Source organism: Antechinus flavipes, chromosome 2 (genome assembly GCF_016432865.1).
Source record: "Antechinus flavipes isolate AdamAnt ecotype Samford, QLD, Australia chromosome 2, AdamAnt_v2, whole genome shotgun sequence".
In the NCBI taxonomy this organism is placed as follows: Eukaryota; Metazoa; Chordata; class Mammalia; order Dasyuromorphia; family Dasyuridae; genus Antechinus; species Antechinus flavipes.
Window position 1 is genome coordinate 150476179 of NC_067399.1, and position 144179 is coordinate 150620357.

The window sequence follows — 144179 nt, forward strand, 5'->3', positions numbered from 1 at the left end:
TTGGATGAGACAAAGAAGGAAGGAGCGTTTCAGCTCCCTTTGAAGACAGTGCAGGCTGCAAAAAGGTCCCATTTGCATCTCCCCCCGCCCTTTCCCTTCCTCCCTGAATCCAGGAAAGGGCCTGGGGACTTAGCCAGCAATTTGGCAGGCAGAGACATATGCTTGGTGCTGTCCTCTCCACTCCTCCCCCCAACTCCCTACAACTTGAGGACTGGCATAGGCTTTGCTGGGTATTTGAGTGGGAGGAATGGAATCAGAGCCAAACCAAGCCACTTAGGTGTTAGCTCATAAGCCCTCAGAGCAGCAGTAACCTCTGCATCTGGGACAGCAACAGCTGTAGCAGCAGCAGCAGCAGCAGCAACAACAGTAACAGCAGCAGCAACAGCGGCAGCAGCCCCACAACTACGAACTGGGTGCACAGAAAAGTGCTTGTAAAAGCAAGAGTAGTCCGATGCTTCCCAGCCGTTAACATCATTAAAAGGCAGTTGGAACTCTCCAAGGCGTCCTAAGCTAGAGTACTGCTGGATTCGAATTGTTGTCAGGGTTTTGGACCCATTTAAGACAACCTTGAGGGAGGGTGGGGAAAAAAAAGAAGCATTTTTCCTCTCTGCAAAGAAACTCACAAAGTAGCAAGATGATTTCAGGATCTCAATGTGCCTTGTTCTTTTTCTTGTCCTTCATTGCCTGTCAAGGATCTCCGGCATCTCAGGTAAGAAGGTTTCCCTGGAGGATTTCATGGCTGAGAGTTTGGTATCCATCCACCTCTCACAGGTGGAAGATGCTAGCTCCAGATGCATAAGCCCCTGGGCTTTTTTCACATTTCATGTGGGTGCTTTGGTGAGGGGCGGGAGGCATGGGAACAGATGAGAAAAATAATTTAGACTTTGTGTCATTAAATAAGCACATTTTATTAATTTTTTAAAGAATGTATCTGATTCTCCTCATGTGGCCCACAGGTCTTGCCTACAGGTAGGTGGATGTATTTGCCAACTAGTAACTGATCAACTCTATGAAGAAAATTATTTAGAATAGGCTCACACAAGCTTTAAAAAGTGCTTACACACATGGCAATTTGTGGGAGATGTCTAACTGATTGTCCTTTGCAATGTTTCAACAGAATCCTGTCCTCTTGTTAAACTTGAAATATCCCCTACCCTGGACAGGTGCTTGCTCCATACTGAAAACACTATCATAAATATTTTCCCCTCTTGTGAGAGGCAGAATGGTATAAGGGATAGAAAACTGGCCTTGAATAAGATCATGAAGATCTATGTTCATATCTTACATCTGATGCTTAACTGGCTGGGTGATCTTGGATAAATCAATTAAATTCCCAGAGCACTGGGTAAATTTCTAAGATTATAAATTGCAGGATAAGTGCTGACCTGTTTTGATGGAAGGAATTTCCCAATGGAAGAGATACCAAGTAAAATACAGATCTAGTTCCTAATACCACCTCAAAATAACCATCTTGCCTCTGTGTTTGTATTAGTTCCAGGAGAATCAGAGAGAAGTGACTAACATTTTCTATAAGGAAATTTGGAGTTTAGGTTTGTATTTTATTTCACATAGAGAAAAGGACAACTTGCCTTTTTGATTTTCCAATCTGGCTGCTCTTACTCATTGAAAGGATTCCAAAGGATTATGCCATATTTAAAATTTTTTCCTTTTTTTTTGACTCTTGGTCTGATACTTGTGTGGTAGGTTTCCTAGGTAGGATAAGATTGGAACTTCCTTGGATGCACATTATTTTCAGACAGGGATAGTAGGGAAGAAGGTTAGAACAATTCTGGGAAACTAAAGAATTTTGCAGATCTATATAGCTATAGCAGGAACTCTTCCAACATTAGTGAACTTAGGGGACTTGTGGTCATTGTTGTGCAAATGTGCTGGTTATAATACTTAGAATATCAGTGTCTCATCTGCACTACTTTGGAAAAATTTTCTATGTATTGGACTGAATCTCCTGGATAAGTGATCTGTTGGCCAAGACTAAGTACATTGTTTTGATAGATACATCAATATCTTTGAAACACTTAAGAGATGATGAGTGCCTAATAGAGGAGCAGGTTACTTAAATTATTGTTTTTCCTAAGGAATTACTCAACAAAGATTATAGAATTTCAGAGTTGGGAAGTATCTCAATGGTCTGACCCATGACCTCATTTAATCCATTTACCATTTAATCTCTTTCTCCCATTTTACAGAGAGTCAAGTCAAGTCAAATCAGAAAACTTTTATTAAGTGTCTGCTATGTGACAGGCACTAAAAAGAAAATAGTATAAACAGGGGAAAAATGTCTTGGAGCAGCAGCTAGAACTTGGACCCAGGTAATTAGTTGACAATCTTGGCTCTGTTACTAATCATATGACTCTGGATAAGTCATTTCACATCTATAAAAGGGATACCTATCTCAAAGAGTTGCTATGTGGGAAGTACTTGAAAATACTATAAAATATGAGTCATTAGTAGATGAAAAAATTGAGGTTAATCAGACTTTGCTGCTTGGCTCCAAATTCTTGGCAGATCTGATCCTTTATCAGATCATACTAGCAAGGTGGTCTGAGAAACTTCCAGAGAATCCTGATTTCCCGCTCCAGATTATAGGAAGGGTGAGAAGAGCTCCGAAGAAGATTAGTCTTCAAGTGGCTGTTTATTGAAACCCCAATAGATTGTAGGTTCCTTGTGGGCAAAGGGTTGATTTGTTTTTGTCTTCAAGAAGTGTGGGGTAGAGGTTAAAGAGTCAGCTTTGTAGTCAAGAAGACCTATGTTGTTTTGACTTGCACTGGTTACTGGGATAAGACCCTTACCCGCAGTGCTCTAGATGCTTCTCAGAATTGCAAAAAAGATACTGATCTGCCTTGATAGAGGGAGTTCCATTCCCTGAAAATTTTCTAAATGAACTAAATCAAAATTTCAGGCCTTATCCCCTCTCTATGCCTAGTGTGTGGCACATATCAAGCAATTAATAATGCTTATTCATCACGTTCCTACAATTTATAAGGAATATAGGGAATGAAAGAGAAGGAAAAGGTTGCTGCTAGTAGTCCTGGACCATTCTTCATGAAGAAAATTAGATAATTATAGTGAGTAGATGAGGGAGGAGAAGGAAAACTGTTAGCCCTGATGGCAGCAATCTGGCTAATTAATTTTGTATTGTTTAATATTATATTACCATTTGTTGGCTATAAATAATAGATGTGATTAGATCTAATATTGCTAACATGAAGAAACTATAGGAAAATGTGTTCTCATAGAAAAGAAAATTGTCCCTAAGCAGGGCAATGGAAAGCAATCTTCAATTTTCAGTACTTGTTCTGATTATACTTTGGTCAGTGTCCCTCTATTCTTACCTTCATCAGCTTTCTCACTTTTGATTTCTCTCTTCCAGCATTTCCTATACCTCCTCACCCCCATCTATTTTTCAACACTCAATCATTCCTAACTTATTCTTTATCTCTTTGGCCCAGTTATAAAGCTCTGTGTAGCTCATTTATACCCCAATTGATTTAGGCACATATGACTGTAAGATCTGCTTGTCTCTTTGTGGTCCAATTCATGAATACAAAGTGATAATAATGCTTTTAATGAAACCAGGAAAATTCAGAGGACTCCTTTAATGTATGGGAGACATTTTGTTGAAGGAGAACCCTCAAAGTTATGTTTTGTGTTGCCAAGTTAAATGCTTTTTAAAAAACAATAAAAGAATGAAAAGGTGGGATCTTAAATTCTTTTCACTTTTTAATTAGTTGCTTGACTATAAATATGTGTTCTTGCCCTTATGTTGCTTTCTTAAATTTTCATCAGTGATTTGTTAATTTTTGTATATGTTTAGATCATTCTTGTATTTTATCAAATGAGAAAATAGATCACTGAACAGTCCTTATGAAGAATTTTATAGGTTATTGATGATGTCTATGATATTTTCAGTCATTTTAAAAAGTTTTTCTAGCAGCTGTTCATCTTTACTTCCTTTTCCTTGTTATGGGTACAGAGATATCAGTGATGAAAAGAGAATGATATTGAAACATTACTCTTTTAAAAATATATTTGCAATTTTTCTTTTGCATCTAAAAACTCTGATCCTACAACTATATTGCTATTTACTGACTTGTGAGATGTATTCATACTCCTCTACTAAGACAATTTACAAATAAATGTGTTTATTTTCTAAAGTTATTTACCACATTTTTTTGCTTGAAGAGAACAAATATTTGCAGGTTCAAGTAATTTCTGATCTATTTTTATTTCCTTGTGATGTCAATTTCTTTTCATTGGCTAAACTTCTGTAGGAAATGTAATCAAAGACAATTGTCTTTTGCTTTATTCATTTCTAATTATTCAGCATCAGTAGTTTGCTTTCCTCACACTATAGTAAAAATAGTTTGTGCCTTTGAATTAGGGGGCTGAAAAGAAGAGAGATACTGAAAGGGGGAATGTAATGATTTTTGTGAATTTGGTATTCTGAAGGAGGGATCTCCATTGGTTCTCAATTGGTGGTAGTAGTAAATCACCCAAGGGAGCACCATGGGAAATTCCTTCATAGGCTTTCTACTTGGGGGCTGACTTGAATTTGTTTCATAACAATGGTGACAAGGGGAAATAATAAGATGACTTTTCTTTTTGTCCAAATTGAAAAGTTATTTTTATTACAGAGCTGAGATTATCTTTGTAGCACTTCATAAACTCTTCACTCCACTCTTCTACCTTAAATCATGCCATTAATTTTCTTTTTCCCACATGTACCTGTCTATTCCTCATTTCAAAGTTGTACTTGGGTCAAGGAGGATGATGGTTCTAGAGTGGGAATGTGGGCTGGAAGATTGTAGGAAGGGTAAGGTGAAGTAGGAAATGTGCCCCAGATAGTTCTTTCACCATGATTTATCTATGACTTTTCCCATCCACTAAGAGAAAGTGACTGGGAAGAAGTAGAATAGAGAATATCTTGGACTACTCATGTAATGTTTCTTCCCCTTTCTTTACACTCACCTGGTTTTTTTTTTTCAGCTGGCATTATGAAAATTAAGATTGAGATAAAGATGAGAAATTCATAACATCAGCAAGACAACTAGGGCTTTGTTCCAGAGTGTTGACAAAAGCACTGAGTCAAAAGCTAATCAGCCTAGTAAGCTAATTAGCTTAAATCAGGGACCTAGGTGGATGTTGAGGATTTTTTTTTTGTTTGTTTTTGTTTTATTGTTTGGAGGCAATCAGGATTAAATGATTTGCCAAAAGTCACACAGCTAATAAGTGTCTGTGATTAGATTTGAATTCCAGGTCCTTTTTGACTTCAGAACTGGTGCTTAGATGCACTGTGCTATCTAGTGCTCTATGATTGTAAACTTTTAAAGACTAAAAAGAGAAATTACAGTGGTTTTCAGTACCTTGGGCAAAGAGCAAGTCAAAGAGTTCTCCACTTTTGCAAGACAAATTTTTAGATTCTACCTTAGGTTATAGTCTACAATATACAAAATGGACCTGGCATATCTATTGGTTATCATTGTTTTGGAAAAAAATATTTTATTGATATTTTTTGTTTTATTTACATCACCTGCGTTTTCCCCATTTCTTTCCATCCCTTTTCAGAAGTCTATGCCTTATAATAAAGGACAAAAAAAGAAGAGAAAATAGTAAAGAATAATTTTAAGTTGGTAACAGCTTAGGATGAAAAGAGAGAAAGAGGGAAAAAAAAAGAAGGAAAGCATTTTTTGAATGCAGGAAAGATTTATTTTATATTCTTGCAAGAATGGGTGTACCCCAATTCCATAAAATGGGAACCCACCTACAGAACGCAAGTCAAGCCTTTTTATGGGGTTTAATTAACCCTATTTCAGGAAAACATTTATTAAACACCTACTATGTGTTAGGCACTGTGCTAAGGGATAGGGATCCAAATACAAGCAAAAATAAAGGTGGTTTGGACAAATTAGAAGAGGGTGCTAGAAGGTGGAGGTGAGAGGTAGAAAAGTCTGGAGAACTAGGGGAGCTAAAAAGAACAAGTGAAGTTAAATAATTTGTTCAAGAATACCTTGGTGATCCAGAGCAGGGATGAGATGGGAACCAAATATTGTTTCTACCACATCATCAGTCTTTTCAAGATCTACATATCCCTGTCCTAGAGAGCCTCTTTTTCAGAACCCATCTTAACCCTTAAGTTTCAAGATAAATCTTAACTGTTTTGAACTAGTCTTTTGTTCTAGATATTATTTGGTGGGGTCTTAGTGAAGGCCCTTTGAGCAAAGTTCAGTCTTCTAAACAAAGAGCTTACTAGAGAAAAAAACCACATTCCAGGAATTAGAAATTTTTTCCATCTGGTAGAACCTCTACTTCCCACTTCCCAACAGGTGCTGTATATGATAAAAGGAGTTTTCTCTTTTGAAAACTTATCAAAGAGGAAAAGATGTAATAAAAAACTAAAAAAAGATTTTAAAATACATTTAAAAATTAAAAGATCCTTGCAAAGTAAAAGAATTTCTTAACTCAGGACCAGGATTCTGGAACTCGTATAAGCAAATTTTTGAAACCAGGTGTTTGAAAATGAAGGATTATGTTTGATAAACAAATATAAATCCATGAAGAAGGGGTATTTTGGGGGGGTGTAGATTGTTAGCAGTTGATAACCATGAATCAGTGAGGACTACTGGGAGGAGGAAGTAGGGGTGCCCTGGACATCTGTGCTCCAAATGGAAGAAGTGTGGGAGCTTCCTCTTTACTCAGCAGGACACCCCTTCCACAATGGGGTCAGCTGCCATCATGGCTTTCATCAAAACTCATCCAGGACTCCCTGGTATCATTAAGGTGCTAATGATGAACATTGGTTATAGTCTCCTTTAAAGTTCCATTCAAATTGCATCTTCTTTGTGAGTAAGGACAGCAGTCCAGGCCCTATGGGCAGTAAATACAAAGGAATAGTACAAGTGAGATGCTGTATATGTGGGTGTGCACACATATATGTGTGTTTTTGTTATTGTTTTTAACCATTATTGCACCACACCACTTCTTTTATTAATTGTTATGCTAACTACTTTCAGGTACACTTGAATTTTATTAAAAAAAGCTCAAGTCAAAGGAAAGAACTATAGAAAATATACATTTATATAGCATTTTATAAAGCGCCCTGTCTTTGAGACTCATAAGTGTTCAATGAGGTAAATAATGTAAATGTTATCCCATTTTATAGATGAGAAAACTGAGGCTGAGGGGCGTTAAGTGACTAAATCAACCAACCAGTGAGTGTGTTTCCAATTCCAAGTCTAGTACTTTTTCTGCTAAACTACAATTACCTGTAATTATTCTAGGATTTCAGGTATCAATTCCATAGAGAAGAAGGTGTATGTGTGTTTCGATGGGAGGCAGGAAGGGGCTGAGTTTCCATGCTCTCCTGAAATGCCTGGAATGCCATGCTGGTAAACCTTTGGAGGAGGGTGAGGAGATTGGAAGGTCTAGAATTGGGAGAGGAAGACCCCAGCCAAAAGCAGAGGCAGTTAAATGTCATGGAGAGGGGGTCCTAAAGAAGAGGGTCCTGGCATCAATCTAACAGCATGAAATGTCAGCAGGTTCTGGTCACTTGTCTTCCCACTAAAGCTAAAAACTTCCATAATTGAGTAAACTATATAGTATTTAAAAAGATAGGACACACTTTATATGTATTATTTGCAAACTAGAATAATCAATGGTCATTATCTTTAATTCCAAACCTATGCTTCTTCTTAGCTGCCTTATTTCTGTCAGGGTACCCCATTCCTTCTACTTCAGCCATGTTGACAATTTCACCATCAGTATCCAGTCAGTAGCCAAATCTTTTCTTTTGATCTCCTTAACATCTCCTGTCCATATCTCCTCCCCATTCTCATTTCATCAACTCTCACTTGAGCTATCCCAGCCTCAAGGACCTACCTGTCTTCAATCTAGCCTCCACATAGTTGCCCAAGTGATTTTCCTAAAACACTGCTCTGGCTCCTTCCTCAATAAACTCCAGTGACTCTTCAGCTCTAGGATTAAATAAAAATTCTTCTACTAGACATTTTAACCTTTCTAATCCAATCTATGTCTCCAGCTTTATTCCATATTACTTTCCTTAACTGAATCTCTGGTCCACATCATTTTTCTCCATGCCTGGCATTGCCTCTTTTGCCTCTTGTACAGAACACCAGGGATGTCATCATATCAATCTCTCTCTAGATTTCTTTAAGTGTTAGCTCAAGAGCCATCTCTTAATAGGGCCTCTTCCAATTCTCCCCTCCCTGAAATTATCATATATCTATGTTTTCTCTTATGATAGAACATAAGCTCCAAGAGGGCAGTAACTACCTTTAATTTTGTATGTGTTCTCAGCAGCTTCCTTATATATTTGATTGTTTTCATATTTAAAGATTCCCTTTAGTTCTATGTCCTTGGCACCCAACAGGTACTTAATAAATTACTACTGATTGTTTCATTTGAGTCTGACAATAGCTCTTTGAAGTAAGTGCTAATATCCCCATTTTACATATAAAGAAACTGAGGCTCAGAAATGTGAAGTAAACTTAATCTTGGTCAGAAGTGGGATTTGAATCCAGGCCATCTTGACATCCAAGACTAACACCCCGTCCTCCATGCTGCCTCTCCCAAAGTCACTTAGAAATTCAACAAAGATGAGAAGTTGAAATTCCTGCTTGTTGCTAAGGCGTTTCATGATTACAGTTATTTCCAGCATTTAATCAGTCACAGATGATTCCTAAGACCCCCCACCTACCCAGTGAGGACTGGAGAATGTGGTTCCCTCCACTGGAGCCCCCATATCGATGTCTTAAGAAATTAATTATATCATGATAAGTTACTTACATAATATCCCATCAAAGGAAAAACCATAGCATCTTCAAATTGGAAAGGGATATTGGAAGTTATTTAGCCCATCCTCCCACCCATTCCCAAGCATCCCTGACAGAGTAATTCATCGGACTTCCAGGATCACTAAATCAATCTCCCAGAAGTGGAAAGCCTAATGAAAACCATATATCAGTTCCCCCAAACCCAGCCAACAAGAACTCTGAACCCCTCTCCTATTTGATCCATTGCCAGTAGACAGCTCCATTTCCTTCCAGTCCTTTGGCCTGGCTCTTTCTATGTCCTAACCTTCTTTATTTCCAAGTACGACTTCATGAAGACATTGAATCATACATATTTGGATGCTAAAAAAGAGAAAGACTATTTGTTCCTATCCTTTCCAACAAGGGAGAGATTTACCTTATATCAACTCTATCCTGAAAAATGGTATAATTCCTTTTCTGCTGTTTAAATGCTTCTAACAAGATCTGTTCTTTAGAAACAGCTGTTGCCATTCATATCCCAATTGTGATCTGGTTCTTGTCTTTGTTTTTTTTTTTTTCCAAATTCTGGCTCCGTTCTGATCTCAGTAGAGTTTTTCCCACTAGTGTTGAGTTGTGGCAAACAAATGATACTCTTTGCTAATGTGGAAAGACAAGACTAAAAAGAAACCATTAGAGTTGTTTGCATAGTGTAATGATGATGCCTGGGTGCTAGTGAAAAGAACATCTTAGAAGAGTTTGAGAAAAAGCCAGAGTAATTTAATCCTTCGAAAATGCATTTGAAATCAAGACTCTACCATGATAAAAAATCGTACATAGCTCTCCATTACTAACAGAATAAAGTCTTAAAATCTTGTCCAGCCAACAAGTTTTTCCATGGTCTAGCTTTTAAAAAAAAAAAACTTTTATCTTTTTGTTTTATTTTTTGTTACTTCCTTTCATATACCTTATAGTCTGTATTGCTCCCAGTTCTCCCAATGTATGCCATGCTTTTCCACCATGAGCAGATTTCACAGGGTTTGGTAAAAGAATTGGCAAGATTCCATGGTATAGAATTCTTCAGAAGCCAGAGTAAGAATACTGGGAAGCTGGAGGGGGGAATGAAATTCTGAAGATGCAAGAAGAATATTTCCAATGGGCAGAAAATAAGGGAGTTGTCTAAAGAAGCTGATGTGGATGCACAGGGAATCCATTGATCAGCTGAAGATGGAAGAAAAGATGAGTAATGGAGGAAGAGTACAAAGTGTTCTTGCCATCTTCTGAGAAGAGTGTCAGAAACATCAAAGTTCAGAATTAGTTGAGGTAAAGAATGGAAACTATGGATTAAAAAGAGGGAGGAAAAGGAGGACAAAGAATGAATGAAAAAATAGAAATAGGGCTGGATAGAGTGATAATATCTGAAGCCTGGGGAAGTGACCCTACTTAGCTCAGAGTTATCCTACGTAAAATTAATTTTTTACATTCATCTTTCTACCAAAGAGGGAAATCTTAAAATTGGATTGGACAGATAAAATACAGGTAATCAGGACTCAGTCAAAGAGCATTTATTAAGCACTTACTGTGTGCCAGGTATTTTGCTAAGTGTTGGAGATCCAAAGAAAGGTAAAAATGTGATCCTTGATTTCAGTGAACTTTACATATTAACTGAGTTGATACCAAAGGTAAGTAGGAGGACTGCGAGAGATAACTGAGTTGTTCTTGGTGAATTCTGAGATTTCTGAGGCAGATAAACTCCATTTCAGAGTCTTGAAAGAATCTTGTTCACAACAAATGTGATTGCAGTCTTTCAAAAGATTATAACAAAATGGATCAGCACCTCAAATTAGAGGACAAATGATGCTCCAATTTTCCTTTTTTTTTTTATAATAACTGACTTATCTAGGGCTTTAAAGTTTTCAAAGTCTTATACACAGTATATGTCATATACTAATATTCCCATTTTGCTGATGAGGAAATTGACACAAGAGAGGTTAAGAAATGGAATTAAAGTCACACAGCTAGTAATAGTCAGAGGCAGGATTTGAAGCCAAGCCTTATTCTAGAATTTCACCCTACTGTGCATTGCGCCACTGTTATCCCAATTTTCCCAAAGAAAGAGAATATAGTTTACAACTATTGGCTAATGAGTTAGACTTGGATTCTTAGAGCTAAAGGGATGATTTGTGATTATATATATATATATATATATATATATATATATATATATATATAAAAGGAGGTAATGTTTATAAGAAATTAGTATGGCTTCCTCAAGAATAGGAAGACTTTTTTTGAGGCAATGGAATTAAGTGACTTTTCCAGACAGTTGGAAAGCATATGAGTCTGGGTTTGAACTCAGGTTCTCCTGACACCACAGCCAATGTTCTAACCATTGCAAGGAACACCTATTTTTGCCAGACTAAATCTAATGCCCTTTTGGAAAGGATTCTAAAGTGAAAGGCCAGGAGAATAGTGAAGATGTAATAAATTTAGACTTTAGCAGTGAGGCAGGTGATCTCGCATAGACCTTCCACACTTAAATCCTACTCACTTACATGTTATGGCATCCCTCCTGATGCCATGGTCCTCTTTGAGAATGAAGGACAAAAATGACAAGTATTGTGGACAAGATTCAGACATGTGGGCTAGATAATTGGATTCAGAACTAGCCAAATGAGCAAAAGTTAAGAGTTTGATGACAACATGGCCAATGGGGTGCCTCAGAGATTTGTACTTAACTTCATTTTGTCAATGAGTATAACAAGCTGTTGATTACTTGATCATCACAATTTTGAAAGTCATAAAGATGTGTGTGTGTGTGAGAGAGAGAGAAAGAGGGGGGGAGGGAAAGAGGGAGGGAGAGAGGAAGGGAAAGAGGGAGAGGAAAGAGAGAAAGAGACAACTAAAATGTTAGACAAAAGGATTAAAAAATATTGACAGGCCAGAACATTGAACCAAATCTAAGAGGATTTCCCAAGTCATACTTGGGTTGAAAACATGAACTTTGAAAGCAAAATAGAAAGGAAAAATGGCCAAATAGCAGTTTTTCTGGGAAAAAAACTAAGGGTTTCAGAGAATTTCAATATGAGTCAGCAACAGGATGTGGCAGTTGGAAGAGACAATGTAAACTTGATCTTCAGTAAAAGTTAGGCAAAGTGTCCAGGATTAGGGAGATAATTCTTTCTTATAGCCTTTTGGTCAGATCTGAATTGGAGTTGTGTATCCATTTCCAGTTTCATTCCTAGGAAAGACATTGATAGTTGCAGAGAGCTCATAAGAAGGCAGTCATGGTACCGAAGAACCTTGGAATTATGTTTTATAGAGGTCATTTGAAGGAACTGAGGATATCTAGGCTGGAAACAAGAAAATATGGGCAGGATGCATAATAGTTATTTTCAAGTATTTGAGGTACTACTATATTATGTGCAGGAAGGATTAGATTTGTTCTGCTTGACTCCAGAAGACAAAATGAGAATCATTGGGTAGAAGTTGCAGAGGCAAATTTTGGTTTAGTAAAGAAAAATTTGTTATCCTAAATTGGAATGGGAAGACTCACGATTAGTGATCATGTCAGCTCTGTTGCTGAGAGGATTCTCATTCCCATGCTCTCTGAAGGACCTTTCACATGTTAAAGTCTTAATATTCTGTGATATTATCTTTTCCTGTGACTTTGAGAAGATTCTCTGCCTGTCTTATTTCTCTCCTCAATATATCCCCATTGAATCTCTTAACCATTCTTTAGGGTGGAAGTCAAATGTCCTGAAGTATTCAATGATGTTGCCTAGTCAAATGTATCTCTCCCACTAAACATTGTATTTCTCCTTTAGCAATGTCTTTCCACTTAAAATTATTATTTGTATCTTAGATTATTTCCTCAACTATTTGATAGATTGTTTCTTATTCATCTTTGTGCTGAACAAAGTAACAACCATTTAATCACTCAATAAACATTTGTTGAAGAAATGAAAGAAAGCAATACCTTATTGTTGTTGAGATTAAAGTAATCCACAGATTCTTATACTAGGTTTTCTAAATGTGGGTTTGTTTGATTTTAGTATAATGCTCAGCACACAATAGATGTTTAATAAATGTTTGTTGATAGTTTTGTTGACATGAATACCAAGATGAGGTGATTATTATTCTCAGTTAGGATGGATTTCAAATTTTCAGCATTTCATTAGAGAATATAATCTAAATTGTGATCAAATCAAGTAGTACTTACCTTGGATCTTTCAAAATTCTCTCACAATTTTCTAGATTTATTTTTCCTTTAAAAAAGAATTTTTGTTTATTAATAACTAATATTATTATATGACTAATTATAGATGAGTAAACAGGGACTTAGTAACAAAAATACTACATATAGAATCAGAGGATCTAAGTTCAAATGTGAATTTTGCTACTTACTATGACTTAGAATCAGAATTTCATAGATGAAAGAGACATAAGTAGTTGTTTTATTCAGTCCATGCCTATAGGCTTCCCTTCTACAATATGCCCATCCTGTGTCCTCTTTTCTAACTTTTCTAACAGAGGCCTCTTGAATCTTCTTTTCTCCTATTTAAATATCCCAAGTTGCTTCATGCACTCCTCATATGACATTGTCTCAAATCCTTTCACTCCTAGGTGCTTCTCCTCTTTAACTGAGTGTGATTAGTAAAGACCAGAGTTTGGGAGCAGGGAGGGAAGGGACAAATAATCCATCAACCAATGAGCATTTCCTAAGTGCTTACTATGTGTCAAGTACCTGTGCTAAATGCTGAGGATGCAAAGAAAAAAGTGCTTATATTTGAATCAATTCAATCCATCAATCAATCAACCAATAAGCATTTACTAGGTGCACCTGGGCTAGGTACTGTGGTTTCATATACAAAGAATGAAACAATTCCTGTGTTTGGAAAGGTCACATTCCAACAATCGCCTTCTTATTCCTGAAAGCTCTACCTCCCAATGCTACCCTGGATTGCATTCCCTTTCTTGGCACCTCATCATTCTGCTGACTTACTGCCCTTGATTTCACTTAACCCCCTAGATCTTTTTTCAGACTAAGAGCTGCCTAACCAAGCCTTCTCATCCTATACTTTTGAAGACACAGATCAATAAGACATATGTTGTATGCTTGAACCTGAGTGAGCGTTTTTGAATTTCATTTAATTGTAATCTAACCAGGGCTTCTTAAACTTTTTCTCTTGGAGACGGAGACCTCTTTTCTCCAGAGAAAATTTTTATATGACCCCGGGTATATAGGTATATAAAATAAGTAAACAAATATTTTTATTTACTGATAACATTTACTGATAATAAATCATAATTTCATAACTGACCACATTTAGTTATGAGACAATCCACAGTTTAAGAATCTTTGATTTAATCTGCTAACAATCCCTCCCTGCTTTATGTCATCTGCAAATTTTATGTGTCATCTATATCTCCATCTCAGGCATTGAAAAATATATGAAACAGCATGGAATCCAGAGTAGATTCCTGATTCCTAAGTTTCATAACTTCACCTCGAATCACTTCAACCTCTCTTTTTGAACTCCAAGCACTATACTTTCTTTTTTAAATTAAAAAAAATACTAAAATTTTAGTTTATAGAATAAAATAATGCACATACTATAATAAAAAAAGATGATTGCACATGAAATTGCATATGAAATCTATTATGTACAATTTGCTATTCCTTTAAATTATATAATGAAGTTATGTTAATTTCTTCCCCCCCCCTTTTTTTTCCTTATTTCCTCACACCCCCAATCCTGGCCATAGAGATGATTACCATTAGATCATTATACTTTCCAACTCTAAAGTCAATGATCTCCTATGAACAATGATCCAATGGAGAGTATAGTAAGCACAGGAGGGAAGGTCACAGTAAAAAAGGTTGTTTGTACCAAGCCTCATTAGGTAGTAATAGCTCTGACTTAGTAAAATGTACTTTTTTGGATCTTTGACATTCTACTACTCTATTTGCCTCTAGTCAGGGTTTCTGAAGCTCACAACACTCCCTCCCCCTTTTAATCCCAAACATAGCTTGTTGGCCAAGACACAAGAAGTCATTATAAGCATTTTAGCTGTACTTCAAACTTGAATCCCTGGTTTGTTTATTATAGCCCAGTTTGTGAAAAAAAAAAAATGAATAGCACAGCCTAGAGAAGGAGGTTTGAATCAGCATCGAGCAGAGTGAAGGGTCCCTAGAGACATGCCTTTAGACATTTCTTACATAGAAGTTGCCTTAAAGGGAAGTTAAAATTTAGGAAAGGTTGTCTTTTTCCTCTTCTCTACCTCCTTCAAAGCCACAATGGAAATAGCAATCAAGGTCAGTATTTACCTAACCAGAATCCTTGATAAAATAGCAAAGTAGGGGAAGCTCTTTGCAAGTTCTACTCCATGCAAAAGAAAATATTGGATCTAAATCCGTATCTGGAGTTTGGAGAGTGGAAAGGACACTACATTTGGAGGCCAAGGAGGGCGGAGGTTTAAATTCTGGCTCTGATCCTAGCCATGTTATTTAATTTCTATTATATCGGGCCTCAGTTTTCTCCTATGTAAAATGAGGGAGGTAGAATAAATAATCTCTTTGATTCTAGAAAACTAAAGTCCTGGCTAATGTGTCCATCACAGGGAAGACCCCAATGCTAAATGTGTCATGCTACCATTGGTTACATTGACTGGTTCTATGGCTTAGATAACTAAAGTAATTGGTGTACTTGTATTTATAGTTTTATGATTGGTTTTCCCTTTCCCCCTGCAAAACTACTCTGGGCATAGTTTAAAATTTAATTTACATTTTAAACATTTTCTTCATCATGGAAGATGATGAAGTCTGGACCAAAAAAAAAAAAAAAACAATAAATCTAGTCTGATCTATAGCATTTGATTTCTGAGGTGTAAATGCTCACAAGGAAAATTTAACAATCAGCTTTCTGTCCTAGAGCTGGCTCCAACACATGGAGAGTTAAGATCATTTCCTTTGGAAACAAACAGACTTGACCCTGGGAGAGTTAATTTCTGCTCCTCATTGAGAAGTTTTACATTTCTTCAAAGGTCACTGGTGCCTTGGAAGGCTCTGAACATATTTCTCATGTTCCCAGCCTAAGTGCTGCTCAGAAATGGTGCTCTTCTCTCTATTGTTTCAGTAATATAGGGATACTTAACCTAAAAATTGTGAACTTGGTTCAAATATTTTTTCTCTCTCTCTATCCCAATATAATCAGTTTCTTTCGTAATCCTCTGTATTTTGTGCACTTAAACATATCATTCTGAGAAGAGGTTCATAGACTTCACCAGACTGCTTCCCAAAGGGGTTCATGACTTTTAGGTTAAGAACTCCAGTTCTAGTGGAAAAGTATTGGACTCAGAGTGAGATAATTTGCCTTCAGGGTCTAGCCCTGGGCTTCAAAAGCTGGGAAATTTTGGCTATTCATTTGACCTCTTAGGCATCTGGTTCTCACCTGGAAAAGTGAGTAAATATTGGCAGCCTCTCAAGATTGTGACATATGTGTGTATAGTTCTTTGTATGTGAATTATAACACATCGCATGGGAATTCCTTCCCAGTGCCCATATAAGCTGAATGATAAATATACACTGCCCTGGAGCTTTGGAACAAAGAGCCTGCTTGCGTCTTTCTTCTTAGCATGTCTTTCGGGGTTAGCAGATCTTTCTATTCTCTCTTCTGTTCCCACTTAATAATTTGGTTTGGATGAAAAGAAGCATCTTCTGTTTTATTTTGTCACTTCATTTAACCAGGATTCAGAGGGTAAAGCTTGGAGCTTCCGGGCTCCTTGATAAACTCCCCCATTTCATCTTCCAAAAATGTGTACCTTCTTTGATGTGGGTTCTCCTTCCACCTCTGTAGACCACAAGATACCTGAGAAGATGGCCTCATGAATTTCTGGGGCTGAAAAATAAAGGTCAAGACTTTTTTTGTGAACCTTCTGCAGAATTTTTCAGCAAATTCAGCATAGTTCAGCCTTCAACAACGAACTATTGCAGGCAGAATTTTAAATAGAGTGGGATGGCTAGAGATTTGACCCCAGGTGTTGAATTTAGGGGTTGTGAACAGCATTTGCAGTGTTTCAGCATCATAGAAACAACAGCACTTAACAGTCACCATTTAGCAAGAAAAATTAGTTTAAATGGGAAGTTACCAGGTGGTGGCTGGGGCGCTCTCCTCTGCTCTCTACACTAAGCCTTCCTCGTAGCTAGTTGCACCAATCTGTCTTCCTTCTGCCATGAAATGATATCTTGCTCTTACTTCCTCCTTCACTCCTGTCCTCCAATTAACCAAGTACTATGTCCATGCTTCTTATCTTGGAATCATTTGTGATACTTGCTGTTGCAAAGGCTCGACTGGTGGTCAGTGCTAAGAACCTTTCTAGTTTGGTAGATTGCCAGGGAATCTGTTCTATTGGCATAACCTTTGGGAATCTGTGGTCACCTCCAGGCCCCAATGAGGCACTGATCTTCAGGAAGGCTATTCAGTATCATCACCTTCATTTGATTAGGAATATTACTTTTTTGATTTCTTTTGTTTTCTGAAAATAGGATTCCCTGACTCATTCCCCATTCATTAGGGGGCCCAGTTCCACTGTTAATCTGCACAAAAGCTTTGCCTTGCTTCATCTCCAACTTTGATCAGTTTACCCTCCTTAACAACCTGGTTCTCTTTCCCTCCTCTTTATTAGTGCCTAGGGTGGACACCTTATAACTTTGAGCCTATTACAGCTCAAAACTCTTGATGTCAAGAAATCCACTAGCCTCAGCTTTCCCAAGAATAGGGATTGTAGGTGTGCACACTATGTCCAGCATATTTTATTGTGTCTAGTGTCTAACACAGTTCCTGTAATACAGCAGGTACATTTTAAATGCTTGTTGACTAATTGATTGGGAAATGAGAGAAGAACCATTTGTACTGCAAATCCAAATCAGGATCCTTACCTTTTAGTTCCAAACTGCTGAGTGAATCTTCAATTTTATTTTAACATTTATCTAATGTAAAATCCTGATTGGGATTGAAAGATCTTCATAATTTGATCCTTTTCTACCTTTTTAGTGTTCTTATTCCTTATTATCTCCCAAGAATTTACATTTGGCCTCTTGGTGGTTTTTTGACCATATTCCACTTCCCCTCTTGTTGTCTTTAGATCCTATCTCTCGTGTCCAGGGTGCTCTGCCACCTAATCTAGGCCCCTTAGCTTCCCTGGCTTCCTTTAAGCATCTGGTCCAATCCTATTCTCTATGGGCTTTTCCTGATCTCCCTGCTACTGCCTTATCCCTTCGGATCACCTCCATCAGTTTTGTCTCCCATTAGAAGGCAGAGTCCTTGAGAGTAAAACCCATTTCTTTGTATTTCTACCACATAGTAAGCACTTAATAAATATTTATTTACTTAATATCTAATTTACTTTATTCTTTAGGCAGCTCAAGGGCGCTCATGATCTCTTGTGACTATTTTGCTTTTCCCTACATCCCCCTTTAGGCTTCAACAGCATGCTTCCACTCTCTCCTCTTCTTGTCCATCTTCATGTTAGAGAGGAATAGTTCATAAGTTTAACTCTTAGAGGATATATCTATGCTTTAAAAGGGAAACTTCTTCATTAGTAGACTGTATAATGGAGATAGTTTTGAGCAGTGGAGTCTTTCTGGTTCCTCTTATAAAGAAAGGGAACCAAACACTCAGTCCTTGCTTATGAGAGCCAGCCTTGTTTTTATAGACACGGGAACTTTTCTAGAAAGCCTTGGGAGCTTCGCTGTCCTAGTATCCTTTTAAGTTTCTTCCTTTTCCTCTTGTGACTATTTCTGACTCAGACAGATGCTGGTGGGTGAAAGATGAAGGGATGAAACCCAGACAGGCTGGTTGAAAAAAAGCAAAATATACATCAGGCTGATTCTCCTGCTAACCGCAATTTTTTTTTTAAATAAAATTTCAAACCAGAAACCCAGTCTTTTCCTGAATTCTCACCCCTTATTGGATGTCAGAATCGATTCATAAGCAGAAATAATCTTAAGTAAAGTAAAATAGAAAGAACTATTTTTAGAGGGTTTTAAATTTTGTAAAAGCATTTTTCACAAAACTACCCACAAAAGAGATATTTATGTCCATTTTGTGAATAAGGAAATTGAAATTTAGAGAGGTCAGATCATTTGCCTGGGGTCACTTGGAGACAGGATGATTTAGTAGACAGAAGGCTGACCTTGGAGCCAGGAATGTGAGTCTGGGATAATAACTTGGCCTCTTGGAGCTATAACCTAGGTAACTCTCCAATGAGTTTACACGAAAAGTGCTGCCCTGTATTGATTAGAGAACTTCTTCATCTCACAGTGCATTAGGGGAGTGAAATCACAAATCCAATTCTCATCCCCATATTTTAGCTAGTGACACAGAAGGACTCTGAACTTTGATTTTCTGACTTTAAGTCTAGTAAATCCCACTGTCTCAACTTCTCCCTTTGCAGCTAGTTACCACTACCAACCAATTTCCCATTGGGATCTGATCTCTTCACCTTCATGCTTCCTCCCACTCTTTCCTGTTTCATTTCCTTTTCCCTACTCAAAACTGAATTGCCTCTTGCTATATTCTTGCAGAAGACACTAGTAAATAGGCTAGTAAATATTTTATTCAAGTACAGAGAGGACTAGGTAACTTTGGAGCATGAATTTAGAATTAGAAGGGACTTTTATGATTATTTTAGTCCAAATCACTCATTTTATCAGATGAGGAAAGTGAGATCTAGGGAGTAATTTTTGAGATTCTATAATATTAATCAGATAGTAGGATACAATTGAAATGACTTCAAAACAAATTTTGATGCCAGTTCCAATAGTCTTGTGATGGAGAGAGCCATCTGCACCCAGAGGAGGATTGTAGGGACTGAGTATGAATCACCACATAGTATTTTCACTCTTTGTTGTTGTTTGCTTGCATTTTGTTTTCTTTCTCATTTTTCCCTTTTTGATCTGATTTTTATTGTGAGCATCATAATTGTAGAAATATTTATAGAAGAAATTGTATATGTTTAACATATATTGGATTACTTAATATCTAGGGAAGTGGGTGGGGATAAGAGAGAAAAATTTGGAACACAAAATTTTAAAGAGTGAATGTTGAAAATTATTTATGTGTATGTTTTTGAAAATTAAAGCTTTAATAATAAAAACATACTGATGAATGATAAAAAATGAATATCCCAGTCTCAAACAATATTATTTTAATTTTATTTAAAAACATTTAATTGATAAATTTTGATTGTATATAATCTTTATTTCCCAATCCTGCCTAGAAATCCATCCTTTACAACAAAGAATGAAGATAAAGGGAAAAAAAAGCAAAAACTATTCAGCATATCAATCAATTCTAATACATTTTTATTTTAATAGATATTTCTATAGATATGATTTTTCTAATACTAACACTACAAGAGGGATGATCTTGAATAGATAGGTCTTTCTATAATCTTTAAATCACCTGTAAATGGATACTCTACTCCTACCAACATCTACTGAGAGGGTCAAAACCATAAAGAGGAATTCTTGTATTTGGAGAAAATTTGGAGTTTTATTGGGGGAGGATGGCAGCCATGAAGAAAACAGTGGAATAATGGGTGCCTGTCCCCTAGCATCCTGAAGCCTCTTTGGAAATGGGACCAAAGGCAGACCCTCTCTCCTTGAGAGGGAGGAGCCATAGACCCTGAGAGTTGTGGCCTAGGGAAAATAAGGAAGACTGTCCCACTTCAGACTGTTGTAGGCTAGCTTAAGACCATAAAATCCTCATGTTATAACAGTGGTTGACACAGGGACCTCCTTTCCTGCTTGTACACCTTGGTATAAAACTCCACTTGCACTGTATTAGTTATGGTTCTGCTTTGGACTCTATGTTCTTTTGTATGAACTGTCAAATAAATGGAAATACATCCTTTTGTGATTAGGCTTCTCTTTCCTCGCTCAAATTTACAGTTTGTTGAGGCAGTAGATGTACTCTACACAAGGACAGGTTTGGGTATTGCATTAATCAGAAACTTTTGCTGGTCCTTATTTAAAATGTCTGGAAACAAGAGAATTCACTGGCTACAAGGTGAAGAATAATGGCTATCGTGCATTCTACACTTAGTACCTATAAATGTGTATTTTACAAAACATTTAAAAGTGGGGGGAGAAGAAGTGGACAAAAGTCTTTCCTAACATAAATCTTAGTGTCCTAGGCAAGAGCAGGATTAAATAAATACAGGAGCAAAAAGCAAAATAACCAAAGTGGAAAATTGAGACAGTGCTTACAAAGTTTGCAATGAAATCTCATTAGCTCATCATCAGCATCTGGGGAATTAGCTATTCTCCTGCCTCCTATATTCTTTTCTCCTCTTTGAATAGTGAGTAACTACCCGACTCCATCAAAATAAACACATTTTTATTAAAAACAACCCATGATTTGGCAGGAACCAAAAGTATCTATTTCCAAGTAAGTAAAATCTGCATCCCAAGAATTAATCTTTTTTTCCTTGAGTGCACTCAGCCTTGTGTGTGGGAAAATATGTACCCATCTGGTTGGATACAGATAGATCCGATTTTTCCATTTTTGAGATGAAGTCATCCTTAGATCCTCTATGGAGCAGTATTTGGTGCACTGGGGTTGAATGACTTGGAAGAAAGGGATCCACTTTTTTGGGAAGCTCATCCCTTGCCTTCCAGAGTAGTTGGAAGCAAAGATGGGATACCATGTGGTCAGGATTCATATGGTCAGGATATCGGGCCACTGAATTGGTGAAAACAAATTAAGTCCAAGAATGTTCTGGCCTAGCAAAAAGGGCTGTAGGAAGGAAAAATGCTGCTATTGTCATGGTAGGCCCATGGCATTTTTAAGATCCTGAAGCTTATTTCTTCTGCCTACTCCACATAGATTCTTGTCCTTTTTCTTTTTTCAGATCTCTCTTTACAAAATAAAACAACTATTAAAAATATTTTCATGCATTTAAGCTATAGCAAACTATAGTAGTGACTGGAGAAGTTAAAAGTGTAGTTAAAATCTAGTTCCTGTCAGTCAATTCCATTCAATTCATCAATTTATTAAGCACCTATTTGTGTCAGGCACTATGTTATGCACTGGAAAAATTTTTTAAATCCCCATCCTCTTAAGAATTTATAATTAATCTCAAGTAGCTTTTGTGTTTTTCTTTCTGCCTGTGCCTTTCTTTTTTGTAACATACCCCCCTAGCCAGTATCTAAAATGTTTTCCTACTCACAATTGGTTAATTACCTGATAATTAATATTTCCCAAGCTCTCTATATAAAAAGAGCACCTACTTTGGACTCATAAGGCCTGTTTTTGACTTCTAGTTCTGTTTCTTACTGACTATATGATTGTGGTCAATTCGCTTTCTGGTCTTTAATTTCCTCAGAAGTAAGATGAAGGAACTAGTTTATATATGACATTAAAGACATTTTTTTTATAAATCCAGAATCTTCTGATTATATGAAATCAAGCCAATTTTACATTATGGCCTTCTGACTCCTGCAGTCAAGATGAAGCCATATCAGGTCTTTTTGGGGATCATAAAATTTAGAGCTGGAAGGACCTTTGAGGTGGAGTCCAGCACTCTTGTTTTACAAATAATAGGCTATTCTTTTTAAGAACGAGGTGATTCAGACCAATTCCAATAGACTTGTGATAGAGAGAGGCATCTACAATCAGAGAGAGGGTTTTGGGGACTGAATGTGGATCCCAACGTAATATTTTTATCTTTGTTGTCATTTGCTTGCTTGTTTTTTTATTTTATTTTTCCTTTTTAATCTGATTTTTCTCGAGCAGTATGATAAATGTGGAAATATATAGAGAAGAATTGTACATGTTCAACATATATTAGATTACTTACTGTCTAGGGGAGGGGTGGGGAGGAAGGGAGGGAGAAAAATTTGGAACACAAGATTTTGCAAGAATGAATGTTGAAAACTATCTTTGTATGTATTTTGAAAATAAAAAAGCTATTATTAAAAAGACAAATAACAGGCCAAGAAAGATGAAGCAACTAGACAGACGTCACACAGACAATAAATAGTGGAGCCAGGTACTCTGATTTGGAGTCTAACACTATTTATTCAATTTTATTTATGCCCTTTCTTACACATCCTGCCTGCTAATCATCATTTAGCTATTTTTTCTCTTCCTCCTCCTTCTCCTCCTGCTTAAAGTCTCTTTTCCCTTCTTCCCCCCCTCCCTTATAAAAGAATTGAACTTTTTCTCCCAGAGGCTCATTTCCACTGATCATTAGGAATATGAGCTCACAGATATAGAATTGGAAGAGATCTCAGAGTATGTCTACTCTAAACTCTTTACCTTACAGAAAAAGAATCTAAGGCCTAGAAAGAGTATGATGTGCCGAAACCCACATAGACATTCCTGCAGCAAAACTGGAATTTGGACTCGGTTCCTCTTCCTTCAAATCCAATGTTTTCCTTAATATACCATGCTGCCTCAGTTATATTTTATGTAAATTAATCATTGGAATAATAAAAAGTACTCATGAAATCAAGGAAACCAAGATCAAGTCATTTAGAGTGGCAATATTTGTAAGTGAAAAAAACCAAAAGCAGCTAAAAAGTTCCACAAATGGGGACTAGCTGAGCAAAAAGCAGAAGCAGAAGCAAAAGAAGAAGCAAAAGAAGCAGCAGCAACAGAAGCAGTAGCAGCAGCAGCAGAAGAAGAAGAAGAAGAAGAAAGAAGAAGAAAGAAGGAAAGAAAGAAGGAAAGAAAGAAAGAAAGAAAGAAAGAAAGAAAGAAAGAAAGAAAGAAAGAAAGAAAGAAAGAAAGAAAGAAAGAAAGAAAGAAAGAAGTAGGAGAAAGAAAAAGAAGAAACTGAGGGCTAATATATATATGGCTATATAACAGGCACATAGAAATATAAATACTGTACAAAGATGATGGAGATACTACAACAACAAAATTATTGAATGATCAAGGCCTCAAATAGGGACAAATACACCTTGTTCATCTTTGTTGTCGATGTTCAGCCCTTTCAGTTGTGTCTGACTCTTTGTGACCCATTTGGAATTTCCTTGCCAAAGATAATGAAGTGCTTTGCCATTTCCTTTTTCAGCTTATTTTACAGATGAGGAAACTGAGGCAAAATAGTTAAGTTCATGTTAAGTTGGAAGTTCAAGGAAAAGGGAGGAGGTTCTTGGGATAAGATGAACTGAAAGATTCTCTTGTTCATAAAATCATAAGAGTATCAAAACCTGGAAGAATTCCTATTGATTATGTGATGCAGCTGGGTTCTGTCATCAGTGGATAGAATATTGGACTTTAAGTAAGGAAGACCTCAGTTCAAATCCTTCCTCAGATAACTATTTGAACATGTATTTACCCTTTCTGTGCCTCAGTTTCACATCTGTAAAACAGGGATAATACTATTATGTCCAAGGTTGTTTTAAGAGACAAATGAGACTATATATATAAAGTGATTCCTAATCCTTAAGTTATTACATAAAAACTAGCCACTGTTTCTATATTATTGGTATCCATGTTCATGTTATAGAGGAAGAAGCAGAAGTCATACAATGGCAATATTAAAACTCAAAATGAGTCCAGAGATTCTAATTCCAAGTAAAGTGTTTTTTATATTATACTGAGGTGCCAATTCTAACATACAGTTGTCCCAGCCTTTTAATAGGGATAGGATTGCACAGAGGACAAAATATTAGGCTGGAATAAAGATTTCTGGATTCTGTTCCCAATGCTACCAATGACTAGAGCTGTGAGACCTCAGCTCCTACACACACACACACACACACACACACACACACACACACACACAGGGATGAAAGGGATTGAGGTTAGGTTAAGTGATTCCTATTACTTCTTCTGGCTCCTGTATCTTGAGATTCAGCCCCTCCCCTCATTTTCTGAAAGTCTTAGGCACAAATAAACATGTCCAAAATCATCCTTTGGAAAAAAAATGAGTGATATTGAACAGAATTTGGGGAGGTTAGCTTAGGGATATGGAGAGATCCCAGCTTCATATTGCCCATGGTTGGGGGGTGGGGGAAGGTCAAGACTTCACAGGTTGGAACAAAATATAGGCTGGAAAAAGTAAGAGCATATTAATGGAATTGCTTTGATGGGAGAGTGATACAGTGGTGAGCTGGATTTGGGTAGGAAGTATGGGGTTCAAATTCTATCCCTGACAATGTATTATCTTGTCATAGAGGAGTGAGCCTCTTAACTTTTCTGGTCTTCATTTTCTTTATCTGTTAAAATTAAGGGGATTGATTAGATGGTCTCTGAGGTCCCAATTCTGTGATTCTATATATATCTTCTAAGTTACTACGGAATTTAATTCAATTCAACATGTATCTATTGTGTAGCATAAAAAAAGGAATGTGATTTCTGCCATTGGTTATAATCTGATAGCTATCATTATGAGAATTATCTTCATCTTGTTTCTCAAGTTTTTCCCTCAGGTATGAGGTTAAATAAACTCCATACTTTATTAACCTGAAAGAAAAAAATTCAACATGAATCTATTAAATGACTAGTATTAATCAAGTGTTGTGTTTAGCCTGAACACAGAGAGACAAAAAGGAAACAGTCTTTTCTCTCAGGGAGCTTCCACTCTATAGGAGAGGGATAATGACATACAGATAAGTTTAAAAAAAACAATCCCCCCCCAAATCATGAGTAATCCACAAAATTAAGCAAAGAAATTCTTAGAGGAAAGAAGTGCTAATAACTGGAAAGATCGGGAGGTCTTCCTCCTATGAGGGATACCAACAGGTGGAGGTAAGGAGTGATTGCTATCAGGAATGTGGTGCTGACAGATGTCAAATACCAAGAACCCAGGCCAGTTTGACTGGAATGAAGTCAGATAAGTGTTACAGATCCAGAATTGTTTTCCTTGAATTGTTCCTTTCCAAACTGGTTAAATTTCTTGAGGGTAGGGGCCATGTTTTAATAATTTTAATTCTCTCTCCCATTTTCAATCAATGTTTATAATATTCTTCATCAATGTGTAACAAGGGCAATGAATAATCAGTTCCCTCTAGTGAGGAGTGTTTTCTGCAAATGAACTCAAGCCCTGATTACATTTTTCTGATGAATGTCAAAACTCCCCATCTCTACTTCCTCACTCACTTACTTAGTGCTCACTCTCTTAAAATTTGTTTTAGGCATCCATGGGCAACTAATATTCTTTCTAGGGTCAGCAACGGCTCCTTAATTAATCAAGAAGACCTTTTCTGAACCCTTATTTTCTCTGGCCTTTCTGTAGTACTTACTCTTTCATTTACTTCTTCCTAATCCTTTTCTTCCTTTGCTCAAATTTGCTACCAAACGTCCTCTCCTCTAATCTTACTATGCCCTAAACATCTATCTGAAGTCCTGTTTTATTTCTTGAATATCTCAGTTACCAAACTCATCCACTCTAATGGCTTCAAATTTTATTGCTGTGGGTTCACACATTAGTGAAACAGAGTCAGCTTGAGTAAACCTCCACAGTTTCACATCACCAATTGGTTCTGGTATTGTGAGCAAAAAGGATACAGAGCAGACCTGGGGTAGATTAAATTAATTTTCTCCTAAGGCAATCTAATCCAGGATCCATTTGTAGATCCTTTGGGGATGGAATATCTAAAGATAGCTTTAGAATTCTGTTGGGAGCCTTTACCCCCAAGAAACTTCCTTGTGGAGTGTGTCATTTCTTTGAAAGTGGCTCTTATTTCTTTGTGGATTGCTTTTACCTGGGGGCGGGAGGTTTACTCGATTTCTTTTTATTAAAGGAATCACATATTTGAACCCTTAGGCTTTGAGTAGTTGGAACTAGAACATTATCTTTATGGGATTATATATATTTTAGTCCACTTTAAGCTTCCAATTACTATTATAATAATGTCAAACAACTATTTATTTATTCTTCATGTACTTTTTAAATTAGTTGGTCTTCATAACAACTCTGTGAAAGTAAATAGGCATTATCACTCCTATTTTATGGATTTGGAAAATAAGGCTCAGTAAATTTAAATGACTTGTCTATAGTTTCATGACTAGTAAGTCAAAAAAAAGATTAAAACTGAACACACACATATATATGTATGTACATGTTTGTTATACATGCATATACATACACACTCCCTCACTTAAATTCAATTCCTTGAATTCATGGCATCACCAACCTGATGTTATTGTTGTGTTAATATAGACATATACATACATATCTACATGTATATACATATTAGTTTTTAATGATAGTTACTTCTAGGGCTTGAGGAAAGGAAAAAAAGGAAAAAATACAATTTTGTTATGTATTTAAAGCAAGTTGTACATAATAGATTTGTAGTTTCACATCCAGCCATCTTTTTTGTCCTTTTTCTATTCTACTCTGTTACAGAAAAAAAAAAAACAAACTTGTTTTATTTCTTAAGTTCAAAATAAAACAAATAAAATAAAAAGAAACAAGCATATGCTTCTCCTGCCTCCAAGTCCATTCCATTGTGCTTTGTCTGCTGAGTCCCATTTGGCTCCTCAAGATCAACATGTCCAAAGTGGGACTTCTTTTTACCATAAAACCTGGTACTCTTCTTGAATTCACAATTTGTGGTGACCCTCCCCCACCCCATTCTTCTAGTCACTCTATCTCAGAATCCCCATCATATCTAAATGGTCTCCTCTCTCTCTCCATATCTGTTCTGTTCTCCTTCCACAATGTCCCTCCTATTCATCCTCTCTCCATTCACACTATGTGTAATTTAGGCTCTCATCACTCTTCTCTCAACCTCAGTCTCTCCCCCTTTCCAAAGTGTCATCACAAAGTTGCCAGATTAATCTTACTAATACAAACTTCTGATCTTATAACTCTCCTCCCCTCCCCATCCCACTCCCATCCTAGAATGTCATCCTATCAGTCACAGAATCAAATACAAATTCCCTAGCTTAGTGTTACGGTCCTCTACAATAAGTGTCTTATCCACTTTTCCAACCTTATTTCACTTCATCCTCCTCCACATACTCTCCACTCCAGTCAAACTGGATTATATATTAATAAAAGCAAAGTCATATAATATAAAGGGCTCTAAATTTTGAATACTAACATTTTGGGTCTGAATTCTAGCTCTTCTCTTTTATTATAGTGGTTGCATGGCTAGCAGGGAAGACTTGAATACAAGTCCTCCCTCTCAGACAAATTGGTTATCTGATACTGGGCAAAGAGCTTAACCTCTCCCTGCTCTTGGCAACTCTTTAATTCTCTAAGTTTCAGAAAAAATGTCAATCTGCATTGGTGGAGGGAGTTTCCTCTTCATGGAGTTCTCTATACTCATAAAAGCATTAGTTTCCAAACTTCTACTCTTCACTACCTGTCACTTGGTCAACTCATTATACTCTCTGGTTTCTATAAAATAAGGAAATTGAATTATATGATTTTATTCCTCTGGTTAGTCTCTCTGCCTTAGCTTCTTCCTGTTTTTATCTGTCTTTTACTCAGCTATGATATTCTTAAAACACAGGTCTGACTATATCACTCCAATACTCAACAAACTCCAGTGACTTCCTGTTACCTCATGGATAAAAAATTCTTTGTATGGCTTTAAAGTCTTTCATAAACTAGCTCTTTTTCTATCTTTTTAATCTTATACTTTCCTCCCCTCTACCTACTCTATGATCCAACTATGCTGGTCATCTTGTTTCTTATATGGGACACTCTATCTCCCAATTTTCACTGATTGTCCCCCAGGCCTGGAATCCTCTCCCTTCTCACTTCCACTCTGTCTCTTGGCTTCCCGGGCTTCCTTCACTATTCCTTTCAAATCCTGTGATCTGGAAGAGGCCTTTCCTGGTTATAACACTCCATTCCCTCCCACCCAGGACCAACACCTCCCGTTTGTTCTCTCTCTCTCTCTCTTCTCTCTCTCTCTCTCTCTCTCTCTCTCTCTCTCTCACTCTCTCTCTGTCTCTCTGTGTCTCTCTCTCTATCTCTCTTTTTCTTTCTGTCTCTCTCTCTCTTCTCTCTTTGTCTCTCTGTGTCTCTGTTTCTGTCTTTCTCTGTCTCTCTGTCTCTCTCCCCCGCTTTCCCCCCCCATATTGTTATATGTGTATGTATGTGTGTGTGTGATGTATAGATCCACACACATTTTTTGCTTTTTCAAGACCTATGTATCCCAAAGTTTCATCAACTCTGACTCTCATAGGCAAGGGATATTCATTGCCTGGAATCCTCTCATACATCACTCAATATACACACACACAATACATACATATATATGTATATATCCATATGTATCATACAAATATATGTATATACACATACATACATGCACACATATATAAATATACATTTGGAACTTCCTTTCTAATAGAGAAATAGTATTTGAGCAACTATGTACTTATACATGCATACATATAATATGCATACATATACAAACATATAATTCTGTACATATACATATATTATATAGTATAGATTGGAAATGATCTATTTTTCTGTCTTCAGTATCAATGAGAGGTAATTTATCTAATTACTTCTCTATCCAAATATTGTATGCATATGAATGCTTGCTTGCTATTTCTCCCATTATAAAGGAAAATTCTTGAGAGCAGAGATTTTTTTTCCTTTCTTAGTGTTCCCCAGTGCTTAGCATAGTTCCTGGCATATAGTAAGTGATTAATTGATGTTTGTTAACTGATTTATTGATTGGCTTTACAACTTTAAATCTATGATCCTAAATATTCTTCAATTGAACCTTTCTGGTGACACTAACCCCCAAACAAAAACAGACAGAAAATAAAAACAACTCATTTCCTTGTCTTTGCTGTTCTAGGATTTCAGTTGTTCTTGGCTAAAGAGAAGTGCTAGAATGATTTTGAAAATGATTTTCTCATTACTAAGCACACATTATCAGCTCAACATTACCAGCTACATTTGAGGATCTGCATTTTGTACGGGGGGGATTCCTTCTGTCAATGCAGACCGTGTTCAAGCTGGAGCACTACAAACAAGTCTTAGCTATGGCTCCCACCAAGTAGACAGAGGATGGAAAAAGACAAAAGACAAGAGATGTGGAATGTAGACAAGGTAGAGAGTGGAAGGGAAGGAGAAGGAGCATGTGTTCGGCCAGCTCTGCTAAGGTGGCTAGTTTGCAATGTATACATGCTGCCAAATACATAACTAATTAGTTAGAAGGAACTTAGATGCTGATGATAGTGGTGTTATTGCTAAAGGCAATCCTAAGAAGCTGGCACAAGACTTGCAGCAACAAGAGAAAAAAATAACAACAAATTGAAAAGTTTGAAAAGTAAATGCTGATGAAACAGATAGATGAAGAGGAAGTCTAGGCTAATATTTACTTCTTTCATTCATTCAATAAATATTAATCAATTGCAAACCACTCAAAATGTGTCTGACTGGGATAGAATTCAGTGGGACTCTCGCGTCCCTCATTTTGGAACTACACCTTTGTTGAGCACTGGACTTGAGATAAGGAAAATTTAGGTTCAAATCCTGCCTCAGATACTAGTTGTATGATTCTGGTCAAGTCACTTAATCTCTCTATATCTTAGTTTCCTCATCTGTGAGATGAGAGGATACACTCAATGGCCTCTAAGATCCTTCCCAGTGCAAATATATATTCCCACAAATGGAATAAGAATAAGATTGATTCTCCATTTCCACGATTTTGTACAACTAGGTTCTGCAGTAGATAGAATGTTGGAGTTTTAGTCAGGAAAACTTTAACTGAAATCCTGCCTCTCATTTCCTAGTTGCATGATCCTGAGCAAGTCATGTAACCTCTGGCTGTTTCAGTTTTCTCTTTGGTAAAATGGAGATAACAATAGAGTCTATCTTCCAGAATTATTGTGAGGAACAAATGAGGCGATATTTCTAAAGCATGTTGCAAATCTTAAAATTTTTTTGCTACATAAATGCTTGCTATGATGGCGATGATGATGTTTTCCCTCCCCATAAGTGGAATGTACTTAAGAATTGAAGCAATTATACTCAGAACTCATATCTATAGTATTCTGAAGTTAACCAGAGAGATGAGGGGAAAGTCCTTTATTGGCATGAATTAACAAATAATTTTCTCAGTTTTCCTCTTCAAGTTTATGGTATATAGAAACATCCTATTCCATTCTATCCCATACTATCCTATTCCATCCTACCCTATCATACCCTATTCTATCGCATCCTATCCTATCCTATCCTATCCTATCCTATCCTATCCTATCCTATCCTATCCTATCCTATCCTATCCTATCCTATCCTATCCTATCCTATCCTATCCTATCCTATCCTATCCCATTCTATTCTACCTTATCCCATCCCATGCTATCCTATCCCATCTCATCCTATCCTATCCTTTCTTATTCGATCCAATCCAAAACCTTCTTTTCTGCTTTTTGAAACCTAGACCTGTCAAAAGATGAAACCCAATTGTTTTCCATTGGTTAATACGAAACACTTGGGGAACTGGGGAGTCCAGCTGTGTTTATGTGTTCTCTTGGTTGTTTGTAGAGTTGTTGTTGTTTTTTTTTTCTGCAAAGGACTAAGAGTGGATATGAATTGCTGAGGTCACAACAGTAGGAAGTGGCAAAGCTGGGATTTGGACTCATATTCATATAGCCTTCTTTGATAACTATATATATGTTGAGGCAGGGATTTCCTCATCAGGATTTTGCTATCCACATGAAATCAGCTCCAGAATAAAAAAAAAAAACAACATAATAAAAATTTTATATATATATATATATATATATATATTTAGTTGTATGATTCTGGTCATATTTAAGGCATATGGGGGGAGAGAAAAAAAAAAAACTTAGATCTTCATTATAGCCAATCTATGAACCTATGGCATTTTTCTTTTTTGAGGTAAGATATTCCAAGCAATCAATCTCTAAATCTTTGATACTTTTCTTCTTTGAAATATCAAATTGAATTTATGAAGTTTATTTTAGAACAATCTATTATTGTCTTGGAGATGAGCTCAGAATAACCCAGAAATTTTTTCTTTTAAAAATATGCTTTTTATTTCATCATAATCACTTTCAATGGAAGTCCTCAACTCCCTATGGAATTTCCTTTGTAATAAGTAAGTATAGTAAAGCCAAACAAATAAAAATGTTGGCTGTCTGAAAATGGATGGTTCATTCTGTATCTGTATTCTGCCCTCTCTACTGAGACCCCAGCTTCATTCTTTGTTATCAGTCCTCTGAAATTACATTTGGACAATATATTGACTAGAGTTCTGTTTTATTAAGAAATATTTTCTGTACCACCACCACACATTTTTAAACAACATTTTTTTTTCAAATTACATTTAGAAATATTAAATTTTTTTTCAAATTCCAAATTTTTTCCCTCTCTCCTTTACCTCTCCCTCTCTGAGATAAATCAGTATAGATTTTATATGTGGAATTATGCAAAACATATTTCCACAGTAGTCACATCATCATACATTTTTGAGGATATTCTTGTCTACTTTCTTCATTTTATAGATTAAGAAACAAGATGTGGACTGTTTTCTGATTTTAGATCTAGGGAAAAGAAAAGGAAGGAAGGAAGGAAGGAAGGAAGGAAGGAAGGAAGGAAGGAAGGAAGGAAGGAAGGAAGAAGGAAGGAAGGAAGGAAGAAAGGAAGGAAGGAAGGAAGGAAGGAAGGAAAAAAGGGAGGAAGGAAGGAAAAAAGGAAGTAAGGAAAGTCTTTGCTAGAAGATCTTTTTCTCTAGCAAAGATCTACAAATCCTACATGATAGAGTCATGCTTTTAAACCCTTGGATTCAAGGTAGATATATCTGGCACTTTAAAAGAACATCAAAATCATGAAAATATCTGTTTTCCCAGTTAAAAATGCTGAAATGAAAGATAGTTCTGACTTGGAAAAAAGGCTTCCTAGTTATGGGCTCTGGTGTACAAAATCATGCTACAAAGGAGCTGTAAAGTGATCACAACTCCTACCTATAATCTCAGAGATAGGATAACTCTTTCACAAAGAAATGAAAGATATCTATGGGAAATCATTCTTGCATGAGGCAGTTTATTATTTTGGACCCCTACGTTAGCTCATGTGAAAAACCCAATATATACTAAAATCTTGGGAAACTTCAGAAGCCGGTGGATTAGTCCCTTGGTGACTTTATAAAAACTATGTACTGTCAGATGATCATCTCGGAGTTCACATTCAGGACAGTAAATTAGAATCTTGTGATTTCCACAAAATGAGCTTCCCTTCTTTTCTTTCTTTCTTTTCTTTCTTTTTTTCTTTTCTTTTCTTTTCTTTTCTTTTCTTTTCTTTTCTTTTCTTTTCTTTTCTTTTCTTTTCTTTTCTTTTCTTTTCTTTCTTTCTTTTCTTTTCTTTCTTTTCTTTTCTTTTCTTTTCTTTCTATCTCTTGTCTTCTCTTTCTTTCTTTCTTCTTTTTTTGAAATTGGTCTCTCTAAATCTCCTCAGGCAGTAAGTGTAAGCTGCCACTCAAGGGCCTGATTCAATACTATTATTAAACTTGGATGATTTTTCCAAAATATTTGCCTGGTGGCCCCCTCCCTTTCTTCTTCTCTTTCCTAGAAGATCATGGACTTAGTGCAGAATCCATTAAGGATTAATCTGATAGCAATTTAAAATTACTGTACTTAATCAATCCACTAACCCCAGCATCCTCATAGCAGAGATTCCAGGTATGGGCTGTAATGGTGCAAGCTTCCTTTTTTAAGCCACATTTATCTATCTCTGCTACAACAGGAAGAACATTCAAACAGTAAGGGATAGGGATGAGATGCTAAACAGTAAAGGCAATCTGAGATTAATATAATTGATAGGAACCAAGCTAGAAAGAAGGAAAGAAAACTGTTCCTGGATCCCAGTGGTCACTGAAATATCACTTCTTTTTATGTGAAAGAAGGATGTGTGTGTGTGTGTGTGTGTGTGTGTGTGTGAGAGGGGGTATAGATAGTTTTTTAGATGACAAAAAATCCTATTCAATGGAAACTACCTGGAACCCTCTCCAAAGCAAAGAGTATTTCCTGATTTAGTAAAGAGAACAAAGGTCCCAAGGGAAGCCATTTAGGCAGATTTTGATGATAGGTGGATAAAATGATTTCATATGAATCTTTCCTAACTCTAACATTTCCATGCACTACATTACCCAGCATTCTTAAGATTATAAGGAGCTAGTTGAATGGAAGCTAGAAAAAAGGAAAAAAAGCAGTTTCCAGTGGATACTGAAGAAAACAACCAAGACCTGAACCATATAGGAATCCATGACTTTTCATTCATTCTCCATAGAGGGTTCACCCAATGCACTAGAGATCTAGTGGTCATAATAATTTGTGTGTACCAATGCAGTAGTCCTGTTACATGCTATTCACCTGTTTCTTCACTCTTAATACATAATTAGATTACCAACTCTACAATCCTCTTCTACTTTTTCTAGTGATGCTTTTTACCATTTTGTGCCATAGTCTGGTAGCTAGGTGTTACAATGGATAGAACACTGGACTCAGAGTCAGAAAGAAATTAATTTAAATCCAAGCTTGGACACTTTTAGCTGTGTACCTTAGTTTAGTTTCTTCATCTATAAAATGGAAATATGATAGCACATTCTTACAGGGTTGTTATGAGAGTAAAAAGAGATAATATTATAAAGTACTTCACAAAAGTTAAAGTGCTGCATAAATAATAGCTATCATCATTATTGTTTACAAGTCATCATGATCTCTGGAGGCTTTTCATTCTACTTTTGTACAGATCTAAATGTTCAGGGAGCTTTGTACATTTTGACTCTAAATCAACCTTTATGAAAATTTGACAAATTGCATCTAATTTAACTCTATGGGGTTAAATAAAAATAAATCCAAATTTTCATCCATATTATAGCTCTCTAAACAATGAAAGACAGAGAAGATGTTCTTTTCCCAGGTCTTTTTCAGTTAAACTATTCTCTAACCCCATCTTCCTTATACTATACTGAAGCAATTGGTTTTCAGAACAAAACTCTGAATGATTTTATATTTATTCCTATTAAATTTATTCTTAGACCTGTGCCATTGATACAACCTATCAAAGAACTAGCAAAATGTCCCTATCTTGTCCATTATACATATGCACTAAGCTCAAAACATGTCAGACACTGAATTTGAGCAAAACTCAATTTAGATGGCTGCTCTTACTGAAGAGAATCTGCCATATGTTCAAATCTCTTGACTTTCTTCTTGAGTTTCCAAATGTTGAGGGTGTCATGATTCTTTACATCAAAGATTACTATAGCATAAGAAAAGCTTCTGATTCCATCATTTATAAGTAAGAAAAAACAAAGCTTAGAGATGTGAATTGTCTTGTTCAATATTACACAGTGAGTTAGTGGAAGAATTGGGATTTGAATCAGGTCTTCAGAAACCAAATCCCAAACCTTTTCCACTGCACCAATATGGTACAAGGCTCCACACCTCAGAAAGCATGTTGCTATCCAAACTTTGCTTTCTATTTCTTGATAATTCAATCGAGTTGTTCCAATATAAGCTTGATTTTTTAGTTTCTTTCCAAAAGACTCTACTCCAAATACAATAGAGGTTTATGCCCATCAAATTATTTTCTTTCAGGTTTATGTGGCAATTTGCCCAAGCCTTTTCAATTCTCACTAAACTCTCTGGGATTAGGGAATAACAAGTCTCATAGCAGCTGCTGCCAATAATCATCCTACAAGAGCTGGAAATTCCTCATTGGAAACCCCCACATCCTTCTCATTTCCCTGGCAGCCTCATCCCTGACAACTGGCACCCTCCCTGTTCAGGGCTCTGCAGAGCTTATCTGCACCTTTGGTTTATTCTATAAACAATCAATCTGCATGGTTTGCTCATGAAACCAGAACAATCCTTATCCAGAGAGATGGGAATTCCTGACCTTATTAGCAATATCTCTCCAGCCTTTCCCAAGCTTATTATTGTGCCTCTCTCGCAGTGAGAATCATAGGATTTGACTTGAATTCAAAATTCTTTCATCAGTTATCTGATGAATACTCTCAGGATCATGTTATCTCAAATATAATATATAAACTCTAGCTCTGAAAATACAAGTCAGTAATTTCTTGACTTGTCAGTGCTATTTTCATCCTTCATAGGCAAAGGAACAAGCAAAGATAACTTTCATTCTGGACCTGATTCTTCAGGAACCTTCAGAGGAAGAGACCTTTATTTCTTAAGAGTTTCTGATAATCGAGGAAGGGAAAGAAAGGCATGATGTGACATGTACCATAGATTTAGGGAGAGCAGAATTTTAAAAATTTCACGAAGACAATTAGTGTGGAATGGGAAGTTTTCAAGAATGAATTTATGGAGATATAAAAGAAACAGTTTTTATGATGAAGGAAAAATGGAGATATCCATTTGATTAATATAGATATAGAGAGAATGCAGTAGTCAACTTTTTTATTTTTAAGAAATGTAAGAAAAGTGCAGCTACTATTATCTCCTTAATAATTTTCATTATGAACTCCTCATTTGCTATTTTAAATATTCCATGTGTGTGTATATACAAACCACACATATACACATATATGTATATATATATGTGTGTGTACATATATATATATATATAATTTTCTTTATCTTTATTCTGAATTTGCCAAAATAGATTAAAACAAGCATTTCCTTGTATAGAGCAGAGCAGAACAATAGAATTGTATATGAGACTGTAGATGGCTTATGGAGAACTTACTCTTCTTTTTAAGTATAATAAATTCAACATGTAGATTTTCAAAATTATCCTGCTTTTCTATAATTCCTTCTGCCAAGCTTTTGTATTATTCATCCTTTTTACATACCCTTGATGAGTTCAAGTCACTAGGCTCAGATTAGCTTCCTCCCAAGGTATTAAAAGAATTAGCAATTGTGATAGTTGAGCTGTTTACAAGTTAGCAAGGCAGCATAGTATAGGGGAGGCGGTGCTAGAAATCCCACCGTAATTTATCTGTCATCAATTTATCTATGTCTCAGTTTCCTCATCTGTAAAATGAGAGGAATTATACTTACTGGCCTCAAGGGTCCTTTCCAACTAAAACTATGACCTTCTGATCTTTTAAAGATCATGGAGAATGAGAGGTACTATGGGAGTGAAGAAGACAAAAATTGCCCTGATTTTCACCAAAAAAACCTCTGAGCATTATAAACTAGTGAGCTTATCAATATCTGGCAAAATTCTAGAATTATTACATGAACAGTTAGCAAACATCTAGAAGGGAAAATGATAACCACAAAGAGCTAACCTGGCTTCATCAAGAGTTGGTCATGCCAGACTCAGTTCATTTCCTTCTTTCACAGAATTACTAGTTCAGGACAATGCTACATTTATGATTTACCTGGGTTTTAGCAAAAAATTTAATAAAGTGTGTTTCTGACAAAATAGAGAAAAGAGGAAATAGAAGACATTTGTTAGTTGATTTGGGGAACATGTTGAATTATCAGATTCAAAGATTTTTTCATTAATGGTTTGATATCAACTTGGAAGGAGTTCTGCAACAGAGAGTAGCAAAGATCTATGATATTGGCCTTAATGATGATCAACATTTATATAAATTATTTGGATAGGGGCATAAATAGCATCTTTATTAAATCTGTAGGTGACACATATCTAAGAAGAATAGTCAACACACTGGGTAATAAAACCAAGTTCCAGAAAAGACCATGACAATCTAAAGGCCATCTAATCCAATTCTTTATAATCCTTATAATCCAATTCCTATAAAATATTATAGATGAAGGAACTAAGGCTTGGAGAAATTAAATAATTTGCCAAGTCAAATTTCTAGTGAAGGGCAGACTTGAGATTTTAATCCAGGTTTTTTAACTCTAAATTCAATATATCATGATGTCTCCCAGAAACCTAAAAAGGTGAAATTAAATGGAAATAAATAGAAAATCAAGTCAACAACCATTTATTAGTGCTTATTCTATATCTAGCCTTGTGCTAAATGTTAGGAATACAAAAAGAAAACTAAATTAGTCTCTGCCCTCATTCATTTACCATTAGTTCCATCTTCTCCAACCTTTTCCAGCAGATTATCCCCACTTTCATACCCACTTTCTCTTATCTTCAATCTTTCCCTATCTACCAGCTCCTTCCCTACTGCCTATAAGTTTGCCTATCTTCTATCCTTGAAAATTCTTCTGTCTCCAAAAGACAGTTGTCCTATATCTTTCCCCTTTGTGGTTAAATCCTTGAGAAATGCATTTACATTTGGTGCTTCCTCTTCCTCTCCCCTCACTCCTTTGTGACCTGGCTTTCAACCTCCTCCTATAACTGAAATTACTTTCTCCAAAGTTACCAGCTAAATCTAATGGTCTTTCCCCCTCAATACTCATTCTTCTTGATTTTTCTGCATTCAGTGACAGTATTGATCACTTTCTTCTCCTGGATACTTTTTTTCTAGCATTTTTGAGACACCTTTTCCTGCTTTTGACAGCTGTTTCTCAATATTGTTAAGAGGCAGTCTTGCTGATTATCCCTGGACATCCCTTGAAGTTTTGCCCTAAATTTTCTTCCCCTTTCACTCTGTATCACCTTATTTGGTGATCTCATTAATTCTCAATGGTTTAACAAACGTCTCTCTAAGGATGATTCCCAGATATATGGCTCCAACCCTAGTCTTTCTCTTGAACTGTAGATTTGAATCACCACCTGCTTTTTTGGCACATTGAATTGATGTTTTGTAGGTATCTCAAATTTAACATATCCCAAACAGATTTTAATGTCTTTCTCTCTCAATCTAACCCTAATTCTGATCTTTTCTATTATTATTGAGAATATCAATATATCAACTCACAATCTCTGAATTATTCTCAATTCTACATCGGAATCACCCCACATATCCAAATTATGGTCAAATCTTAAAATTTTTACCTTAATGACATATTTAGTTCAGGCCTCGATCAGATCTTATTCTATTTCAAGAGCATTTTAACTGTTCCTACTTCAAGTCTCTCCTCATGCCAATCCGCCCTCCACCTGCCAAGGTGATTTTTCTTTAAAAAAATAGCTCTAGGTCATGCCCCTCATCAATGAGTTCCAGGTGTTCCTTATTACTCGGAAGATCCAGCACAAAAGCTTCTATAAGGCACTTAAAGTCTTTGTAACCTGGCCCTTTCTATATTCCCAGTTTTGTTACATTTTATTGTATTCTGCACTCTATGATCCTGCTACACTGGCTATTTGCTAATCCGAAAACATGATACTCTGTCTCTTGACAATGTCTAAACCGGCCATTCTGCATTACTGAAATGCATTCTCTCTTCATCTCTACCTTTTCATTTTCTTGGCTTCCATTAACACTCAGCTCAAATTCTGCTTTTTTTATCCTGTTTTGCTACTAATGCCTTTCCCTCCCATATTATCACTCATCTGTATATTATTTACACATTGTCTCTATCTTTAAAATATTAAATCCTTGAGGGTAGGGGATGTTTTTTGACTTTCTTTGTAAAATATGATTGAGGATAGTCTAAAGTTATACTCAATATCAGAACTATTTTAAGTTGAAGATCAAAGTTAACTCATGGACTAATGAGCTCACCAATATAATACGATATAACAAATAAGGTAAATAAAATACTACAAACATTTATTAAACAATTACTGTGTGCAGAGAGATCCCATTTTTATATGGACATCCCATATTTATATGGAAGGGAACTATGGAACTTATAGTCTAGTAGATTATCTAGGTGTTGGGACTTTGACATTGTGCTAGTCATTCAAGGTAAGTCAAGTTTGTGATAGGGTATGTGTCAAGCCAGTTCATCCTGCTTTCCTAGAGTTGCTAAATTTTCATTGTAAGAGTTTATACTTTGAAAATAAGATAGGACTTAATTTAATGTGTTGTCGATTGTCTATTCTTAAGAAAGTTAATAGAGAAAATATAATTAATATTGATTAAACTCAGTAGCTGGAATAGCAGCAATAGCAGCAGCAGCAGCAATGATAGCAGTTATAGTAATAATAGCAGTAGGAGGAGCAGCACTAGTAGCAGCAGTAGCAGGAATAATAACAGCGCAGCAGCAAAAGTAGACATTCAAGGGCTAGATCACTGAGATTATGCTCGAAAAAGGTCACAGGGCTATTGGACAGACAAAAATGCCTGGTTTTTTCTTCTGCAGAACTGTCTTAATAAACAGCAGCTTCTATCTGCTATCCGTCAAATGCAGCAGCTGTTAAAGGGCCAAGAGACGCGCTTTACAGAGGGAATTCGTAACATGAAGAACCGGCTGACCATGCTCCAGAATTCTGTGAACAAAGCTCTCCCAGATGTCCCAGCAGGTAAGATGGCTCACCAGTAACCACCTGCTGCAAAGCAATCATGCTAACATTTGTGACTTTTAAAAAATATTTTATTTTATTTTATTTTATAATAACTTTATATTGACAGAATCCATGCCAGGGTAATTTTTTACAACATTATCCCTTGCATTCATTTCTGTTCCGATTTTTCTCCTCCCTCCCTCCATCCCCTCCTCTAGATGGCAAGCAGTCCTATATATGTTAGATATGTTGCAGTATATCCTAGATACAATATATGTTTGCAGAAATGAACACTTCTCTTGTTGCACAGGGAGAATTGGATTCAGAAGGTAAAAATAACCTGGGAAGAAAAACAAAAATGCAAATAGTTGTGACTTTTTCTAAGGTTAACTTTAAATTTGTTTTTCTTTCTTAACGTAGCCTATATAATCCTTGATCCCATTTTGAAGATATTGTTCTGATACAGAAGAAAGAGCAATGAATTTTAAAATAGGAAGACCTGGGTTCAAATGCTGGCTTTATTCTTTTCCAGATATGTGATATTTATTGAAAGGAAAAAAATGCAAAATGAACCTTTCTGTGCCTCAGTTTCCCTCTCTGTAAAACAGGCACAATATAAACTTTATATTGCTTGTTTTACAGGGATATCATGAGTGCTTTCTAAACTTTAAATTGCTATGGCAATATATTGTGGTGATTATTATTTATGTTATTATATTTTTATAAGCCTTTGACTTTCCTGCCCTTCCAGAAGAAATAATATAATGAAGAGAGCTTGGGCTTAAATTTTGGCTCTTACTTCTTGTATTCCTTTCAGCATGTCTTTTAATCTCTGTTAACCTCAGTTTTCTCATTTGTAAAATGAGACAGTTGTTCTATGATCATTAAGCATCTTTAAAGCTGCATGGCCTTTTGTCTAATTTGAGGAAGGGTATCATATCTTACTATACCAGTTCTCTGGTATCTTTTTCCCAATGCATCTAAACAGCTGCCCTCTCCTGGAAGTGAACACACCCATTTACCCCCCAGCAATGTAAATATGTCATTATTTAGACATGGGGTTGGAAAACTATAGAATAATTACAATAAAAGATGATATAATGATACAATAAATACCATAAAACTTTATTTAAAAATATAAAAACTAACACAACAAAATATAACATAATATATAATATAGTAAAACTTTATTTTTAAAGGCAAAAACTATTCTTAGTTGTAAACTATGCAAAAATAAGTGGCAGGACATATTTAGCCCTTCAACTGTAATTTACCAATTCTTGATCTAGAGGCTTGGCTGATAAAGCAAAAACAAGTGAATACAAAGTAGGAAATTGTATAGGAAAAAGCTGGCATCTGGAAGCTTCCAGTTTTTAATCATCATAGAGTCCATGTCATACACAGTAAGGCTTAGTAGAAAAGTCAAAAGATCTACTTTCAAATTCTTGATCTGCCAATTACTAACTTAGCTTCTCTGGACCTTATCATCTCTGAATGTGGTGTTGGATTATATAACTTCTAATACTTTGACACTTACTGGCTATGTGATCATAGTCAAATCACTTAACCTTTTTCTGTCTCAGTTTTCTTAACTGTAAAATGGGGATAATAATAACACCTCTCTCCCAGAGTTGTAGTGAGGTTCAAGTGGAATATTATTTGTAAAGCACTTAATACAGTGTCTGGCATATAGTAGATACAACATAAATATTATATTTTATTTTATTAATTTTAATTAATTATTATTAATAATAATAATACCTTGGAACTGTGGAAGTACCCTGAACATAACTATATTACAAAGGTTCTTAACTTATTCTCAGAACTCCTTCCTCTTCAGAAATCAGAACCTCTCCATGTTCATGAATTGGACTGGCTGGAAAAATCATCTCCCTTAGGCTAGACTTCTCATAATCAACCTTGTGTACTTAATGAGAGCTGACTCTTGTATAGCAGACATAAAGGAGCAATGTACTTGATTTTATATGTAACAAGATTAAATAAGAGTCTGATATATAATCTCACACATTTATGGATCACCCAGCTTCAGCCTGCCATTTGATTTATAATTACATAATTTGATTAATCATCTCAAGTTGTCTAATTGGAGTCTATTGTGATAATTAGTTTCTTCTTAGCAAACTTATAATATTTTTCATTGTCAGTTAGTTAGCTTGAACTTCATCTCAGCTAATTAAATATTATTTGATGAATAAAGTGGAGAAAATTCCTTTCCTCATATATATCTATAATTGAATACTGAAATTACTGAATATGAAAAAAATATAAATGGATAAAAGCAATAGAAAGCATAAAGACATTTATAACTATTTAAAATATTTTGGTGATGACTAATGTCACAGAGTCATGTCCTTAGCATAACAGTAGTGAACATGTATGAAAATTCAGTTTAACTTTATTCATTAACCAATATTAAATAAAAGTCTCTATAAAGAATCAATATTTCTATTATACTCTTTTTTCCTTCATCTTCTCTTCAGCAATCATAGAAAACAGTCTTTTAAAATATGTTGTTTTTGTAACTTCCTCATAGATTCTTTCTAGACTTCTCTTTTTAAAGTTTTTTTAAAAATAATACCACAATTAAAATAGTTTCAATAAGAAGGACATTTCTTCTCATCTCCTTCCTGTGTCTTCTTTACAGATATCTCATGGAACGCAGATCAAACACAATTTTCTCCTTTATTCCACAAAAAGAAATACTTCCCATTAACTCAACTTTCTCTTTGAGACTAACAGCACAAAATACTTTTCTTGCAACAATTCACATGACTTTAGTACGCTTAAAGAAATTATAAATTGGGGGCAGCTAGGTGGTACAGTGGGTAGAGCACCAGTTCTGAAGTCAGGAGGACCTGAGTTCAAATATGACCTCAAACCCTTAACACTTCCTGGCAGACTCTGGGCAAGTCACTTGACCCCAATTGCCTCAGCCAAAAAAAAAAAAAAAAAGAGAGAGAATAGTAATATATATACACACACACACACACACATATATATATATACACATATATACATATATATAATTGTATATGTAATGTATTTATATTGTATATATTATTACAAACTATGCAATATACATATGCAAATATAATATATATACAATTGTATATATACATATACAATATCATAATCTCGGTGAGATTTGCATTCAAAAACAGTAGTTCCCAACAGAAGACCTGTTGGGACTTTCCAGTGTTTGTGTCTTATTGGTATAGCTGATAGGACCTTAGGGTCCTCATACCATATTGAGATTGTAGAGGAGGACTTTAGTCTATGCTTTGACATAGTAGGTACTTTAAAGAAATCACAATAATCTGTAAAATGGGAGGCATTTAGATTAAATGATATTGAAGGTTCTAATTCCTATTATCTGATGATCCAGTAGATCTGTGACTAATGAACTAATTTCCCAGTTTAGAAATTTCTTTGAATTCAATGACCATGATATAGTACCATGAACCAGACTGGAATAATCCTGTGAAGAGAAGACACTATGAATTTGAGGATGTGACCATTTTCCAAGCTCCTTTTCTGCTCCCCCAGTATTGTGATTGAATTGTCACAGCTATTTATTCCCATTCTTCCCCTTGGTCCCTTATGAACAGTGCAGTGTCTGCCCATAGTATAGACAAGCTAATGGGACACTTTTTCCTTTGGCACAATTATGAGCAGGTGCTGGTATGCTACATTTCCTCCACTGAGGAACTGACTCATCCTGTGATGCTCTGGTTTTTAAAATCAATTAAATTTTTTAAAACAGGCTATTTCCCCAACATGAAAAAGTTATTTTACTGATGTCACAATGACCAGAGAAACATAACCACTTCATTCATGAACATGGAGAGTTATGTATGATCTGAACTTTAGAGAACTTGACAAGATGAAGTTCTTTTCCTTTCAAAAACAGAAATGTTGAAGAAGAGAACTATCATGGACTCTAGTAATTGTGTGATTGACAGAGGGGCAAATCACTCTTGGCTCTAATTATAATCAAATATAAGCAAAGCACCCCAAACTGGGAGTTTGTCTTTGGAGCACATGGAAACATCATGAAAAAAAATGTTTCAGAGATTCCAGAGCTGGAATGCCAGAGCAAATAGATCCTAGTGCCATGGCTTTTGAATGTCCACATTGTCCAACCTTATGGAATCAAGGATCTTTTTTATTGTTTTTCTGGATACGCATAGCATAGGCGGGTCTTAACAATCCATTCCAATCATAGATTTTATAACTGAGAGGAGGCTGGACTCAGAATCAAAAGCTATGACAAGATCTAACTGTAGCTGTAGACAAGCCAGTTGGATCGTCTGGGTCAAAAATACATCCATTTGGGTGAGCTTATTAAGTCAATCAATAGATATTTATTAAGTACTTATTACATACTAGGCACAGGGATACAAAATCCCAGTTTTTCTCTGGGATTGTCTAGATTCCCAGGATAAGCATTCAGCTCTTTGCTTTGCTCTCTTCTGAAGACCTGGCCAAGGAAGACTAGAGGCGATCTACTTTTTTGGTGTAAGCAGAAGGAAGCTAGATAAAATCTCTAGAGATTATGAAATTCTGAGCAAAAAAAAAAATCTGAAGACCTTTGGAATACAGATGATCTTTTCTCTGTGTCTGCCAGTTGAAAATATTGTAGGAGTATCAAAAGAAAAAAGGTATGTGGGCTAGGAAATTAAAAAAAAAAATAAAATAAAACTACCAATAGGGTAGTTGAAAGGCAGAAAAATGTCACAGAAAAAAAAAAAAAACAACTATATAATTCTCTGGAAGTTCTACCTCCCTGAAGAGGATAGATATAGATTTTCTAATAAGGAAAAATTTTCCAATGCTCCACAGAATGATGAGGATTATGTATAAGTTCATCTACCCTGGACTCAGGGTAGACAACATGCAAATTATAGATATATAAGGAATATATAGAGTAGATGAAAAATAATCTCACAGAAAGTGATTGATATACTGACTAAATTCTTTGCCACGTCTTTACTGAAGAGGTTAGAAATATACCCGTACCTAAACGATCTGTGGGATTGTCTAGATTCCCAGGATAAACATTCAGCTCTCCGCTTTGCTCTCTTCTGAAGACCTGGCCAAGAAAGACCAGAGGGGATCCACTCTTGATGATTTCATATTTTTAAAGTATATGTTAATACTTAATTTGTTGTTTTTCTCTGGGATTGTCTAGATTCCCAGGATAAGCATTCAGCTCTCTGCTTTGCTCTCTTTTGAAGACCTGGCCAAGGAAGACTAGAGGCGATCTACTCTTGATGATTCAATATTTTTAAAGTATATGTTAATACTTAATTTGTTGTTTTTCTCTTTGGGGAAAATAAAGTACTTTCTAGCTTCTTAGTGTTTTTTAAACTCTACCATTCAGATCACTCTCTCAGTCCTCTAGTGTTCAATGATCAAGAGCATTAACTATGTACTTATAAAGTCTGGAATCTTTCAGCAATAAGTGAAATTTGGGATAGCTAGATAATATAGGGGATAAAGTATTAGCTCTGGAAGGACCTGATTTCAAATATGCCTTTAGACACTCACTAGACACTGTGATCCTGAGCAAGTCACTTAACCCTGATTGTCTCTCCCCCCAAAAAGTGAAATTTTTGAAAAAATTATCCTTAGGACTTTTTTTTCCAAAATAGTGGCCAACTGAGGGGTAAAATGGAGACAATAAATAAATATTTAAAATTTTAAACTATCTGATAGAAAAGCAGATGAAAGCAGGATTTACCTAGAACAGGGCTTCTTAAACTTTTTTTTAATTCAAGACTCCTTTTCACCTGAGAAATTTTTATAACCACATATAGGGTGGCAACCTACAGTTTAAAAACCTTTGCTCTAGAAGAAGTTCCCAAAGATAACAGTAAAGATATTTGTGGCTTGTGTTTTGATTTGACAGTACTATAAAAAACAAGGCGTTTGAGAAGCCAAATAATTAGGTAACAGGCAAGAAAGTCTAAATAAAAGTCTAATAAAGTCTAATAAAAATCTCCCTCATTCCAAACCTTTGAACCTTTGAAAGAAACTATGCCATCGAAGGGCAGAGATTGTGCTGTTTGTGTTTTTTCCCCCCAGTATATAGGCCACAACACTTCTAAGTACGGTCTAAACTAGACTGGATAATTCTAAACTGGGAACTATTTAATAATATACATAAAAATGCAATCAAACACAAATAACATTACATTTTAAAACTAAGTTAATATGTGGCCTGTAGAAATATTTATATATAGTTTGGGGTCCCCCTTTTTTATTGATTTTGATGCTGATGCTCTGAAGTATCCAACAGAGTGCTATTGGATTTTTTTGGGGGGGAAGTGAGGCTTTCTAAAAAGAATAGAAGTCACAGTAGAGAAAGAAGAAAACAAAAAGATTAAAGACTCCAAGAGCATAGGGTAATCTAAACTTACATTGGGTAGTTGAAAGGCAGAAAAATGGGTCACAGAAAAAAAAAAACTATATAATTCTCTGGAAGTTCTACCTCCCTGAAGAGGATAGATATAGATTTTCTAATAAGGAAGAATTTTCCAGTGCTCCACAGAATGATGAGGATTATGTATAAGTTCATCTAGGAGAGAGAATATCTTCTATTGGTCAAAGAAAAAAAGAGATATGTCATGGTGATCAGTGACTCCTTGTTAAGGGTTATTCGCATGATATGAACAATGGATGAAAGTACATTTCCTGGGATTTATTTCTATGATATAATGAAGACCTTCTCTAGACTTAATATATTTATCACCTTGGACAAATCATTCAGCTGCTATAAACCTCAGTTTCTTCTTTGTAAAATGAAGATAATTTGACCAAATGGCCTCTGAAGTTTCTTCCATTTCTAAATATGTGATCCTCTAAGCCTACTATCAATTCTCATTTCTGGGAATTTTTTTGGTGTAAGCAGAAGGAAGCTAGATAAAATCTCTAGAGATTATGAAATTCTGAGCAAAAAAAAATCTGAAGACCTTTGGAATACAGATGATCTTTTCTCTGTGTCTGCCAGTTGAAAATATTGTAGGAGTATCAAAAGAGAAAAAGGTATGTGGACTAGGAAAAAATAGTTAAGAAGATGGCATATGAGAAGAGGGTTTAGTGATGGACTTTTGGCTAGGGGAAGGGGAAGGAGAAAGATGTTCACATAAATTTGCAAAACAACATAGCAGAGAGGGTAGGAAATAAGATAGAAAGAATATCAATCAGGAAGACCCAATAATTTGCAAGAGATACCTGTTCACCAGCACACATCATATAAATAATTAACAAGCTCAACTAGAAATCTTCACTCAAGAAAACAAATTCAGCAAACTAATTTGTTGAAGAGGAGGCAGCATGCTCTAATAGGAAGTGCCCTAGTTCCAGGTCCTAAGTTTAATCATGTTTCTGACACTTAATTCCTGGATAGTCTTTGACCAGTCATTTACCTTCAGTTGAGGGAGTTAGACTAGGTAGTCTCTAAAAGCTTTGTTCACTTAACTGCAAAGTGTACTTCCAAAGGACAGTTCTGACCATGTGATCCTTCTTCCTACTTCCTATTCAATAAACCCCAATGACTCTCTGTCACCTCCAAAATCAAATATAAAATGCTCTGTTAGGTGTTCAAAGCCTAAACTTTCTATTCTTCCTATACTTTATGCCCTCTCTACCACCATGTACTGTGCATTCAGTAACACTGACCTCCTTAATAGTCCTTGAATAAGATACTCCTCCTGTCTTTTATGCTTAGAATCCTTTCCCTCTTCATCTCAGACTGTAGGCTTCTTTGGCTTCCATTAAACCCCACCTAAAATCTCACCTTTCTCATGTGACAGATGAGAAAGGTAAGATTTTAACTGGGACTTCTTAATTAAAAAGGCCATAAAAGCATTTTGCCTGATTAACTTGGAAATCAATTTCCAAAGATTTGCAGAGAATTTTAACTTTCCATTCCTCCTTTAAATCTATAGAATTAATTTCAGAACCAATCTTACCCTACCTTCTCTTAGAACATAGATCATCACTGAAATAATTTCACTTCTTTTCCTTTTTTAGTCTCCTGCCCTGCACTGGAAGCCCCATACAATGGGAGAAAATTTGGCAGCAAGTACTTAGTGGACCACGAAGTCCATTTCACCTGTAATCCTGGATTCCAGCTGATTGGCCATAATAGTCTCCTTTGTCAGTCCAATGGCAATTGGACAGGTGACAAACCAGAATGTAAAGGTATTTATTGTTCTCTATTGTTTAAGGCTGGGGTGTTTCTGTAGGCCTAGGTTACCTTCTCATAAGCTCATACATGACTTTAGAAAAGGTAAATTACATAATAACTATCCGACTAGTATAAAGAAGGAATCAGTATGAATTGGGGTGCTAAAAGTAGAATTCCTATGCTTTTTTTGCTTTTCAAATCTCACTGAAAAGTGATGGCACTTTATATAGGTTATAGAATTGTATATACTTCTTTGCTCTTTTTTCTTTCTATATTTTCTTTCCCCTTCTACTTCTCAAGGAGCAGAGACTTTCCATATGGCTAATACGCTCTCATGATTTCCATTTTGTGAAAGAATGAATGAATAACAAAACCTTTATGAAGCACCTGCAATGTCCTAAGTTCTGGGGATATTAAAAAATAAATAAAGAAATAGTTCTGCTCTAAAGGAAGTCACATTACAAAGATGAAATATAAAAGAAAGTTTAACTATTGTGATCATTATCCCTGGGATGGAGGGATGCTTCTCTAATCCTTGGGATACTGATTTGCTACATGTCTTGTAGGCAGGCAAATCCCAGCAAAGAATCTCACTCCAGCAAAGCATATGAAAGCAGACATGGAAAGCTTCTTCCTTCTTTCCTCTCTGCTCAAATAGAACACTGTTTTCTGAGTGTTCTAGGAAGAGTTTGCCTTCAAAATAAGAATGTCTATTTTGGATGGATCTTCCATTTAGCTTTCAAAGGACTGCCAATGTTATCACCAAGAAACATTTGCAGAGGATTTTCTTCCGTGGGGAATGTTTGATATGACAAAGTGTTCATAGGTTTGATTTATTAGATGTGATATCAATAGAGAAAGAATTGATAAATAGAAGCATATAAGTATATATGTAAATATACTTTTTGTGTCTAATAGTAATCATCTCTACAATGGTAGAAAGAGGAGAGAAAAAAGAGATTTACATGATAATTTTGTTGTATATTTAAAAAGAATAACAAATTGTACATAGTAGGTTTACAGTTTCATTTACAATCATCTTTTTATGATAATGCTTTATTCCATAGATTAAAAATAGTAGCTGTCCAAAAATTATAGTAGATATAGTTACATGATATTATAAATAATTGTTGATAACATTAAATAATTCATCAACTCTTTAGAATATGTAAATAAATTGAATATATACTGATATATTTCAAACTTCAGGTAGGGCTTAAATTATATAACCTGCAAGTTTCCTTCTAAATCTTAAATTTTCAGGTCATACTTGTATCTATGGTATACCTAAGACAACAACAGCGAATTAGTTAACATCAGCTATAAGGAATAACTATGAGTAAATTTATGAATTAAGGTTCTATTTAACCTTTTGAGAAGGTTAATAATTTGTCACTTGAGAAAAGGTACCATCTACAAAAGTCTTAGCTAACGAGTCAGTTTTTTTCAGTTATACTGTTGAAATTCAATTGTGTAGAAATTTAAAGGATAAAAATTTGTCAGTTGAGTACAAGTACCATCTATAAAAGTACTAACTTGCTTGAGTCAGTTTTGTCAGTTAAGCTGTTGAAATTCAATTGTGTATAAATTTAAACAGTTTTTTAATTCATTCATGATCACAATCAAAGCTAAATATCTATTTAATGTGAAGGATTTTCATTTTCATATTCATTTTCATTTCATATCATAGGAATAAAGAAAAATCACTAATTTAGAAATGTGCTAATATTTTTTTCTCCTGTTCAGTCTTTAGTTTTTATTGCATCTGAATCAAATTTTTCACAGATCCTGTGAAGGGATTTATAAACTTGGATGGGGAGGAGGGGGAAGGCATCTTTATTTTCTCTAACTTAGAATTTAGCATTTCCTTCAATTCTTTGAAAACAAGATTCTGAGAAGTGATCCATATGTCAGGGGGTACAGGGCAAAAATACAATGCTCTATAACCATTATAAATACACAAAAGTTAGTGTCAAATGCCCCAAGTGTGACAAGCAGAGACAAGAAATCACAGAATTGCATTCTTAGATAAGATTGAATTCTTCTAGTCTAGGATCAATACTCGTCAGTAGTTACCAATTCTTCTAGTCATCAGTAGTTACCAAGTTAGCAAGCTGACCAATTTAGGACACTTCCTTCCTGCTCATCCACAAATCAAAATAGACCAGTAAGATTCCCATCCAGAATACATTTCTTACCTGGGAACAAATGGACAGAAGGTGACTGTTTGGATTAGTTTCAAACGGATAGCTTCTAAGGAAGCACACAAATTTGTGTCTAAGATCAGAAAGGGGTAATATCTCATAACACAGGAAGTAGAGAATTCCTTAAATATCATTGATCTTGCTTAAACTTCCCACATGTGAAAACACAGAGCGTGTTTATGATAATAACTTATCTCCATGTAGGTATGAGGAGTTTTGTTGGATTCCCTTATTGTCTTTGAAAAATGCAGCAATATTTGATTGCTTATCATTCTCCTGATAATATTTGTGTTTATAATTTAGTTCTTAAGGCTAATGGTTGGAGGTAGAAGGATGAAGAGAAGGGTTCACTGCTAAGTAATCTCTAAGAAAGATATCCCAGAATCCAAGAAACAACTATAGTATTCATTTCATTTTCTATATAGAACTAGTCCTAAATACTGTGTTCAGTTACTTTAAGGGGGAATCAAAGTGATTTTGAAATGATTAATTTCAAAACCTATAATGTCAATATCATTGAAAAAATTGACAAGACACATTAATACTAATCTGCCATCTTTTCACCCTGCCCCCAGTTAGCTATTTGGAAAGATGCCTCTCTGTCTGCATATGACTGATTCAACTTGGCAGGGAAGAAAATTACATATAATTACACCCTGTTAAAAATAATTTAGCGGGCAGAGGTTGGCTCCATGATGGAGAGCAGCCATTTGGCATCTTAAATGTTCAACAGATTTTTCTTTCTTGTTCCGCTGAAAGTTATATTTGTAAATTTTAGGGCCTTCCTGAAACTAGTATAGAATAGCCTTAGCAGTTGTCCCCCTGAAAACACAGTGAATCAAGATACCCAAATACAGTTGAACCTCTTAATGTTGTTTCATTCCATTTTAAAATTCAGCACTGGTTCCATCCCCATTCTGAGCTTCTTTTGTTTTCTCTTTCCCAGGTTGCCTTTCCTTCTTTAAACATTAATTCAGCAAGTGTTTATTATATGTCTCCTTTATTATTGTTATAAAAAAGCATATGTATTAAATTTATATTATGTGTCTGGTACTGTATTAGGTTCTAGAGAAACAAATACAAAAATGAAACAGTCCTTGCTTTCAGTGAGCATATTTTCTAATAAAGGAGAATGACTTATAAAATATAATGTTTGGTAGCCAAGGAAGGGGGGTTTTGAGATGTGACAGAGATGGTAACTGTAGCCTTGCTCAATCCATGAATCAATGGTAGGTAGTATTTGTTTGATAATTGTTCTCAAACAAGGAGTTGGAAAATGGAAAGGGAAAGGGGCACACAGAGACATGTCCTACAGATACAGTACATCTGAGGTAGATAGATGGATCACTAATTATCCACTTAGATAGATAAAAGTAGATAATTTATCTCACTTTGTTGCCAGGCACTATTCTAAGAGATATAAATAGGAATACAAGCAAAAGAAAGACAGTTCCTTCCCTTAAGTTGCTTACATTCTAATGGAAGAAGTCAACTAAAAAAGGTATGAAGAGAGAGAGGAAAACCACATTTATAGATTAGTGTAAACTTAAATGAATATATTTATCCCTTGGATATTTCTTTTTTTTAAGTACAGCTGCAAAAAAAAGCAGCAATATGGAAAGCAGTTCCTAAAATTCCCTGTTAGAGGAATTTTAGAACTCAAGGAGAAGATAAAGAAAGTGGTTTTTTAGATGGGGGAAGGTTGGGTTTATTGGTACCTCTGAAATTGCAATGCATATAAGTTGTCTCCTCTGACTATGAATGAAGGCCTCCTAGTGCTGCTGAGGATGCTTTAGGCAATCAATGTACATTTATTAAGCATCTGCTATGTTTTCCTTACTGAGCACTAGCTTCATGTAAGAAAGATTTCTGGAGTGTAATGGATCAGAGAGTCTCAGCTTCTTACAGAAGGTTGACTTGGGATCCTTAGTTTGGCAGGAGAAAGGGGAGGACAGGGAGAGGAGTAGGAAAAAGAATAGGAACATGAAAGCAATGTGTGGTATAGTAATTTTTACTTTAAAGGAGAGTTAGGTCCATTGTGTTATGTCTCAAATCCAAACCCAGTTTAATATCAATGATAGTTGAATGATCTTTCAGTTGGCACCATTATTATCATTGGACCCAAAAGGTACAAAGAATTGGATTAATAGCAGTTGTCTAAGTATCAGAATAAAAAAGCAGGAATACCAGTGAGATCTATTTTATATGGATAGATGATTTCTTAGACTTTTCACTGAATTGGAAGGTGTCCCCTCGATTACCTCCTTCTACTTCCCCTATCTGCCTCAGTTTCTAAAATAGGGAAATAATGACACTTATTTCCCAGGATTATCATGAGGATCAAAGGAGATAACATTTTTAACGTTTTTTTGAATACCTTAAAGCACTATATAAAGATTAGTTAGAGTCAATCCTCAACTTTCACAGAAATAATATTCTTAGAAAATAGTGCGAGAGAGTCAAAATGCAAATACTGATACATTGAACTCATGATAAATGGGGGTTAGACTCCTGCAACCACTAAAAATGATCATCTTTCACTAGAGATTGCTGGAAATATGCTTTTAGGCATATAATTCTTTAGAACAAAACATTAATTCTGATAACATGCACATTTCTTAATACAATAACCATGAAATAATTCATAAAACCAATATACAAAATAAAATTGGCAACATACAAAACATTTTTCTCACTAAATTCTCTAGAATTCTGTGATCTTTTGTGCTATCTCCATTTAAAAAAAACATTGATTTCAGACAATTTTCACTTATTATGACATGAAATCTACAGTATCATAACTACTAGTACAACAAATGAAATTCGTAAAATGAAAAAAATTCTTAACCTGAATTATATCTTCTACTGTGTCAGATGGCAGTGTGAGGGTATTGTTACTATTCTGCTATAAACCTCTCTACCCTGACCAGTCTCTGAAAATGAAGGAAGAGATTGCTAGTACGTAAGTCCCTACTGTTAGAAGATGGAAAAATAGGGAGGTCTTGACATGCCCTCTAACACTGTGTTCTTTTAGGCTGGTAGATGGTATTGGAGACTGAGAAGGATTCAACAGCTTAAACTAATTTGTCAGTGAATTTAGTACAGTTGTCTATTTTATGCCCCATTTGAGATCCTTAAGGCATTCTAGCCCATAATGGCCATAAATGTCTGTAACATTTTTGCAAGAAATTTATCTAACACTTTTTTTCTCATTAAACCACATCATTGACTTTACACACTTGGACTTAGAATCCAATAAACTTACAATATGCTTTGGAAGTATAAATGAAACACAAAACTTGAGTTTTAAAGGGAAACAATGAAACAAATGCAAAGGAGTTCTTTATACTACTAAGGTGAACAAGAGCACAAAAGCCTGTAAGAGGCTATCAGCCACTCTACAGACTTGTTTACAACTTGTCTTTCTTTTTTTTCTCTATTGGCATAGCTGCATATGTCTACAATTATCAATTAAAAATGAAGTTACTAATAAAATAGCACAAATGCTTGAAGTCATGAAACTTAAACATGTCAGTATTAAATGAGATAACTGATGTCTCATACTCGACATTAGCTTCGCTCTTTAGAGGCAGTCAGATGCCACTTTGGATAGAATCCTGAGAATGAAATTAAAAAGACTTGAATTCAAATTCAATCTTAAATATTAATTGCATAACTCTGGGCAAATCACTTAATTTCTTTCTGCCTCAGTTTCCTCAGCTATAAGATGAGGATAACAATAGCACCCAACTCAGTGTTGTTGTAAGGATCATAGGAGACATAGTGCCTAGAATATCATAAGCATTTAGTAAATGCTTATTCTGTCCTTTCCTCTTTCTTTTTCTTATCTTCCTTATCTTTAGTTTTTTCTCTTTGAGATGATTCCCAATTTATCCTGTCTAAATCTTCTTTGTACATAGCTACTTGCATGTTATGCAATATGTTCTATTCTTACTGAGATCAGGGATTTGTTTCTTTACCTTTCTATCTCCAGCATTTAAAAGTGCCTAGTATATAGTAAGTACTTAATAAATGCTTGTTGACTTGTGGACTCTATTCACCCTCTCTCTTTATCTCTTCTCTTTGATTAGGAATAGTCAATACGGCAAGAGCATGATAGGTCATTGTGTGGAGACAATGTACTTGAATTGTTGAAAAGAGAATTAGGATAGGAGGTAGGGGGATGAGGAGCTCTGCAGGTGCTTAATACATGATTATTTGAACAAATGAATGAAATAATGCTAGTAAAAGTATAAACTCTCTTGGCTAAGATAATCATTTATATTCCTATAAGATGATGTTGAGAGGTTGAAAGAATCATGGATTTAGTATTAGAATGGATCTTAGAGGTCAGCTAGTTCAACTTTCTCATTTTACAAATGAGGCTCAAGAGAAGTTAAATGATCAGCTCAAAGAATATCAAAGGTTGCTTGACAATCAATAATTGAATCCTGGTCTTCTGATTCTAAATCCAAACCCGTTTCCCTTACATGGCATCAGTATGGTATAAAGTATAAAATTCCTCAAATTATTGTGACTTCTTTGTAATTCTTTTTTCCACTCATTCAAATACCCTCCTTCCAGGTGATGATGTATCATGCTCCCTTCATAATTACTATTTTAACTATATAGTAAGCAAAGAAGAGAGGAAGGATGGAATCAAGAAGGATTTGGGTTCAAGTCCTACAAGTAATATAATGATTTATTTTTAGAGGACTTATTGCTCTTCTTTGGGAGATGGACTTTTCCATACTTAAGAGTTCCTTACTTGAATAAAATCATAAGACTAGAATTGCTGCCCTTCCCCAAAGTGCAAATTTTTTCAGATAGTATTGTATTTTTCCAATTGTATATATAATATATATATCAAAACAAATTTCATTGTCTTGATTCATTCACTCATTAAATGATTAATTTAATCATTTAATTAATTAAATTTATTAAAATTATTAATTAAATAATTCATTTAAAAATTTTATTTTCAAATTTTCATCTTTCTTCCCTTCACTAAGACAATAAGCAATTTGATGGCCAGTCTTTTGGTACCAAGCCTTTCTAAACTCAGCTAGACTGGTGTTCTGATAGAAGCCACTCAAGTCTGTTTTTAGCTTGTGTTTGACGCCCTCTCAGCTATGTAAGACCTGCCAGAGCTTGTATTCCATGGGCATAGCCTTAAAAAACCTAGGGCAACCCAGCATTGGAAAGCCTGGTCAATGGAATGCAAAAGATGCTCTAAATAAAATAATTCATCAGACTACCTGCTGCTTTGCCCTCCCACCTACTGGGCTTAGTACTTAGTAACATGTCAAATGCCTGTGCTGTTAAAATTCATGGATCCAGAAAATAAGGAGTTACTTGGGATCTCTGAAATTGCTAAGCATTTTGCCACATTCCACAGTCTTGTCTTGTCTGACATGCTAATGTAGCTCAGGCTGCAGAGACCTTGGACTTCCTAAAGCTGCTTGAGTGGAGTGGGTAGTGGGGAGGATAAGGAACATAAAAGGATTATATCACTTCTACTAGGAAAGCCAGAAGCTAAGAGGGACTTATGGATTGAGGTCAGTGGGCCATTAAATCCTCCCTGACTCCTTAGTGAGATAAGCAATAGAAGGGCTATTTATGATGCCTTTCACAAAATGAAAATTCTTAGCAAGCAACTCCAGAGAAGGAAATATCATATTCTGTTCCCAAACACCTGTACAGGGGCTGAACTTTGCATTCCAGTAAGGAGCTGGCAATTATCTGGCACACAGCCCCTCATTCAGGTGCAGTCAAGGCTCACTGCTTCCACCTTAGCCAAAGCAAAAAAAGGTAGTGGAGCCGAGTTCCTATTGGGGGTCAAGGTGAAGGACAATGGGGTTAATACTCTTTGGCTTTCTGTCAATATCTGCCTGGTCTAGTATTTAGGCTGTGCTGTTAGGAAGTGGATAGGAACAGAGGAATTCCAAGCTCTCTGGTATTTGCTGACTGACTGTCTTCATTGACATTCCTTGGAGGTGGTGATTAGTAACATAAAGCATGGAGAATAGATTAAACTAGGGCTTATGTTAATAGGAAGTTGAAAGCATTCTTTCCAAAAAGATGTGTATCAAAGCTAAAAACAGATTTTGGAATTTTTCCTTCCATTATTAAAAACATTAACATAATTTTCTTCAAAATTTAGATGAAACAATTCATTCTTTTAGACTTTTTCCCAATCCATCTTCTATGGGTAGTCTTTCTTATTTCACCTTAGTAGGAGCATCTTTCCTTCTACTATCCCCAATTTACTTTTTATATATTTTGTTCACATGTTGTTCTCCCATTGCTGTGAAATCCTTGAGAGCAGGGATTGTGCACTTGCTTCTCTTTGAATTTCTTAGTGCCTATGTACAGAGCCTGATACAAAATAGGAACTTAATAAATGCTTATTGTCTGATTGCCTGAATCCAGACAAACATCAAGGCTTCCTTAACAAGTAGTTAACAGAGGATATTCATTTCTTCCATGTGATCCTTTTAAAAGAGGTGCATTGGGAAAACCCAAACTTTTAGTCTGTTAGTCAATGTGTCATTGTGCTCAGTGCTACTAAACTTTATAGCATCATATGTTTTGGTTTAAAAAAGAAAGTAGAATGAAGGGATGCAATTTGTCAATCCAAGGCAGGGTAGTACAATGGAAAGAAAAACATTGACTTTGATGTCACAGTGCCTGAGTTTGATTCCTGGCATGAGCTTGAACAATTAATAGCCTTTCTTGGTCTCAATTTCCTTATCTAAAAATGAGAGCACTGGAATCTTATTTCATCTACGATTTAAGGGAATCAAAGAATTTCAGGGTTGGAAAGAGTTTCAGAAGGGAGTCCCTCAGGACCTGGCCGCCCCCCCCTTCCCCCCCCCCTCAGTGACTCAGCACGCTCTGGGATCTCAGAGCGCAGGCGCAGCACAGTCCTGCTAGTGCCTCACTGCTGCCCCCTGCAGTCTGTAGAGGAAGCTCGATAACACACCCAGCCCCACCCCAAAGAAAGACTCCAGTTTTTTCTGTTTTTCTTTGGTAGTTTGTCTCTGATTAACAGACAGAATGAGCAAGAAGCTGAAGAGGACTTTAACCCTTGACAGCTTCTACACAGATAGAGAGCAGACTCTAAATCCTGAGGAGACTAAAAACAGGCAGTCCCCAGGTGATTCCCCAAAGGAGGAGATTGTCTGTTCCTCAGCACAGATGAACCTCATAGAAGTGATTAAAAAGGCTCTCACAAGGGAGCTAGAAGAAAAATGGGGAAAGCAGAGTGAGGCTTGGCAAAAGCAGAGTGAGGCTTGGGAAAAGGAGAGGGAGGCTTGGCAAAAGAGCCTGGAGAAGTCAGTTAAAGAGAGAGTGGATAAAGAAGTAAAATCCTTGAAAAATAGGATTAGTGAACTGGAAACAGAAAACAGCTCTCTAAAAAACAAAATTGGCGAAATGGAAAAAAATTCCACAGAACAAAAGAACTCAATGGGACAATTAGAGAAAGATTTTAAAAAAGTGAGTGAAGAGAATACTTCACTGAAAATCAGACTTGAACAAGTGGAATTGAATGACTCGAGGAGACAAGAAGAATCAGTCAAGCAAATCCAAAAAAATCAAACAATGGAGAAAAATGTGAAATACCTTCTGGGGAAGACAACAGACCTGGAAAACAGATCCAGGAGAGACAATCTGAGAATCATTGGACTCCCAGAAAAACATGATGAAAAAAAGAGCCTGGACACCGTCTTCCAGGAAATTATCAAAGAGAACTGCCCAGAAGTCATAGGAACAGAGGAAAAAATAAACATTGAAAGGATTCATCGATCACCCACTGAAAGGGATCCTAAAATCAAAACACCAAGGAATATAGTGGCCAAATGCCAGAACCCTCAGATGAAAGAAAAAATATTGCAAGCAGCTAGAAAAACCCAATTCAAGTATCAAGGAGCCACAATAAGGATCACCCAGGATCTGGCAGCATCCACATTAAAAGATCGAAGGGCCTGGAATATGATATTCCGAAAGGCTAAGGAACTTGGTATGCAACCAAAAATAACTTACCCAGCGAGAATGAGCATCTTTTTCCAGGGAAGAAGATGGACATTCAACGAAGTAAGCGAATTTCATCTATTTCTGATGAAAAAACCAGAACTTAACAAAAAGTTTGATCTACAAATATAGAACTCAAGAGAAATCTAAAAAGGTAAAGATTAATCTTGGGAACTATATTTTGACTATATAGATGTATAAAGAATACATGTATACCTTGTTCTAGAAATTGATGTGGAAAGGACATTGTACCAGAAAAAGGGTAAAGTGGGGGTAGTACATCTCATGAAGAGGCATAGGAAACCTATTATATCTGAGAGAAAGAATGGAGGGGGATGAATATAGTGGGTATCTTACTGCCTTCAGAATTGGCTTTAAGTGAAAAATCTTAAGACATATTCAATCTATGGTGAAGCTTCTCCCATCTCATTGAAAAGTGAGAAGGGAAAAGTGGAAAGGGAAGGAATAAGCTAAGCGGAAGGGAATACGGGAACTGGGAGGGAAAGGGGTAAGATAGGGGGAGGAACTCTAAGGCGGGGGGAGGGACACTAAAAAGGGAGGGCTGTGAGAAGCAAGGGGTGCTCACAAGCTTAATACTTGGAAGGGGGGGAAAGGGAAAAGAAGGGAGGAAAGCATAAACCGGGGTTAACAAGATGGCAAGTAATACAGAATTGGTCATTCTAACCATAAACGTGAACGGGGTAAACTCCCCCATAAAGAGGAAGCGGTTAGCAGAATGGATTAAAAGCCAGAATCCTACAATATGTTGTTTACAGGAAACACACCTGAAGCGGGGAGATACATGCAGGTTAAAGGTAAAAGGTTGGAGCAAAATCTACTATGCTTCAGGTGAAGTCAAAAAAGCAGGGGTAGCCATCCTGATCTCAGATCAAGCTAAAGCAAAAATTGACCTAATTAAAAGAGATAAGGAAGGACACTACATCTTGCTAAAGGGTAGCATGGATAATGAAGCACTATCTATATTAAACATATATGCACCAAGTGGGGTAGCATCTAAATTCTTAAAAGAGAAACTAAGAGAGCTGCAAGAAGAAATAGACAGTAAAACTATAATAGTGGGAGATCTTAACCTTGCACTCTCAGAATTAGATAAATCAAACCACAAAATAAATAAGAAAGAAGTCAAAGAGGTAAATAGAATACTAGAAAAGTTAGATATGATAGATCTCTGGAGAAAATGTAATGGAGACAGAAAGGAATACATTTTCTTTTCAGCAGTTCATGGAACCTATACAAAAATTGACCATATATTAGGACATAAAAACCTCAAACTCAAATGTAGTAAGGCAGAAATAGTAAATGCATCCTTTTCAGACCACGATGCAATGAAAATTACATTCAACAAAAAAGCAGGGGGAAGTAGACCAAAAAATAATTGGAAACTAAATAATCTCATACTAAAGAATGATTGGGTGAAACAGCAAATCATAGACATAATTAATAACTTCACCCAAGAAAACGATAATAATGAGACATCATACCAAAATGTATGGGATGCAGCCAAAGCGGTAATAAGGGGAAATTTCATATCTCTAGAGGCCTATTTGTATAAAATAGAGAAAGAGGTCAATGAATTGGGTTTGCAATTAAAAATGCTAGAAAAGGAACAAATTAAAAACCCCCAGTCAAACACTAAACTTGAAATTCTAAAAGTAAAAGGTGAGATCAATAAAATTGAAAGTAAAAAAACTATTGAATTGATTAATAAAACTAAGAGTTGGTTCTATGAAAAAACCAACAAAATAGACAAACCCTTAGTAAATCTGATTAAAAAAAGGAAAGAGGAAGACAGGGCATGTTTGTTGGATGCTAATTCTTACAGCCTGATGATGCTCATATTATTGTTGGGAAGGGAAATGTGGCAGCAGTGGCAGTCATTTGTGTCAAAGGAAACTAAGTGACCCATGCACCAATCTATGCTAGGGGTTTCTGATGTTTATCTTGTGCTTTTCTATCATTTTCATACCCCAACACACATAAATATAATTAAAATTAATTTCTTTCCTTAGATATCAGTGAATGTGCTAGCCATCCTTGTCAAAATGGTGGAACATGTGTGGAAGGAGTCAATCAATACAAATGTACTTGTCCACAAGGATGGAATGGAAACAACTGTCAGCATCAGGCTCAGACAGGTAGGTAACAGTTTTGTGAGTGGGTAGAAAGAGCAAGAAATTGGAAGAGAAAGCAGAAGCCCTAGTACTCCAAACTATTAATTTGTCTGTATGGGCTTGCCTCACTGTGCTTCCTCGTGATTTTTCCTTTTTCCCCAGAAGCCTATCCTCTGTGGAATGGCACTTTTAGCCATTCTTTTGTCCAGCACCAAAGCCACAAATTTCCAGCTATGAAAAGTGAAAAGCCTTCTAAATATAGTGACCTAGTGGGATGAATAAAAGCCACGTGGGACCAAGACAAAATTCATATCAGTCCAATCATTATGCCTGCTTATCGGAGTTGGCCAGAAGATGCTTTTAGTGAACCTACAGAGAGCTTACATTCCAATATCTTTATTCAGCTACAAACAGCACTCATTTTATCTACCTGATCTTAGAATGTTAAATATAAGAAGGCAGATTACTGACTTGTTCTAGGACTATTTCTCTAAATGCCATAAACAAAGATGAGAACAAGATTAAAAACAATAATCACTGTCATCCTGCCCAAACAGGATGAGAAGAATAAGATAACAACATTGGCAACAATAATGATAGTAGTTGCTGACAATTATCTAACACTTTCAGATTTGCAAAATATTTTATATCCATTATTTAATATTATCTTTACACTAGCCCTATATCCAGTACTATAGGTGTTATTATTTCTATTTTACAGATGAGACCCTCTGAATCTCAGAGAAGTTAAATGATAACTATAGTCACAAATTAGTGGCAGAGGCAAGATTTAAATGTAGGTCTTTTCTAAGCTCAAGTTCTTTGCTCTTTGTCTCTTGGAATGCACTTTCTCAGTACACTTCTCTGCTCACTCCCAAGTTCAGCTCCTTACCTATATTTAGCTGTATTCTCCCTAAGTTGAGAACAGAACTTCTCCACAGGAGATGCTTCAAGGGAAATTTAATTTTTTTTCTCTTCAGTGGCACCTGAATGGAGTGTGACCAATGACCCTGCCTTCAGTCGCAAGCCACGTTGTGCCAAGGTGGATAGAACTCAACACTGTAGCTGTGAGGCGGGTTTCCACATGAAAGGCACAGCAGATAACAGCATATGTCAGGGTAAGTGCTCAGGGAACCCGTTAGGACCACGACTAGAAGGTTGAACTAGAGCCTGTAAGCATTCAGTACTCTTTTAAGACCCTGGATCTTAGTGGATTGAAAGAACACCCAAGTTTCCCCATGGTCCTAGCTATCAGCCATGAGTGACTCAGACAGAAGGGGAAATAGATTAGTTAAATGAGTCCTGATGTTAACTTTGTGTCTGGAACATGTTGTATTTTTTAATGGTACTGTCTTAATGAAAGAAGGAGCTGAGTCACTTACATCAGAAATTACCTCCTTTTAAATATCTTGAACTGAACCTTCTGCAGACATTTCCAAATCAACATGTCCAACACAGAGCTCATTACATCCCCTTTCCCTTAATCTTTCCCTCTTTTCATTAATACTATTTAGGGTACTCCTGTGCTGATCATCATCTCCACACTGAATTTCTCTAGAGTCAACATCATGCCTATGGCTCTAATGTTAAGTTTGGGAGAGACTGAATTATTTATACAGTGTATATTAGTTGAAATAATGGAATCAACTCTCCATCACACTTTCTGTATGTGGTGTAGTCCTAATCTCTGATGTGGACAGTGGTAGCAGGATGATCCTATTGCTCTTCTCTGATGTTGTATTCCATTCACAACCTCCTCATGTATCCCACCAAAAGCAGGATCTCCCTTCCCAGAACACCCCGCTGAACCAAGGGACTTACTCCAAACAGGAAAAGGGCTGCTATTTAGAGATTTTGCCCAGATTTAAGACCTTGAAAACCACTCATTTTACAACTGTTGAAATAGATTCTCTCCCCTTTTATAAATGATGGTAGGAATTGCTTAAGTCTTTTAATAGAAATAGTTAAAAATCCCCAAATCCCTTCTTCCCATGCTACCTTGCTTTGCTCCAGACTAGACTGTTAGAGATAATATGCTCTCTGAGACTTCCAAACTTACCAGCTACAAAACAGGACACACCCAGACAAGGGCATGTAGGCTGAGAAATGCTTGTTCTTTCACTGCCTGTCAACACCAGCCTGCCTGGGAAGGCACTGAATCAGCTCTACCTCCCAATAGATGAGTGGAAAGAATTGTCTTCTTCTCCAGCTCCACTGGCTCCTTCCCTTGTTCTTTTTACCCCACACCCTTATTTCTATTATCTCTGGAACTTCTGAGAAAAAAAAATAATCATTAGAACCTTCCAAAAATCTTATTGTGAAAAGTTAGTTCATCCTTTATGAAGAATTCCTATGCTTCAGAGGTCACTGTACCCCATTCTTTGAGGGTTTGATAGCAGCATTTAAGGACATTCTTAAGGTTAAAGGTTTTTTACCTTGTTTAGTCATGGCTCCTTTAGCAATGTGGTGAAGTATGAAGAACCTTTCTCAGAATAACTTTTTTTTCTTTTTTAATTTATTGAACTAAATACAAAATAAGAAAAAGCTGAATAGAAAAAAGAAATACAGAAAAGGAAAACAAGATAAAACATATTCATGTACTCAGCAGACATCAAGGAGAAAAAAAAATCAAGGAGAACAATAAATTTCCATTTCAAGAAAGCTTATATAATAGCAGAAAAAATTATATCTTTGCTTTCTTGTAGATTATTCTTTTCTTCTTTGCCTGAAAACTTTTTACTTTATTCTTTTTTTTTCCTCTTTCATACACCCCACCACCTTTCCCAAGCAGGTCAGATATTGGTGATTATGCATAAAATGCATAAAATAAAATGCATAGAATTTTTTAAAAATGAACTATACTGAAAGAAAATTATCAATATACACACACATACATATATACATATATATGTACACATATACATATATACCCACAGACCCACACACATATCCATATATACATATACGTGGCCTATGTGTATACATACTTACATATACTCAGACACATATAAAAATGTATCTAAAACAATAATAATATGGCTGAGACATAATGTACATTTCTCATTTGATTGAATCTTTAGGTTTGATTTTGTCTAAGATCAATGATTACTAGCCCTACTTTTTTTCTAGTAAATCCTATTTCTGATTCTTGCTTTAGTGTTTCTGTATATCTCATATTTACTAACCCTGCTAACCACTTTAATTCTGCTCTTTAACTTGCCTTGCTATTACTTAGCTTTCCTTCATGCATCCCTCCTTTATCATCACCCTCATCCTTTTCTTCCATCTTTATCCTGTTCCCATTAATCTACATACCTTATTCCATTCAGATTACTCTAAATACCCTTCTGTACTCCCACTTTATCTTATGCTACCCTCCCCACTTTATCCCTTGCCCACTAATCTACACACCTTTTCCCACTGTCATAAATCTACATATCCTTCTATATCCCATCTTATCTCATTCTTTCTCCCCATCTCTCCCCCCTTGTTTTTTTTAATAGATTTTGAAGGGTGCTATATCCTTCATGGTATATACATAATGTTGCCTATATAACTCATTCTCAATGTGAGTGACTTTTCAGAATTATAAGCCCTCTTCCCCTCTCTAATGCTTCTGTGTCTATTCTTCCTCTGTACATCATTTGTATAACATAATTCCTATTTTTACCTTTTCCTAGACAGTTTTGCTTTTTAGAGTCAGATTGTACTGAACTCTGTCCCAGTCTTCCTTTTGAGCTACTAAATTGCTGGTGTCAATCTTAAAAATATGATATACATTTCCATGTAAAGAAAAACATTAACAATTTGTCTATGTTAAATTCTTTCAGATTAATCTTTAATATTGACTCTTATATGTTAAATTTTCTATTAAATTCAGGTTTGATTGAAATAAAGTTCTGAATCTACAAGTTTGTTGATGCCCTTTTTTTTTTTCATTCAATATTATGGACAATTTTGCTAGATATGATTTTTTTGGCCACAGGCCTAGTTCTTTTGATTGTCAATATATATGTTGCAGGACTGTGATCTTTTATTGTAGCTGCTGATAAGTCCTGTACAATTCTAATTATAACTCCAGCATATTCAAATTTTTTTCTTGTTTCAGAATAACAGTTTTTAAAATATAATGTATAAAAATAAAATGCATAGAATTAAAAAAATAAACTATACTGAAGGATAGTTATCAAATTATAACTTAAAAAAACAAGTTCATAGACTCCAGGTTAAGAACTTCCATATCAGGCAGAAGTGGCAATAGCTTTGTGGATGGCACATAGTAGCCCAGGCCATTACAATTTACATTGGCCAGAGATTCATGGATGTTGATTGTGGGATTTGGGGAGGGGGAATTTTTTTTTCTCCACAGATGTGAATGAGTGTGAAGTTTATAAATTAGAAGGGGCCAACCAACTCTGTATGCACAACTGCATTAACACTCCTGGATCCTTCCGCTGCTCTTGCCCAAGTGGCTATAGGACTCTTGAGGATGGAAAAAGCTGTGAAGGTGAGTTATATCCTGCTAATTAAAAGGATCACTGGTTGGAAGCGGGAGGAGAGAGAATGCAGAACAGACAGAAATACCTCCATTTCTATCTCATTCTGTTCTTTCAACTTCTAGGTCCTGAGATAAGAAGTAGAGACAGGAAAAGGGTGAGGCAAAAGAATGGAAATGATTAGTATTAGAGACAATCTTCCAAATATTCCAGAATAAATAGTTGTTTTATGAAAGTTTTTAAAAATTTGTATAAAGGATTCTCAAGTATGTAGACATTTTCAAGGCTGTAACTGCTCTATAGAGCTAATCTCTGATTCAGAAAAAAGAGATTTGAAGCCTGCTCAGCAGAGAGAGGGTGTAAAGGGGAATATTGTGGTGGAGAAAATCCTATAATTAATAATGGTGGTATGATTATACCTCATCTATAGGTATAATAATATAATATCTATAATTAATAATAATGGTATTATTATATATCATAGTTAGCTATTTCAGGGAGGGTGGGATGTGATCCTTCTTTTCACTCAGGTTGCTTGATCACAAACCTCCTTAGAGAGTTGTAACCCTACTTTGGAGATCATTATCCCAGAGGGAAGTAGAGATATGTCATAATCTGAAGGAGAAAAGAGGGAATTGAAAGAGACTATTCCTTTGATGATGTTATTTAGCCTTTAGTTTCAGTTTTTTTATTATTTGTGAAATGAGGCAATTGAACTAGATGTCTTCAGATGCCCCTTCCAGAATGAGAAACAGGAGAGGAGTAATGACAAATTGCACACCTTACTATGTAAGATGTCCTCTGCACATCACAAAACTATTCAGAGAAATGAGATTTTATTGTTTTCTTAGACTAGACACTAGTAATAGAAGAATTTGTGCCAAAGAGAAACAAAAAGACTGAAGGTGTAACTTTTATAACTTGTCACTTGCCATTTCCATCACTAGTAGAACTGGGGTCTTTCAGGGTTTTTTACTAACATTTTGAAATTTAACTAGAAAAATTTTAAATGGTAGCTGGAAAGATAAGAATCAATATTGTTAATTAATGAGTGACATATGGTGTTTTGGACATAGGAAGAGGGGTTTCTTCTTTATTCTGATGGGAGAGAATGCCATAGTAATATTAAATAGTAATGATGATGCTAATTCATATTTGTATTATTAAGTTAATTGGTATGGACTCCATTATTTATCTTCTGAGCACCATCCTTGACAGCAGAAGCAACATGGTACAATGGAAAGAGAACTGATTCATCAGATTTTCAGATGACACAAACCTGAAAGTGAAAGTTAACATATCAGGTGACAGTCAGGATCTGATCTTGACTGGCTAAAGTACCAAGATGAATCTAGTAAGATGGAATTCAATAGAAATAAATGTAAAGTCATGTAATTTTGTGCTTTGAGTAAGAGAACCTGGATCTAAACTCTATCTCAGTTATTTAAATGTCTGTTTTACCATGGACAAGTCACTTTACTTTCTGGTTCTCAGTTTCCTTACCTGTAGAATGACAGTGTTGAACTAGTTCTAAGATCTCTAACTCTATAGCCTTCAGATTTATCATATTTGGCCATATAAGTATATTACCAATACAGTATACCCAAAATTATTGTAATCACCAACAGGAATATCAAAGAAATAGAAAGCATATTCCCTGTATTTTCAAGGAATTTATAACTTGGGTTTTTTGCAGTTTTGTTTTTATTTTATAATAATAGGTTTTTATTTCTCAAGATACAGGCAAAGATAGTTTTCAACATTTACTCTTGCAAAACCTTGTGTTCCAAATTTTTCTCCCTCCCTCCCTCCTTCCCTTTCCTCTCCTCTAGACAGCACGTAATCCAATATAGGTTAAACATGTGCAATTCTTCTAAACATACTTCCACATTTATCATGAAAAATGATATGAGGGAGAGGGACTTAAAGGAAGGAACAAATTTGGAATTCAATATTTTAAAATATTAATGTTAAAAACAAATAAAGTATAATTTTAAAAGAAAAGAAATGATATAGGTCTGGGAGAACTGGCAGCAAATGTAATCTTTTATTTCCTTTTTCTTACCCATTTAATCTCTTACAACTTGAGGGGAAAAGAAATTCTCATGAATTATATCTGATACTGGAGGGGAACTATTGATTCTCTCTTTGCTATTTTTCTCTATATGTTATAGATATTGATGAGTGTGCAGATTCCCAGAATACATGTACACGGGGGACCACATGTATTAATACAGGTGGCAGTTTTCAGTGTGTCAATCCAGAGTGTCCAAAGAGCAGTGGTAATGTGAGCTATGTGAAAACATCCTCATTGTAAGTAAAGCTAAAAATATCTCTATGATAGGGTCACTTTAGCCCAAAAGTTGTTTTTTTTGTTTTTTGTTTTGTTTTCGGTTTTGTTTGTTTGTTTTTAGTGGCTTTTAGCTATTTAATGTGACTCAGGGGAAGTAGTATTTTCTAATGGGTAGGGGGCTGGGAGAGAACCCAACTGGGTTTTTGTTCCATTTCCACTATTGGCAATAAGAATGAACTGGAGCAAGTCAGTTATCTTCCCTCTCAGGATAAGAGGAGAATTGAGAACTGGATATAAAGCTCAGCTCACTAACTTAATAGTTTTGTGGCCTCCTCCTAAATTAGATAGATTAGAAGCTATAAAGAAAGGAAAGAAGTTAATTGAAGCTAAACTGGCTAGAAAGGGTAGGTATCAGTAGGTTTGTGAATTGGAGTAGGGAGATAACAAAACCAGCTAAAAAGTCTGGGAACATTTAATATCAGATTAAATAATTGTATACACCCAAACAACCCCCTAAAGCATCCTTAAATTAAAATAATTGTCATTCCCAATAATAATAATAATAATAATAATAATTCATCATGAAAATAGTCAACTCAATCCAATGATATTTCCTAGGCACCTAATATTTGACAAACACTGGGGGTACAAATATCAATCAATCAGAATTTGTAAACTTACTTGTGCTAAATACTGAGAATCCAAAAATGAGTCATGGAATACATCCTGACCTCAAGGAATTCAATTGAATAAGAGTATTAAGATGTGTACAAGGAGTTCAATCTAGTAAGAAAGTTAAGATGTAAACAATCTAATAAGAGTAAGCATTCTACAAATGTGAGTATGAGAAGTCTAAAGTGATATGAAGAAATTGAATAGAAGAGATATCATTTCCATCTGATAGAATCATAAAGGGTCCTATGAGAAAAGAGAATTTGAGTTGGGCCTTGATGGAGGGAAAGGATTTAAATGGGTTAAGAGTGGGAAGGGAGGGCAGAGGGGAATCCAGAAAGAGTATACTCCAGACCAGAGGGATTCTGTGAGTAAAAAAACAAAGAAAAGGGAGAATAGAGTTGGGAGATGAGGAATAAGTTTTATGGTTTGGCTGGCATATGGGAGGAGCAAAAGAGGACAGTATGAGGTAAGCTTGGAAAGATTGCTGATATTTGTATCTCTCTCAAGATCTAGCATAAGGCCTTGTATAGAGTGAGAATTACAGATGAATGAGCAAAAGATGAAATTAGATTATGAGGGTTCTAACTAAGAAGTTTATGTTTTATTTATTAAGCAATAGGAGCCAATGAAAAGTTTCAAAAGGAAACCAATAGGACTAGAGTAATATAAAAGAAGGGCTTGTTCTGGGGAAAGACTAAGACTGTCATTAAATAAAAATATCATATGTTTAATAAAGGAAACAAAATTAGCACATTTAAGTTAGATTTTAATTCAAAATAGTTGAAATAAAAAAGTATTGGTGCTTAAAGGAATTAAAAAATATTCAGACTAGTGATCTGAATATAGACCATTCTCATTATAGGTGCTGCTCATAAAACAGAGACCTTTTGAAAAGAAAATATACACATATATAAACATGTTATGTTATGCCAGTGTATTGAGGACCTAAGATTTTTTGAAGAATTCTCTCCACTGAGGCAGATTGCAACCTATGTAAACTTCTAGTGTCAGAAAGATAACTTTGGAAGATAGGAAGATCTGGATTCAAGACCTGATTCTGACAAGTATTTGTTGTGTTCCCCTGGACAAGTTCTTTAACTTTTCAATAATTCAGATAAGACTATAACTTTCAGAGAAAGTCCAACTTGCACTAATAGAGAGAATTACATCATCTGAAAATTCCCTATACTAATAATTTCACAGGTCTAGTTCCTATCTCTAGAAGAAAGTAGGTGGTTCAGTGGATAGAGTGCTGGATCTGAAGTTAGGAAGACCTGAGTTCAAATCCTAATTCAAATACTTACTACTTCTGTGATACTTAAATCATTTAAGCACAAAAAAGTCTTAGTTTCTTCATCTGTAATATGGAAATAATAATAGTGCCTATCATCTAGGGTTATTGCAAGAACAAAATGACATAATATTTTGAAGTTGTTTTAGAGCTCTACAAATGTTAGCTATAAAATCTAGCTCTCCCTAGGTATTTGAAGCTCAATATGGTTTAGTGGCTCCTCTGTGGCCACAGTACTTAATATAAGAAACAGAATTTCAACCTAGATTTTTCTTAACTTCAAGTCCAGTGCTCTATGACACTTTGTCAGTGTATGTAGGTACACAGTGAAAAAAAAAAACACTGAGTATAAGTTACAGTCATATTTTATATATTATATTTTGTGAGAAAATGTGACATGTATAAAAGAATGTGGAGTACCATCATAACTAATGATAAATGATAAATTCTTTATTTGATGAGACAGTGGTAGAAGAGGGAATCAAAGATACATCTTTACCCTGCTAGTTTAAGTGAATTGAATATGCTTGTGTCCAGTTCATACTTATACAGATGTGCAAGAAACATGGCTTTCAGTAACCCCTTGGATAACCATTCTCTGGAACAAGGGGTTAGGAAACTGACAGATTGGGACAAAATTGTGTGTGTGTGTGTGTGTGTGTGTGTGTGTGTGTGTGTGTGTAGGGGAGATGGAGTGATTATACTTTGGGAATCTATCCCACTGTATACATGTTTATGAAAATGTCCTGTCCTGGGTCTTAAAACTTCATTGTTCCTTTTTTTTTTTTTTTTACAGCCAATGTGAACGCAACCCTTGCCCCATGGACAGTAAATCTTGTCACCATGCTCCCAAGACCATCTCCTTTCACTATTTAGCACTGCCTTCCAGCCTGAAGACTCCAATCACACTCTTTCGCATGGCTACAGCTTCAGCACCTGGGCGGCCAGGGCCTGACAGCTTGCGCTTTGGGATTGTAGGAGGCAATAGCAGGGGACATTTTGTTATGCAGCGCTCTGATCGTCAGACAGGGGAGCTGATCCTCGTCCAGAGCCTGAAAGGACCACAGACATTGGAGGTGGACGTTGACATGTCAGAGTATCTGGATCGCACTTTCCAGGCTAATCACTTGTCTAAGATCACTGTTTTTGTGTCACCCTATGACTTCTAGGAGGGCTAGGTGGGATGGTCACAAGCACCAATGGCTCGGGATTGTTTCTATTCACCAAAGACTCAGCTCTGGGCGCTGGTTCTAAAGACGTATTTCTCCTTCTTAACCAAATTCATACCTTAGAGACTTTTTGGTCACTGTAGTGTTGCTGTTCCACATGATGGTGCTGAAGGGTCATCAAGACACTGACACCTAAGCCTTAATGTTCTTCTAGTAGATTATGCACTAACCTTCTCAAGTATGCCTCAGGAAATGGAGAGCTTCTTTAAATGAATAGGAATGCAATCTGGAATCAGTTGGGGATAGGAAAGGGCAAATACACTTTTCTGATGACCTTCAAATATTTCCTATATTAGAATAACTACAATAATTACTGCAGTTCAAGTACTACAGTAGTACTCGAAATACTACTGTAGAGTGTTTGCCAGTTTGTGGCTTTAAAAATATTGCATGCTAGATCACATTTCCTCTATAAGTAGTGCAATATATGTTTCTCCCCTCCATAAAGCAACGAACTTTTAACATGAGTTTTATCTTTGTCCCCTAAAACCAGTTATTATGGAGTTCCACTAATCAAAGAAGCTGAGGATTATTTGGAATCTTCCCTATACTCCTTTGAATCAAAAAGACTAAATAATAAATATAATAGCTAAAAGAGATTTTGATATTGGCAGAAGTAAATACTTTCTGAGAAGCTGAATCATATATTAATAGCCCCATTTTATAGCTGAAGAAACAAACTATTTTTGCTTTTCTGGACTTTGTTCCTGCCTTTGGCTCATAAAAAACATAATACCATCTAGCTGCATTAATGTGGTCTTCATCTTATTGGATTAGCTGAAAGAAACCCATGGGAAAGAATGCAAGTAACAGGGTAATATGTTGATGAATACTTGATTTTCATGCAATAATCCCACAACCAAAGTCTACTATATGAAAAATTGAAAAACCCACCATCTTGCCACAGATTTTTAAGGGAAAAAAGTGTCATCTGACATCCACCCCCCCCCCATATATGGTTGCCTCCTATCTATGGGTAAATCAAAAAGTAATGCTGTCTAGATAAAAGAAAGAAAATTCCAGAAAGGAAAAAGTAAGAATATTTGTATATCTAAGAGATTTGTTTAATCTCATTATTGAAATTTCATAACATAAATCTTTTTTTTAAAACTTTATCAATTTATCTTCAATGTATTTTGTTTAGATTTTATTTGGCAATGAGAGGCAATGTAGTATAATGGATAGAGAACTAGAATGAGGAAGATCTGGATTCAAATACTGCCTTTAATATATACTGGATACATGATTCCATTTTCTAGTCACTTTTCTAATAATTGCAGAGAAGGTGCTGTCTTACATTGGTAAAGAGAATTTCTTTATCTAGACTATCTTTATAGGAATGAAATCACAACTCTAATTGCTGTCCCTGTGTATGTAGAACTGGAGGCAATTCTATTAATGTTAGTGATTTATACTAGTTAGTATATATATACTAGATATAGGTAGTTCTGTGAATTCTGGGTGTTGTGATGTGGGAGCACTTGACAGTGGCTGCTAGAGGTCTAACTCAGACCTGTAGAATGGATCTCTTCACGTGAGAGGATAATGATGATGATACAAGGAGACTGAGAGGTAGTTGCGTTCTCTGACCCCTCTCCTCTTCCCTCTTGCCTACAATTTATTTCATTCTCAAGCCACAAGGAACATCTGCAAAGTCTGCTTTGCAAAGCCTTCAAATTTATGATTCACAGCTGTGGAGGCTCTTGGAGACTTGACCTGCCCCTTCACTTAGGCATGGTCCTTAACACCTGGGGATGAGATGGCATTAGTGAATACAAGTGTCTTCATTTGTCACTTTATTTTTGTTCTATAAATATGATTGTCTCACTCATGAATCAATTTTAAAATGTACATTTTCTATTCACGAGATTTCTGTTTGGAAAATGAAGCTCCCAGATATCCATGATTCACAGGAATTCCCCCACAAACCTGTTTCTCAAAATTCCTCATATTCCTGATCTTCCAAATCAATCATTGATTGGTGCATCAATAAATTGGTTTGTGTTTTGCCAGATCAGATAAATTAGCAATTACAAATAAGATATGAAAAGGTTGCTTCCAATAAAGCACTTCTGCTTTTGCAAGTATTAAAGGCAATATCATTATCTAGAAATGAAAAATAATCCCAGTGATACATGAGGGAGCTAAAATAATGAATAATCCTCCATATGAGAATTCTCCAATTAGGTCTATGAAAGGCTTTAGTGAAGGTAAGGGTTCATGTGGCCAATGAGGACTATGTAGTCCTCATGTAGGACTATGTAGAATGAACTATCCTAGTGCAATAACAAAGTCAAACAAGAATTTTTGAATGCTTTTCTTTTTCAGGAAAATATCATTAGTTTAGGAGGGTTCTAGTATTGCTCCTTTTAGCAGAATTCTGCTATTTTTAGATTCATGTCACTGGCAGCCTCCTCCAATCAACTTTTTCTACCATTTTGATTTTGAGAGATTTTGATAACACTGGGCTAACCAAAGATGAAAATTTTAATTAGGCATTGTTTTATCTTTGCCAATTCTGATTTTCCACTTTTGACACCTTTGCCATTCATTCATTCAACAAACATTTATTGAATTGTCATTTATCTTTGTTCTCCTGCTTATTCTTGCTTTCTGGGGTCTCAATTGTAGTACAACACTTGGGTCTCTTCTCCTCAGAAGTACCCCTAAACTGGTAAATTTTCCTTCAATAAATACCTCTCTGGTGTCCCATTGGTCTCTGCTAGGTGAAACTAGATATCAGATAAACTAGTGCATATATTAGAAGATGCTGATATTATCCTCCTTGAGGAATATATTTCAACTTTATTAGGCTTTTCTATACATAGTACTTTAACTCAGGAGTGAATTAAATGATGGGCATTTCAGATATTATTGGCTGATAGAGGGAGAAAATATTTAAAGGTCAGAAAGGCCTTTTTAACACACAATAATTCCCCATAAGCAATAATCAATTTTGCATAGATAGAAGTCTATTTTTCGTGATTGCCACCTTTGTTAAGCTTCCCACTGGTCCCCATATTTTACCATTCCTTTTTTATCCCAGAGAGATAGCAGTTCTATTGAGAGAGTAATGGGCATTCTGCTACCTGGAGCAACTTCCGCCTTTCTCCAATATCTTTCTGTATATAATGCTCAGAAAGAATTTGGGGTGGGATGTTACTACTATATCCTGTGACTTGAGGGACTTCATTGATGTCCCACTTCTGGATGATTCTGACAGCTCACTGCTATGGTACCAGCAAAGTCCATATATTGCATAAACTCAGTTCATTGAAAATCAAATTACTCTTCTGTAAGCCATAAGAAAGAATTATATGAGTGTCCAAGAGGACAACTATAGAACCTTATGGAAAAATCTGTACAGATTATGTTGGGAATGATCAGGGAAGCTTTTCTATTGAAATAAAATAAATCCAAAGTTACTCCATCTTATTAAAATAATGAATATGATCAGACAAGCTTAAGAATTCAGATACTCCCTTAGCCAGTTGATAAAGTTGTCACATATCTAATTAAAAGAAGCATTCTGTGATCAGAAAGTTCTGATAAATATCATGGCCCCAAAGTAATAGGACATGAACAGTATATTTTGAGTTGGATGGACTAAATGTAATATTTCCTATCAATCCTCACTTTCAAACCTTTATTTTCACTCCTTCCTAGTATTCAACAATATAATGCTGGCTATTAAAGAACACTTTAAAAGGTAGTATTTCTTGAGATCATTTAAAAATTCACCACAAAGTTGGGTTATTTAATTCAGATGAAAAAAAAGTTTACCATTTCTATTCACTCCACACAAAAGCAGGAATAAATATTGTCTATTTTATTGATCATCTTTTTATGATGGACATACTGGACAATTTAATTTTTAAAGAAAGTTGATAAAATAGCTAATTAAAGCTGGCATATGTCAGACTGTAGCTAGACTTCTGAGGATCAGTGATCTTGGATAAGAAAAAATAATTACATCTTTATTTTCATTGACCTCTAAATGAAAAGTAGCACTTTCTTTGGTTATTAAAAAAATGGATGCATAGGCTTCACTATATTGCCAAAGTAGTCCATGACATGAAAAATGCTAAGGAACTTTTGCCCTAAGGACTGAGTTATCCTGCTTTATATAACTTTAAATAAGAGAGCAGGAAGACCTCTATGAACTAATACTGCATGTGACCTCAATCACCCAAGAAACCCCTCAAACTACCTTAATAGAAGAGTGAAAAAGTTGGAGTTGATTTTTGCCTCTCCTGCTTATTTTTGGCCTCTCTTGGTGGGAGATGTAAAATAATATTGAATGGATAAGGGACAGGAAACATGAGGGATCTGCACAATGTATAAATTTGAAAATTGGCTCTTGAGTAATGGAAAGTGGGCTGAGCTTTAAAAGATTTTTTCTTTTTTAAATAAAAGCTATTTTAAAAGAAAGAATCTCACAACCATTTTCTTTGTAAAAAAAAAAAATAAGGGGCTAAATTAAATGAGCTGCAAGATCTTTTCCAACTCAAAATCCTGTGATCTGAGGACAAAATGATATTAAATCATAGTAATAAACTTAGGTTCAAGAAAGGAATTTGAAGAAGGACTACAAAGAGTTTTACTTTGGTAGGCTTTAAGAGAATTGAAGATCAGCCATGAAAAGGTTGTTGCTGACAAGCTACTGCCTCCACTTCTTGCCATGATGAAAGGGGATATCATTATTCAGAAATGGCTATATCTAAGGTGTTTATTATAGAATCTATTGCTGTATTCATGTTGATATCTGTATGTTATAACAAGCCATCAATATAGCAGATCTATGTTTTTAAGCCTTCATATGCTAATGGTTGCAATTATAGCCTTTTTTGATAGTCGCACATGTGGAGAAAGGAATCAGTCTAGTCATGCTATTGACTTGACTCTCTGTTGCCAATTGTTTTCCCCATATAGCCCAGAGCCTAGGATTGAAGTTTGGGGGAAAATGAAAAATGCGTTCAGGGCTGTCAGCTCTTCATCACCAGCAGAAATGTAACAAAAATTTACATGCTTGAGGGAATTCCGTTGAATTGAAACTCTGAGATACCATTTCATGATAGGAAAGACCGACCCCAGGAAACTATGAAACTAGTTTTGGGAAAACATCCATAGGAAAGCAATTATGTAGGCCAAGAAAGTACTTATCTGAGATGTATCCATGGTGGGGAAAGACATATTATCTGGGAATTTCCTGTTTGTTCTTTCCTGTTTTAATTAATTATTCTTGCTAAGGTAGTGTTAAACTTAGTTATTTTCTACATTTCAAGAAAATCTAAGTGCTATAGGTAATCTCTAAATTTTGGTACTCTGGGATCAAACTCCAGTTGTCCCATCCTGATTATAGTTCTTAGCGCTTCACCACCTTCAATAATTAGATACATTCTGCTTGATTCTAAGAGGATGCTCATTCATCTGTGTTTCTGTATATTAACTGCCAAATGCTTCATTATGCATGTATATTTTTCACAAGTTATTTGAATAAATGAGAGGATTTTGGTCTAATGAAATAAAAAATCAAATAATTTACATTTGAACTTCTTTTGAGATTTATTCACAAAGAGGTATTTCTTCATAAAGGATAAACAGTTCAATTCTAGTCATGGGGAATACAAAGATAGAAAAATTCTGTAGTCTTTGAGAGATTATATTCTACTTGAAAATAGAGTTTAAAAAAACATATAGATAAGCATGGGGGTGATGAGGAAAAAGGGAAAGATCCAGACAAGGTGCTCTAGGAATATTTGAAGAAAAAGAGAGTATTTATAACTGGGAGGGGAGGTATCCATGAAGTAGCATCTGAGAGATAAGGACTACTAGAGATGGAGGTGAGATAAGAATATATTCCAGACAAGGGAAGATGTAGGAAATAGAATGTCAAGTGTGAAAAATGATTTAGGTAATCTAGTTTGAGTGGAAGATAAAATGGAAGGCATGAAAGAGGGATGATGTAAGCAAAAACTATTAAAATAGGTTTACTCAAAGTACATAAAGTCTTGACTGGCAGGGAGGATTTTGTAGTTTACATTGCCATCAATTAAGAACTATTGAAAGTTTGTGTTATGACTTGTTTCAGCAAGATTATTTTAGAATCTGCATGAAGAATGAATAAAAAAAATAGAGACTAGAAGTAAGGAGAAAAATTGGGAATCTATGAAAAATATGGGAAGCCAACCAAAAAGTGAGTAAAGCCTAAAGTAGTGTGGTGATATGTGAGTGGAAGAGACACTGTAAATATGGAATTTATATAACTTAGCAAATGATGAACTCTTCCCTCTTCCCTCTTTTTTGTAACACCTTTATCCAAAGATGATTCTGCAGTTTGGAATTTGGGTGACTTGGGAGTATGGTAGTGTCATCAGTAGAGGGAAGCTTATGGGATCATAGAAAAATATGGAGGTAGGGAGAAAAGATATTGAATTAATTTTTGGACAGATTAAATTTGATGTTGTAATATCCAGATAGGGATGACCAGCAGATAGTGGCAGATATAGTTCTTTGTATTTAGGAGTGATATTAAGGCTGCATATGTATATTTTGGAATCTTCTGTGTAAAGAGCATAATTAAAAGCATATGAGATCACTAAGGGAAAGAATATAAAGGAAGAAAATATAGGATTTTTTTTGGGGGGGATACATAAACTTCAGTCATGAAAAAATGGATCATAGGAGATTAAGAATTAGCAGTAAGCTAGGGAGAGTACTAGAAGAAAGCATTGTTATGGAAAACAAATGAGAAAAAAACCTATCTAGATAGCCCATTGTTCATTTATTTTTCAGTCATGTCTGACTCTTCCTGACCCCATCTGAAGTTTTCTTGGGAACAATACTGAAAAGGTATGCCATTTCCTTGGGCTCCAGCTCACTATACAGATGAGCAAACTGAGACAAACTAGGTTAAGTGACTTGCCCAGGACCACATAATAGTAAATATCTGAGGCCAGATATGAACTCAGGGAAATTATTTCTGACTCTAGCCTGATATTCTATCTATTGTACTACTTAGTTGCCCCCAATCTAAGTAAAGGAAGTGTTTGACAGTATCAAAAGCATCAGATTGGCAAAAGAAGATGATTTGAAATTTGGTAACATGAATTTTTAGTGGAATTTGTTTGCATAGTCTCTTGACTTTCTTCATGATCAATAATTTGGGAAGAGGAGAAAAGAAGGATGCTATGATTGATGGGAGTGATTCAGAGTTGAGGAAGTTAGGAGGAGAAGTCAAGGAATTTGGAATAAAGGGGTCACTCCCTTTTTGAACATGTTAATCATAAGCTCAAAATTAAGATGACAAGTAAAGGCAGAAAGTAGAAAAGCAAATTTTAAAACTCAGTATTCAACATATTGAAGCTGAACTGCTTTGGGTGATAATGAGTCTAAAGTGTGATGATGCTTGTGGATACACTGAGGACATTGTAATTGAGATACTTGATGGTATCATTATACCGGACTAACTTCATTTCTTTTTCTTTTTCTTTTTTTTTTTCTTTTCTTTTCTTTTCTTTTCTTTTCTTTTCTTTTTTTTTTTTTTTGATAGTAGTTAGACTACTGCAAGGGAAAATGTCTTAATGGATGAAGATGGCCTCAGAATCAGAAAGATATAATTTCAAGCTCTGCTTTGGACACTTATTGTTAGCTTCTTAGCACAGTCCCTGCTTTCAGCTTGAGTTTGGGGATAGGAAGGATTACATACACACATATATGTATATATACACATACATACATATATACATATATTTACATATATAACATATGCATATATATTTGATTATGATAATGATAGACAAAAGAGAAATGATGAATGTATTATCAATAACCATAAAAGAAGCAAAGCAGTATCAAAATCCAAACAGCCATATTGAATTTGTCTATTTAAATACAATTTATGGGGAACAATCCATCAAAACATTTGAATTCCTAATCTCTGATGATGTCTTTCCAAATGGACAGCTTGAGCGAATTATCATCCTATGAGTACTATTCCACAATCCAGAGAGAATTAAAATAGTGTTTTCATAAGCGTATCTATGAATCATCTCAAGAAACACATGAAAAGTTCCAATTAGAAGGAACACTATTGCAGAAACACAAATGACCCTTTCAGGGTTAGAACAGATCCTTGGATCCGTGAGAATCCAGTGGTATCTGTACTTGGTTGTCTGTATGTTGGATATTGAGATTCATACAATGTGAATTATTGTCATTTCACTAAGATTCTTCCTTTGGAAGAATCCTGTTTCTACCACTCTCTCCTTGGGAATTGATAACCAAAACCAAAAAATCTCACTTTATTCCCTTTCAAAGAATAGAATCTTGCCCATTGAGTATAGCCAAATACTAAATTCCATGTCTTCAAGAAAGTCTTTGTTTGCCAATATTTTTATTACCTGTAAATGTCCTCTACAGACCTCTTTCTACCTTGAAAATACTAGCAGTTCTCTCCTGGCTTCCTTGTTCTTGATTTCCTTTCTATCTACAGAATGAATTTATAATCCTCGCTTATAGACGGGTGCAGATATTGACAAATACTTAAAGGATTCCTCTCTTTTGTCAGGTCAATGAATATATTCACATTCTAATAGAAACCTCTGATTAGTCTCTAGGACCTGGCCTCCTTGACATTTCACCACAAGGCATATGGAGAAATAAACTAAATTGCTTATCAGTAGCTTAGAGGATGGGGAACAGTTTATGGGAGGTCTTTACAAAGATGGAGATGAACAAATATCCTAAAAGTACTCTCTCTAGGCTGCATCAGAAACATAAGCAGCAAAATCTAATCAGAATTCATAAACAATAATTTGGGGAGATCCAGACTTCTCTTCTTTTTCTAAAGTTCTGATTTTTAAAAAGTTCAATTTCTTGAAGGACATTGCTGATAATGAGAACTTTCTTGTTCAAGACCCAATCTGGTTTGGGTGGAGCATACATTCTTTGACTAGATAACCCACGGCTTTGGATGATCTGGGTATAGAGATAGTTTCTCTGTCCAAGGGTGACATGATGTCATTCTCAACTTCTCATTTTAATATAATGTGTTTCCCATTGTGTTAATCAATCAGAGTTGATTGCCACTCCTCCTCTTTAAAAAAAAATTAGCCCTAAACTAGCTGCCAAGATTGTCTTAAGTCTAATAGATAGCCAAATAATCATCCTTTTATTCATAATGTGTTACTTACTAATAAAATAAGCAAATCATCCAGACACTCTCAAAATTATTTAAAACCCCACACAATTTTATCTTTCCAATTCTTTTATTCTCTTGTCAAGTGAAACTGCTCTTTGCTCTTATAGTAACTTTACTAGATCAAGAGTAAAAATTGCTTCCTATTCTCCCCATTCATTAACTCTTTTCTTATTGTATTACATACCTTGACACTACTGTGTCAAGCTGCCATTACTCATTTCACCAATACTCTTGGTAGCAACCTATAATTGTTTATTCCCTTATCTTTCCATCATATCCATCTTTCCAGATCCCAAATCTGATAATATTCTCCATCATCATTGGCTTCTTCTGTTCTTGATCTTCTCAGGGGAAGGGGGAGAGGGTAAAGGGGAAAGTCAACAATGTGCTGATGAGGTCCAAACTATTAATAATTTTTGTTTCTAGTCTTTAGCTATAACAAAAAAATGTTGCAATAAATATTTTGGTGTTTGTGGGGATTTTCTTTTTGTCAATGGACTCCTTGGGTTATAAACCTAGTAGTGAAAGTTATGGATCCAGGGATATGGATATTTTATATAAATTGTTTCCCAATTAGTTGTATTGATTCAAATAGTGTACCATTGTTCCCATAACCCTTTTAATATCAAATATTACTATCTCTTGTCATATTTGACAATTTGGATGTGTTGAAACTTCAGAATTGTTTTGATGTGCATTTCTATTAATGATTTGGAGCATTCTTTCATCTAGTTGTTAATAGTTTGCAGTTCCATTGAACTTTTTATCTTTTGACCACTTATCTATGGAGTACTGACTTTTGGTATTATTATAATACACAGATATGTAGATGAGTTTATTCTTTGATCAAGGAGAAAACATGTAAATAACCAAGTATATATAATATACATAGAGAATAGTTAGAAGGTATTCTGAGATTGAGAAGGTATCAGCTGCTAATGCAGGGGCTCAGAAAAGGCTTTCTGGAATATAGGAGAGGCAGAGGCGAGTAGGCAGAAAACTGCAGTGTGGAAGATACCATAAAAGGGCAAAAATTTCAAGAAAATTATTGGGAAAAAATGCAAAAGATGATCGCCTAGTTGTACCAGTACATTTGGTACTGACTAAGGAATAGAGTAGTGGATCAGTGGAAAAGCTTAAGCTCATAAGACATAATAGGCAATGAGTATAGTAATTTAGTGTTTGATAAATCCAGAGACTCCAGTTTCTAGGATAAGAACTCACTATTTGACAAAAATTGCTGGGAAAACTGGAAAATAGCATGGCAGAAACTAGGCATTAATTAACACCTAACACCTTATACCAATATAAGGTTGAAATGGGTTCATAATTTAGACATAAAGAGTGATACTATAAACAAATTAGAACTAGGGATAGTCTACTTCTCAAATCCATGGAGAAGGGAGAAATTTATAGCCAAAGAAGAAGTAGAGAACATTATGAAATGCAAAATGAATAATTTTGATTATATTAAATTAAAAAAAAATTTTTTTACAAACAAAATCAATGCAGCCAACATTAAAAGGGAAGTAGAAAGGTAGGAAAAAAATTTATATCCAGTATTTCTGATAAAAACCTCATTTATAAAATATATTGGGAATTAACTCAAATGTATAAGAATACATGCCACTCCTCAATTAATAAGTGATCAAAAATATGAACAGACAATTTTCAGATGATAAAATTAAAGCCATTGCTACTCATATGAAAAGAAGCCTTAAATCACTACTGATTAGAGAAATACACATTAAGACAAGTCTGGGGTACCACTTCACACCTCTCAGATTAGTCAGAATGATAGGAAAAAATAATGATAAATGTTGAAGGAGAAATGGGGGAAAAATCAGGACATTACTACATTGTTGGTAGAGTTGTGAAATGATCCAACCATTCTGGAGAGTAATTTGGTACTATGCTCAAAAGGACTATAAAACTGTGCATGCCCTTTGATCCAAAAATGTCTCTACAGGGTCTGTATCCCAAAGAAATCATAAAAGGAAAAAGACTGATTTCAGAAAAGCTAGGAAAGACTTATACAAACTGATACTAAGTGAGGTGAGTAAATTAGTAGTCTTAAAATTGAAAAGGGAGAACTTTCCACCAATGAAGAGGAAATTAAAGAAATAATAAAGGGTTACTTTGCCCAACTTTATGCCAATAAATTTGATAAACTAAGCGAAATGGATGACTACCTCCAAAAATATAGGCTTCCCAGATTATCAGAGATGGTAGTAAAGTAAAATGCTTAAATAGCCCCATTTCAGAAAAAGAAATAGAACAAGCTATTAATCAACTCCCTAAAAAAAATCCCAGGGACCAGATGGATTTACATGTGAATACTACCAAACATTCAAAGAACAATTAGCCCCAATGCTTTATAAACTATTTGAAAAAATAGGGAATGAAGGAGTCCTACCAAATTCCTTTTATGACACAGACATGGTACTGATACCTAAACCAGGTAGGTTGAAAACAGAGAAAGAAAATTATAGACCAATCTCCCTAATGAATATTGATGCTAAAATCTTAAATAAGATTTTAGCAAAAAGACTACAGAAAATCATTCCCAAGATAATACACCATGATCAAGTAGGATTTATACCAGGAATTCAGGGCTGGTTCAATATTAGGAAAACTATCAGCATAATTGACCATATTAATAATCAAATTAACAAAAACCATATGATCATCTCAATAGATGCAGAAAAAGCATTTGATAAAATCCAACATCCATTCCTATTAAAAAAAACTCTTGAGAGCATAGGAATAAATGGACTTTTCCTTAAAATAATCAGTGCATCTATTCAAAACCAGCAGTAAGCATCATATGTAATGGGGACAAACTGCAACCATTCCCAATAAGATCAGGAGTGAAACAAGGTTGCCCACTATCACCATTACTATTTAATATTGTATTAGAAATGCTAGCTTTGGCAATAAGAGTTGAGAAAGAGATTAAAGGAATAAGAATAGGCAATGAGGAAACCAAATCATCACTCTTTGCTGATGATATGATGGTATACTTAGAGAACCCCAGAGATTCTACTAAAAAGTTATTAGAAACAATCCACACCTTTCACAAAGTTGCAGGATACAAAATAAACCCACATAAGTCATCAGCATTCTTATATATCACTAACAAAACCCAACAGTTAAGAGTTACAAAGAGAAATTCCATTTAAAGTAACTACTGATAGTATAAAATATTTAGGAATCTATCTGCCAAGGGAAAATCAGAAACTTTATGAGCAAAACTACAAAACACTTTCCACACAAATTAAGTCTGGTCTAACCAACTGGAAAAATATTAAATGCTCTTGGATTGGGTGAGCAAATATAATAACAATGACAATAGCACCTAAACGAATCTATTTATTTAGCGCTATACCAATCAGACTCCCAAAAAACTACTTTGATGACCTAGAAAAAATAACAACAAAGTTCATATGAAAAAACAAAAGGTCAAGAATTTCAAAGGAATTAATGAAAAAAAAAATCAAATGAAGGTGGCCTAGTTGTACCAGATCTAAAATTATATTATAAAGCAGCAGTTACTAACACCATCTGGTATTGGCTAAGAAATAGTCTAGTTGGATCAATGGAATAGGTTAGGTTCAAAGGACAAAAAAGCCAATAACTTTAATAATATAGTGTTTGACAAACCCAAAGATCCCAGTTTTTGGGCTAAGAACACAGTATTTGACAAAAATTGCTGGGGAAATTGGAAATTAGTATGGCAGAAACTAGGCATTGACCCACTCTTAACACCATACACCAAGATAAGGTCAAAATGGGTTCATGACCTAGGCATAAAGAATGAGATTATAAATAAATTGGAAGAGCATAGTTTACCTCTCAGACCTGTGGAAGAGGGAGGAATTTATGACTAAAGAAGAACTAGAGATCACTATTGACCACAAAATAGAAAATTTTGATTATATCAAATTGAAAAGTTTTTATACAAACAAAACAAATGCAGACAAAATTAGAAGGGAAACAATAAACTGGGAAAACATTTTTATAGTCAAAGGTTCTGATAAAGGCCTCATTTCCAAAATATATAGAGAATTGACTCTAATTTATAAGAAATCAAGCCATTCTCCAATTGATAAATGGTCAAAGGATATGAACAGACAATTCTCAGATGAAGAAATTGAAACTATTTATGGACATATGAAAATATGCTCCAAATCATATTAATCAGAGAAATGCAAATTAAGACAACTCTGAGATACCACTACCTATCAGATTGGCTAGAATGACAGGGAAAGATAACATGGAATGTTGGAGGGGATGTGGGAAAACAGGGACACTGATACATTGTTGGTGGAATTGTGAACACATCCAGCCATTCTGGAGAGCAATTTGGAACTATGCTCAAAAAGTTATCAAATTGTGCATACCCTTTGATCCAGCAGTGTTACTACTGGGCTTATATCCCAAAGAGTTCTTGAAGAAGGGAAAGGGACCTGTATTTGCCAAAATGTTTGTGGCAGCCCTGTTTGTAGTGGCTAGAAGCTGGAAAATGAATAGATGCCTATCAATTAGAGAATGTTTGAGTAAATTGTGGTATATGAACATTATGAAATATTATTGTTCTGTAAGAAATGACCAGCAGGATGAAAACAGAGAGGACTGGCGAGACTTACATGAACTGATCTTAAGTGAAATGAGCAGAAATAAGTTTTATGTGATTCTAATTGTGGCTCCATTGTATTTGAATTTTTTTTCTCTCTTGTTGCTCATAATTTTTTCTTCATGAACTGGGATTTTGGAATTTGGCTTTGATAACCCTGTTGGTTTTCCTTCTAGAATCTCATTCAGGTAGTGATTGGTGGATTTTTTTTTTCTATTTCTACTTTCTCCTCTTCTAACATGTCAGGAACTTTTTTCTTCAATTATTTCTTGTATTATTGAATCCAGACTCTTTTTTTAATTGTAGACTTCAGGTCTTCTGATTATTCTTATGTTTTCTCTTATCAATCTGTTCTCCAGATCAGTTGTTTTTCTCATAAAATGTTTCACATTCTCTTTTAGTTTTTCATTGTTTGTATTTTAGGGTTTTTTTTTTTAATTTTTTGGTTTCATAATTTCGCTGACTTTCCCTTTCCCAATTCTAGTTTTCAAGGAGTCATTTTCATCCTCAAGATTTTAGTTCTCTTTTTGTACTTGGTTAACTTCCTTTTCATAATCTTTTTGTCTTTCTTGAATTATTCTTTAAGGAATTTTTTTCTCAATCTCTCTCATTTGATTTTTAAAGGGTTTTTTGTTGTTGTCATTCTATGAATTCTTTCTGGGCAGGTGGGGACCATTTGACACTACTCTTTGGGGTAAGAGAGGCTTTTTTGCCTCAGTATCCTTCTCTGAAGATGAACCCCAGTCTTCTCTATTCCCACAATAAATTTCTATGGATTTTTCTCTTTTGCCTGCTCATTAAAAAAATATATTTTTTATATTCTTTATCACAATTTGTCTTCTAGTTCTAGGATAAGGGAAGGTGGTGCCTCTGGCCTCAGATCCTCCTTCACTTTTCCCCTCTGGACTGGAACTGAAACCAATAATTCCATACTCCTAAAAGTGCCCACAGTCAGCAACAATCCTTCCCCACCCTTATTCATCAATCAATGATTATTATATTAAATATCTTTTGTAATACAAAATATTAGGAAATAAACAAAGTGCAATGTATTTTTCATATAGAAGATAATTAAATGTGTTAATGAAAGTTTAAAGGACACTTTGTGACTATGATAAAATAAAACAACAAAAATGAATTGTAAAATACAGAATACAAAGTAGGCTCATAATATTTAAGTAAAGATATAAGATATATGAACCCTCCACATGTTTTTTTCCCCCCTGAACAGTTAGAATACACCTCAGAAACAGAACTTTAAAAAATTAATTCATTTATTTATTTGTTTTTGGGTATCTATATCTTCTCTGATGAGAGCACTCCATGCTAGAAAGTCCCATACTGGTGTCTCCCATGTCATGCAATTGATTCTAAAGTTCTTAAGAGAGACCTGGAGAGTGTCTTTGTATTGCTTTTTTCTGACTACCTTGAGAGCACTTGCCCTGTGTGAGTTCTCCATAAAATATTTTTTTTTTTTGGCAAGCCTACATTTGGCATTTGAACAATGTGGCCAACCCAATGGAGTTGTGCTCTCTACAATACGGTTGGTGTGTTTTGTTTAGTTCAAGACAAGACCTTAGTGTCACACTTTATGCCAAAATCATGAAGCCATTTTAACCTTATTTTGGTATGGAATGTGAGATGTAGATCTATGCTGAGTTTTTAATTTGTTATTTTCCAGAAGCAATTTTTTTTGAAATAGTGAGTTTTCATCCCAGAAACTGGAGTTTTGAAGTTTATCAAATACTGGATTATTATAGTTACTGGTTATGTATCATGTGTATCTAATCTATCGCACTGATCCACATTATAATTTTTAAGTCAGCAGAATTCCTGTCCTTCTGCTTCTGCACTCAAGGGACTTGTGCTAGTTCTTTCTCACCCAGGACTTTGTTTTGGCAGTGTAGCTGGATCGGGTGTTCCTTATCAGCAAAGGCCTCTCAGTCTTCCTTAGCTTATATGCCTGACTCCCCATATTATCTGGGAGAGGGAAATTTCTGTGGTTGGGCCTAGTCTCAGCTAACTCAGCTAACCCCAGGGCTACCTACTTGTTGCTTCAGTGGAACTAGCCTATTGGTGTCTATACTTCACATGGGCCAAATCACCATTCTGCTATATTTCTTTGGATCTCCTCTAATTGTCCCAAGAGGACCACTGTTCTCTCCCAGCTCTTGTTTATTTTTATTCTCTCTACATTTGCCCTGAGATGTTATTTTGTCTCATTTGGGGAAGAAATCTGGAAGGCTTGGAATTTTCTGACCTACTCTACCATTTTCCCAGAATTCTCTCTGTTCTTTAGTACTTGTAAGAATTCCAAGCTGTTTCTTAACACAAAGTCTTACATTTTAAATATCAATGTTCATTTCCTTGGGAAGTTTTTACTCATGTAACTGATTATAAAAAGCACATCAAATAAATGAAAAAATATTGACTCTGGATTTAGAAGTTCTATGATCCCTTGATACATAATGCTTTCCCTTTCCATTTTCACTTGTTAAAATTTTATCTACCTTCTGAGACTCAGCTCTTCCATGAAACCTATTCTGAGTCCTGAGCTGACAAAAAGGAAACAGAAATAAGAGAATGTGTATAGATTATATAGAACATTGTATTGATAATAATTCTTACAGTTTTCACAGTTGTTTTTATATTCATTATTTTTTTGATTCTGCTAACTTCAAAATCTTTCCCACCCCAAAGACTAATAAGGAAGTCTCAGATGGAAGGTATTGAAACTAAAGAGGATTGGGAATGGTTCCTTGTACAAGGTAGAATTTTAATAGAATCTTGGAGGGAGCCAGGGAAAGTAATTTGCAGAGATAAGGGAGAGAGTTTTGGTGGTGGAGGAGAGTGAGTGAAAATGCTTGGAACTGGGAGATGAAGTTTTGTGGATGAGGACCAAAAGAAGTCCAGTATCACTAGATTATAGAATAAGTTAAGGGGAATAAGGTATATTCATTTTTGGGCAGAGAAAAGTAGTAAGGTTATAAAGGGTTTTGAAAGCCAAAAAGAGAATTTTATATTTTATCCTGTAGGTAATAGAGGAAGGAGTTTATTGAATAAGGATGGTGTGAGGTGAGGTTGTAATATTGTCAGAACTATGCTAGAGGAATATCAATTTGAAAGTTGAGTGGAGGAAGGAATGGTGCAGAGGAGAGACTTGAGGCAGACAGACTAATTAGTATACTAATCATCCAGATATAAGGAAATGAGAGCCCACACCATGGTGATGAAACTAGACAATAGAAAGGGGTATAGACAAGGTTGTTAAGATAGAAAGTACAAGACTTATGGGAAGTGAGAAAGAATGCAGGAGTTGAGGATGAGGTTGTGAAGAGTGGGAAGATGGTGGTACCCTCAAAAATGCTAACATTGATTTGAACCCTTGTCATTATCATAGCTTTAGAGCTGAAAGTAACTTTAAAGGTCACGTAGGATAACACCTCATCTCACAATCAGAGGGAGGCTCAGAGTAGGTAGATGACTTATCCAGCCCAAAGTCACTCATGAAGAGGCATATTCTTCACTCTTTCCATTGTGTCATGCTGTCTCCTTTCCTTCAGATCTGTTCTAGTGAGAATAGTATGGACAAGTGACTAGGAAAGGATGGCAATGCAGTGTCGCAGTGATGGGGGGAAATGTCCTGGACTCTTTTTATAAAAGGGTTTAAATAGGAAGCCTTCAAAGAGAAATGAGGAATATATTTTTATTGTCCTACATCTTTTGAATCTTATTTTATTTTAACCATCCCTTTTCTGCTTTGTTTTTCTAAATTAAAAAATGAAAATGGAAATATGTTTATGAGGGGTCTCTTATGAAAGTTTTAATATATTTTTAAAAATTATTAACATGTGTAATAACCCAGCTTCCTGATTTTTCCTTGATCAAATAAAAGTCAAGGGTACCATTCTTGACCCCTTCCTTCTGAATCCATTTTTGTTTTAGTAAAGGTGAAGAATATAATTGGTCTGATTCTCTGTCTGGGAGATCAGAGACAAGGCTATTTTAGAATCATAGTATTTAGTGTATATGTGTATATATATATATATATTTTTCTATTATATATATATATATATATATATTTAGTATATTTATAGTGGCTTCTCCAAGGTCATACAGGTATTAAGTAATTGACTACGGATTAAAATTTTCAACAAGTCCAAGACAGAACTTATGTTTCCCCAAATTCCTCCTCTTTTCCCAACTTTCCTATAATTATTGATGATACCACCATCCTCCAAATAACCAGGCCTGCAGCTTCATTGTTTCCTTGACTCCTCATCCACACCCTTTACATACCTAATCCATTGTCAAATCTTATTATTTCTACCTTTCCATTGTTTCTTGTATATGGCTCCTCCTTTTTATTCTTGGAGCTACCACCTTAGTATAGACTCTCATCATCTATCTCTCCCTAGAACTGTTGCAATAGATGTCTAATTCAATCCATCCTCCTCTCAGTTACCAAAGTGATTTTTTTTTTTAAAGCGTAAGCCTGACCATATCATTCTCCTACTCAGTAACCTCCGGTACTTCCCTTTTACCTCCAAGATTCAGTATAAGTTCCTGTTTAGCCTTTGAAGCCCTTTGCAACTTAACTCTTTTCTATCTTTCTAAGCTTCTTATACTTTAGTTCCCTCCACACACTCTGGTCTGCTTCCTATTCTTCATAAAACTATATACATTCCATCTCCATCCTCAATGCTTTAGAATTGGTCCCCTCCTCACTTCTGCTTTTGAGCTTCCTTGGTTTACCTTAAGACTTAATTCATACCTTACCCTCTTTAGCAGACTCTGTCCTCCACACCTCCAAACTGTGTCTTCTCTATGGTATTACCTTCCATTTATATGTATATAATTATTCCATGTTATCTATCAAAATTAGCTTGTAGGATCTCTGGAGAAGGGACTGATTTGGGTTTTCTTTTTACCCTCAGCATTTAGCACAGTGTCTAGCATATAATAAGTGCTTAATAAATGCTTGTTGACCAACTACCTGCTGTCAGATTTAGTACTCAGTCCCAGGAATGAAAATCCTCAGAGCATTGACTCAAGGGGAAGAAAATGTATCTCCATCACTACAGGGGCTTTGAAAGAAGACTTACTTTTCTCTGTAGCTTCAGTATATATTAATTGTTTCCTATAGAACAAGAAAGGGATAATTTGTCTGATTATGTTTCCAAGCTCAAGGTTAATTTAGGCCTGGGAAAAGAGTCAATTCTTTTTTTTATCCCTGGAGAAGTATGAAATTATAGCCTGGACCATGCCTGTTGATTCCTCTTACTTCATTTTGCCCAGCCCAATATATCATTAGCACTTGTAAAATTAACCATCTACACTGAAAAAAATATTCAGTTATAGTGACTAAATCCATGGCTTCCGGCTGCTGTGAATGGAGGCCTGTTGATTATGCTCTGTGAGGCATTTCCCTTTGATTATGAATTCACTTGCCAGTGAGATAATTCAAGAGATTTTCTTGTCCTCAGATTATGAAAGCACAGAAGGAAAAAAACAGTATTGAGCTGGGAAGTGGCATATTGCAGAGAAAGAATTTGCTTTCGATTTCTTGATTATCCACTATGAATGTGACTCCTTATCCTCCACATTGGTTGACCCAGAAAGACTACTCCTATGATCCCAGAAAAGCTGTAGAACATGTTTAGAAAAATAGTTTCCTCATCCAAGAAAAATGAGGAGTTCGACAAGATGTTCTCTATGTTCTGACTGTTAATAGATTTTATGAAGGTGTTGGAGTATGGAGGTAACTCTGGATTCTTGAAGACTACACCAGGAGACTAAGTTCTGATCAGTTCTACTGTGCTGGAAAGGCTCTGGGTTTGGCTCTAGCAATAGGTCAAGTCTGTTTTCTGAAGACCAGCCTAGTTAACTACGGAGAAGCATTTCACCAAAGACTAGCAATCTATTTATGAATGATTTTTGTCTATGACAACTCATTAAACAAAGAAAAAAATTTAAATATACTCAGCCTGTTGTAGCTCCCTTCTGCTTCTCCAAGAAGAGTGACAAAGCATTAAGAAAAGGGACCAAAGATGCTAACGATCACATGAATATAATTTAACTCAACTATCAGTATTCTATAAGGGACATCCTTATCTAATGACCAAATAGTGAATTTATTGTTAGAAGAAATGAATGCTATCAATCTTGATATTCTTGTTATATATGGAAGGAGGGCTAGTCAACACTCTCTGGAGAGGCAAAGAAGAGAGTCAGCTGAGTGAGTTTTATTGCATGTCCAAAGGAATAAGAAACATTTTAAAGGAACATTTAGCTATCATGTATCGCAGTGCTAATGATAAATATTTGCAGGGGGATCATCATGAAAATAATTGCAATTTAAGCAACACCATAAATTGCTGAAGATGGAATAGTCATGAAATTCTTTGAAGACCTTGATAAGATACTCTAAATTAAATGAACTTCTAACAGCCAGTTAAATGCAAAAAGTGAAAAAAGATGAGATGTGAAAAAATGGGGAAATATGTTTCAGTAAGAAGGAATAAGAGAGGCTGAAGACTTGTAGCTCACATAAGCCTCATACCACTATATTATGATGAAGTAATAATTCTTTGAGAATTGAGACTTGAAAAAAGTGTTGGTATACACTAGACATATTGAGCAGTAAATAACAGCATAAAAATAGATTGCAGTTTAACGTCAATTTGTTGTTGATGTAGTTGTCCATTTTTGTATAGCCATACTATCAGATATACCTCAGATCTGTGACCAAAATTTGTAAGGGGCTGAAACTCTGAATAGGTGCACTGGAATCAGACAACCGAGCACTTAAGGCTAATTACCTATTGGACAATAACTCTATTAGCATGTTTGGAATTTCTCTTCTCAGAGTTAATGCTGGCTCAATGCTTGAGGTTAGGAGAATTGTAGGAAAGGATTGGGGGGTGGAGTGAGAGAGGCAAGAGAACTTCACTTGGCCTCAGGAGGAGGAGGAGAAAAGTGTGGAGATTCTGAACCCTAGAATCAAGGAAGGATCCTTGGCAAAATTCCTGGCAGTTTTGTCAATCTCCTTCACTTCTCCCCCTAAAGACCAAGGACTTTTGCTTATCCTGACTCTGACTGATTCTGAGGCCCCCAGGGAGCTAGGTCAGACTTAATAAAAATTAATAAAAACAAGAATAATAATAATGAGAAAGGAATATGGCATACAGTTAAGAAGATTTTACTCTGAATCATTTAAACAAGCAGTGAAAAATTAAAATTGGGAAGAGTAAAACAGAAATTACATCAGTACTAAATGTAATAATTTTATCCAGATGCACAACCCATGGAAAGAAATTGTTAAAACAAATAGATGAAAAGATCCTAGAAAGTACTTTACTTATCAAAATTCTGATTTAGTTGTCAAATTAAAAGCGGTAGTATCTGGTTAGGAAATAAAATTATTTGTAAAAATTTACAAAGAAAGATGATAGGACATCATGAATAGTATGATTTTTATAGAAGATAAGAATATTAGAGAGAAAAAACAATTTAAATAAAAGTTGGAAAAAATCCAAGTAAGCAAGTAACCACTAAGGATATTCAAGGATAAAAGTGGAAAGAAAATTATAAAAAGAAAAAAACGTGAAAACTATATGCAGAAAGCATTATAATAAACTTATCTCCATTAAAAAAAGAAGTTATAGCATTGGGACCCTAAAAATCACACAGTGTTGTCATATGTAGGTAGAAATGGCACTAAAGAGAAAACAAAATACTAAAGCGAGCTAGATTTAACCAAGTATTTGTAGAGAAGATCTGTTCTGGAGATGACACAATTGTTAGCATGTCAAGGGATGGGGCAGGGAGGGGGCAAAGATATGAAAAATTTCAGATATTAATACTGAAAACCCAAGCCAACCCAAGAGAATATTTGCAGCAGCAATAATAATGCTAGCTGAAATTTATCTAGTGCTTTAAGACTGGTAGAGTTCATAATCAAAAAATTATAAAACTGTGCATACCTTTTGACCCAGCAGTGTTTCTACTGGGCTTACATTCTAAAGAGATCTTAAAGGAGGGAAAGGGACCCACATGTGCAAAAATATTTGTGACAGCCCTCTTTTTAGTGGCCAGAAACTGGAAACTGAGTGGATGCCCATCAATTGGAGAATGGCTGAATAAAGTACGGTATATGAATGTTGTGGAATATTGTTATGTAAGAAATGACCAGCAGGATGATTTCAGAAAGACCTGGAGAGACTTACATGAACTGATGCTGAGTGATGAGCAGGACCAGGAGATCATTATACACAGCAACAAGACAATATGACAATCAGTTCTGATGGACGTGGCTCTCTTCAACAATGAGAGGAATCATACCAGTTCCATTTGTTCAGTGATGAAGAGAGCTATCTACACCCAGAGAGAGAACTGTGGGAACAGAATGTGGAACACAACATAGCATTCTCACTCTCTCTGTTGTTATTTGTTGCATTTTGTTTTCCTTCTCAGTTTTTCTTTTCCTTCCTTCTTGATCTGATTTTTCTTGTGTGGCAAGATAATTGTATAAATATGTATACATATATTGGATTTAACATATATTTCAACATATTTAAATAACATGTATTGGACTACCTGCCAGCTAGAGGAGGAGTCAGAGGAAAGGAGGGGAAAATTTGGAACAAAAGGTTTTGCAAGGGTCAGTATTGGAAAAATTACCCATGCATACGCGTTGTACATTAATTAATTAATTAATTAGTTTTTAAAAATAAAAATGTTAAAAAAAACAAAAATAAAAAAAGATTAATAGAGTTCTTTCCATATGTTATCATAGCTGATCTTCACAATAATATTCTGAAGTAAGTACTATCATTAACCCCATTATAAAGACAAGTCTAAAAGAAGTGAAGGGATTTGCCCAGTAATACAGCTAGTTTGTAAATATTTCATCCTTTTGACTTATACACCTACTTTCCCATTTATATGAATTTTTTATGAAAGTGATCTCTATCCAAAGTAGAGGTATTTTAATGAGGATATTAGTAGCAAACAATCAGCTTTATTAAGTTATATTTAATAATGGACTATATCTTTACCAAAATTCAATGTTATATAATTATAATAATTAAGTTTGATTCTATAAAAGAGACAAGATGATGTACTTCCCTTTCTTCTTTTCAGAGGTAAGGGAGTATATATATATATATATATGGAATATTAAATAATCTCTCAGACTTGTGTAACAATGGTACTTCAGAAGGTACTAGATCCTTTTTCTCTCTTCCTTCCTTCTGGGGGAGATGGAGCTTAATCTCATCCGTGCTTTATCTTTTAGAACTGGCTGTTCTCTTTCTCCCCTTTCCCTTCTGGCTCAAGGTACTAAATATTTAATTAGTCACACTCTTTTAGAACAATTCACTTTTTGTTCAAGCATAGAAGTTGTCTAAGAGCAACATAGTTGCCCTTAAGTCCATATAGTCTCTTTTTCTTCTCTCTTAGGGGAATTTATAGCAGACAAAAAAAATCCATAATAGCTCATAGCCCCTAGTTAAGAAAATTCCTAATATTCAGACAGAAGTTTGGCTTTCTGCTCTTATTTAAATTTTGTTTGTTTCTAGCTAGCTTCTTTACATTTGGGGGAAAGTCAGAATACAGAATACAGAAAACAGAAATACAGAATACAGAAAATGCTTAAGCATGTAGAAAAATAATGTAAGCAGACTATATGATAGTGCCTGGTACTAGATTCATATGGATAGAGGAAACTGAGAAAAGAATAGAGCTTTTGGAATTTCTCTTCAGTCCTTAAAGCAGTGAATATATTTGACAGCTTTTATCTTGGTCTTCTATACTAAGACAGCCTGCTGGACCCTGATAGTCAACATCAATTTTTCCTTTTTCTTCTATGGCTCAGCAATCCTTTCACCTTATCCCTGTATCAGCAATTTTTTTCCAGCTTAGGTTCTGAGTAGGACTGGGCTATCATTTCTATTTACCTTTTAGCTCAGTTTTTCTCTTCCAGGCTGAATTCTCTCTTTTTAAAAACTCCAGATATGATTCAAGTCTATTTTTTAGCTCAAAAATTAAGATAGTCCAAATCACTCCAGTGCTTGCAGCACTGAATTCCAAATCACAGAAAATCAACCAGTTCTCAAATATTATTATGCTCAGTTGATATGTTGAATGATTTTACTGAATCCTATTTTCCCCTTCTTTCTTTATTATCATTTTTAATGGGATAGGTTAAAAAGGATACATTTAGAAATGAAGATAACTTAAAAATAAGAAAAAATGACAAGTATCTTGTACTTGGAAGATTAAATCCTTAATTTCTTAAAGGTAAGAGTTTTATAATTTAATTTTCAGCTTAGACAGGAGCTTCTGGGGGGGGGGGCAGTACGAGAGCACTGGGCCCCAGGAATTTGGTATTGGAAGCACTGACATTGTCAAAGACTGGAAGGGAATGGGAGATAAAAGAGAACAGGGAAGAGAGGTGAATGGTATGTGAAAGCTACACAATGTTATCAAACACTAATTTTCAGTTGAAGAGACACGACAAAAGCAATGTACCCAAAGCTGGAGGATGATATTTGTGATTGTGTTGGTAATGACTTAAGTCTCTTCTTGTCCATGGCTCCTTATTGACAAAGTTAACTTTAATAATTATCTTAATTATCTGAAGTTCGATGTCAGGGATTTCTCCCCTTGCTTAATGAATTCATTAGGAATAAAAATAGGAGAAGCTAGATGGTGCAGTAGATAGATCACTAGCCCTCAGGAGAAGCTAGTTCAAATTCTGCCTCAGACACTAACTGTTGGACCACACTTAACCTCAATTACCTCACAAAATGAACAAACAAACAAAAGGAATAAAAGTAAACACCCAAGTTAAACCACCCCCATCTATGTTTAGTAAGAACTCTAGGGGAAGAGGAGCATTGTAACATAGTTGGCCTTCAGGAGGTGGGGCCAGGATAAACAATGTAATTTATAGTTGAGGAAATAGGCTATCTAGATCCTCATGGAATTAAGAAATTTATCCATGCTCACACAAGTAGGCATTAGTATAGGCAGCTGAATTTAGGTCTCACAACTCTAAATTCAGTACTCTTTACACAGAATGGCTTGAAATGAAATGTTGTGCCTCTATTCTTTTCTTTTACAATATCAAATCCATAGTTAAGTTTGAAGGAAATTCTTCTCATTGAAACTTCTCTGATTCTTCTCTATTGGAACATAGCCTTTTCTTTTAACAATTTCTAATCCAGGAAAAAGTTAGCCACCAGAGAAAGATTTTAAAATGAATTCTCTGCAAAAAAACAAACAAACAAACAACAACAAAAAAAAAACAAACCATAAGTGAAAATTTATAAATTGCACACTTAGCTGCAGAAAGTCTACAAAGTTTAGAACCACCTCCAGTATACAAAGGGATGAATCCAAAAAAGTGGTGTAATAGATAAAAGAGGGGATTCTGTCCTAAGGGATTTCACTTAAACCCTTTCCACCAACTGAAATAGAAAAAGGAACATTTCTTTGCGGCACAAGGACAGACATTCAGTCTCCAACACCATCAAAAATTCACAGTGACCAAGATTTCTTCTTACATGTTCTGAAATGACTGTTTTATGGGGATTTGGCTGAAATAAGGGGTATTACTGTTGACTTAAGGTTTACCTAACTGAGTTTAGCTACATAAGGAAGTTTCAATTGGCTGGAGCTCTCCAGACATATGGAAGATGGAGAATGGCTGGTTTGTCAGCCATGGTGGGGGCTGAATCACCAATTTGTTCAGGGAGCCCATGATTAAGGTTTAGTTTATACTATTATGTAACAAAAATACCTGCCAAAAAACACAGCCTGGGAAATAAATCTGAAATATTTGTGTGTAGGATACAGCTGGGATACAAAACTTGAATTTATTGAAGACTTATGGGACAATAAACAAAGCTGCATCTCTGGAATCCTTTATTTTTTTTTTAAGTGTTCTCTCAATCTCCATCATTTTTGTGGGGGAAGGTAGGATTTGAGGTGTTCAGGAAATTTAATTCAACTTAGCAGGTATTTCTTAAGCACTTACTTTGTGACTCTAAGCTGGGTGCTACAGATTTTTTAAATAGTATTTTATTTTTCCAAATACATGTAAAGATAGTTTTTACCATTTATTTTTGTAAAACTTTATGTTCCAAATTCTTCTTTCTCCTTCCCTTCTTTTCTCCCTCCCCAAGAAAGCAAGTAATCTGTTATAGATTAAATATGTGCAATCCTTTAAAAACATTTCTATATTATTCATATTGTACAAGAAAAATCAGACCAAAAGGAGGAAAAACACAAGAAAAACAAACAAAAGGGGGAAAATACAATGCTTCAATGCACAGTCTCCATAGTTCTTTCTCTGGATATGATTGGCATTTTCCATCCTAAATCTATTGAAATTTCATTAATAATTGCATTGTTGAAAAGAACTAAGTCCATCATAGTTGATCATCACATTATCTTATTACTGGATACAATGTTTTCTTGGTTCTGCTCATTTCACTCAGTATCAGTTCATGCAAGTCTTTTGGGGCTTTTCTGAAATCAGCCTCCTCATCATTTCTTACAGAACAATAATATTCCATTATCTTTATATACCATAATTTATTCAGTCAATTCTCCAATGAGTAAGCATTCACTAAATTCCAATCCCTTGCCACTACAAAAAGGGCTGCTACAAGCATTTTTGCACATATGGGTCCTTTCCTCTTTTTCATTATCTCTTTGGGATGCAGACCCAGTAGTGAAACTGTTGGATCAAAAGATATGAAGAGTTTTATATCCCGTTGGGCATATGTCCAAATTGCTCTCTAGAATGGTTGAATCATCTCACAACTCAACCCCCAATGTATTAGTATTTCAGTTTTTCCACATCCCTTCCAACATTTATCATTATATTTTTCTGTCATGTTAGACAATTTGAGAGGTGTGAGGTGACATCTCACTGCTGAAGATTTGAAAGCAAAATTAAAAGCAAGATCTCTCTCAAAGAGTTTACATTCTGCTGGAAACAAGTGGAGGTAGTTTTGGGTACTGGTTTGGTATTATCTTTCTCAGAACTGTGTTTGTCTCCCCACTTCTGTGGTTGTCACTCAACATTACAGGTAGGAATCTTCTAAGTGAAGAAAGAAACTTTTAACAGAGGGAAGAATTGGGTACTCTTCCATATTAATACTTAGGTAACTGGGAGTTGAACTAGAAATACCCAAAGTTGCCTTTCCTGTTCTTTGCCATATGTGACTGACTTAGTTTTAGGGCACATTGGAGATTTTGGAATCCCTGGTTACTTCCACCAAACTTGACTGTGACTTCAAAGCTAAAGAATTTTTATTTTCTGAGATGACAAAGCAATCCTCTCATCAATCACTAAACCAAAAGAAGCCAAGGAATCCATTTCCCCAACACACCCAAATGCTAGGTTATACTTGTCCAGATATAGAATGGCAACTCTGTCCATGTCTTATTTAATCCCTATTCACACCTGTCATAAAAAATTATTTCAAAGAGAAATCCTATTTAAAATAATTGTAGATAATATAAAATCTTTGGGAGTCTACCTGCCTAGACAAAGCCAGGAACTATATAAACACAATTACAAACCACTTTTCACACAAATAAAGTTAGACCTAAACAACTGGAAGAATATTAAATGCTTATAGGTAGACTGAGCAAATATAATAAAAATAACAATTCTACTTAAATTAATCCACTTATTCAGTGTCATACCAATCAAACTGCCAACAATTAGTTTATAGATCTAGAAAAAATAAGAAAATTCATCTGGTATAACAAAAGATCAAGGATTTCAAGGGAATTAATGAAAAAAAAAATGCAAAGAAAGGTAGCCTAGCCATACCAGACCTAAAACTATGTTATTAAGTAGTGGTCAGGAAAACCATTTGGTACTGCCTAAGAAACAGAATAGTAGATCAGTGAAATAGGCTATGTTCACAAGCCACATTAGTCAATAGCTATAGTAATCTAATGTTTGATTAACCCAAACACTCACTATTTGACAAAAATTGCTGAGAAAACTGGAAAGCAGTATGCTGATTAGAGTTTGGGGCGAGGCAGAAAGGGAGGGAGAAATATTTGGAACATGAATTTTTCCCAAATAATTTTGGACACAGGGAAGCTGGGTGGTACAGTGGATAGAGCACCAGCTCTGGAGTCAGGAGGACCTGAGTTCAAATCTGACCTTAGATACGTAATACTTCCTGGTTGTGTGACCCTGGGCAAGTCACTTAACCCCAATTGCCTCAGGGGAAAAAAAAAAGAAACTATCTTTGCATATATTTGGAAAAACAAATTATTATAAAAATTATTTCTAGTGTGAGTTTATAATAATATCTTAATTTTTGTAGTTCTTTTTGGTTATAAAACATTTGGCACAATGTATCTCCTTTTTTGGTCACTTTCAGTTTTATTGATGTATTGTTTTTTTATATTATATACGTTAATAGGTTACTTCCACTTATTAGTAAAGCTAATATGACTTATCTGAAAGACCATGCAGCATATTGCATCTGCAACACCCTTCCACATCTTTATTCTTAAACATGAACAGAAATACATTTTTGTTCCCTCCCACCCCTGTATTCCATTTTAAAACAACACAAATTCTTTGTAACAAATATTCAGTCAAGCAAAACAAATTCCCCTAATGATTGTATGTTTGTGTATTTGTGTGAGTGGGTTTGTGTGTATAATTACAGATCTCATTTTACATATTAAATTCATCACTCCTCTGAGATGGATAACATATTTCATCATCAATCCTTTGGAATCATGAATGGTCATTGTGCTAATTATAGCTCTTAGCTTTCAAACTTGTTTGTCTTTATAATGTTGTCATTCTATAAATTGTTCTAGTTTTGCTCACTTCATTCTTTATCAGTTTGTAAATGTGCTCAAAATTGTTCATTTTTATAATACCAATGTTACAGTACATAATTCTAGTTTTGCTTACTTTACTCTGCATGCGTTTATATAACTCTGCATATCTTTTTGAAATCATCTATTTCCTTATTTCTTATAGTACCCTATTGTAATGTTCTTCTCTAAAAATATAATGTTCTCTGGGAGCAGATTTTTGTGGGGGCTTCTGGGAGCAGCCTTAGTTTCAGTTCAGTGTAATAATCACCTCAAACGCAGCCAGGGATTAAAATTCAAATCCTTTATTGTCAAAATCTAATCTCCTTCACTTGGGGCTCCACTAGTTTCTGGAGGCCCTCTGGATCTTGCCTCTAGTCCTTTGCTTTTGCCAGCTTCTGTTTCTAGCTCCCTCCAAATGTCTCCGAATCCAAAGGTTTATACTTCAGCCTCCAGCCAGCACAAAGATGGAAAATGGAATGAATCTGTCTCCTACTCTGAGAGTGGGCTTCTGTAGTTTTGGTTGAGGCTCCTAGCTTATATATGTTCTCTTAAAGTTGTGAATCTTGTAGAACTCTAATAAGTATTAAGTACATTAGTGAAGTAGAGAACTGTTAAGTACCATGCTAAATTAGATAACTGACTTAGCACCTCATAAGAATCCTAACACCCTTTGGTATTTCATGAGAATTTCACAACCACTTGAGGGAAGTAATGTAATTATGACCATCCTCATTGTATCAATGAGGACTCCAAGGTTCAGAGAGATTGTATCCAAGATCACATAGGTAGGGACTCCTCTTCCCCCAAGGAGGGATTTCAATAGCCTATGTAGTCACATTGGCACATGACCAAAAATATCTTCTGTAACTCTGCTGCCAATTCTACTTGCATAATTCTATCTCCCTACTATCTCTCAAAGTAGTCCATTCCACTTTGGGAAGGACTAAATAGTCAGAAAATTTTTCTTTACAGACTCAAATTCAAAACCAAAACTCTTCCTGAATCAAAGTCTAATGCTCTTCCGTTTTTACAATAATTTCTTTCTAAAAATAAAAAAGATAATTCATTGTTCAACAAGGCTATAGAGTAACTTGAATGAAACTGTTAGAAAACAAAACCAAATCCCAAATTTAATGTTAGTGATGAAAGAGCTGACTAGGTTTTCTCTCCATATCAGGGCATCTGCAGGGCCTTCTATTTTCATATTTATTTTAATTATTTCCAGACTATGCCATCAGGTAAAAATTAAGTTTTTTGAAAACATGGACAAAGTATTTTAGAAATAAAAGGGGACAAAACAGAGAGTCAAATAAGAACATAACATAGTTATGATCCATGTTATGATTTAATCAAGAGAGATACTCCACACATAGCCTCTCATTCTATGATTTTTAACTTTGTCCTTCCATAAATACACACTTAAGACTTTCTTTTAGATCTTAAATATCATTCCAGTCTGACATCCATACATAATTAGTTTACTTCTCTTTCCAGTTACATATTTTCTGGTTGGTGTTTTTTATTCCACTTCTTACACAAAAGTCATTGCTAGTAACATACTACAGTCTATTTATGTTCACGAAGTATCATCTATATTTCACAGAAAATAAATAAGAAATTTTTGATTGGCATTTGAATACTGGCTGTGTAATTCCTATTATTCCATCCCACATCAATATTTTTAAAAGGCATATTGATAAAGTAAAAAGTACATAATTAAGTGGTTCCACAAAAATCTAACATTTGGTAAAATAGCATTATTGGAGATAATTAGTTTCATGAGAATAGAAATTTTAAAAGTATAGGTAGAATCTTCTGGGTTTTAGAAGATTTTGAGATAATACCAGATCAAGTTGAAAACTATTTTAGTTTATAATAGGAGGAGAGAATCAAGAAAAGTTTTAGAGATCTCATAACTGGGAAGGGTGGAAGCTTCCTGACCAGAGACAAGACAACACTGAGCTAATAGGGTAGAAGCATGAGCTATTCAGTGATCTTAATCCTACTGGAAAGAGCTAGAGTGAAGACTGAGTTATGTTGGTCTTACAAGAGAGAGAGAGATTGAGGACATTATGGCAGAGTTTGGTTACACCATTTTAAAAAGTTTTGTTGCATGTTTGTATAGGATCCACCTATATTAAGTATTGTGGAATTTTCTCTGTGTAAACCTTAGTTAAGAAGAAATTAATACTAAAAGAGTGAACAAAAGGTTGGAAATAAAATGATTGTGGAGCCAAGAAAAATTAAGGAAACAAGCATTTATTAAGTTCCTATTATGTGCTAGGCACTGTGCTAAGCAATTTTATACATATTATCTCATTTGATACTCACCACAACCATGAAGGTAGATATCATTATTATCCCCATTTTACAGTTGAGGAAACTGAGGCAAACAGAAGTTAAGTAATTTGTGCAGAGTCACTCAACTAGTAAGTATCTTAGGCTGGATTTGAAACTAGGTTTTCCTGATTCCAGACCCAGCATTCTATTCACTTTGCCATGTAACTACCTCTGAGGACCACTGGGTCTTCAAAATGAAAGAATCTTGCAAAAAGGAAGAATCAATGGGCTTTAGTCTTTCCTTTCAGGCCCATACATTGCAAAGAATATATACTCAGATTCTCTACTTGGTTATTTGGTTTAGGCAGAAATTTATTCTGACCTTATGCACATCCATTGTATTTGATACCATGAGATTTGTGCCTGAAAATTATGAAGAACCAGGTTAGGAGAACTTCCCAGGAACATGTGGATCTCTTAATACCCTATAAGTGGTGGTAAGAGAGTGATCAGTTAAGTAGGTAGAAGATGCATGTCTTCCATCTCTCCTACCCTTTTAGGGATACAAATCCACAGAGGGATGAATAGAAGCAGCATTAACATATCTCTAAAACTATGTGCTAAGAGCTTTTACAAATATTACCTCATCTGATTTTTTTTGCATCTGCTTCTTTATCTGATTTCAACTGCTCCTCTAGGGTTAAACTCATCACTTCTATTGTACCTCTTAATATTGCATTCAACTTTAACACATGCAATTTAACAGTGCATCTGGATCACTTTCTCTTGGAAGACAGGAAAGGAAATGGAAGAAGGGACTGAAGAATTAATGCCTTCTTATACAACTCAATCAAATTTCGTTTATTTGTTTTTTTCTGAGGCAATTGGGGCTAAGTGACTTGCCCAGGGTCACACAGCTAGGACGTATTAAGTGTCTGAGACCAGATTTGAACTCAGTTCCTTCTGATTTCAGGTTGGTGCTCTATCCACTGAACCACCTGGCTGCCCCCTAACCTCATCACTTCTAATTTTATCACCATATTACTAATCTAAGCCTTGACTGACACCATCTCTCAGTTTCCTTTCCCTTCTAATTGGAAAGCTGGAAAATGTATTACAAAATTCTTCTCAATGTCTTCATTTAAGAAGGCAAGGAATGGACTTTCAGATGACTCCAATGTGCATCTGCTGCTTTTCCTGGTTTCAATTCTGCAGAATAAGATGTCCCCATGCCAGGTGCTTAATTAATGTTCATTGGATTCTCACAACAACCTTGCAAACTAGTACTATTTACTATCCCCATTTGAATGTTAAAGAAACTGAAGCAAACAGAAATTAAGTAAATTTCCATGGTTATACAGCTAGTAAGTGTCTGGCATTAGATTTTAATTCAGGTCTTCCTGATTTCTGGCTCAGCACTCCATCCACTTATTTCATTTAGCTGCCTCTAGAAGACTATTCTTTATAGTTTTATAAAAACCTGCTCTATAATACAGTTTGTAGAGATATATCTATAATTCTGAATGACTTAACACATTTAATGAAAAATGTGTTTTCCATGGTGGTACATAAGTTCGTAGAATTACAGAATTTCCAAGCTAGAAGAGATTTCCTTCTACTTCATATTTGAAACTCCAGATTTGAAAAAGTTGCCCTAATTACAACATAGACATTCATTCTTTATCCCACAAGCTTCAATGATATTCTGTGTCTCTCTACCTTCCATTCCATTTTGGAAAGTTCTAAGTGTCTGGAAGTTTTTCCTTAAGTCTAAGTGTTTCTAAAATCAAGGCTATGTGTAATTCTGAACACAGTTATATAATTTCAGATTCTTCAGGATTTTTCAAGCTTTGAAGATGAATTGTCTTCTAGACAGAACAGAGATCTCAATTGTCCATATGGAAACTGTTCAGTTTCCTGTTTGATATTGGCAAGAAAGAGATGAGTTGGTGGCAACAAGTTGTATGAGGAAGTCTGTAGAAACCACATTATGTTGCTAAGTAAATAAACTCATGGTATTTGTGGCTCAGTCAGTTTCCATGTGTTATGGTCTTCCTTGCTTTCCAAATATGCACAGAATGACATGAGATCTACTCCCTGAGCTATCACTCGCCACGTTGTTATGGTTACCCTCACATGTGAAGTGTCAACCTTGAATTCCCTATCTGTCTCCCATCCTACCCACTGTCCTGAAGCTGGGAGTCTGAGTAGAATTGGGGGCAGTACATGCCTTTAAAGAGTTCATAATATATGAAGGATTTCTTTTGGAACTATGTGTTTCCAATGGGAGTTTGATGTTGGGGAGTTTTCCAATGAAAGGAGGTAGAATGGGAGGTAGGGGTGAAAAGATATTGGGCAAATTTGGGGGAAACATAGCTAAAGAAAGCTGATTTCTAATCTAAGAATGGATATGGATTCTGGTTTAAGTCCAGACCTGAAATAGATTCAATGCAAAATTGCCCAGCTTACAATTGGAGCTGCAGATCAGTCAGCTTCAAGTCCATCAATGATCTGTGCTGACTTCCAATAGGTTTTGAATCTTTTCTCTGATGTATAAACACTTGGGGTCATCTTTGTAAACATGAACTTGAGGAAGAAAGCATAGAATTTCAGAATTGAAATGGCTAATACATTTAATCCAAACCTCAGTGGGAGTTCCTTCTAGAAATCCCTGAATATTGATCTAGCCAGAGCCTTATGATTTCTAATAGAGAGGAAACTCCCACATCCTAAGGCAGCCTATTCCACTGAAGTATGCTCTAATTATTAACAAGCTTTTCTTTTCTTAAAACACAAGTCTACCTCTTTGCAATTTTCACTTAATGCTCCTAATTCTGGCCCATCAAACTATCAGAATAAGTGTAATACTTGAAAGGAGTTACTCCATCCCTCACCCTTACTCCCATACATATTCTTCTTTTCTCCAGTGCAATAAATCCCCTTCAACTCTTCTTATTTGATATAAATCAAGACCTTTCTCCATCCTGACTTTCCTTCATTGGACATTCTCCAGTTTATCAAAAATCCTTCCTAAAATGTGCTGCCCAGAGCTGATCACAATATTCCAGAAATAGCCTGACTAGGGAAGAGTATAGCAAAACTATCCCCTCTTTATTTCTGGAATTTGTTTCTCTTAGTGCAGCTCATTAATTTTCTTGTCTACTATATAACACTGTTGATTCATATTGAGAGTGTAATATATACATACACACACACACACACACACATATATAAAGCTTTTAGATTTATAGCTTAAAACTACACTGAGACTTTTGGGACATAATGTACTAATAGATGGGCAATGAGTTGAGCTTAGAATAGAACAAGAGGAAGAGAGCATACTAATCTGTCGGAAATGGCACTGTGCTTTTAATGACCCCAACGTCTCTCTGAAATAAAATATCTCCCACTGGATATCTCAGAGACATCTCAAACTCAACATGTATAAAATGAAATTCTCCATTTCTCCCAAAGTCACCTTACTCCCTGTTTCTTGTTGAATAGGAAGGGAATAAACATGCATGTAATTGCATACTATGTAATGCACAACACCTTTAAGCATTTTTAGAAATATTGTCACATTTGATACTCACATGAACTCTATGACATAGGTGCTTTTATTTCCCCCATTTTGTAGTCAAAGAAAATAAGGCAAATGGAAATTAAGTATCTTTCCCAGGATCATACAACTAGTTACCTTTTGAAGTTGGATTTGAAATCAGGTCTTCCTGATTTCATATACTTTGGTCACTGGGATACCAGGCACCTCTATTATACTTCTAGTAAACCATAACAAAGTTACAATTTTGGAGACTTTTTCCTTTCCACCATCCCTTACATTTAACTAATGCACTTGATTCTACTTTCACAACATCCTTTACATGTGTCTCCTTCTCTCTACTTACACAATTACCACTCTAGTTCAAGGTCTCCCTCATCACTTTTTCATCACTAACTTAATGCAATAATTTCCTAATTATCCTAGCTCTCTTAAGTCTCTCCTCATTCCAATTCATTCTCTAACATTGTCAAACTGCTTTTGCTAAAGACCAAATCCTGCCATGTCATTTTCCTATTCAGTGAATACCTTAGATACCACCATATCCTCAGGAATCCTGACATTGGTTCCCCTTGTTGTTCCTTAAATAAAACACTCTATCTCCTGACTTTGGGCATTTTTGTTGGCCATTTTCCATGCTCTGAAAGTTTTCCTTCTCCCTTTCTGTCCCCTGGCTTCTCTGGCTTCCTTCAAATCTTAGTTAAAATTACACCTTCTATGTCCTTCCAATTTTAATACCTTTCTTTCTATTGTCTTTAACTTATTCTATATCTAACTTGCTTGGTCGTAGTCATTTGTGTGATGTCTCCATTAGACTATAAGCTCTTTGAGAGCAGGGACTGTGCTTTTCCATTTCTTTGTATACCAGTGTTTAGCACAGTGCCTGGAACATTACTAAATCTTTATTGATTTACCTATTGTTACTTCCAGGATCAAAAATAAATTCTCTTGGGCACTTAAAGCCCTTTATGTGTTGGTTCCAACAGGCTTCCAGCCTTATTACAAGTATTAGCCTGCATGCATAGAATGATTTAGCCAAAATGACTTTATTTGTTCTTCATACACAACACCGCAGCTCCTGACTCCACACCTTTGCAATGGCTGCCCCGTATGTCTGGAATGCATTCTTTTCTTACCTCTGCCTGTTAAAATCTAATTTCCTTCAAGACTCAGCTAAAGTACCACCTTCCACATGAAGCCTTCCCATATCCCATCACACCTACTATGGCCTTTCTCCCCTGATTATCTAGTACTTATTTGATACATTTTATATATTCTTGCATATACATATGTGTTTGTGTGTGTGTATCATGGCCCCTTGATACACTGTACATTTCTCAAAAGTAATTACTATTTTAAATCTATCATTGTTTCTATAGCATCAAATACAGTGCCTAGCCACATAGAAGGTATTGGTTGGTTGAGATTTTAGAGTCATTGAAATATTTAAATGCAGAGGAGGAGTATTACAGTTATAACTACATTAAAATTTTAGGGGCATTAGCAAGATAACTATACAAATATGTACACATATATTGTATTTAACATATACTTTATTTAACATGTATTGGACTACCTGCCATCTAGGGGAGGGAGTGGGGGGAAGGAGGGGAAAAGTTGGAACAGAAGGTTTTGGAAGGGTCAGTATTGAAAAGTTACCCATGATATGTTTTGTAAATAAAAAGCTATAATAAAAAAAGAAATTTAGGGGCATTGCTCCATTTGGGGATACCCATTAATCACCTATTATAAAGAGACAAAAATATAAAATAAAAAAGACAAGCACAAAAAAGAAATGGTTCCTTCCCTCAAGGAGATTATAGTCTTCTGAAGGGGAGGAGATAGAATATGGACATTGGTAAGAATAATATAAAATAGATTGTAATTAGGAAAAGAAATTGGCGGGGAGAGAAAGGTGCTCTAGAAAAATTTGAAAAAGGATCATATATTGGCACTTGGAAGAGACATTTTCTCTTAAATTTCTTCCCTTACAGATAAGTGACTGATTCAAGGTCACACAGGTAGTAAACCTTAGAGGTATTTCAATCTAGGTCCTTTGACTTCATAGCAGTGCTTATTTCCGTATATTACTCTGATCAAGAATTGTCTAGCTTCCAGGGCACAAATTTTACCACCTTCTCCCAAAAATTGTCATGAAACTATATAACATAAGCCGCTTTTGTCCAAAATTCTAAATTTCTAATCAACATTTAATACATTTTTGCTCAATTAGATTACATCTAGTATTTGAGAATAACATAGGAATCTGGATTCCTTCTCTTGAAGACCTTAGATTAGAATGTTCAATAGCCAATGGCTGGCTTGATTTGTCTCTCAGAGAACACTTATTTATACCATTTCTTTCATAAATACACTTGCTTATGCAAGGTTACATTTAGATTATCAAAAGATTCTAGAATTCTTTAATAAGTCATAAGCTCCCTAAAGGAAAAGTTAGCAAAATTACTGGACTCTGGCCACATCCCCAATCCTGAAACCTACCATTTCTACCTGCTGAAATCCTTTCCTTCCTTTAAGATTCAACTTGAGTGCCACATCCTCCATTAAGCCTCCCTTACTCTTTTCTAGTCCATTTTACTCAACTCTTTAAATTGCTTAACACCTTTGCCTAAAGCTCTTCTTTGCATCTATTTAAAGTTCTTTTATTTCATAGTTATTTGTGTACTTGTCTTTCCCCCACTAACACTTAATCAACCAACAAATACATAGTAAGTGCCTATGTTGTGCCAGAAAATGAGAATGGGAATGGAAATGGAAAGAATGAAGAATTGTAAACTCTTTGAGATTAGGGTTGTTGTATCTGTCTGGGCAGCTCCAATGCCATCTAGATAATGGCAGCTAGATCATATTTGTTGAATAAATGATAGTTTTGGTGTTCTTTGAAAACATTCTAAAATCAATTAAGAATGACATTTATTGGTTAAGTAGGACAGTCTTAAATAAGCAGCCTTATGTTTACAGATTTCTCCAAATATCCTCTCCCTGTTTTGGAATATTTCATAGCAATTCCAAAGAAAAGTTCAGGATCAATCAGCCCTGAACTCTACTTTTGCTAGGAGTGCATAGTATGTGGATGATAATCCCTAAGCCAAATAATGCGTATTTGAAAAATTTATTCCAGAATAAACAACTTTTCCTTATTTATTGCATAATTGCTCCCAGACTCTTGCTGCTTTGTTATGTTTTCAGATATTATTTGTATCTAAAGAAAGGAACTAGTCTACCACTGAGCTATTTGAATTCCTTTGCAAAACACAGATGTGGAATCCTGGTTCCCAGATAATGCAGATGTTTTGATGCTTGGCCACCAAATTCCAGGATTAGAATGTTCAATGACTAGGAAATGAGTGGATTTTGTTAGCTTGCAGAGGTCACTTACAGGGTCTCATTCATAAACTGATTGCTCCTGCTATTAAAACTAGACCTTACAAACAGGCAACAGATCTGGCCTTATACTAAGTAGATCACATGATAGCCTATGCAGAATGACTTAGGGGAATTAGGTGTTTGTCATTCCTGCTATCTTCTTCACCTTTGTGTCATTATGAAAGATGCTATTCAGAAAGGCACTGCATATGGAATCAGGAAGATGGGAGGCCAAATATAATTTCATTCACTTACTAGAGCAGCTAGGTGGCATAGTGCATGGAGTGCTAGGCCTGGAATCAGACCTAATTATTTTCATGAGTTCAAATCTGACCTCAGATACTTACTAGTTGTATGATCCTGGGCAAGTCACTTAACTCTGTGCCGCAATTCCTCATCAATAAAACGATAGGATTAATACTGAGGATCCTTACATTCCCTTCCTACTCTAAACTTAAGATCCTTTTGGCTCTGGTATTTTTTGAAGTCTTTTTATTATGTAAATATTTCTGAAAAGGGGTGTATTTTATAAAATATGGGAGGAAAATTACACTACAGTATTGGGTGACATCAGATTCTGTTTCCTCTTTCTGTAAGATAACACTAGGATTTTTCAGAGATTTGGGCATAATATGCTGAAAGAGGGAAAAGAGGAAAAGGGGAAATTGTAAGAATACTGGACATGGAGTCAAAAGATTTGGATTTGAGTCCTACCAGTGAGTCGCTATATGATCTTAAGAAAACTTCTTCATCTAAACTGCCTAGATAGATGTCATTATAATGTAAGAATAAACAAGCAGTTGAGATACCTAGGAGCAGGTTGGTGGCTCAGTGGATAAAGCACCAGATCTGAATCAGGAAGACATCTTCCAGACTTGAAATCTGGCCTCAAGACATTTATTAGCTATAAGATCTTGGGTGAATCACTTAGCTTTGTGTACCTCAGTTTCTTCCATTGTAAAATAAGCTGGACAAGGAAAAGGCAAACCTACTCTAGTATTTTTGCAAAAAAAAAAAAATAGCCCCAAATGGGTTAACTATTCCTTGCAAGAAAATCTAAGAAAGAAGCCTTGGCCTAGGTGCCTATAGATAAATGTACACAGAATAGAAAGCTGTCATGATAAATTAGAGCTCTTAAAGTGAAAAAGCACATTTGATCTCTTGAGTATCACTGAGATTAGGTAGCATTGGACTCATGGATAGAATCTGGAATATATTTTTTTTAGTTTAAAAGAATAGTGATAAAATGGTGTAACATCTCCTCTAGAGATAAGAAGAATGGCTTGGATCCACATCAATTGCTTGGATCTGGTGTTTTCTCTCATGTCCTGGTGGAATTATCACATGGTTTGGGGAAAGAGGTGGAATTAAAAAAGAATGCATCAGATAAGAGAGGGCTCAGCATTTCTTTCATGGCAGTCACCATGACCTTTCAGTATGTGAGCTAGGAAGGCAGTGTTGAAAGCAGTCAAATGTGCAGGTTTTTCTTACCAGGGCATGGAGGGGGAAAAAGTAAGATATGGGTAGTTGGCCAAAGAGCTGTAGGCTGTTCTAATTTATGGTGGCCCATCACAAACTGAATTATTTCTATTCCCTACTCCTTAGGTACAATTGGAGTCTATTTGTTGTTGTTGTTGTTGTTGTTGTTGTTGGTTTTTTGCTGAGCCAAATGGGGTTAAGTGATTTGCCCAGGGTCACACAGCTGGGATGTGTTAAGTTTCTGAGTCCAGATTTGAACTCAAGTTCCCCTGACTTCAGGGCTGGGGTTTTATCCACTTTGCCAGCTAGTTGCCCCTGGAGCCCATTTTTAAGTATATATTCCATTTCTCTGTTAAAATGTGTTTTACAAAATAAGTTTTAACTCTCACAAACTCTTGTGATTGACTAAAATGTGCATTCCTTGTGTTCACGTCTTCAAGGTTTAAGTGTACAAGGACAACTCTCACAGCTACACAGAAGATGCTTTCCTAGTGTAGTTGAAATCCCAACTTCAGTCTCTTGTTAGAGTCTTTATAAGTTTCCCTAACTGGGGGCATAATGATGGACCAATTTCTCATAAGATACAGTAACATGCAACTTTTCATGATCTCAGAGTTTTCTTGACAAAGATGCTGGGGCAGTTTGTCATTTCTTTCCCCAGCTCATTTTACAGATGTGGAAACTGAGGCAAATATTTTCTCCCAAAAGAAGAATGAATAGAGCCATAGTCTGTTGGGGCAGAATGAACCTGGGCCTTTCATTCTGCCCTAATAGGCTATGAGTTAAACTTGTTATTTTTCTGTGTAATTCAGGTGCCTGACACATTAAGAACAGTGGGATTCCAGGATTCCAAAGTAATGCCTGGTGTAACAGAAGAAATACAGAAATTAAAACATACTAGAGATGGTCATTTGGATGATCAATTGAGGTGGAATAGAAATGTCACAAAACCAGAGCTAAGTAAAAAATTTGACCTCCAACTATAGGACTCAAGAGAAGCAGAAAAAGATAAAAAGAACTCTTGACAGCTATATTTCCGTTATGGACATACATAAAGACTATATGTATAATTTGATTTTACTGATATAACATAATAAAGGAAGTAGAAATGGGAATGGGATAGTATCAGAAAAAGGGAAAAGGGGAGATAAAAAGAGAGAAACTACATCCCACAAAGAGGCAAAGGAAACCTATCATATCTGAGGGAATTTAGAGAGGGGGAGGAACAATGTGTGAATCTTACTGTCATCAGATTTGGCTCAAAGAGAAAATTATTGACATATTTGGTTTACAGAGAATCTTCCCTCACCTCCTTAAAAAATGGGAGAGGAAAAGGAAAAGGAAAAGAGTAATAAGGGAAAGGTAAAAGAAAGGGGAAGGGATTCAAAGGGGGTGGTAGGAACTCTAAAGTTACTAAAGACCACTTGGACAACAAAAAAGAGGTAGATGGAGCAATTTGAAAAACCAATTATAAATTTGGCAGTGAAGTATGTTATAATAGTGATGGGGATTTTAATTATCAAAATATCTGCTGGAGCTCTATTTATGCTCAAAGCAGTAAATTAATAATTTCTTGGCTTTCCTGAATTACCACATCATTCTATAAAAGATAGAAGAACTAAAGAAAGTAATTGCATTTCTTGGTCTAATTCTTTCTAGTAAGGAAAAACTAGTTGTAAAAACAGAAATTATGAAAATCTGACAATGTTAAAAATGTTCTAAATCACCAGTAATAAAAGAAAGGCAAAGTGATACAACACTGTTTCATTGCACACACAAATTGACAAAAATGACAAAAGACCAGAAAGGTCTATGTTGGAAGGACTATGGAAAGATAGGCACATTGGAGGAACTTTGAGTTTTGGGAAAGAATTTGAAATTATGCAAATAAAGTTACTAAAATGTCCATTATTTTTGACTCTGAGATTCCACAGTAGGCATATACACCAAAGATATCATTGATAAAAAAGAAAAGCATTATATACAGCAAAATATCTACAATGGCAATTTTGTGATAGCAAAACAAAGTGGATACTTTTTGATTGGCAAATGGCTAAATAAATTGTGATATGTAAAAGTGATGGGAAACTATTGTGCTGTAAGAAATATCACAAATATAAGTTGGTTCAAAGTAAAGAGAAAACCAAGAGCCAAGAAAATGATACAAGATGACTATAAACAAAAATGAAAAGTGCAACAATGAATGTAGAAACATTGCAAAGAACAAACTGCTTCAAAGGAAAGATATGAGAACATACCTCCCCTCACTCCTTTGCAGAGATAAGGGATACACTGATGTGGAACATTGCATTTATTGTTAGATATTTTTTGCTATATTGATCAATTTTTGATTATTTTTCCCTCTTCTTCCTCTTTTTCTTTTTTTCTTAAAAAATAAAATTTGCTAAATTGGATACCTCTCTAGGAGAAGGGAGAAGAAAAGATATGTGAGAAATTTAAGAAGCATAAAAATAAAAAAATACCAACAAAGTTTTATTATAAAAATGACAATCTTGGGAGAGAAGTCACTTCCATGTTAGAATCTATAACAGAGAGAGCAAAAGCCTGTCTGTGTCAATCATAAATCCTAGGATGAGAGTTAAAAGGATTCAGAGGTAAGATCCTAGAAATTAAAATTCCAAAGAAGAAGTTAGCCCAAAAAATTAGGGAGCTTTTAAGAAAAAATAAAAACTCTGAAAGACAGAGAAATAACTTCAGTGAGAAGGAAAAGGAAATTCATTTTTAAAAAACTTATGTGAGTGCCCAGAGATCTAATTGCACAAGTTATATTGTTTGGAAATAAAAATAAACAAAAGGTATTAGGTAACAAAGAACAAATATAAAAATGTGGCACAGAATTGAAAGAATAGTGCCAAAATACTAAACCTCAGAATAAGTTGAGGTGGTTGGAAAGGAGTACTAAGGACAATAAAACGTTTTTTAAAGCCATACTGAGGATTATTAGAGAAGGATTAACAGAAGGCTATTAACCAATGTGGAAAGGATAGTGATGATGATAATAGGCAATAAAGAGAAGAAAGAGTTTATTTTACTCAATTATTATTTTTCTTCTGTTTTATCTTCCAACCAAGAAAGTTTCTAGCATGGAAAAGAATATGAAAAAATGTTTAATAGGGACTTAAAATCCAAGTTAAGGAATTTGTAAGAGGACATCTAGCTACTCTGTATGATACGTCAGATAAAAATGAATTTTATCCTGGGATAATGGACAGAACCAACAGATAGAACTCCTAACTCACCATCTTTCATCTTTGAAAAATATAGAGAATTTGAGTGATGATACAGAAAAGAAATACATGATTTTTAAGAGGGAAGAGAACAGGGGTGTGCTTCTAAATGTTTACAACCGGGTATCTGAAAAACAAAGTTTGGAGGGCACATTTTAAAATTTAATCATTATTAGTAATACATTTGCCATCATTTTCTCATCTGTACAATCAAGAAAACAATAAATCAAGTCCACCATTTGTAGGATGTGTAGATTTCCAAGATGTAAATGCTCACACTAAAAATGTAAGAGTCCTGATGAACTGGCTACAGCCAATTCCTGGAAGAGATTGGGTTAGAAAGCTTGATTTCCATTTCTGGCCCAGAATTTAGAATGTGTGAATAAATACCAAAAGGAAGGGTGATCAAAAAGAGACAGCTTTGTTTCATCATAAAAAAAATGAGTTGTCAAAGAATTGGAACAGGTTTTTTTGGTTTTTGTTTTCAATTTGATTGATGTGTTTATTTTCACATTACACACATTTATAGATTACTCCCACATTGTGAAAGGTCTCTGGTGATAAAATAAAAACAGTTAAGAAAACTGATAATTCAGTGACCTCATCTGAAAGATCCTGGAACATTCCACACCTGTAGCATCCTCCCCCAATCCCCACCAACATTAAAAAAAAAATAACAGATATCTGCTTTCTCTCCATTCCACTCCTCCATTCAAAGACAAAAAGAATACCAAACTCCTTGTAATTAATATGCAAAATAAAGCAAAACAAATGCTTTCATTGTATACATAGATCTATGTATACAGATTTATATATATAGATATACAGATATATGTGTATATATATATATGTATATGTATGTGTGTATGTATATATATATATATATATATGGATATATATATGGATATGGATATATAGATAAAATTCTGCACCTTGAATCTATTACCTCTCTATCAGGAGATAAATATTATTTTTTTCTTACTTTATCCTCAGGAATCATTGTACTGAATGTAATGAAGAAAAGAAGACTATCAACAATCAGATAAAAGATGGCCCTAAAATACAATTACTAATAAAATACAAATAATATGATGAATACAAATTAAAATACCTCTGAGATTTCATCTACACACAATAAACTGGCCAAAGTGACAAAAGGTGGAAATAATTTGTTTTAGAAAGGCTTTGGGAAAGTAAGGATACTGATATACCATCAATTAGATGGTACAATGGATAGAATGACTGGCGTGCAGTCAGAAATACTTATCTTCATGAATTTAAATCTAGTCTTAGATATTTTCCGGTTAATGTGATTCTAGATATGTTACTTAACCCTGTTTGCCTCAATTTTCTTGTGTGTAAAATGAGGGGGAAAAGGAAGTGGCAAACTACTTCAGTATCTTTACAAAAAAAAAAAAAACTAAATGGGATCAGACACAATTGAAAATGATTGATGGGTGTCTGTGTGTATTAAGGGCTTGATGTCAGTTTGGAAAGAGAGTCCTACAACAATACTTCAGGGGTCTGTGTTAACAATTTTTATTGATGACTTGCATAAAGACATAAACTGTTAGATTTGCAAATGACACAAAGTTGGGAAGAATAACCAGTATTACTGATTAACAAAGACAAAAAGTTATCAACAGGCTAGAAATTCAAACCAAATCAAAGAAGATAAATTTTAAAAGAGATAAATGGATGGCTTATATTTATATTCAAAAAATTAACTTCACAGAAATAAGATGAACAAGAATCTCTAGCATAGTCTCACATGAAGACTGACTTCTGGGACTATAGATTTCAAGGAGAAGTGAATAGATAGAAGCTTGCCTTAAAAAGACCTTAGGATTTTTTGTTGGCTCAATGTGAATTCAGAATAATATGGTATATAAACCTGAACCTAAAGGAGTTATGATGTGTGGCAGTATGGGTTAGTATGGTGGCTAACTCATATAGAGATAGTGCGTCCCTAAAGCTGCATGTTGACTTAGAAAATGACATGTTAGCATCATCTATGTTCTATAATATTTTTATTTCCTAATTACATTTTTATCTAATTCCTGTGGCAATGGTAGTAGTTGGTTTGACACTTCTGGTATAATGGATAGAGAGTTAGTCTTGGAGTTAGGATCTGAGTTCAATCCTACTTTTGACTCCTTGTGGTTCTATGAACCTAAACAGAGCTCCTCAGGGCTCTGGCAATTGATAATCTAAAGTAGGAAAGAGTTATGCTTCACCGGGAGTTCCCTATGAAACTGTTGTTGGTGAGTTGTCAAACACTTTGTGACTCCATTTAAGGTTTTCTTGGCAGAGATACTGGAATGATTTGCCATTTTTTTCTCTGGCCTATTTTACAGATGAGGAAACTGAGGCATATGGAGTTAAATAACTTTACGTCTTTGAGAAAAAAAGACAGAAGAGTCTTGGATTATGGAGGTGATAGTCTCACTGTATTCTGCCCTGGTCAGACCACATCTGAGTGTTTATGGTCAATTCTGAATATGTTTTAGGAAGAATATTGATAAGTTGGAGAGCAGACAAAGAAGAACAACTAGGGTGATAACTAGGGTGGTAAAGGGACTACCTTTGGGAATTTGTGAAGTCTTCTGAACTCTGTTCACCAAAATGTTTTTAAATGAACAAAATAAAATGCATAGGATTACAAAGGAAACAAATTATAGTGAAATAATGCTATCAAAACACACAAACACACACATCTCATCTCTATCTCTATCTGTATACATATATATTTAAATAACCCCCAAATAGGGGCAACTAATTGGTGCAATGGATAGCTCATTGGCCTTGGAGTTAGGAGGACCTGATTTCAAATCTAGTTTCAGATATGTATTAGTTATATAATCCTGGGCAAGTCACTTAACCTTGATTGCCTAAAAAAAAAAAAAAAAAAAAAAGCTCAAACCATGGATTCTTAATATTTTAGACCATATTCCAGTAAAAGGTAGTCTTCTACCAAGTAACATCATAGTCCTATCCTTGCAATCAACTTGCTACTTCAGCTTGCTTATAAACTGCACTTATAAATTTGTGCATAACTTCCTGTGCAAAAAACCTTGGGGGTTTTTGCTTGGCTTTTGTCTCCCTTAAACTTCTGAGTATCCCTACTACTCTTATTATTTTTTTTAGCTTGATAGTTGTTATCTATGGTATCATCCCTTTTAGTTTAAAGCCACTTGGGTAGATTCACAAGATGGTTGTCCTACTAGTTTATATGCAAGTTCATAGCTTGCCGACCAGAATAAATACTTCTTAACCTCAAAACTGCACAGAAAATTATTCCAAGAAATACTCAGGAATTGTCCACGTAGGAGAATATTTATGTCCTACAGCCAAACATGCCCTCAAGCCTTGCAGCAAACCTCTTAACTAGCTTATTGGGAGGAGAAAACTTTTCTTTAAACACTAGTCCTCAAATTGGAGAAATATCCTTTCTCTTGAATGGTGCTAGCTGACATAAAAAGTTTCCTTAAAAGTAGAGATACTTCTCGCTACTTCTTGTAGAGACTTGGTCAAATTGTGCAAAAATCTCATGGCACCTAGCATTGTATCCTATCTGGAGACAGATTGACCATTTGTAGAAGTTGATTGGTTTCCCTGAAGTTTTGGTCACACATCCCTCTATGTATTGAAATGTCATTCTAAATTCTGAGGTACCACTACTTGTCAGATTGGCTAAGTTGAAGGGGATGTGGGAAAACTGGGATACTGATACATTGTTGGTGGAGCTGTGAATGGATCCAACCATTCTGAAGAGCAATATGGACCTATTCCCAAAGGGCTATTAAACTGTGGATACCCTTTGACCCAGCAGTGTTTTTCCTGGGCTTATATCCCAAAGAGATCTTAAAGAAGGGAGAGGGAGCCACATGTGCAAAAATGTTTATGGCAGCCCTTTTTGTAATGGCTAAGGAATGGCTGATAAGTTATGGTATATAAATGTTATGGAGTATTGTTGTTCTGTAAGAAACAACCAGCAGGATGGTTTCAGAGAGGCCTGGAGAGACTTACACGAACTGATGCTGAGTGAAATGAGCAGGACCCGGAGATCATTGTATATGGCAACCACAAGACTATATGAGGATCCATTCTGATGGACGTGACCTTCTTCAGTAATGAGATGATTCAAACCAGTTCCAGTTGTTCAGGGATGAAGAGAGCCATCTACACCAAAAGAGAGGCCTGTGGGAACAGAGTATGGACCACAACATAAGGTTTTCATACTTTCTGTTATTGTTTGCTTGCATTTTGTTTTCTTTCTCAGGTTTTTTTTTCTTTCTAGATCTGATTTTTCTTGTGCAGCAAGATAACTGTATAAATATTTATACATATATTGGATTTAACATATTTTTAAACATATTTAACATGTATTAGGCTACCTGCCATCTAGGGGAGGAGGTGGGGGAAAGAGGAAAAAATTTGGAACAGAAAGTTTTGCAAGGATCAGTGTTGAAAAATTGCATATGTTTTGTAAATAAAAAGTTTTAATAATAATAATAAAAAGAAATGTCAGTCTAATCACAAACCAGGATTGCTCTTCCCTTTCCTAGTACAATGCAATGTTTAGTTCAAATTTTCTAAATAGCAATCTTTACTGATTAAATTCTTCACTTGTAGGCACAGCTGCAAAATGGATGATAGGATCACAGATTTTGAGCTGGAAGTGACCTTAGAAGTAAAAATTCCCAACCTCCTCATTTTACAGATGTGTAAACTGAAGGGGAGAGAGAGAGGTTAAGGATAACACAGCTGGTAAGTGTCTTAGGCAAGATTTGTCATGGAGAATGAGGACTGGATCCCTTACTCTCTTTGGGGGCTCCTCTGATACAGAGTATTGAGAATTTCCCTGATGAGCCCCACCCCACCTTGAGAGGCAGTATGATGGACTTGTGGAGAATTACCTGACTTCAGAATCAGGATGATGTGGTTTTAAGTGCTGTATCTGATACATACTGGCTACATCACTGATTCTCAAACTTTCATTCTCTCTATCTTTATACTATTAAAAATTATTGATGGCTTATTCAAAGACTTTTTGTTTATGTGGGCTATATATACATATTTATCATTTAATAGATAAAAACTAATTTTGAATTTGTAGAATCTCTGAAAGGGTTTCAGAAACCCTCAGGATTTTCTGGACCACACTTTGAAAACTACTGGGCTATGTGACTCAATGTTCCAGGGAAACTTCTAAGAACACAAAGTACAGAAAAAGTTCCAATCAATATTGAGAGAGAAGTTTCTTCCCAGGAAGAAATAGTTCTCCTAAGCTGGTGAAATCACAAATGTGGAAAAAAATTATATCTTTGTGTTCTTTCTGAACTCTATTTGATTGTTATTTTGTACCTTTTGATTTGTTGCTTTCCCAAATCTCTTCTCTGGCACTTTTTTTAAAGATACATGACCATGAGTTTACCATTTATCTCTCTGATATTCAGGGATATTCGGCCATCCCCTTGACTAAGGCAATGTCTACACAATGCTGGAACAAATAGATAAAAAGTGAGAACTAAAATGATTTTACATTTATAACCTATAAAGGAAGAAAGAAGGAAGGGAGGAAGAAAAAACTTGGAACTTAAAATTTTACAAAAATGAATGTTGAAAACTATCTTTAGATGCCACTGGAAAAAAAAATAAAAAATACATAAAGTGGGATAAAAAATGAGAAATTAAGTCGATTAATTATTTGGGTATTTTATCTATAAGAAGAAAGTTTCAGTAGACGGCATGCATCTACAAGTATAGCTGAACCACCCAGGAGTTTTGATGTAATATAGACATAGGCAAGGAAAGTACTCTACTTCCCTTGGCTCACCATAAGAACAAGCACATGGTTTTTGGCATCATGTATTTGGTTCATTTTTTCAGTTTTTCTTCCAAAAGTTCCTTTAGCTGGAAGTAGTCATGAATAGTCTGTTTTTTTTTTTCCTTAGCCACTAGTGTTGCTCAAAGATATAAGAGAATAAAGTCCATTGTCTGAGTTCCAGTTCCCTCATTAAGTTTACAGCTAAGTGGTTGAACCAAGGACTCACAGCAGGAGCCATGGACAAATAGCTCAAGAAATTGCTCCTCAGTCTTAGTTTTGTATCCTTGATTTTTGGTGAGTCCAGGAAATAGATTTGGAATTTCTGGTAGAGGAAAGTCTCAACCTAATGAACTCTTAAATCATTGAGTTAGGAAACAGGGCCTGCTTTGCATTGAGCATTCTGATGGCTTCCATGGAATGTTAGAATTTTGATCACAGATCTCCTCTGTGCTTTGGAGCTATATTGTATAAGCTCTACTGTATAAGATAAAACTGCTTCCAAGAATACAGACAATAAAATCAGGTGAGTGATAGCTCACAAAATCAAAGGTTAATCCAACCTTTTCCATTTCTAGTCAATGATGGAATGTGTGATACTGGTAAACATATTCCCTTGTTTTTGCTGGTGGGCTGAGGAGAATATAGATAATTTTCCCATATAGATAAGAAATAGTATTTGATAATGAAAGCCCAGGACTAGATTAATCATTCATACTATAAGTAAATAAGTAGAAAAAAATAAGTTAGCATTAAGGATACACAAAATCCCTTTCTACTTAAGTCTAATATATAAATAATTCTTTTCCAGGTTGCTTAACAAAAAGTTAGGGACAGAGGATGTGAAAGAACTCATATAGTTTCAAGGCATATAAACTTTTCAATTGTTGTCTTTTGCCTCTTTCTGTATCCTCAGTGCTTAACACAGCACTTGGAACATATCAGGTACTTAATAAATGTTAATTGATGATGATGATGAATTATACCCTACCAGTTTGTGAGCTCCTTGAGAGCAGACACTAATTGTATCTTTAGCATGTAACACAAAGATTCACACATGGTAGCCATTTGATGAATGAATATATGGATGTACTTGATTGGCCCTCAATTGGGACCAAGACCAGAAAGAGAGGGCTGGTTTAGGGGGAAATGATGAGTTCAGCATATTGAATTTGAGATTTAGGCAGAAATGCTTAAATGGAAATGTTTGGTAGGCAATTGGAGATACTGGATTGGAAGTGGTAAAATTGAAATTATCACTCTAGTCCTTTCTCTCTGACGATGAATCCTCCTCATCTTATGCTAGAGAATACTTTTCATGCTAAATCTGGCATTGGTTGAAGTTTCTTCTATACCTGACTATTCCTCCATGATGGCTGCTTTGGGAAATAATCACCTCACTTTTTATGCTATATTACTAAAAGTCAAGAATTTAGAATGAAGAATGGGATAGTCTTTTGTTGTTGTTGTGTTGATCAGAACACAATTGCAGTATGGTAGTTCTAGATACTACATTTTGAAGAGGGATATTTTTGAATAAAAGTAGTGAAGGGATTCATATTAAATAAAAATCAGTAGAAAGAGCAGGTGATGTGATGACAGGGGGCATGATAGCTGTCTTCAAATATTTGATGGATTTATACATGTCAAAGTAATTACACTTATTCTACTTGGCCCTTGAGGCAGAATGGAAATCTTAGTAACATGTGAAAGGGAAATATCTTTTGATTCAATGTATGGATGAACTTCTCAAGACCTAGAATTATCCAAAAATAAAATGAAATGTTTGAGTTCCTCATTACTAGAGGTCTCCGAATATAGACCCAATACATATTCCCAATATGCTTCCAGATCTAACATTCAGTGATTTGAAGAATTGAAATAATAATATTGGACCAATTGGTACTCTAAAAATAGCTAATGGTATTTCTGTAAAACCCTAGTCTCCCTGCTCATAGCATTGTTCTTGCATTAACTGCACAATCACCAAATAATCAATCAATAAACCTCAAATATTAAGTATGATTTCAAGGAATGTTAATGGTAGGAGTAATTACTCTATCAACTACAACCACAGCTTACTATCTCCAAATAGTTCTGAAGTTTAAATGGAAATATAATTAAGAAACTGGAATGATGAGCATGTTGAGGTTCATTGAGTTTATTTTTCAGTAGAGAAAAAATTCATAGTAGATATTCAGGATTTAATTTCTTCATCAAACATATTTGTTATAATAATAATACTACCTTTGGCACTTACTAGCTAGATCACTTCTAGCAAGTCATTTCTCTCTAAAACTAGTTTTTTCATCCATTAAAAACAAGAAGATTAGATTAGCTGATGGTTGTAGTCCCTCCTATTCTAAATTTATGACCCCATTTTTACAGATAAAAAGCTGAGGTTTAGTGAGGTTATGTGACTCGCTCAAAGTAAAGTGTATGTGATGTGACTAGAATTCACACCGATGCCTTCTGATAGAAGTCCAGTGTTCTACTTCTTCCATGTGATGAGCACTCACCTAAAAGTGTATAGACACCTTATTGATTTAAACAATGAAAATATTTAGAATTAGAATAAAAATTTAGGCCTTGTCGTTTTCTACTGTAAGTCCTTTTGCTTTTGGTTAAAGTTTTTTTTTTTTTTGAGCCTCTTAGAAATCTGGTTAAATATGAAATGTTCAAGTGTTGCCACTGGAATCTTCGTAACTCTTTCTTATATTGGCATTTTTAGGCAAGGAAGAATGATGGAGAAAGGAAAGGGATCTTCTTTCTTATTGTTCATTATCTTCACTCCCCAACATAACTCAAAAGACTTTAAGAAATCATTAAAAGACAAAAATAGGATTACTTCATAATGGTGCTTGTGTTAAATAATTTTAGGTTAATTCACTATCAGTATTTGTTTCTGATTCCTTTTTGAATGGAAATAAATAGTGGCTTATTTGGACTAATTCACTAATTCGTGAGCAAGAAGTGACCTTAAAAAGTCATTTAGTCAAAACTCCCACCTTCTTTGAAGATGATTTTTTTTTCTTTTTCTTAAAAATTTCCAGAGACATAAGCTCCAAACCTCTGCTCCCCCATCCCAATGAGATTTTTCTCCTCAGAATCATGTCCCTCCCACAGATAATTGGAAATTTGGGCAGCACTTCTGACATTCTAGTTAACATAGCACACCTAATCTTAATTCTGGACTCTTGCCATCTCTGAAGCTTTCCTGCAAAGGATTTATCTCAATGTTATTTCCACAACTATTGTTGAATGTATTCAAAGGCCTTAGGGTCAGTACAACTGTAGCCAGAGTCAAAAGCCTGAAAGAAATTGTTCTTGTTCAATTAATTTGTCTGATATGGCTGAGTGGATCTAACACTTAAAAAGAAAGATTAGTGAGATGATTGCTATTGCCTCCCATTCATTTTTGCTTGTGTCAAGTCTTTTTAGAGCACAGGTTCTAATTAAGGTGATTTCAATGTTTGAGAAAGGTAGAACAAAGTTCAAGTTAATTTTTCTGTTTTGTTTTGGAGCCCCTTTTGCTTCTTTCTACAAGTTTAGATCCAAAAGGTATGAAAGCATCATGGATAAGACATAACTTCTTGATACTTTCTCATAAAGGAGTCAAAACAACTCACTTGACCAGAAAATGATCAAGTTCATGTAAAAAAGCCAAACTGTTAGTTTTAGAAATTCTAAGCTATGTAACTTCCCTAGTAATGTCACTTAGAAGTTCCTCTGAATATTAACTGAGGAAACACATTCCCACAATTGTTTTTTCCTATCTGGTCTTTCATACATAATTATTTATGGTGGAGACACTGACTTCCCACTCTGAGGGTAGGCATTATCTCCCATTCCTACATCAGCTTTCTTACTCTTAAAGTTTTGTTTTCTTGTCATCAACTTTAATATCCTTTCTTGAAACGCTTTCCTTTCAAAAAAGAAGAAATCACCAAATTAAAATGTGGGCAATATTTAAGATCATAAACTTAGAATTAGAAGAAAACTCTGAAGGCTATCTGGTTCAATTCTTCCTCTATGACCTAGAGCAGATCACTTTATTTGCAGAAATTAAGTGTTGGTATTAGATTATCCCATCAAGTCCCTTTCAGGTCTAACTCTGTCATTCTACTTATTGAAGTTAGCAAATGAGCACACGCTTTCTTCATCTTCATATGATTCTTATTCAGAAGACTTTCAGAAGATCCAGAAAACTCAGATGAATATCTTAAGCTTTAAAAATTGAAATTAAGATTCTGGATATTAATATTTCCTTTTTAGAGAAAAAGTACTGGCCCTTCTGCTAAAAGTCCAGAGGAGATACAACAAATTTTGCTGTTTCCTATGAGTTAGATTAAGATTATATTTCTTTTCTGAATAACTCAAAGATATCTCAGATTCTTCAGTATTGAGCAATGCTCTATGATTTTAATTCTGCATAATTCAACTGAAGATTTTGGGAATCTTAGTGATTTTATGGGACTCCTTCCAATTCCCCCAAGTTTTCTTGCTTTATCTTTTTTTTTTTTTTTATGCCATGATTGGTGATATCGATGAGCAAAACTCAACTAGACAAATAGCCCAATATATCTAGCCAAGATTTGATATCTAAACAGATCATACTTCACCTACTCCATTCCACTCTATCTTCAATTTTTCTTTCTTGCTCTAAACACAATAATCAACTTAGCATTTTCTTTGTTTTTACCTAGTGAATCAAGTCAGCATCCTTCTGATGCCTCACATTCTCCCTTCCCTGGTCAGCTTTCTCATATAGGTGTGTTTTCTTCATCTATCAGAATTTAGGCTCCTAAAAGGCAAGAACTATTTAATTTTGTTTTCACATCCTTACTACAGGACACTTAAGGTCATAGCTTTAGAGCTGGGAGAGACCTTGGAAACCTTCCAACCTTTCATTTTACAGTTGAAAAAACTGAGCCCCAGGAAAATGAAGAGCTTACCCAAGGTTACATAGATACTAAAGCTCAGAGATAAGATTAAAACTCAGATCCTCATATGCATATTTATGCTTTATTCCCTGAACTAGCCTGCCTTTTTCATTGAGGAAGGGAGTTTATAAATGCTTGTTGAATTAAGTTTCTCCTATGACCCAGATTGGGTATTTCTGCTCAGATTTTATTTCCTTCAAGGTCTGATGAAATTGGTCAAACAAAGCATCTTGTAAAGGAAACTCAACTGAAGCTCATCTTAGTGGTTTCACTTGGATTCTTAGTCATCTGTGTATTTTCCTCTGGAAACAGAGCAGTTGGTTAATTCATTTTTTGCTGAATGGATTTCCCTTGCCTTCTCCCCCTCCCCCTTAGTTAATCATATTGAGGAGCATGTTAATTGCTTATTTTGGTCTCCATACTTGTTTTGGTGAAAACTTTAAAATTCACATGGTAATTCTTGTTAAGGGTGTTAGCAGCAATTAGCACAGCAGTTTTCTGCTAAACCGGATTTTTTTCTTGCTTAATCTTGTCCAATTTCATTGAACTAATTGCTTATTTTGGCTTCCAGATCTGTTTTGGTGAAAGACTGTAATTCTTGTTACCAAGGTATCAGCAGTAATAAAGGCTTGAGTACCTTTGGGGAGCCCTGTACATTCAGAAAACAAACTCTTACTCAGAATCCGATCCAGTATAATCTAATAGACATTTGTTAGGTAACAAGTATGTATAAGCATTCTGCTTGGTAGGCTCTCAAATATAAAAAATATATATGAGTTTGGGAGATAACATATAAACATGAATGTATATATTACTTATTGAGGAAATAGAAGCACTACCAGCCAGGGGGATCATATAAGACTTTCGGAAGATGGAATCAAACCTTGAAGAAGCTAGGATTTCTAAGAGAAGAAATAAAGATAAAAAAATGAAATAAAAATCTTATGAAAAGAAGTGGATCATTCCACAATTCCAGCAACAATGAATTAGTGTCCCAATTTTTTCATTTCCTCTCCAGCATTTGTTTTTTTCCTCTTCTATCATTTTAGCTAATCTGTGAATATGTGAAAAATGATATCTCAAGAGTGTTTTAATAAATAATGATTTTGAAGACTTTTTAATGTGACCATAAATTGTTTTGATTTCATCATTGCAAACTGCATGTTTATATCTTTTGGCCATTTATCAATTGGAGAATGACTCATATATTTACACAGTTCTTTATGTTTTTAGATATGTTTCTTTTTTCTGATAAATTATCCATAAAATTTTTTCTTTGCAATTTTCTGCTTTCCTTCTAGTCTTGAATGTGTTTTATTCATACAAATAATTTTTAATCTAACATACTTGAAACTAAACATTTTACTCTAATTTTGTTCTTTCTCTCTTGTTTATTCATAAATTATTCAATTATCCATAAGTCTGATTCCATGTTTTTCTAATTTTCAGACTTAAGAGTAATGAAAACATGGTTGGCCTGGACAAAATGGAAATTCTGGGAGAAATCAGCCAATCTAAGAGACAGGCTCCAGGGATGGAAAGTGCTTCTAACATGAGAAATCCAAGGGTGAAGTGAACTTCCCAAATAAAAAAGTATTTGGGATGATGGAGAATGTCTATAGTTAGGAGGGGAGCTTGGGGAAGAATCAAAATCCTACAAATTTCATTGGGGAAGTTTGTTTTTATTGGGAGAATTTAACTATGCATATTTTTACGTGACACAAGTCCCAAAGCCCATTGGTACTCTATTTAGTGGTAGAAATCAACACTCCATACCTGCGTGAAGGGTGCAGCAAATTTAATAAGAGTGGGAAAGAGAGGTCTTTGTCTTTGAGGTTGAGAATGGTTGGAAGATTTTGGGGCTTTGAAGTAATTTCAGGTCTTTCTGGCTTCCAGCTGTAAAAGACAAGAAAGAAGATCCCAACCTTACTTAAGCTTGATGAAGGAAAAGACTGTCAGAAGAAGCCAACATAAAAGGAGATGGGAGTTTCTATCATGTCCTTATCCCTAGCTTGCTACAGTAAAGATTTTTGGAATTCCTCCTTGAGTGAGATACAGGATTCTCTCTCTTGGTTGAGGTGAGTTGCCTTACTTTCAATGGGAAAGTTCTTCAATTTACATTATCTAGTACATATACTTCAATGTAATATTTTTTGTATTTTTCTATTGACTTGAATAATTGAGTTTATTTGCTATCTACTGTGTGTGCTATCTCCTTTGTTCATTGTGGACTGGTATTTGATGAAAAGAGGTCAACTGCTAGAATGGGATCCTAATTCCCCCAACAATGAAATAAAAAGTTAACATACTTGAAAACCACAACCCACTGGATTTTCAATATTAAGGGAACATATAGATATAATTTTAGCCCAGTATTCCCTCTTTCTGAGGAGAATAGAGTGGCCAAGCTTCTGGATCCAATCTCCTACTTCCTTTTCTGGTAGGAAAAAAATATTCCCATGAAAAAGAGTGATGGGAGAAGTGTCTAAAACTATCTATTCTGCCTCCTTTGTTCTGTGACTGCAGTTCAACAAAAGATATAGGCTTATAATCAAGACTAATTTACTCTTCAAAGATGAGTATAATTCTAAAGGGAGGGAAAACAGGCCTGGACTAGAGCATTTTCAAGTATTTCTAATGAAAAGATAAGAGCCAAGTAGAAATTTTGAAATACAAACACAAGAAAAACCTAGAGAAACATGTATTTGAAAATGTAGAAGGGGCTACATGATGATGTAGTTATTAACATTCTAATACAAGGAGAAAAAAATAAGTGTTCATTCAAAATCTTAATGTCTTCAAAGATTATTGAGAGAGTTAAACAAGAAAAACAAAGGATTGGGAGTGGATTGGTTTGGTTCTAAGAGTTTGAAGAGGGGAAATAGGCAAGAGAATAAAGGGATCCATTGGTGTAAAAAGGAGGAAGAAGGTGGGATGTTTCTCATAACATATATGGGATGAAGAGGAAAGATTGGGAAAGGTATATCAGATGAACCCCATTTATCTTTAATGGACAAAGGAAGGCCCTCTTTGTCTCTCTCTCTGTCTCTGTCTCTCTCTCTTTCTCTCTCTCTCTGTCTTTCTGTCTCTCTCTTACACACACACACACACACACACACACACAGGGTTGGGCATAGAAATTGATTAAACCCAACAGGGAAATAAAGGGAATGTTGGAAGAGAGGAGAAATTAAGGAGGATAATACTTGAGAAAGAGTAGTCATAAGCAAAGCAAATTTCCTGATCCTGAAGGAAGGAGTAAAATTGGGGGAGAGGCATAGAATTAGAATCTAAGAGGAGAAAATGATTGAACAAGTTGAAAGATATTAATATAATTGAATATTATTTCACTGTAAGAAAGGAGGGAGAACCTGCCACTATGACAGTGACATTGTAAAGAAAAATAATTTTGAAAGATGTGAGAACTTAGATCAATGTAAGGAAAAACCATGTCTTCAGAGGACCTATGACAAAATAGGTCAACCACCATCTGACAGAAAAGTAATGAAAGCAAGATATGGAAAAATAAAAACATTTTTGGACACAGCTGCTATATGGATTTGTTTAGTTTGAACATTCTTATATGTTACAAGGGTTTTCTTTTTCTTTCTTTCACCTGGTTTTCAAGGGAAAGAGTGTATATAAAGCTTAGCAATCGTGATTTTTTTTAAAGGAAAGCCAATTTTAAAATGCACAGAAAAAATGGAAGTCTAAAAGGAAGTACAAATAAGCTGGACAGTTTTGAAAATAATGTGTAAATATATATATATAATATATATATATATATATACACATAATATATATTTATAATTTTTTAAAAGCAAGTAACATACATAGAAATTCTCTGTAGCATATAAAATCCTCTTTTTGTAGTCTATTAGAAATGTTCTTTTTTGTTTTTAAGTTCATAATAAAAATCTTTTTAAAAAGAAACAAAGTATTCTACTGTATTTAATGTTTCCTGACTATAAAAAAAAATTAATTATGTAGAACAAAATGTTGCCTTTCAGGTTTGCCTCCTGTCCATGTATTGCATTTTTCAAGATTATACAAGATTTCTTGAAAGAAGAGTAAAAGAGATAACTATGTAATAATCCTGTGATTGTTAAAATCAAGCAAGAGAAGAAAAAAGGGGACTTTGGTTTATCAAAAATGCCTGCCACTATCATGGTAGATGTCAAGCACAATATCTAAATCAACATGCTATTTCTTATAGTTGGTTTGGTCTTCTATTTTCATATTGTACATTGATTATATAAAGTTATATAGCTTCCTTAATGACATCCATGACAGCACAAGAGTTTGTCTTCCTCATACAAAGGGGAAAAACTAAGCAGATGAAAAATGCCTATTATATAGATTTTGATGTATAGTGGGATAGATGGCTCATAAAGCTGGTCTATTGGTTCATATATCTTGGACAGACATTACAGCTAGATGGTGAACTGGTCTCTGAATAGGATAGGGGAATAGAGAATTGGATTGCATTTAGGAAATTGTACAAAGCTTTAAATGACCCATTTTAGATATAAAGGGCCACTTAAAAATTAATTTATATCACTATCTTTTGGTTTGGGCATCACCTAGACTTCCTAATATATCCCTCTTCCCTCCTCCTCCACCAAGAGAGCAATCCCTTATAATAGAAAAGGAAAAAAAGAGCAATTCCACAAAAATAGAAGATATCTTCTCATATTTTTTTCCTTTGGGGTCAGCCTTAGTCATAATAATTTCATAGCATTGTTTCAATTTTGTTGTTGTTATTCTTTCAATTTATACTGTTATATTCGATAAAGAGAGCTAATTCAGTTTCAATTGATCAAGGATGGACAGAAGCCGCTACACCCAAAGAAAGAACACTGGGAAATGAATATAAACTGCTTGCATTTCTGTTTTTCTTCCTGGGTTATTTCTACCTTCTGAATCCAATTCTCCCTGTGCAACAAGAGAACGGTTCGGTTCTGCACACATATATTGTATCTAGGATATACATGTAACTTAACATGTAAAAGACTGCTTGCCATCTGGGGGAGGGGGTGGAGGGAGGAAGGGAGGGAGGGTAAAAATCAGAACAGAAGTGAGTGCAAGGGATAATGCTGTAAAAAATTACCCTGGCATGGATTCTGTCAATAAAAAGTTATTTTTTAAAAAATTATACTGTTACAGACAGCTAGGCAATACAGTAGATAGAGCATCAGCTTTGGAGTCAGAAAGAGCTGGGTTCAAATCCTACCTCAAACACTTATTAGGTATGTAACTGGGTAAATCATATAACCTACGGGTGCATCAATATTCTCATAAATAAAATTAGGATAATTATATTACCTATCTCACAGTGTGGTTGTGAGGATTAAATGAGATAATACTTACAAAAAGCTTTGCAAACTTTAGAGTGCTATATAAATGCTATTAGTCATTGTCTATTTTGTTTTCCTATTTCTTTTATCTGTGCTCACTAATGTCTCTTTTTCTTATCTTTTTTAAGAATTTGAGTTGATTAATGAAATTTTTGAGAAACCCCATTACTTTTTTAAATGACTTCCCCCTTTTGGGGAGAATATTTTCCTTTTATATCTTAATAATTTTATTCTTGACTGCTTTCCTGTCTTCTTCAGCCAACTTTTCCAATGTAATTCAAAGCCACAATTGCTTTTCATTCAATTCAATCAAATATATATTGATTGCTTACTACATGTCAAACATTGTACTAAGCATTAGGGATACAATAGAAAGAAAGAAAGAAAGAAAGAAAGAAAGAAAAAGAAAGAAAGAAAGAAAGAAAGAAAGAAAGAAAGAAAGAAAAAAAAGAAAGAAAGAAAGAAAGAAAGAAAGAAAGGAAGGAAGGAAGGAAGGAAGGAAGGAAGGAAGGAAGGAAGGAAGGAAGGAAGGAAGGAAGGAAGGAAGGAAGGAAGGAAGGAAGGAAGGAAGGAAGGAAGGAAGGAAGATTGTCCTTGCCCTCAAAGAGCTAACCAACTAATGATCCTTTCTCTGAATGCTTTAAAACTCAGACTCCCAAAATATAGGGAGAGCAGCACAAAATACCCAATTTTGGTCTCTACCACAAATTCTGAAATGAGAAGACATTTTCCTTCCAAAGACCCTATCATTTCTATTCAAGCAAATAGTTCTTTCTTCCTGGTCAGAACCAGACTCAGTATGACAATTCTCTTTGTTGGCTTCTTCCACACTTAAAAGAATTAAATTAGCAGGGCAAGGCAAGTATTTATAAACTGCTCTGTTTTTGGCAGAGTGTATCAGCAGATGCCCACATGATTGAAGTAGCACATTACTTTCTAATTTTTCTTATTTCTAAATTTTCTTATTTCCTTTTCTATCCAGTCAGTCTAGTATTCTCTGATGAAAAACCTCTTTTTGATCTCTCTTTTGATCCCAGCCTATACATGATCCTTCACCCATCTCCCAACTTCATAACTTTTCATTGCCTGTTCCCCATATTTAGAATGTTCTCCCTCTTTAACTTTAGCCTCTTGGAAGTCTTGATTTCCTTTTAGACCCAGCTCTTGCTATTTTCTGCCTGAAGCTTTTCCTGATCTATCTGTTGTCTTGTATTATGTTCTCTATTTCTTTATCCGTGCATGTGCTTATTGCTTTCCCTGTTAGAAAATAGTCTCCATAAGAGAGATAATTTCACTCGTGTCTTAGGAACCCCAGTACCTGATACATAAAATTTTGCCTATTGATTGATTAAACTCAAAAGAACCAAACAGGTCAAGAAATTCCAAAGGAATAAATACACAGTGTCCCTGTTTACTTTTATAACTGTTTCATTTTTATGTAAGAAAACTGATTATAGAACAATGAATAAATTATTATAATCAAGTTCAGTTCCATCATTTTGCCAGGTAGCCATTTCACTAGTTGGGAGTTAACTAGTTCCCAAAATGCTTTGGTCACATTATTTCTAAAAATGTCTAGTGTAATATCTCATGATTATCTAATTTAAAAGGAGCTACCCAGGATAGGCCCAAGAATTCTCCAGTGTCATTGACAAAGGGCCATAGTCCCTTTCTTTAAAATTGAATGTCTTATTTACTCAACCATTAACACAATATCCCACATCATTTTCTACTAGATTGGTCAGTATATGTTCACTTTCGGTAAGATCACTTTGGATTCCTTCCAATCCAATCTAGGATTTCAAGGAACAGAAGCAGAACCTCACACTCAAATGATCCATTCAACTTTCAGGTCTCTGCTGTTGTTACTGTTTGTCCTTCATTCTTGAAGAGGACCATGACATTACCGAGATGAGTCATGACATTCAAATGAATTGAATTTAAGTGAGAGAAAGCTGAAATGATGATTCCTGAAGATGTTCTTGGATAAAATGGGAGACCTTGGTCTTTTTAAACTAAGGTCTTCAACAGATTTCAGTTTGCCTGATTAAGGCTAGGTAGCAATTGAAGCAAAGAATCTTCTTTCACCTAGTCCAAAAAAACCCCTAAGGATACAGAGAATACATGTGTCCTAACCATCTCATTGCCATTTCAAATATCAGTTGTGTAATTCTCATCCTTGGAGGCAAGAAAGCATACATTCTGAAAAAGGCCCCACCCAGATCCTGCTGAATGTTTCTGAGAAGCCCGAGTAAGTTAGGATTATTGCTCTATACTCAAGAGATCAGGTAGAAAGTCAGAAAGGGAAGATGAAAGGAAGAAAGGAAGGGAAGGAGGGAGGGAGGGAAGGAAGAAAGACAGAAGGAAGGAAGGAGGGAGAGAAGAAAGGAGGGAAGGAAGGAAGGAAAGTAAAATGAAGGAACTGAGATTGATAGTAATCATTCATTAATTGTTTTATAATCGCTTTTTTATATAAAAATATAATAATGGGACACTGTATATTTATTCCTTTTTAGTTTCTATAGGTTTTTTTGATTTCTTTTGAATTTTAATCAATCGATTGGCAAGGAAAAAAGGAAAAGAGAAAGACAGAAAGGAAGGAAGGAAAGAAAGAAGAAAATGAGCATGTGGCAAAAACCTACTATGTTCCAGGTACTGCACTAAGTTCTTTACAAATGTTATCCCTTTTGGTGTTCATAACAACTCTGGGAGGTAGGTATTATTATTATTCCCATTTTATAGATGGGGAAATTGAGGCAGATGGTGGTTAAGTGATTTGCTCAGCATCACTCAGCTAGTAAATATTTGAAACTGAATTTGAACTCTTCTTGACTAAATTGGATACTCTATCAATAGAAAACACCATTTTGATTCCTTTAATAAGAAACAGAAAAAGTAGACATCTAGGAAGAACAGATCAGAAGCACCTCAAATATACCAATCACAAGTAAAGGAGTCAAGAATAAACTTGAGATTTGGCTAAAGCCCTTATGGTATCAAGTACTATAACTAATGACTGCAACTAACTGTTTCTGTCTATATGTCCTCCTCTGCTGCCTTTGTCCTCTAATATAACCAGACTATATCACTTCCTTTAAAAGTTACAATATTATTTTTTTCTCAATCATTTTCATGTGAAGCGACACTTTTCCTTCTTTTATTTTGCTTTAAGAATTGTACAAGAAGCATTGAAAAGCAGATGTGACCCTAGGACTATGGGCTGGTCACCTGTTTTCTTATTCATTTCTCCTTTTTAGAGAAGGACTATCTGATTTAAAGATTCAATGTCTGAATTATAATCCTGGAATAAATTATTTTACCTTTGCCATTCATTTATTTTACTTACTACTATGCTCAATGATGGTGTCTCTATGATTGGCAACCACTTTAGGCTTAATTGAAGAGTACAGTTGTAGCTGGACAAGAAGATGACAAGTTCTGATGCCTCTGGGAGCTATCCATAGCTATGAAATAATAGCAATAGACTGGTTCTTAGTGGACGAGCCAGGAAGGTTCCAGGTGGGTTGACTCAACTGTAATGTACTCCCGTCTAAGAACTTGTCTCCTGCTGGGCCCTGGCTGAATGGAGAAATCCTGAGACACCACAAGTGAGATTCTCATCATATTATTTCCAAACAGACTAGGACCACAGAGCCCCTTCTTATGAGAACTACAGCACTGCTTTGAAATGTAGTATGTAGTTGGCTAGCTCATGAGGTAGCATTTAGAGTCCACAGAACTGAAATTCTTAAAACACCCCAATCCACATCCTTTCTTTAAGTCCAGCTGGTTCTAGTCAACATTCTTCAGTCTGGCAAGCCAGGAAGTTCAAAATTTTCCAGGAGAATATAGACATGTCTTTCCTAGGATATTTTACTACCTTTGTTTTGAGGATTGATGGAATCAAATTAATAGGAAAGGGCATGAATATTTTGTGATAGAAATAGTATAAGGCATTACAATGTTAATTGCTTTTTGGTTAATCTCAAAAGATCTATTTGGGGGCATAAATAGAGAGTAAAGCATAGATTGGTGTCAGATTTGGGCAGTCACCTCTTATATGTGATCAAGAACCAAGGTGGTTTGCCAAAGAATCAGAGTCCAAATGTAGAACACAATAGATATCAGTTCAGTATAAAGAGATGTTGTATTATAGCTCCTGTGAGGATCAGCTACAGAACTGACTCCTGCCTCAGTGGAAGCCTTCTGTCTGAGGTAGAGAGAAGTGGTTGGGCTATGTCCATGTCAGGCTTTCTGGATGACCTTTCCTGACTTTTGCTTATTCAAACCACTGCTTTCCAACTCTTTGTAATCTATGACCCTGGACCACTCCCAAAGTTCTGATCTCTGCAACCACCTTTATTCCCATGTATTTCCAGATACTTAACCATCCCTCTGCCTTATGTTTTTTTGTTTTTTTTATATTTGATGCCCTGTTGTTACATTGACTTTACATTGGTTCCTGACTTTCTGTGTTTCATCTCTGTCCACATCCTTGAAAACAAGAACATGATTTTTGATACAGTCTTCATGGATCAAAATGCTTTGGTCATATATTATTTCTAAAGATGTACTGTCCTTTTTCTCTCTAGACATTGACAATAGTCTTATAATTTTGACCATGATATCACTATTGCAGTCACAAAATTACCAGAAACTAACATGTTATCTTGTTAAGTAGCTATCTATCTTGTAAAGAGTTTATGAAGATAAATTGTAGTATAGTATTGCTTGGGAATATATATATAGATATAGATATAGATATATATACACATAGATTCAGAAGTGAGTATATATATGCACATGTACATATATACATAAAGATATACATATATCTATAGTTTCAATTATTTGAAGTTCAACTTTCTTTTAGTAAGGAATTTTCCTAATATATGAGAAACTTTTCTTGAAAGGCAATACAGAAAGCAGCAGGCCTCTATATTTTTATTAGGAACCCAGGAAACCTGAGTTCAAATTCTGTCTTAGGCATTTAATAATTTAAATCAACCTGGACACTTCAATAATCTTTTGGAATCCTAATTTCCTCAGCTGTAAATTGTAAGTAACAATAATGACTATCTCAGATGACTGTTGTGGGGGTAAAACAAGAAAAAGTCTGTAAAGCATTTCACAAATCTTAATATAAATGGCAGTTATCCTTATCATTAGTCATATTAGCCCACTCCCACCCCAATTTCAATTTCCATATCTGTAAAAATGAGGAGATTGGAACAGGTGAACTCTCTTCTAGCTCTCAATCTAGGGTACATAGATGGAATAGTGGATAATTTGCAGGACTTAGAAGCTCTAAGGTCAAATTCTGCCCCAGACCTTTCTAAATGTATAACTTGGGCAAATTCTCCAATCTTTCTCAGCAGCAGTTTCTTCTTCTATAAAATGGAGATAATAATGGCACCTATCTTTCTTAGAGTTGTTACAACAATCAAATACAATCACACTTGTAAAGTGTTTTGCAAAACTGAAAGCAACTGTAAATGCTAATGATTTCCATCATTATTATTCTATTACAGGGTGTCAAGACATTATTAGAGGAACTTCATTATAAAATGTGGCTGGGAAAGATCCTGGCCAATCCAAAGTTTGAGACATCCTCAAATGAGGAAAAAAGGAAGCTTGAAAAGGGTATAAATTTAAATAGGTCATAGAGAAATAAAATGAAAGCCAGCTTTATTAAAGAATGAACAAATCTGCCTGCTTTCATCCTTCCTGAGCTGGCAAAGTTCAAGGTATAAATGGATGGACCAAATGGAGAGGAGGACATTTTGAAAGGATTCTATCCATCATACCCACAGGAAATGAGCCTGGTTATAAAAGCTCAGCTGGACAGGAACAATTCATTTTGGTTGGCTCATAGACTTTGCTTTATGAGGGTATAAAGGAGGAAGTTCAGAGACCTCATTTTCATTAGAGAGTTTAATTGCCAGAAAAATATAATCCCGTACATACTCAATTCCCATGCTCCTTTTTATATACTCACCTAGAAAATTATCAGGTCTACATTAAAAATATACATTCCTCTGAGACCTGACTGAATTTAAGCTCAAATGTCACTTATCATTTCTTTTACTTGTTATTTGGGGAGTATCTTCTCCTCCTTCCCTTCTTCACTATGTAGTACCTCCTAGACTATTTTTGAATTAAGAAGGGTAAGATATAGGTCTTTAAATCACCATTGCTTTCTTTTCTACATATTTAATAACCATCTCTTTAATGATCTATTTTAGAATTTATTCAGGAATTGAAATCATGTTCACTGACCTACAGTTTTATATCTCTATTCTCTCCCCCCCTTTTTTAAAAAATGAGATATTGCTTTTCTTATTTATTTATAAAAAGCCAAAAATAATTCTTTTCCAGGGGTTTTCCAGTTACTTTTTTGTTACTTCACTTCAATAAAATGCTTTAATATTTGATCAGTTTCTTATCTAATCTTTGAAGTTGAATTAGCCAATCAATCAATATATATTTATTAAGCACTTGCTATGAATCAGTCGCTGTGACAGGCTTTGGGAACATAAATGCAATAAATGAAACCATCCTTACTCAAACAGATGTTGTGTTCTTAGAAAGAGGCTGGGGCATGTATTTCTTACACATTGAACTCAAGTTATGTTGAGAACCCATAATAAAATGGAAGACTCATTACCCAATCTTTTAAGACCTACATTGAGTGTTACTTTCTCCATGAAACCTTCTGATACTGCCTCAGTCAGAAAGATTCTCTCTACTCAAGACCATGATAGGATTAATCATTCTCTTTTATACTAAAATTATTTATTTAACACTAGATTTCAATCAAACTTCACTTGAACATTGTTTGGATTTTGATAGTTCAGGGTGAGTATAAATAGCAATTATTTCTGTTCAAGCCAGAAATTCTGAGAGTCTTCCCTTCCCAGTTTGAATTCTTTTTTTTTCTTTTCCTTATGTAGGCAAACTAGGCTGTTTTTTGTCTTTTTTTTTTTAACCTAGTCTTAATCACTGAATAGCTATTGCCACAGAAAAACTGAGACCTGCAAAAGCCAAAGTGTTCCACTGCATCTGGGGTCATCTTCAATCATTCTGACCTATGTCTTACCAGTGGATTTAGATGGCCCTAGGGGAGAGAGTAAGGTTCTTGCACAGCTCTGCCTCAGTTAAATCCAATTCACTGTCAAATCAAGATAAATTCCTCCTATGGTCTTTAGTCTTCTTTAAAAGAAGGACAAACAACAATAACAATAATAATTTATGTATATGAATACAGCAGTTTGTTTTTTAATTCAATTCCTAAGCACAGTTTACAAATGAAATAATGGCCTAAGCATATTTTATTGATACCAAAAAAAAAAAAAAGTTAGTGGGGATATGTGCCAATGTTTCCCATGAGCACCTGATCCCCACTGTACATCCAGATATAGGATGCCTAATAACACATATGAGGTCAAACCATAAGCCAATGACTTTTATCAGGAGAGAAGACTGATCTTGGTTTATCTAACTCTACCTCTGCCTCCACTGAGTATATTCCTTTTATTCAAAGCAAAGAAGGCTCATTTTATAAATGTACCAATCAGGAATAAGAAAATCCATGTATTTGTGAGTATACCAATCAGAAGCAAATAGAAAGAGAAATATCTCAGTTATTTTTTTTTTTCTTAGTAATGCTGCCTTTGGGCCCATCAGCCACTTTGGATTTTTCTATCACTTTGTTGCTTTCTCTGTCCACTTTTTTCTCTCAATCATTTTTCCCCAGGAAGCCACCAATTCTGTCAAAGTAGCCTCAGAATTGTCTTTCCTCCTAAACAATATGATCTATGAGATCAGGGATCTTACTTCCATCCAGAACTTTTGCACATAGTAGGTACTTTAAGAATTGTTAAATAGTAGCTTAATAGTTCTGGAACAGTTTCCAAATGTATCTTACTTTCTGCTAGGAATTACCATCATCATCATCATCATCATCATCATGATACTAAAAAAAAAAAAACTCCAGCAATAATAACCTGTCCAGGAGAGAGGTTATGTAAGCTTCAGCTAGGATGATGTCACTGAGAAGTAGGAAACAGATTTGAGAGACATTACCTAACCAAAATCAACAAGAATTGGTAACTGATTGAGAAATGGAAAGTAGAAGAAGTTGGGGGAAAGAATTCCTCTCAGTTGAGGAACAACAAGACTGTTAAATCAGTGGGTGTTAGCACAATTCATGGAAAATGTCTTGAGTATCATTCTGAGTTTTCAGCAACAACTTCTGCACACTCACCCTGACACTTCTCTAGGCCAGGTTCAGAGTAACATGGAAAAGCATCCAAGACAGCAACCAACCAGCCCTTAAGTTTTGGGGCAAGAATGTGTTTGTCTCATCTATAATTCAGTAATGTTATCACCAAGGTCAGCATAGAACTACCATGGATCAGAGCCTTCAGATCTTTTTTTTTAATTATTATTATTATAGATTTTTATTTACAAGATATATGCATAGATAATTTTTCAGCATTGACAGTTGCAAAACCTTTTGTTCCGATTTTTCCCCTCCTTCCCCTTACCCCCTTCTACAGATGGCAGGTTGACCAATACATCTTAAATATGTTAAAGTATATGTTAAATACAATATATGTATACACGTCCATACAGTTATTTTGCTGTACAAAAAGAATCAGACTTTGAAATAGTGTACAATTAACCTGTGAAGGAAATCAAAAATACAGGCGTACAAAAATAGAGAGATTGGGAATTCTATGTAGTGGTTCACACTCATTTCCCTGAGTTCTTTCGCTGGGTGTAGCTGATTCTATTCATTACCGGATAATTGGAACTGATTTAGTTCATCTCATTGTTGAAGAGGGCCATGTCTATCAGAATTGATCATCATATAGTATTGTTGTTGAAGTACATAATGATCTCCTGGTCCTGCTCATTTCACTCAATATCAGTTCACATATGTTTCTCCAGGCCTTTCTGAAATCATTCTGCTGGTCATTTCTTACAGAACAATAATATTCCATAATATTCATATACCACAATTTATTCAGCCATTATTCAATTGATGGGCATCTACTCAGTTTCCAGTTTCTGGCCACAATAAAGAGGGCTGCTACAAACGTTCTTACAGAAACAGGTCCCTTTCCCTTCTTTAAGATCTCTTTGGGATATAAGCCCAGTAGAGACACTGCTGGATCAAAAGGTATGCACAGTTTGATAACTTTTTGAGCATAGTTCCAAATCGCTCTCCAGAATGGCTAGATGTATTCACAATTCCACCAACAATGTATCAGTGTCCCAATTTTCCCACATCCTCTCCAATATTCCACATTATCTTTCCCTGTCATTCTAGCCAATCTAACAGGTGTGTAGTGGTATCTCAGAGTTGTCTTAAATAGTATTTCTCTGATTAATAATGACTTGGAGCATCTTTTCATATGGATAGAAATAGTTTCAATTTCTTCATCTGAGAATTGTCTATTTATATCCTTTGAGCATTTATCAATTGGAGAATGCTTAGATTTCTTATAAATTAGAGTAAATTCTCTATATATTTTGGATATGAGGCCTTTATCAGAACCTTTGACTGTAAAAATATTTTCCCAATTTATTGCTTCCCTTCTAATCTTGTCTGCATTAGTTTTGTTTGTACAAAAACTTTTCAATTTGATATAATCAAAATTTTCTGTTTTATAATCAATGATGATCTCTAGTTCTTCTTTGGTCATAAATTCCTTCCTCCTCCACAAGTCTGAGAGGTAAACTATCCTATGTTCTTCTAATTTATTTATAATCTCATTCTTTATGATTAAATCATGAACCCATTTTGACCTTATCTTGCTGTATGGTGTTAAGTGTGGATAAATGCCAAGTTTCTGCCATATAATTTCCAATTTTCCCCAGTAGTTTTTGTCAGTAAATTCTTATCCCAAAAGCTGGGGTCTTTGGGTTTGTCAAACACTAGATTATTAAAGTTATTGACTATTTTGTCTTGTGAACCTAACCTATTCCACTGATCAACTCTTCTATTTCTTAGCCAATACCAAATGGTTTTGGTAACCATTGCTTTATAATATAATTTTAGATCTGGTATAGCTAGGCCACCTTCATTTGATTTTTTTTTTCATTAGTTCTCTTGAAATTCTTGACCTTTTGTTTTTCCATATGAACTTTGTTGTTTTTTTTCTAGGTCATTAAAATAGTTTTTTGGGAGTCTGGTATAGTGCTAAATAAATAGATTGGTTTAGATAGTATTGTCATCTTTATTGTATTTGCTCACCCTATCCAAGAGCATTTAATATTTTTTTAATTGGTTTGATAGAGCTTTCAGATCTAAGGGAAAAAATTGGTAGAGTTTAATAATGTGTAAGCAACATTTCTGTAATTATTAAGTATTTATTCTAGTATAAGATACTCTATTCATTAACACAAATGATAAGTTAGTAGATAATTTTCAAGCATTGTAATGGCCAAAAAAATTATCACTTTGCAACCAATTTGGTCATAAAACTTTCTAAATTTAGCAAGGTTAAAATATATTCCTTGATTACCTTAAAACTTAAAATGGGAATAAGTAAGAAAAGTGATTTAGTAGGAGATAAAGAGATAAAAAGAAAGATGATTGATCATTCCATTTAGAATATACATCCTACACCAGAATTTCCCCTTTACTTTACATTTGTTTTCCTGTATTGCCTGCAATTCAGAATAGATCAAAGCATGTGCTACTTCCTCAGTCAATGTTGATCTCTCCACCAGAAAACAAGAAAATAAAGCAATTGCTCAGAATTTTGTAATGTTTCCTTATACAGAAGAAATACCATGGCATTCAACCTCCTTTTTAAAAAAAAAACAGTGTACCTCTTTTTCAAAAATATTTTAAGTACTTTGCAAACAAGGATGAGTGCCTCCTACAGTTAACTGAGTTATCTATATAATAAAGGGCAAATGATCCCTAGTCTATAATTTTTTGACCAAGAGATTCAATCTCTCACTTTCCTCATACCTCTCACACATATTAGGAGAATCCTAAATGTATAATGTCTTCTTTTCCAGGTGTGCTTTGAATTGAATTTCCTCGAAGATCCTATATCCTATATGATATATGTGTATATGTGTATATATGTATACATATATTTATATTTGTATTATATATGTGTTTCTCCCACCTTTGCTTCTGTTTTCTATTTTTTTAACAGAACTTCCCTGAAGACAGTGATAGTGCTTTCAAATGTTCTCTATTCATCTATTTATCTATCCATAATTATACATAGCTAAAATTATCCATAAATAAAATATAAATATTTATAATATCATTCATACTCATCTTGTCAATTTCCCATAAAATCTTTGTGGGAGAAGATTTTCTCTCCCCTTTATATTTCTTAGGAGTACATTGTGTTGCTGAGTGATAGTTGTTTCATTCATTCATTCACCCCTTTGCTCGCTCAGTGAAGGGACCAAATATCTCTTAAGTGCTTAGCATGTGCCAAGCACTACTCTAAGCATTTACAAATATCTCATTTATCTGATTTGAGATAAAATAATTGAATTATCAGAAAAATCAGAGCAAATTTAACAAGTGTAAGTGTTGACAAGGGTTACTTAGGTACAGGAACCTTATAGAATTCTGCTTAGTGATCCATGCCCTCTTTTCCCAGCTAAACCTACTCATTCTTTAAAGCCCAGTTCAGGAATGAACCTTTCCCTTTCCTAACCTCTCACCAGATTTAATACCTCACTGTTTAGTAAGTAATTATTCAGACTTTCCCCCACCTTTAGTTATTATAATATGCTTGTTTAAAAGAAGCACTTGAACACATACAAACAGAGCTACCATTGTGAAATGTACATTGTTTACATTTTTGAAAAAGAGCATCCCCCCCATCCAAGCCAAGGAAAATTAATCTCAATGGGAAAATCTCCAAATTTCCATAGTGGTATAATGCTATGGGTTAGAGTCATACAAACAAAAGCTTTTGTCATAACAACAGCATAGTGGAGACAATATTGTGGCCTTTCTCCTTCAAGTCAGGTTAAGCCTCAATCTTAAACCCAAATGTAAATTTCTTTGATTTTGTACTTTTACATCAAAGTCATGATGTGATTTTAGTTTATTTTAGGTTGTAACTATGTCTTTTACATTGAAAACAGAACAGTGCAAGTATCTAATCTCCCATCATAGGGCATGCTACATGAAAAAAAAGAGTATTTCAGAGGGTATCCCACAAAAACACAAACTCTGCCATAGAATATTTAAACTAGTGAACAAAGTATCATCTGTCTGTTTATCTGCAATTGAAATTCTATCCTTTAAAATGAATTCCTCTGGCCAGAAATCTCATTTTCTAAACCAAGTCATTTGAATATTATTAAACTTAGAGAATTCTTTTGGCCATATGATTCCTACAGATGGATAAGCAACCATATGATTAAATTGGGCCAAAGACAAGAAATGCCATTTCTAAAGGATTTTCTGGGGAAAATGTTGTTTTAAAAATAGTCAATTCTATGTTATGGAATATTATTTTTTGTAAAAAACGACCAGCAGGGTGATTTCAGAGAGGTCTGGAGAGACTTACATGAACTGATGCTAACTGAAATGAGCAGAACCAGAAGATTATTATACACTGCAACAAGAGTATACCGCCATCAGTTCTTATGGATGTGGCTCTCTTCAACAAAGTGATGATTCAAATCAATTCCAATTGTTCAGTGATGAAGAGAGCCATCTATACCCAAAGAGAGGATCGTGGGAGCTGAGTGTGAACCACAACATGGCATTCTCACTCTTTTTGTTGTTTGCTTGCATTTTGTTTTCTTTCCCAGTTTTTTCCTTATTGATCTGACAACATAAAAATATGTTTTAAAAATTGCACGTATGTAACTTACATCAGATTGCTTGTTGTCTGGGAGTGATGGGAGGTAAGTGAGAGAGGGAGAAAAATGTGGAATACAAAGTTTTACAACTTATTGATCAGGACAACATAAAAACCCGGTATGTAAGTGGGAGTGAGGGGGCATGATGGAGGATAAAAGGGGCATGATGGAGGATAAAAGAAGAACTCAGGGGGCATGATGGAGGATAAAAGAAGAACTCAGCCAGCACTCACCACGCTAAAGAAATGAAGAACTTCCTTGCAGAGAGAAGAATAGATCAAGTAATGATTCCTGCAGGAATGACTGCCTATCTCCAGACCCTTGATATTGCAATAAACAAGCCATTCAAGGACCATTTGCGCATGGAAGTCAATGACTACATTGAAAATAGAATGGAACTGCAACATATCCAACATATAAAGGACTGCTTGCCATCTAGGGGAGGGGGTGGAGGGAGGGAGGGAAAAAAAATTGGACCAGAAACGAGCGTCAATATAAAGTACTTATTAAATAAAAATTAAAAAAAAAAAAAAAAAGAAAATAGAATGGAAAGAAATCAGCGTGGAAACTTTGTGAAGCCCTGTCTGCAAGAAGTCGTGACTCGGGTGAAGAAGTCATGGGATAAAATTACTGACAGCTGTGTCGCCAAGGCACTACGAGCAGGTTACCTGGACAAGATATGCTCATTTAAAGAGAGCTATATTGCTGGACATGACAGATTGGGTCCACTTCTTCTGAAGGAAATAGAGGTGCAAGACATCCAGGACGGAATTCAGGGTATGGACACTTATGACGATGTTGTTGAAGAAGATGACATGATCATTATTGAATAAAGGTACTTTTTTTGTTCATATTTACCTGTGTCAATTAAAATTGCTGTCAATGTTCATTAAAATAAGCCCTCCCCTGAAAATAAGCCCTCTGGGGTTTTTCTGTCCAAAAAAAAATTTAATAAGACAGTGTCTTATTATCGGGGAAACATGGTCATTGTATATTGTTCTCCAGAATGGTTGGATCATTTCACAATTCTATCTGTAGAGACCCTTGGAAAAGGTATAAGACCCTTTAGTCCAGTAAGGAACCCTGCTGACAGTGTGGTTTGGATCCCCATCCTCTCCCTCAATCTTCCAGAGAAGTCAGGGAGCATGACAACCTGTATTGTATTTGAAGCAAAGTTATATTGTTGTGGCAAGGAAACAACTGTACACAATAGCCAGTTGTTTATGTGGTCTGACATGCACAGTATCCCATAGTTTGTGCATATATGGTATCCCATAATTATGTAAGTTATATTATGTAAGCATAGCATATAGAAAACTGAGGATTTTTTTTGAATAAATGGACTCCTGTTTGACCATCCTTGTGAATTCTACCTCATCACTCCTCACCCATGATCAGGATTAGGGTTGGTACTGAAGTCCTCCTGTGAGCAGGTCCAAACTTGCTACCAACAATGCATTAATGTTGGACTAGAATTCTTAGATGTGCCTTTTTTGAGTTTGATGGCAGGACTGTAACTTACAAACCAATTATATCAAAACAGAGTGATTCAAAATATATGGAATCTGTTATAACAATCACAAATACATATATTCTCCCAGAGTATTTTACAGAAATTGTGGACGCATTTCAAGACCTTTATATAACAATAAATGTCACAGCTGTTACCATGGTAAAAATGATAAGAATAAAAATGGGAGTTATCAAGGAATGAAACAAGCATTAAACACAATCATGGAAGAAATAATGTTGGAGAGCCATTGAATATGTATAGAAAGCTATCAGAAGATTACATGAGCATCTAGCTGGTACTCATAGTAGAAAAATTTGAATTCCATCTTGGTAAATTAAGGGCAAAAAACCCTCATAACATTTAAACAAAGGGGAAAAAGCAATTATTTCTTTTCAAAC

The 144179-nt window shown here is 35.2% G+C and overlaps 1 protein-coding gene across 1 annotated transcript; it reads left to right on the forward strand.

Annotated features, from left to right (window-relative positions):
- The first annotated feature begins 551 nt into the window (after positions 1-551).
- Positions 552-76156, forward strand: FBLN7 (fibulin 7). The gene is made up of 8 exons (XM_051975813.1): positions 552-709; positions 39902-40061; positions 48102-48272; positions 60527-60652; positions 61609-61746; positions 64998-65135; positions 67299-67437; positions 70180-76156. The coding sequence occupies exons 1-8, from the start codon at positions 635-637 to the stop codon at positions 70550-70552; spliced, it is 1320 nt and encodes a 439-aa protein (XP_051831773.1). The 5' UTR covers positions 552-634; the 3' UTR covers positions 70553-76156.
- Positions 76157-144179: the final 68023 nt, after the last annotated feature.

Excerpts from the sequence above, each read along its gene's own strand:
- FBLN7 (XM_051975813.1), top strand. The coding sequence starts at position 635 with ATGATTTCAGGATCTCAATGTGCCTTGTTCTTTTTCTTGTCCTTCATT. Across the intron at positions 48,273-60,526 it reads TGACAAACCAGAATGTAAAG|ATATCAGTGAATGTGCTAGC; the intron begins GTATTTATTGTT and ends TTCTTTCCTTAG. Across the intron at positions 67,438-70,179 it reads TATGTGAAAACATCCTCATT|CCAATGTGAACGCAACCCTT; the intron begins GTAAGTAAAGCT and ends TTTTTTTTACAG.